General features: G+C 43.0%; 6 protein-coding genes and 1 pseudogene across 11 annotated transcripts; all 7 read left to right on the top strand.

The window, feature by feature from the left end:
- The first annotated feature begins 586 nt into the window (after window positions 1-586).
- On the top strand, window positions 587-27874 carry LOC148047006 (uncharacterized; annotated as a pseudogene). Its single transcript, XR_015696102.1, has 4 exons — window positions 587-821; window positions 11618-13558; window positions 15531-15635; window positions 25984-27874. The product of XR_015696102.1 is annotated as an uncharacterized LOC148047006 (transcript).
- Window positions 27875-33632: 5758 nt separating this feature from the next.
- On the top strand, window positions 33633-37810 carry LOC148047005 (uncharacterized). The gene has a single exon (XM_087711191.1). The coding sequence runs from the start codon at window positions 33741-33743 to the stop codon at window positions 35496-35498; it is 1758 nt and encodes a 585-aa protein (XP_087567317.1). The 5' UTR covers window positions 33633-33740; the 3' UTR covers window positions 35499-37810.
- A 4181-nt stretch (window positions 37811-41991) lies between these two features.
- LOC148047004 (uncharacterized) lies at window positions 41992-57184 on the top strand. Of its 4 annotated transcripts, none has more exons than XM_087711180.1 (2): window positions 41992-42029; window positions 52600-57184. In XM_087711180.1, the coding sequence occupies exon 2, from the start codon at window positions 52805-52807 to the stop codon at window positions 54911-54913; it is 2109 nt and encodes a 702-aa protein (XP_087567306.1). In that variant the 5' UTR covers window positions 41992-42029; window positions 52600-52804; the 3' UTR covers window positions 54914-57184. The 4 variants fall into 4 exon arrangements, 3 of the variants coding, with proteins under 3 accessions (XP_087567306.1, XP_087567305.1, XP_087567307.1); XM_087711179.1 differs by lacking the exon at window positions 41992-42029 and adding an exon at window positions 42096-42161; XR_015696100.1 differs by lacking the exon at window positions 41992-42029 and having other exon boundaries at window positions 52707-55766; window positions 56199-57184.
- Window positions 57185-58100: 916 nt separating this feature from the next.
- Window positions 58101-69524, top strand: LOC148047003 (uncharacterized). Of its 2 annotated transcripts, none has more exons than XM_087711184.1 (2): window positions 58101-58221; window positions 65469-69517. In XM_087711184.1, exon 2 carries the CDS (start codon window positions 65674-65676, stop codon window positions 67579-67581), a length of 1908 nt encoding a protein of 635 aa, XP_087567310.1. In that variant the 5' UTR covers window positions 58101-58221; window positions 65469-65673; the 3' UTR covers window positions 67582-69517. The 2 variants fall into 2 exon arrangements, with proteins under 2 accessions (XP_087567310.1, XP_087567311.1); XM_087711185.1 differs by lacking the exon at window positions 58101-58221 and having other exon boundaries at window positions 63962-67066; window positions 67522-69524.
- Window positions 69525-73186: 3662 nt separating this feature from the next.
- Window positions 73187-77388, top strand: LOC148047002 (uncharacterized). The gene is given in 3 exon segments (XM_087711164.1): window positions 73187-73407; window positions 74377-76855; window positions 76858-77388. Coding segments are annotated over 2 exon segments (2685 nt in total). The 5' UTR covers window positions 73187-73407; window positions 74377-74580; the 3' UTR covers window positions 77268-77388.
- A 9523-nt stretch (window positions 77389-86911) lies between these two features.
- On the top strand, window positions 86912-90599 carry LOC148047001 (uncharacterized). Its single transcript, XM_087711165.1, is given in 2 exon segments — window positions 86912-89465; window positions 89468-90599. Coding segments are annotated over 2 exon segments (2685 nt in total). The 5' UTR covers window positions 86912-87190; the 3' UTR covers window positions 89878-90599.
- Window positions 90600-99723: 9124 nt separating this feature from the next.
- Window positions 99724-112887, top strand: LOC106556599 (uncharacterized). Its single transcript, XM_087711790.1, is given in 3 exon segments — window positions 99724-101762; window positions 101765-101834; window positions 111095-112887. Coding segments are annotated over 3 exon segments (3273 nt in total). The 5' UTR covers window positions 99724-99925; the 3' UTR covers window positions 112461-112887.
- The last annotated feature ends 656 nt before the right edge of the window (window positions 112888-113543 follow it).

Below are 113543 nucleotides of genomic sequence, written 5' to 3'. Positions count from 1 at the left end.
GGAGACGGAGCTCCTTGGGAAGGGACGAAAGGCAGGGAATTAAACTTTCGCCCTTTGCACCTGGCGGGAGGAGGAAGAGGGGGGGGTCCTTCCTTCCACTTCCACGGAGCCGCCTCTGCTGCAGGGAGACCGGCCGGCGTGCAATGAATGGATGGAGGGCTTGGCTGACTTCCAGGGCTGGAAGGGAATCCTCGTTTAGTGTCAGTCTGTGTCCCTGCGGAAGCCACGAGCTTCTACTACGGAGCCCATCCTCCCCAACCGTCTCAGCCTTGCCAGGTGCCGGATGGGGGATCCCAGCGCCCGGTCCCGCCTCCAAGTCCACCCCAAACTTCGGGGGAAGGAGGGAGCGGGGATCCGCGGCCGACTCTTCCCAATCCTGAGGGAGTGGGGGAGAAGGAAGGGAAAGGCTCCGGGCCCCTCTGGACTCCGCTCGGCTGGGAAAGCGGCGGCTCTCGCCCAGCGTCCTCCGAGGGAGAAACGGCGCTTGCCGGACCCCGAAACTGCAGCTGATCAAGGAGGAGGAGAGGAAGGAGGGGCTAGAGCGTCTCCCACACTCTGCAAGGGAGGAATGGGGACCGGAAACGGCAGGAAAGGAAGCGTCCGTGGATCCTCTCTAGGAGCCTGCTCTCGGTCTCCCTCTCCACCTTGGATGGGAGCTGAATTTCGGGTAGTTTTCCTGCCTTTTTCCCCACTTGCGGCATTTTGGGCGACTGTGCAACTTCTGGGCCTCCGGCAAGGCTGCTCCTGGGCCCCGCTCCGGGCAGGTGGGGCTCCCGCTCTCCCTCGGGCTGCCAGGAGGGCTTCTCCCCGCCAGGAGGAAGGTAGCCCCGAATCGGTGCCAGGAGGAAGGTGCGGGTGGATGCGGGGCTGGACGGGGAGCCTCTGGGCAAAGGGGGGTGGGGGAGCCTCACCCCACGGAGGGAAAGGGGGCTTCTCCTCCAAGGGTTTAAGGGGGGGATTATTGGGTGGCTGAAAGAAATACCCGCCCTTCTCTCTTCAATGGGAGTTGGAGGGTTTTTCTTTAGGGGAAGAAAAAGGGTTCAAATGGCTTGAATTGAGTTGAATGTTTTCCCAACGCAGAAAAGATGCACTTGCTTTCGGCTGCACTTCAAAGGAAGAGAATGAATATTCTTTGCTTTTAAAAAAAACATTTTCAAACACAAAATACACACAAACAAAATTTAGACATAAACTAAATTTACACAATATATTGCAACTTCATGTTCCTTCTTATAGCAGTTTCAAATCGGTACAATTCTTCTTATGTTATCTCCCCTTCTAATATGTTTGAGTTTCACCATTTTTAACCCTCTTATTTTACTTTACTTTATCTGATATATTCAGTGATTACCTGTAGTAAATTTAAAGTCTCTTGAGTGCACATGGACAGTACATGTTAATCCTCCTTAAATTCTATTTTTGGCCTTTGTTGGCTTCTTTCATTGACCTTTGTTTCTTTCCTATCTCCACCTATACCAATTATTGCATATCTGATTGTGGGAAGTGATCATCCAGCCCTCTCCCAGAAAAATGAAATATCCTAGGAAATATGGAAAAGGCAGAATATTTCTCTGGATGTGAAAAGAAAGAAACATGTTTTAAAAGACAGACTAGTTGCCTGTAGCTTCCTGTCCATCCCCAGTTAATGGGCCATTGAGATGGCCAGGCTAGCCCACTTTACATAATAAAGACTTCACCAGAAGCTACAGAAAGGCATGATCATATAAACTGATCACAAGGCATCTGAGAACTCATCACAGACTAGAGAGTAGCCCCCTGCATGGCACCATGGGATTCTGACAACCAGTCAGAATACATTTCTTACACAGGAACGGGAAACAGAGAGGTGGGACTAAACAGGGTATAAAAAGCCTAGCAAGCCCCTTCCTCAGCCTTCGTCTCCTCCACCTACATTGAAGCACGTGATCACCTTTTCTGTTTAGGGCTCAAACCATATGGCCCTGTCCAACAATAAACCACCTTTCCAAGCAGCCTCCATGTCTCCAGTGTCTTCTTCCCCACTTGGAGCTGAACCCAAAAGGACATTTCTTTCAACATGATAATATTCTGTCTCTTCTTTTCCCTGAATTTCTTTTTTTAATTTGTCCATTTCGGCACAGACCATAACCTTTCTTATTTCGTCTTCGCTTGGTATCAATTTATTTGTCCATTTCTGAGCAAAGGCAATCCTCACTATCATTATGTTTAGAATTAAATACTGGACTTCTTTTTTATACAAAGACAATTGGTTCTCATTACCTCCTAATAAAAATACTTCTGGTTTCCAATCAATTTTGAGTTCTGTTATCGATTCTAACCAATTTTGAATTTTTTCCCATGCTTTTTGGCTTCCTCACACATCCACCATTTGTGATTATATGTTCCATGTGCTATTTCACATTCCCAACATTTTGGTGATATATTTGCTGAGATTTTTGCTAACCTTGCTGGTGGTAGGTGTCATCTGTAAAACATTTTGTACCAGTTTTCCTTGTATGCAACCGATAGTGTCATTTTTAAATTTGTTCCCCCAAATTTTCTCCATTTATCTAATTCAATATTGTAGCCAAAGTTCTGTGCCCTTCTTACGAATTTGTTCCTTCACTATTTCTTCTTCCAGTTTATATTTCAGAAGAAATTTATATATTCACCCTATCATCTTTCTTTCTATACTTTGAATTATTTTGTTTAATTCGTGTGGTTCCATTTGGATGTCGTATAATTTAGTATCGTTTTTGTGTTTACCTTTAATTTTCAAGTAAGTTAGCCAGTCGGCTTTCATGTTTTGTTCTACCAATTCGATTGTTTTTAAATTTCCCTGTCCATTAATTAAGTCTCTGTATCTTATAACTTTATTCATATCTGTAAAATTTGGGTGCAACATCCTTTCTGTCGGGGATAGCCAATTCTGGATTTTCACATAGTGGTTTTTTTTAATTTTGAGCCAGTTTTGCAATAACGCATTTCTAATTAGATGTTTTTGAAAGTATTTGTGTGTTTTGTTTTTACCATCCCATAGGAACGTGTGCCAACCTACTTGCAGATTGTGGCCTTCTAAGGTCAAGATTCTTTTATTTTTTAACTCCATCCAGTCCTTCAAGCATGTTAGTGTTACTGCTTGTGCATATAATTCCCAGTCTGGTAATGCTGAACCTCCTCTCTCCTTGTTATCTTGCATTGACTTTAGTTTAATCCTCGCTTTTTGGCCTTGCCAAATGAACCTGGATGTTAGTTTGTTTAATTCCTGGAAGAAAGTTTTACCAGGATTTATAGGTGCGGCTTGCAACAAAAATAACAAAAGTGATAATTGAATACTTTTCCAACTTTTTAAATCTTTCTTAGTGTCATTAGTTTATTAGTTATAATTTTGCGCGTATAATTTTGTGAAATATTTTTGAATAATTTGCCTCTTTTCTTCCGATTTATGTTGAATATTTCCTTTGTCATTATTGTGGATGATAAATCATTCTTTTTCTCTTTCATTTTTCAATCTTTATGCCCGCCAATTTTTTTTGACCGCTTAAATTTTCGTGTGCTAATTATTTTTGGGTTATTAAATTAATCTTATTTTTTATCATCTCTTTTGTCTTTTAATTTTATTCCTTGGGTCTTTCTGTAATTCAGATTCGGCTTCACTAAGTTCTTTTTGCATACGTTCTTGTTTATCTTTTTCCCCCCTGTTTTTTCTTGCTATATAGGCAATCGTGAGGCCTTTTATGTATGCTTTCATGGTATCCCAGAGATTTTGAATTGAGATGTCTTCCTTTTTGTTCATTCTAAGAAATAATTTTAATTCTTTCCCTAGCATTTGAGTGTATTCTGTTTCTTTTATGATATCAGGATTCATCATCCATCTTTTTCTTCTTTTTTGGCCTTTCCATTTTAATTTTATTGGGTTATGATCCGCCCACTTATTTGTTTTAATTTACTCTTATTGGTTGCATAGTCCAAATGATGTCCAGGCCATATCTATTCTCGACCAAGACCGATGCAGGTTCGAATAGAAGGTATACTGCTTTTTTTCTTTTGTGCATTTCTCTCCAAATATTGTGTAGTTTATATTCCGTGGCCCTCTCAGAAAAGGATTTAGGTATTCGTTTTTTTCGTCTTTTTTTTTAAAACTTTCATAGTTCATTTTTTATCCACTATTGCGTTATAATCCCCAATTAAGCAAATATTTTCATAATCTAATTCATTCATTTTATTGTGCAATTTCCTATAAAATTCCTCTTGTTTCTGATTTGGTGCATATATCACTATTAATAAGGTCGGTTTTTGTGTTGTTTCTTATTCAATCATTAGAATCCTGCCTTCTTCGTTGGAGTAGGCTAATTTGGACTTTATTTTTTCTTTTACGTAGGTTGCTATCCCTCTTTTTTCTTGTCTGCCAATGCTCTATATAATTTTCCACATTTTGTGTTTTCCCGTAAGTTAATATGTTCCCTTTTAATGTGCACTTCCTGTATACGGGTTATGTCTGCCTTCAGTTTCCTAAGTTTATTAAACATCTGTGCTCTTTTCTTGGGCAAAGGGGGGAAGCCTCGGACCACAGAGGGAAAGGGGGCATTTCCTTGAAGGGCTTAAGGGGGGTGGGGATTATTGGGTGAACGAAAGAAATACCCACCCTTCTCTCTTCAATGGGAGGGTGGAGGGTTTTTGTTTAGCAGAAGAAAAAGGTTCAAATTTTTGAATTGAGATGAATGTTTTCCCACGGAGAAAAGATGCACTTTTATTTTTGCCTTTATTTAAATGATAGCGAATAAATATTGTTTGCTTTTCATCTACTGTTTTAATTGTTTACGTTTGTTTCTAGAAAGCTGAGTAGAATCTGAAAAAAATCTTTATTTTCCCAGTTTTGCTCTAAAGGAGGGTGGGATGTGGCAGCCCCTTGTTGGTGGGTTTTATCCATCAGAATAGGGCGGCAAGGGACCCCCGGAGGTCTTCTAGTCCAGCCCCCTGCTCAAGCAGGAGTCCCTACACCATTTCAGATCAGTGGCTGTCAATGTTCTCTCTAATTTTTTTTTCAGTGTGTGCAGTAAAGTATAGTGTTCGAGCAGCACATTTTCATGCCTGAGGACCTGAATTTTTTTTAGCCATAATTGCCATCAGAGCAGATATTGGGAGGGGGCAAGGAGGAAAAGGGGCCCCTCCCTCTCCCTCAGACCCCCAGGAAGGAAGGGAGGGGAGGGGGAGGGAAAGGAAATGGGAAACAAGGAAAGGAAAGGAAAAAGGAAAGGAAATAGAAAAGAAGGAAAGGAAAAAGGAAAGGAAATGGGAAAGGAGAAAGGAATGGAAATAGGAAAGAAGAAAGGAAAGGAAAAGAGAAAGGAAAGGAAAAAGAAAAGATGGAAAAGAAGGAAAGGAAAAAGGAAAGGAAAGGAGAAAGGAAATGGAAAAGGAAAGGAAAAAGAAAAGGAAATGGGAAAGAAGGAAAGGAAAAGAGAAAGGAAAGGAGAAAGGAAAGGAGAAAGAAAAGGTAATGGAAAAGAAGGAAAGGAAAAGGAAAAGAAGGAAAGGAAAAGGGAAAGGAGAAAGGAAAGGGAAAGGAAAAGAAGGAAAGGAAAAAGAAAGGAAAGGGGAAAGAAGAAAGGAAAGGAAAAAGAAAAGGAATTAAAAAGAAAAGGAAATGGAAAAGAAGGAAAGGAAAAAGGAAAGGAAATAGAAAAGAAGGAAAGGAAGTGGGAAAGAAGAAAGGAAAAAGGAAAGGAAAAAGGAAAGGAAATGAAAAAGAAGAAAAGGAAAAGAAGGAAAGGAAAGGAGAAATGAAAGGGAAAGAGAAAGGAAATGGAAAAGAAGGAAAGTGAAAAAGAAAGGAAAGGAAAGGAGAAAGAAAAGGAAATGGAAAAGAAGGAAAGGCAAAGAGAAAGGAAAGGAAAAAGAAAGAAAGTTAAAAGAAGGACAGAAAGGAAAAGGAAAGAGTGGAAAGGATTGGTACTGCTCAAAAATCAAGTCTCAAGATCCCATGGACCCCTTTGGCTCAGGCATTCCAATTCCACGCTGCTTCCCTCTCTCCCCAAAGCGAAGGGATCGCAGAAAAAATGCTGAGAAACCCCGGATGTGCAGAGAAACGCAGGCTACAACCAGCGAATCCCGTTTTCCCAGGAACTGGCGGTGTTTTTTTGTTACCACTGCGGCCGCGGACGTACGCAGCTTAGAGGGAACACTGGTGGCTGTCCATTCTTTTCTTAAAAGACTCCTCTGCAAACCAGTTGCTCCACTGATTAATTGTCCTCCCTGTTAGGAAGTTTCTCCTTAATTCCAGCTTGCTCCTCTCCTTGGTTAGCTTCCATCCAATATTTCTCATCCTGCCTTCTGGTGCTTGGAGAATAGACTGACCTCCTCTACATTCTGGCAGCCCCTCAAATACTAGAATACTGCTATTATGTCACCCCAATCCTTTTTGTCTAGTCCAGACTAAACATTCTCGTCAAATAAGGAAATAAGATTGTTTTGGCATGATCTGTTTTAACAAACCCATGCTAGCTTTTATTTATAACTTTGTCTCTAGAGGTTCGAAGATCTGTGTTTTTATTATTCTTCAAAATGGAACCACATTGGTTCTTTTCAGATTCATTGTTGTCTTATTGATCTCCAGGTGCAGGACAAGAAAGGTGGGTCCTAGAACGACTATCTGCTCTGCAGTCTATAGTTTCTGTTTTCCTAAGAATTGAATCACCTGTCACTGAAACTCGCTTTCTTTCCCTATGAAATGCCGAGATATTTTCTTCCTGTTGTAGAAATACTGGATTTTGCCTCTTTTTAAGGAACCATTGCTCTTTTGTGGGCGGCTGCATATTTCCTTCCAGGGGGAGAACACGACAGCAATTGATTCCTTGGAGTGGAGTAGAATACATAGAAGGGGATTTGCTCTCGGTTGTTGTTTCCTTCTTTTTTTTTTTAAAAAAAAATATATTTTATTCAATTTTCACATTCCATTTGCAATCATTTATATACAGGGTATTTACTATAAGAAAAGAAAAAAAAGAAAAAGGGAATAAAACGAACAAATAAAAAAGGAAACACAACTCATCATTCACAACCCCACCTAACCCTTTCATCCTCCATACACCCCATCTACCCCCTCCAACTTTCCTTTCTCCCTCTAACACTCCCCTCCTACTTCCCTTTCCCCTCAAACCTTCCTTCTCCCCTTACTCCCCGGACACCCTCCTTACATTCCCCTTATTCCTTCCTTACTCCTCCCTCTTCTTTCCCTCTACCTCCCTCCTTGGTGTATGCCTTTATTCGAGTGTTGTTTGATCTGATAAAAGTAAACTAAACCAAGGAAAAAAAAGAAATAAAAAAAGGAAAAAAACAAAAACAAAAACCACCGTATATAAATACATTCTTGTTCTTATTAAGACTATGTTAACACCCCCCCACCCCACCCCCCACAAATCCCCATCCCTAATCCTCCCGACTTCCCAGGGCCCACACCTGGCACTACCTTCTGTCTAAAATATCTTGTATACATATGGATTAAAAAATAAAAGTAATATATCAAAAGAAAAAAAAAACAGAGAAAAAAAAAGAGAAAAGAGAAAAAAGAAAAAAAAGAAACCACTCTTTGTGTTGATCTCAGCCTCCCATCTTTATCTATGCTTAAATAGTATAAATCATTCTATCTATATTTTATTCTCGTCTCTTACTTCTTTGCTATTTACCCCAACCTTCTGTAGATTCTCCCGTTCCTCTTCCTAAACCTCATGATCCCTTCCGATAAAATTTAAGCAACGTGGTTCATGCCATATATTCAAATATAACTTTACAGACAAGTAATCAAACTTTCCCTTCTAGTAAAATTTAAACAGCGTAAATGATCTTTCTTTACCCCCTTTTCAAACAGTAATTCAAAATCCCCTACTTAGTAAAATTAAACAGCGTAGATCAAATATTACTTTACACAGGAATCAATTTCTATCTTAAGATAATTCCAACCGACTTCCTCTTCTAATAGGATTTAAATAACGTAGTTCATTCCACATGCATTTTACCCTCATCCCTCACTTGTCTGATATTTACCACTATCAAATTTATACTAGCATTTGTTTAAAATATAACTCAGAGCGATTTCAACCAACTTTCCCTTCAAATAAAAGTTAAGTAGCATGGATCATTCCACATATTCAAATAATACTTTCAGCAAGAGTCAGTTAACCTTCTATTTTAAAGTAATCCCTTCTAACAAAGTTTAAACAACATAAATCATTCCTCATTCTTTTTACACTTATCTTAAGATAATCCCAACCGGCTTTCTGTTCTAATAAGCTTTAAAGAACGTAAATTTTACCCTCATCCCTTGCTTGTCTGATGTTTACCACAAATAACGTAGTTCCTTCCACATGCATTTTACCCTCATCCCTTACTTGTCTGATATTTACCACTATCAAATTTATACTAGCATTTGTTTAAAATGTAACTCAGAGCGATTTCAACCAACTTTCCCTTCAAATAAAAGTTAAATAGCATGGATCATTCCACATATTCAAATAATACTTTCAGCAAAAGTCAGTTAACCTTCTATTTTAAAATAATCCCATCTAACAAAGTTTAAACAACATAAATCATTCCGCATTCTTTTTACATTTATCTTAAGATAATCCCAACCGGCTTTCTGTTCTAATAAACTTTAAACAACGTAAATTTTACCCTCATCCCTTGCTTGTCTGATGTTCACCACTATCAAATTTATGCTAACGTTAATTTAGAATCTAGCTTAAAGTAGTTTCACCCAGCTTTCCCTTCTGATAAAAATTAGTCCGCTTTTTCTACCGGAGAGAGGTCCCAAACCCCCATTCAGTCCTCAAGCATTTTGAAATGTCTAAATTCTCGATCTCCGCCTTTCTGCCTCTCCGAGGGAGGAGGGGCTACCCCCTCCCTCTTGCAGCCACATGGCCAGCCGCTTGCCTTCTCCTTCCGCTTGTCTCTCCTCTCTTCCAAGCACGTCAGGAAGTCCCGCCTTCAGAATCCTACAATAGAAATCTTGAGCCTCCGAAACAGAGTTAAGACGAAATCTTTGATTCTCAAATGTAACCGTGATACCGGCAGGGGCCTCCCATCTGTATCGAATCTGTTGACTCCTAAGCTCCTTAGTTAAAAAGGTGTAGTCCCTTCTTGCCTTCAGCATCTGAAAAGGAATATCTTTGAAAACAATCAGGTCCTGGCCGTCAACTCGGAAACTGTTATTATGAAGCTTTTGCACAATCGCATTTCTAGATTCTTTTGTAGAGAAATGTATAATTATGTCCCTCGGGAGCTGTCGCTGTTCCGCTATCAATGAGTTCTGGCGATAGATTTTCCGAATCTGCCAATCAAAGTTAAGTCCCGGGCTTCCCAGCGCATGGCTGAAGGCTTCAGCAAAGGTCTGTTTCAAATTCTCTTGCTCCTTTTCACGGAATCCTCTGACTCTTATTGCAAATGCCTTCCTATTAAAATTTATCATCATAAGCTGTTTTTCGTTATCTCTAATTTTTTGTTGTAAAATTTGAATATTGGTAGTCAAATTAAAATTAGCCTTCTCCAGACTTTCCAATTTGTTCTCTATTTCAGCAGAGTAATCTGACAGGGCAGACACGGCTGCAAACGTATTCGCCTTCATTTGATTAACTTTAGATTTTAAATCATCATAAAGTTCCAATACAAATTCCTTAATTTCTTGCTTAAAGGCATTAAAGATTTTAAAGAGATATTCCTGTGTTAAAAATTCTCCAGTAGAGGGCGTAGGAGACAAAGGCTGTGTTTCCAGTAAAGATTCTTTAAATTCTTTAGACACATTTGTAGCAAGACGCTTCTTTGATCTGGGTGCCATAATAAATAAGTAAGCAGCGCTTCGCTCCCCTCTATTTCCAAAGAAGAAGAATTTATTTTGTTAAGAAGCGGTATGCAGGAAGATAACACCGGCTGAGTACATCCAGTATCAATCATCCACGGAGAGAAATCGCCATTTTGAGGTCTATTTAGACAAAGAAGTCTCTAAGACGAATGGTGCTGGTATTTAAGATAGTAATAAAAGCATAAATCTCACAGGGGTGGTACCCTCCCGTATCAATTCTAGCTTGAAAAAACTTTGTTTTGTCCTGGGGGGGGCTAGCCTGTCTGGGGCTGCCAAAAAAAAAGGCAGCTGAGAAGAAATGGCTGGAGATAGAAGCTCCGCTCCGGTTGGATCTAATCTCTTTCCACAGCCAAAAAAAGAAAAAGGCTGTGGCTTACGAATAGACCCTAGCCGACGGAGCTATCCTCCCTGCCCCTTTCTTAGCCAAAAAGGGGTGCTATCTATGATCTTATTTAGATATACAGACCAGATCTCTGAGGAGCTCGGTGGAGCCCTCCTCGGCAACAGGCCACGCCCCAATGGTTGTTGTTTCCTTCTTAAAGTGATAGGCTTCCATCGGTCTTCCCCTTTAGGTCCATATATTCTAGGGTCAACTTTTTAAAATGGGAATTGTTTGTTCCCTGTTGTGTTCAAACTGTATTGCTGGCCCCAATCAATGTATTTGCATCCTCCCTTAACTATAAAGCAACAATAGGAAGCCATTCTAGCTGGGAGACATATTCATACTACTGCAATGCGCTCTACATGGGGCAGCCCTTCAAGAGCATTCAGAGACTTCAGCTTGTCCAGAATGCAGCCGTGCGAGCGATTGTGGGTGCACCCCGGTACACCCACGTCACATCTATCCTCCGCGAGCTGCACTGGCTGCCTATTAGTCTTCGGATACGCTTCAAGGTGCTAGCCATCACTTATAAAGCCCTTCATGGTATTGGACCTGGGTACTTGAGAGACCGCCTGCTGCCAATTACCTCCAACAGACCGATTAGATCCCACAGATTAGGCCTCCGAATTCCATCTACCGGCCAATGCCGATTGGCTACCACCCGGAGGAGGGCCTTCTCTGTGGCTGCTCCGACCCTCTGGAACGAGCTCCCCGTGGAGATTTGGACTCTCACCACACTTCAGGCTTTCCGCAAAGCCCTTAAAATCTGACTGTTCCGACAGGCCTGGGGATGACGAGTTCCCGTCCCCGCTCGAATTGTGTGCTTGTTGATTGTTTTTAAATTGTTGTAGTTGTTTCTCCGTTGTTTTCCTCCTGTTTGTATCCCCACCCTTACTTTGGTTTGTGAGCTGCCCTGAGTCCCTCTGGGAATAGGGCGGCATAGAAATGCAATAAATCAAATCAAATCAATCTGTGCTGGCCCAAAGAACAGGGTCTATGAATACCTACATGGGTTGTACTCTGTACACAATTAGCTCTACTTGGAACATATAAATCCTATGAGGGGTCTTTGCAGTTTCTCTCCCATCATATAGAATCATCTCCCACACCCAAAGCGAGCAAAAGGAAAAGGCAGGGATCATCCCCAGTTCAGGCAGGCAAATGGGGGGCAACAGGAATTCTGTCAGCCATCTCTCTCATCATACTAAGAAAAGCAGAGGGGAGGTCAGCTCCACAGGGGGCATCCCAGCATGGCTTTCATTCTGGGGTGGGTGGGGGGAATAGAGGCTTTGAGGACCCCACCAGTGTTCATATAGGGGGTGTCCCAGCTATTGCTTGGGCTATTTGGAGAGCTGAAGAAAATAAATCTTCTCTCCTTCACTTCTTTTTTCTTCATCCTGCAGGTGCCACCAGGAAAACCTTTGCACAAAGTTCTGCTTGCAGGATCCAATCTGGGTCAGTCACCAAGGCCAGAGGTTTCGTCTTCTCGGCTTTTGGACTCATGCTAGAGCCCCTCCCTCCTCCTGCCCATCGTTCAACCTTTTGGCCAAAGTTCTGCTTGTTCGAATTTCCTCCGATAGAAATCCCTGGAAGTGAGCAGCCCCTGGAGACTATGCAGAGGGGGGAACACTTTGGCCACAGGTCCCCCCAGAGGAATCAGGGGAGACTCTCCAAATGCTCAGATTGTGGGAAATCCTTTGCTTACCGGTCCCTTTTTTTGATCCACCGGAAGCTGCACACGGGGAATGGATCCCACCTGTGTTTCCTTTGTGGGAAATCCTTTCCTGGAGTGTGGAGCTTTGCCAAACATGTCCGGAGCCACCCAGGACTGAAGCCTTACAAATGCGGAGAATGCAGGGAGCGTTTTGCTAAAGGCTCGGACCTTGGAGCCCATCAGCGAATCCACCAGGGAAAGAGACCTCAGGAGTCCTGGAAGCGCTGGGGAAGATTTCCTGAGAGACAGCGTCTCTCTAGGCCTCAGAACAGCCCGACTGAAGAGAAGCCCTGCAAGTGTGTGCAATGTGGGCTGTGCTTTTCCCAAACCTCCCAGCTGCTTAAACATCAGCAAATCCACACCGGAGGAAAACCTTATCAATGTCTGGAGTGTGGGAAATCTTTCCGTTATAAACAATTGTTTAAAAGACATGAGAAAATTCACACAGCGCAGAGTCCTTATAAATGCCTAGAATGTGGGAAGTGTTTCACTCGGAGCTCATCTCTTTACCAACATAATAAAACACACACAAAGGACGAAAACAAAACATGCATAGAATGTGGGAAATCTTTTTCCAGCAAATCATCCCGGCTGAAACATCAGAGAATTCACACTGGGGAAAAACCCCACAAATGCCAAGAATGTGGGAGATGTTTTGGTGAAAAGTCAACTCTAATTCAACATCAGAGAATTCACACTGGGGAAAGACCCCATCAATGCCCAGAATGTGGGAGATGTTTTGGCTATAAATCACGTCTAATCACACATCAGAGAGTTCACACGGGAGAAAGACCCCATCAATGCCCAGACTGTGGGAGATGTTTTCTTCACAAGGGACACCTAATTCGACATCAGAAACTTCACACTGGGGATAGACCCTATAAATGCCCAGAATGTGAGAAAAGATTTGTGGGTTCTTCTGAACTTAGGAGACACCAAAGAACGCACTGTGGAGAAAAACTATATAAATGTAATGATTGTGATAAATGTTTTTCTCTTAAAGAAATTCTTTTTCGACATCAGAGTATCCATTCAGGTGTGAAGCCCTATATGTGCATCGAGTGTGGAAAATTTTTCCGTAGAATACAATGCCTCAGAATGCATGAGAACATTCACAGAGGGGAAAAAAAGTTCAAATGTTTAGAATGTGGGAAAGCATTTGGTCGTTCATCATATCTTAGAATTCACTGGCAAACCCACACGGGTGAGAAATGCCACAAGTGCTCAGTGTGTGAAAAATCTTTTGGTCGCAAAGATTCTCTTAGAAAACATGAGTGGATTCACAAAGGAGAGGAGCCTTCCAAATCATGCCTGCTGAAACCCTATCAATGCCCAGACTGTGGGAGATGTTTTGTTCGGAAGGAACACCTAATTTGACATCAGAGACTTCACACTAAAGACAGACCCTATCAATGCTCAGAATGTGAGAAAACATTTGTGGAGGCTGCTGAACTTCGGAGACATCAGAAGGGGCACACAGGAGAGAGGCCCTATAAATGTGGGGAGTGTGGGAAAAGTTTTCTCTCAGCAACACTGCTTCGGGTTCATCTGAGAATCCACACGGGGGAGAAGCCATACCTATGTGTGGAGTGTGGGAAATGTTTTTCCCAAAAACAACACCTTGGGAGGCATCAAAAGATCCATTCACGAGTGAAGCCATAGAGATGCACAGTGTGTGGTAATGTTTTGTTCGAAAGGGAGACATGAGAAAAATGACATGGGAAAAGCCCTAATAGGCCCTGATGGTAGAACAGTTTTTCATAGTTGTTCAACCCTTAGGAGCCATATAAGAGATCATAAAAGGGAGAAAAATTAGAAACTCTTAGATCGTGGGAGAGCATTTTCTTGTCAATCGTTCCTTAAAAATCAAACTCTAATCCATATAGCAAAAGATGCAGTTTAAATGCTTGAAGTGTGATGTATCAGGGCTCTGAATGTGGCAAAGTTTTTTATCTGATCATCAGATCTTCAGATGCACATGAAAAATCCACACAGGAGGAAAAACTTGCAGGTGTGAGTAACATGAGAATACTTCTCCTTGCCAATTGGAGCGCCTTGCCTCCTGGAATTTGTCCATTAAAATTGCCTCCTTGGAAATTTTCTTTGCTAAGTTAAATGTTTTTATAATTTTTAAAACAAATTAATTCTAAGTCATGAAAATGAAAATCTGATGAGATCGTGGAAACCTAATATCTAATGTGAAATTGTCAGGAACCGTATAAGGACTCCTGCCTTGCCCAGGGAAGGTGGGACTAGAAGCCTGCGCCTCTGTTATTCTGTGGTAGGTCCCTTCTAGCCCTTGGATTCTAAGTATTTGAAAAGAAAATGGAAAATGGATGAAAAGCAAAGGGAGGGTTCATTTAGTGTCCATTCAAAGTTACAGTGGCACTGAAAAAAGTGACTTATGACCACGTCTCAGCAACCCTATGGTCATGTGATCAAAATTCAGATGCTTGACCACTGACTCACATTTATGACGGTTACAGTGTCCCAGGGTCACCTGATCCCCTTTTTGCGACCTTTTGACAAGCAAAGTGAAGTGTGAAGTCAGATTCACTTAACAACCATGAAACTAGCTATACAACTGCAGTGTTTCACTTAACTAGTGTGAGAAGAAAGGTGGTAAAATGGGGAAAACTCACAGGGTTGGGCCTGCCCTGGGTGTTGATCTGCTGTGCTGGTGGCTTGCCGTCGGAGCTGGTTGACGTGCCAGCGCCACATTTGCCCATCATTGAGCTGGACCCTATAAGAGTAGGGTCCAGTTAGTTGCGTGAAGCAGCCCTGACAGTGTGGGAGTTGGGGAGTAGTGATTTTTAAGGTTCGCCAAAAGTGTCTCCCAAGGCATCGAATGGATGGAGGAGCCGCTAAAGCCCTAGCTGTTCCAAACCTCTCGTGGCCACAGGTGCTGCGTAAATAGCCTCTTTTACGGCCACTAGAGAAACCAGTGAAGTCGTTTGCCTCCAGGAAGCACTCAAACCTCTCGAGGTAGGCGTCCCATATTTCAGTGGCCGGGCTGAATGCTATGAATGCTATTAGGTAAGCCATCCTTAGAAGGACGGAACGTGAGGAATTAGCCTTGGAGCGATGTCTCGTCGCCAGTGAGTTGAGGCAGCTCTAATAGTGACTTTGCTTCTTTCCTTTACCTCAGACATGATACCAACCTCGTCGCTAGTGTTCTCTAGGGAGAACGAGGCAGACAGGAACTAAGGGAAGGCAGGTTGAAGCTAACACAACCTTTGATTACGGTAACATACAGCTCAACGTAAGGCAAACCTCGAACCAGCAAACAACAAAACATTTGACAGCTGACAGCCCTTTTATACCAGAGCTGTCAGATGCTTAACCAATAGAATTGCTGGATTTTCCCGCCAGCTGGCTGCTCGCGTCTTAGCCAACCAGGAGCTAGCAATGCAAGACAATGGTGTCATAGCCTCGAGGACTTAACACTTGACAACAGAAACTTTGGGTTCAACGGTGGTCGTAAGTAGAGGACTACCTCTAGATGATAAATTGAGAGTTCTTAGAACAGGAACACGGAGAAGACAAGGTGAAGACAAAAGAATGTGGAGATGTTTTGATGAAAAGTCACACCTAGTTTAAACATCAGAGGCTTCACACCTGAGAGAGACCCTATCAATGCCCAGAAGGTGAGAATAGATTTGTGGATTCTTCTGAACTACAGAGGCACCAGGAGGGGCAGGAAGGAGGCCCTATAAATGTGGGGAGTGTGGGAAAAGTTTTACCCGAAAATAAAACCTTAGGAATAATCAGGCTGGAATGAAGCCATACAGATGCATAGAGCACTGGTGGATTCCTACCGGTTTGCTGATTGTCCGTGCGCATTTAAAAGAAACTTGCTCTGAAAGGAAGGAAAACAGCGAAGGAGGGGCAATTCAATCTCCCTCCCCAATCAGCTGGGCTTCAGAAGCTGAAATAGAGGGAGGTCCAACCCTAGGGGCCGGTGGGTGGGCCCCATTTTCTTTTTTAAATATATTTTTATTTTTGCATTTAAAATAGTGTTGCACAGCGAAGCCATTATGGCCATACAATCATATATATGTACATAATCTCATCCATTAGCTGTCAGTCTACTTAGTACTTTATCTATCCTTCTATCCAATCACATTGTTTACAGTTTGTTCCAGTCTTGTCACCTTGTCTTATACCAATAATAAAATCTCTTCCAAACTTTCATAATATTCCAACTCCCCTTTTTTAATTCTAGAGTGAACCTTATCTGCTTCCGCACAGGCCAAGATTTTCCTAATTATGTCTAACTCTGATGGGATACTTCCTTTTCCCCAATACTGCGCATGGGTTATTTCGGCCGCTGTCAATACATGGATAACTAAATAAAGCGCATCCTTCTTATACCCCTCTGGTTTATACCTAGGAGGAAAATTTCTGGTTTGAACAGAATTTGATTTCCCACCATTTGTTCCAGCCATAATTGTACCATTCTCCAATATCTTTTTGCCTCGTTGCATGTCCACCACATATGGAAAAAGGTGCCTGGTGTTTTCTTGCACTTCCAACAATTTGGAGCCAAATTTTTAAACATTTCAGAGAGCGGTGCTGGAGAAAGGTGCCATGTGTAGAATATCTTCTACAGAATTTCCTTGTAGTTCATGGCCATTGTTCATTTCCGATTGAGTGTCCAAAGTCTTTCCATTTAGCCAATTCAACATTGCAACCAAATTTTTTTGCCCAGGCAACCATAGTTTCCTTAACATGTTCTTCCTCAAGTTTACATTCAAGCAGATATCTGTACAACATTTAATTAAAATTTTGATTAAAGTGGGTGGACCACTTTCAAAGCAACAGAATCGGTTTGCTCTCTGCTTGACGGGAGAGCTACCGGTTTGGGAGAAATGGTGCGAACCGGTAGAAACCCACCACTGGCATAGAGTGCGATTAAGTTTTGCTCAAAAGCGACACATCAGAAAAATGACATGGGAAAATCCCCACCATGCCCTGATGGTGGAACAGTGTCCAATAGTGGATCAAACCCCGAAAATCATATAGAAGTTTGTAAGCTTTCTTAAATTTTAGGAAAAGTTAAAGTGCAAGAAAAGAAAGGAGAAAGAACTGAAAAAAAAGAAAGGGAGTGAGGGAAAAACAAAATTGAAGAGGGCAGACAAAATGTGGAAAAAGCTATAGAGATAAAAGAAGTTTCCAACTTTCTTCACTGAAGGTAAAATCCTAAGTACCAATAATTCTTTAAATTAGAATAAACCATAACAAAGAGTATTTTTATCATTATCAACATGTATATCCATAAAGTAAAGCGGCAGAGCGAATATCATGGCTACCATCATTCTGATCTCAAGATTCTGTCAATTCTAGCCTACATCAACAAAGTAAGAATTCCCGAACTCTTCTGGGTTTCCCTTTGTGATTCAGCCTCTCTTGAAGAGCTGATACCCGTCTTGACCCCAATATCATTTTTCTTTCCAAAACAGGCAAGGCAGTTTCATTAAAATTAGCTCCTATTCCCTGGGGTTTCTTTGCAACCCTCCAAGTGTTTCAAACCGTAAATTTGTGAACATCTTTTAAGCATTCCAATTGGGCTAAAGTTCATCTCTGAATTTTTGTACATTTTGTATCACGATACAAAAAAGGTGTTGAAACTAGAAAAGGATGCAGGGAAGAGCAAGAAAGATAAATAAGGGAATGGAGGCTACAGCATAAGAGGAAAAGTTGCTGATTACGACTAGTCCAAGGGAGAGAAATAGGAGTAACAGGATGGTGACACCCCCCTCCCAAACACACATGCGACCCCTCCCTGGCTTTCCTGAAGGCTGGAGAGGGCTAAAAATGAGCTTGCCAGTGTGCGCATGAGGGTCAGAGCTGACAACTGGAATGCAACCAAATATGGCTCCAAATGCCACCTGGGACACGTGTGCTCCCACCCCCGCTGTTCCATGCAAGCACGCAGCGCTTTCGTGGAGCCTGGGGAGGGCGAAATTGGTTGCCACAGGTTCACCATCATGGGCATAGGATCTCTTGCTGGAGGGGGGAGTTTTGAGCTTGAGGACCTCCAGGTTCCCTTCCAAGTCTGTTATTCTGTCAGCTTTCACACCTGTGGCTTGGAAAGTGTTACACACCCACCAGTCACACCCATCAATGCCCAGAACGTGAGAAACGATTTGTGGAGTCTGTTGAACTTTGGAGACACCAGAAGAGGCACACGAGGCAAACAACGATGAAAGCAGAGCTCATAGGTTGTTCTTTCCTGATGCCCAGAGATGCACAATAAGGGAAGCATGATGCCCATTTTCGACAATTGGCAAAAGTATCACATCCAACCTCTGATCCACGTGTCTCATCCTCTTGCAGTTTAGCATTTCCCCACAACCCACCCGGGAAGAGGCGCCCCCGAGTGGAGACGGAGCTCCTTGGGAAGGGACGAAAGGCAGGGAATTAAACTTTCGCCCTTTGCACCTGGCGGGAGGAGGAAGAGGGGGGGGTTCCTTCCTTCCACTTCCACGGGGCCGCCTCTGCTGCAGGGAGACCGGCCGGCGGGCAATGAATGGATGGAGGGCTTGGCTGACTTCCAGGGCTGGAAGGGAATCCTCCTTTAGTGTCGGTCTGTGTCCTTGCGGAAGCCACGAGCTTCTACTACGGAGCCCATCCTCCCCAGCCGTCTCAGCCTTGCCAGGTGCCGGATGGGGGATCCCAGCGCCCGGTCCCGCCTCCAAGTCCACCCCAAACTTCGGGGAAAGGAGGGAGCGGGGATCCGCGGGCGACTCTTCCCAATCCTGAGGGGGGGGGAGAAGGGAGGGAAAGGCTCCGGGCCCCTCTGGACTCCGCCCGGCTGGGAAAGCGGCGGCTCTCGCCCAGCGTCCTCCGAGGGAGAAACGGCGCTTGCCGGACCCCGAAACTACAGCTGATCAAGGAGGAGGAGAGGAAGGAGGGGCTAGAGCGTCTCCCACACTCTGCAAGGGAGGAATGGGGACCGGAAACGGCAGGAAAGGAAGCGTCCGTGGATCCTCTCTAGGAGCCTGCTCTCGTTCTCCCTCTCCACCTTGTATGGGAGCTGAATTTCGGGTAGTTTTCCTGCCTTTTTCCCCACTTGCGGCATTTTGGGCGACTGTGCAACTTCTGGGCCTCCGGCAAGGCTGCTCCTGGGCTCCGCTCCGGGCAGGTGGAGCTCCCGCTCTCCCTCGGGCTGCCAGGAGGGCTTCTCCCCGCCAGGAGGAAGGTAGCCCCGAATCGGTGCCAGGAGGAAGGTGCGGGTGGATGCGGGGCTGGACGGGGAGCCTCTGGGGAAAGGGGGGTGGGGGAGCCTCACCCCACGGAGGGAAAGGGGGCTTCTCCTCCAAGGGTTTAAGGGGGGGGGGATTATTGGGTGGCTGAAAGAAATACCCGCCCTTCTCTCTTCAATGGGGGGTGGAGGGTTTTTCTTTAGGGGAAGAAAAGGGGTTCAAATGGCTTAAATTGAGTTGAGTATTTTCCCAGCGCAGAAAAGATCCACTTGCTTTCGCCTTTATTTAAATGGTAGAGAATGAATATTCTTTGCTTTAAAAAAATATTTTCAAACTTACAAAATACACACAAACAAAACTTAGACATAAACTACATTTACTCAATATATTGGAACTTCATGTTCATTCTTATAGCAGTTTCAAATCGGTACAATTCTCCTTATGTTATTTCCCTTTCTAATATGTTTGACTTCCACCATTTTTAACCCTCTTATTTTACTTATCGATCTGATATATTCAGTGATTACCTCTAGTAAATTTAAAGTCTCTTGAGTGCACATGTACAGTATATGTTAATCCTCCTTAAATTCTATTTTTGGGCTTTGTTGGCTTCTTTCATTGACCTTTGTTTCTTTCCTATCTCCACCTATACCAAATATTGCATATCTGATTGTGGGAAATGATCATCCAGCCCTCTCCCAGAAAAATGAAATATCCTAGGAAATATCGAAAAGGCAGAATATTTCTCTGGATGTGAAAAGAAAGAAACATGTTTTAAAAGACAGGATAGTTGCCTGTAGCTTCCTATCCATCCCCAGTTAAAGGGCCATTGAGATGGCCAGGCTAGCCCACTTTACATAATAAAGACTTCACCAGCAGCTACAGAAAGGTATGATAATATACTCAACTGACCACAAGGCGTCTGAGAACTCATCACAGCCTAGAGAGTAGCCCCCTGCATGGCACCATGGGAGTCTGACAACCAATCAGAATACATTTCTTACACAGGAATGGGAAACAGAGAGGTGGGACTAAACGGTATAAAAAGCCTAGCAAGCCCCTTCCTCAGCCTTCGTCTCTTCTTCTCCACCTACATTGAAGCATGTGATCACCTTTTCTGTTTAGGGCTCAAGCCATGTGGCCCTGTCCAACAATAAACCATCTTTCCAAGCAGCCTCCATGTCTCCAGTGTCTTCTTCCCCACTTGGAGCTGAACCCAAAAGGACATTTCTTTCAACATGATAATATTCTGTCTCTTCTTTTCCCTGAATTTCTTTGTCCATTAATTTGTCCATTTCGGCACAGACCATAACCTTTCTTATTATTTCATCTTCGCTTGGTATGAATTTATTTGTCCATTTCTGAGCAAAGGCAATCCTCGCTATCGTTATTATGTTTAGAATTAAATACTGGACTTCTTTTTTATACAAAGAGAATTGGTTCTCATTATTCCTAATAAAAATACTTCTGGTTTCCAATCAATTTTGAGTCCTGTTATTGATTCTAACCAATTTTTAATCTTTTTCCCATACTTTTTGGCTTCCTCACACGTCCACCATATGTGATTTTATGTTCCATGTGCTATTTCACATTCCCAACATTTTGGTGATATATTTGCTGAGATTTTTGCTAACCTTGCTGGTGGTAGGTGTCATCTGTAAATTTATATATTCTATCATCTTTCTTTCTGTACTTTGAATTATTTTGTTTAATTCGTGTGGTTCCATTTGGATGTCGTATAATTTAGTATCGTTTTTGTGTTTACCTTTAATTTTCAAGTAAGTTAGCCAGTCGGCTTTCATGTTTTGTTCTACCAATTCGATTGGTTTTAAATTTCCCTGTCCATTAATTAAGTCTCTGTATCTTATAACTTTATTCATATCTGTAAAATTTGGGTGCGACATCCTTTCTGTCGGGGATAGCCAATTCTGGATTTTCACATAGTGGTTTTTTAAAATTTTGAGCCAGTTTTGCAATAACGCGTTTCTAATTAGATATTTTTGAAAGTATTTGTGTGTGTTGTTTTTACCATCCCATAGGAACGTGTGCCAACCTACTTGCAGATTGTGGCCTTCTAAGGTCAAGATTCTTTTATTTTTTAACTCCATCCAGTCCTTCAAGCATGTTAGTGTTACTGTTTGCATATAATTCCCAGTCTGGTAATGCTGAGCCTCCTCTCTCCTTGTTATCTTGCATTGACTTTAGTTTAATCCTCGCTTTTTGGCCTTATCAGATGAACCTGGATGTTAGTTTGTTTAATTCCTGGAAGAAAGTTTTACCAGGATTTAGAGGTGGGGCTTGCAACAAAAATAAAATTCTTGGTAAAATATTCCTTTTAACTGTGGCTATGAGTGATAATTGAATACTTTTCCAACTTTTTAAATCTTTCTTTGTGTCATTAGTTTATTATAATTATCATCTTTAATTGTAGAACACTTTGCTGACATCCAAACCCCCAAGTATTTCACTTTCTTAATTGTTTGCATTGTAGTTGCTAATTCCAATTCCTCTTCTTGCTTTTTTGTCATATTATCAGTTTTCCTTTTTCATTTTTAAGTCTTAAACCTTTTATTCCCTGGTCCTTCCTAATTTCATTTAACAATATTTCCAAAGTTAATATAAACAGCAAAGGAGAGAGGGGCATCCCTGTCTAACTTCCTTTTTTATTTCAACCTTATCTGTTAGGTCTCCGTTCATCAAAACTTTGGCTGTCTGGGTATTATGTAGTTTTTCTATCATTTTTGTAAATTTTTCTTCAAGTTTCATCCTATCTAATTGAGTTGTTATAAACTTCCAGATTACGTTGTCGAATGTTTTTTGTGCATCAAGAAAAACCAGAACCAATTTCTTTTCCGGATGCACCTCATAATATTCTAATATATCTAGGATGACTCTTGTATTATTTTTAATGTGCCTGTGATGTAAAAATCCATTTTCATTTGAATGTATTCATTCATTTAGCACTTGTTTAATTCTTCCTGCCATAATTGCTGCAAATAATTTATAATCGGAATTCAATAGTGAAATTGGTTTATAGTTTTGAATTTCTTGTAAGTTAGCTGCTTCTTTACGGATGAGCAATATTGCTTCCATCCATGATTCAAGCATCTTGGCTTTTCTAAAACTTAATTAAATATTTCCAATCCTACTTCTTCCAATATTATTTGTTTATATTTGTATAACTCCCCCTGGATTCCGTCTGGTCCTGGGGTTTTATTCTTCTTCTGGTTTTTCAGGACTAATTCTACTTCTGATGTCGTTATTGGCCTGTTTATTGCCCCCCCCCCACCTTTGTTCTTTCGAGATTGGATTTATCTTTTCTTGGTTTAAATATTGTTTTATCTTAGTTATAATTTTGCGTGTATAATTTTGTGAAATATTTTTGAATAATTTGCCTCTTTTCTTCCGATTTATGTTGAATATTTCCTTTGTCATTATTGTGGATGATAAATCATTCTTTTTCTCTTTCATTTTTCAATCTGTATGCCAGCCAATTTTTTTTGACTGCTTAAATTTTCGTGTGCTAATTATTTTTGGGTTATTAAATTAATCTTATATTTTATCATCTCTTTTGTTTTTTAATTTTATTCTTTGGGTCTTTCTGTAATTCAGCTTTGGCTTCACTAAGTTCTTTTTGCATACGTTCTTGTTTATCTTTCCCCCCCCCTGTTTTTTCTTGCTATATAGGCAATCGTGAGGCCTCTTATGTATGCTTTCATGGTATCCCAGAGATTTTGAATTGAGATGTCTTCCTTTTTGTTCATTCTAAGAAATAATTTTAATTCTTTCCCTAACATTTGAGTGTATTCTGTTTCTTTTATGGTTTATATTCCGTGGCCCTCTCAGAAAAGGATTTAGGTATTCGTTTTTTTCGTCTTTTTTTTAAAACTTTCATAGTTCATCTTTTTATCCACTATTGCGTTATAATCCCCAATTAAGCAAATATTTTCATAATCTAATTCATTCTTTTATTATGCAATTTCCTATAATATTCCCCTTGTTTCTGATTTGGTGCATATATCACTATTAATAAGGTCGGTTTTTGTGTTGTTTCTAATTCAATCATTAGAATCCTGCCTTCTTCGTTGGAGTAGGCTAATTTGGACTTTATTTTTTCTTTTACGTAGGTTGCTGTCCCTCTTTTTTCTTGTCTGCCAATGCTGTATATAATTTTCCACATTTTGTGTTTTCCCGTAAGTTAATATGTTCCCTTTTAATGTGCACTTCCTTTATACAGGTTATATCTGCCTTCACTTTCCTAAGTTTATTAAACATCTGTGCTCTTTTCTTGGGCAAAGGGGGGAAGCCTCGGACCACAGAGGAAAAAGAGCTTTTCCTTGAAGGACTTAAGAGGATGGGGATTATTGGGTGAACGAAAGAAATACCCACCCTTCTCTCTTCAATGGGAGGGTGGAGGGTTTTTCTTTAGGGGAAGAAAAAGGTTCAAATTGTTTGAATTGAGATGAATGTTTTCCCACGGAGAAAAGATGCACTTTTATTTTGGCCTTTATTTAAATGATAGCGAATAAATATTGTTTGCTTTTCATCTACTGTTTTAATTGTTTACGTTTGTTTCTAGAAAGCTGAGTAGAATCTGAAAAAAATCTTTACTTTCCCAGTTTTGCTCTAAAGGAGGGTGGGATGTGGCAGCCCCTTTTGGTGGGTTTTATCCACCAGAATAGGGCGGCAAGGGACCCCCGGAGGTCTTCTAGTCCAGCCCCCTGCTAAAACAGGAGTTCCTATACCATTTCGGACCGGTGGCTGTCCATTCTTTTCTTAAAAGACTCCAGTGTTGTAGCAGCCACAACCTCTGCAAACCAGTTGCTCTACTGATTAATTGTCCTCACTGTTAGGAAGTTTTTCCTTAATTCCAGCTTGCTCCTCTCCTTGGTTAGCTTCCATCCAATATTTCTCGTCCTGCCTTCTGGTGCTTGGAGAATAGGCTGACCTCCTCTTCATTCTCTCAAATACTAGAATACTACTATCATGTCACCCCCAAACCTTCTTTTCTAGTCCAGACTAACCATTCTCGTCAAATAAGGAAATAAGATTGTTTTGGCATGATCTGTTTTAACAAACCCATGCTAGCTTTTATTTATAACTTTGTCTCTAGAGGTTCAAAGATCTGTGTTTTTATTATTCTTTCCAGGATCTTCCCAGATACTGATGTTGGGCTGAATCGTTTGTAGTTTCCAGGGTCTCTCCCACCCCCCCACCCTTTCTTGAAAATGGAACCACATTGGTTCTTTCCAGATTCATTGTTGTCTTATTGATCTCCAGGTGCAGGACAAGAAAGGTTGGTACTCCATAGGTTTATTTCTGTTAAATCCTTAATTTTTGCTTCAGGGAGAGAACATGCCTGCCTAGAACAACTATCTCCTCTGCAGTCTATAGTTTCTGCTTCCCTAAGAATTGAATCACCTGTCACTGAAACTCGCTTTGATTCCCTATGAAATGCCGGGATATTTTCTTCCTGTTGTAGAAATGCTGGATTTTGCCTCTTTTTAAGGAACTATTGCTCTTTTGTGGGTGGCTGCATATTTCCTTCCAGGGGGAGAACACGACAGCAATTGATTCCTTGGAGTGGAGGAGGATACATAGAAGGGGATTTGCTCTCGGTTGTTGTTTCCTTCTTAAAGTTATAGGCTTCCATCGGTCTTCCTCTTTAGGTCCATATATTCTAGGGTCAATTTTTTTAAATGGGAATTGTTTGTTCCCTGTTGTGTTCAAACTGCATTGCTGGCCCCAATCAATGTATTTACATCGTCCCTTAACTATAAAGCAACAATAGGAAGCCATTCTAGCTGGGAGACATCTTCAATGTGTGCTGGCCCAAAGAACAGGGTCTATGAATACCTACATGGGTTGTACTCTGAACACAATTAGCTCTACTTGGAACATATAAATCCTATGAGGGATCTTTGCAGTTTCTCTCCCATCATATAGAATCATCTCCCCCACCCAAACCGAGCAAAAGGAAAAGGCAGGGATCATCCCCAGTTCAGGCAGGCAAATGGGGGGCAACAGGGATTCTGTCAGCCATCCCCCTCATCATATGAAGAAAAGGAGAGGGGAGGTCAGCTCCACAGGGGGCATCTCAGCATGGCTTTCATTCTGGGGTGGGTGGGGGAATAGAGGCTTTGAGGACCCCACCAGTGTTCATATAGGAGGTGTCCCAGCTATTGTTTGGGCTATTTGGAGAGCTGAAGAAAATAAATCTTCCTCTCTGCTTCACTTCTTTTTTCTTCAACCTGCAGGTGCCACCAGGAAAACCTTTGCACAAAGTTCTGCTTGCAGGATCCAATCTGGGTCAGTCACCAGGACCAGAGGTTTCGTCTTCTCAGCTTTTGGACTCATGCTGGAGCCTCTCCTCTTGCCCATCGTTCAACCTTTTGGCCAAAGTTCTGCTTGTTCAAATTTCCTCCGATAGAAATCCCTGGAAGTGAGCAGCCCCTGGAGACTATGCAGAGGGGGGAACACTTTGGCCAAAGGTCCCCCCGGAGGAATCAGGGGAGACTCTCCAAATGCTCCGATTGTGGGAAATCCTTTGCTTACCGGTCCCTCCTTTTGATTCACCGGAAGCTGCACACGTGGAATGGATCCCACCTGTGTTTCCTTTGTGGGAAATCCTTTCCTGGAGTGTGGAGCTTTGCCAAACATCTCCGGAGCCACCCAGGACTGAAGCCTTACAAATGTGGAGAGTGCAGGGAGCGTTTTGCTAAAGGCTCGGACCTTGGAGCCCATCAGCGAATCCACCAGGGAAAGAGATCTCAGGAGTCCTGGAAGCGCTGGGGAAGATTTCCTGAGAGACGGCATCTCTCTAGGCCTCAGAAGAGGCCAACTGAAGAGAAGCCCTGCAAGTGTCTGAAATGTGGGCTATGCTTTTCCCAAACCTCGCAGCTGCTTAAACATCAGCAAATCCACACCGGAGGGAAACCTTATCAATGTCTGGAGTGTGGGAAATCTTTCCGTTATAAACAATGGTTTAGAAGACATGAGAAAATTCACACAGCGCAGAGTCCTTATAAATGCCTAGAATGTGGGAAGTGTTTCACTCGGAGCTCATCTCTTTGCAAACATAATAAAACACACACAAAGGACGAAAGCAAAACATGCCTAGAATGTGGGAAATCTTTTTCCAGGAAATGGTGCCTGCTGCAACATCAGAGAATTCACACTGGGGAAAAACCCCACAAATGCCAAGAATGTGGGAGATGTTTTAGCACAAAGTCACAGCTAATTCGACATCAGAAAATTCACACTGGAGAAAGACCCCATCAATGCGCAGACTGTGGGAGATGTTTTGTTCAGAAGGGACACCTAATTCGACATCAGAAACTTCACACTGCTGATAGAGACTATAAATGCCCAAAATCTGAGAAAAGATTTGTGGGTTCTTCTGAACTTCGGAAACCCCAAAGAACGCACTGTGGAGAAAAACTATATAAATGTAATGATTGTGATAAATGGTTTTTTAAAAAGTCACATCTTTTTGAACATCAGAGTATCCATACAGGTGTGAAGCCCTATATGTGCATCGAGTGTGGAACATTTTTCCGTACAATACAATTCCTCAGAAGGCATGAGAACGTTCACAGAGGGGAAAGAAAGTTCAAATGTTTAGAATGTGGGAAAGCATTTGGTCGTTCATCACATCTTAGAATTCACTGGCAAACCCACACGTGTGAAAAATGCCACAAGTGCTCAGTGTGTGAGAAATCTTTTCGTTGCAAACATTATCTTACAAAACATGAGAAGATTCACAAAGGAGTGAAGTCTTCCAAGCCTGTGCCGAAAAATGAAAAGTGCCCAGAATGTGGGCGGTGTTTTCGCTACAAGTCACACCTAATTCGACATCAGAGACTTCACACTAAAGACAGACCCTATCAATGCTCAGAATGTGAGAAAACATTTGTGGAGGCTGCTGAACTTCGGAGACATCAGAAGGGGCACACAGGAGAGAGGCCCTATAAATGTGGGGAGTGTGGGAAAAGTTTTCTCACAGCAACACTGCTTCGGGTTCATCTGAGAATCCACACGGGGGAGAAGCCATACCTATGTGTGGAGTGTGGGAAAGGTTTTTCCAGAAAACAACACCTTGGGAGGCATCAAAAGATCCATTCACGAGTGAAGCCATAGAGATGCACATAGTGTTGTAATGTTTTGTTCAAAAGGGAGACATGAGAAAAATGACATGGGAAAAGCCCTAATAGGCCCTGATGGTAGAACAGTTTTTCATAGTTGTTCAACTCTTAGAAGCCATATAAGAGATCATAAAGAGGAGAAAAATTAGAAACTCTTAGATCGTGGGAGAGCATTTTCTTGTCAATCGTTCCTTAAAAATCAAACTCTAATCCATATAGCAAAAGATGCAGTTTAAATGCTTGAAGTGTGATGTATCAGGGCTTAGAATGTGGCAAAGTTTTTTATCTGATCATCAGATCTTCAGATGCACATGAAAAATCCACACAGGAGGAAAACCTTGCAAGTGTGAGTAACATGAGAATTCTTTTCCTTGCCAATTGGAGCGTCTCGCCTCCTGGAATTTGTCCATTAAAATTGCCTCCTTGGAAATTTTTTTTCCTAAATTCAATGTTGTTATAATTTTTAAAACAAATTAATTCTAAGACATGAAAATGAAAATCTGATATGAGTGTGGAAACCTAATATCCAATGTGAAATTGTCAGGAACCGTATAAGGACTACTTATACAGGAAGGTGGGACTAGAAGTCTGTGCCTCTGTGGTAGGTCCCTTCTAGCCCTTTGATTCTAAGAATTTAGGTTTAGGTTTATTAGATTTATATGCCGTCCTTCTCCCAAGGACTCAGGGCGGTGTACAACATTAAAAAAAAAACATAATACAAAAGTAAAAAAAAAAAAAATATCCCAAACCCAATTAAAATTGACAATGACATTTTTTTAAAAAGAATTTGAATTAAAATTAACAGTGATCAATAATTTGTTTTGTTTTGTTCAGGCCAGGCTGGCTTGCTGGAAAAGCCAACTTTTTAGCGTCGGAAGGACCAGAGGTCCGGGATTGTACGAAGCTCCGGGAGCAGCTTATTCCAGAGGGAAGGCGCTCCCACAGAGAAGGATCTCCCCCTAGGGGTCACTAGCCGACACTGTCTGGCTGACAGCACCCTGAGGAGCCCAACTCTGTGTGATCGCACTGGACGGTGGGAGGCTGCTGGTGGCAGTAGGTGGTCTCGCAAGAACCCTGGGCCTAAGCCATGGAACGCTTTAAAGGTCATAATTAGTACCTTGAATCGCACCCGGAAGACAACCAGCAACCAGTGCAGGCCGCCTAAAAGGGGTGTAACATAGGAGCACCTGGGTGCCCCCATGATAACCCGCGCAGCCGCATTCTGGATCAGTTGAAGCTTCCGGGTGCTCTTCAAGGGCAGCCCCATGTAGAGAGCGTTACAGTAGTCCAGGCGAGAGAGGACGAGGGCATGAGTGACTGTGCACAGAGCATCCTGATCCAGGAAGGGGCGCAACTGACGTACCAGGTGAACTGGTAAAAGGCCCCCCTGGTCACGGCCGTCAGGTGTTCTTCTAAACTAAGCCGCGTATCCAGGAGGACGCCCAGATTGCGGGCCCTCTCTGAGGGGGCTAAAATTTCTCCCCCTATCATCAAAGATGGAGCAAGATGCACAAATCGGGATGACGGAAACCACAGCCACCCCGTCTTGGAGGGATTGAGCTTGAGCCTGTTCCTCCCCATTCAGATCTGCACAGCCTCCAGGCATCGGGACATCACGTCGAGGGCATCATTTGGGTGGTTTGGGGTAGAGATGAAAAGTTGGGTATCATCAGCAAATTGATGATACCGTACCCCAAAACCACGGATGATCTCACCCAGTGGTTTCATATATATGTTGAACAGGAGGGGTGAGAGAACCAACCCCTGGGGCACCCCACAAGTGACGCACCTCGGGGTCAATCCCTGCCCTCCAGTCAACACAAACTGCGACTGATCCGACAGATAGGAGGAGAACCACCGTAAAACGGTGCCCCCCACTCCCAACCCCTCGAGTCGTCGCAGTAGGATACCATGGTCGATGGTATTGAAAGCCACTGAGAGGTCTAATAGGACCAGGTCAAAGGAGCAGCCCCTGTCCCGGGCCTGCCAGAGATCATCGACCAATGCCGTCTCTGTGCTGTATCCGGGCCTGAAACCCGACTGAAACGGATCCAGGTAGACAGCTTCATCCAGGGACTGGGGAAGCTGACGTTCTACCGCATTCTCAACAACCTTCGCTACAAAGCAAAGGTTGGAGATGGGACGATAGTTGGCTAAAGAAGCTGGGTCCAGTGAAGGCTTCTTAAGGAGGGGCCTCACCACCGCCTCCTTCAAGGCGGTGGGAAAGAACCCCTCTCTCAACAAAGCGTTGGTAATCGCCTGGAGCCAGCCTCGTGTCACCTCCCAGGAAGCCGAGACTAACCAAGAGGGACACGGGTCCAGCACACAAGTGGCAGCACTGAGTCTCCCCATAATCCTGTCCATGCCCTCGGGGGTCACAGGATCAAACTCATCCCAGATGGTCTCCACAAGATTCATCCCCGTCGACTCGCCCGAATCTACCCAGTCAGAGTCCAAGCCTGTCCGGATCTGAGCGATTTTATCCTGCAGATACTGAACAAATTCTTCAGTCCTACCCTGCAAGGGGTCTTTCCCAGCTCCTTGGTTAAGTAAGGAGCGGGTCACCCTAAACAGGGTGGCTGGGCAGTTATCTGCGGATGCGATAAGAGCGGAAAAATGCCGTTTTGCCGCTTTTATTGCCACTAAGTAGGATTTAATATGAATTCTTACTAGTGTTCGATCAGATTCAGACCGGCTGGCCCTTCAACCACTCTCTAGATGTCTTTTTCGGCGTTTCATCTCCTGGAGCTCCTTGGTAAACCAGGGAGCTACCCGGGATCGTCACCGGGTCAGAGGCCGCAAAGGCACAACACGATCCAAAGCCCCAGTGGCTGCCCTATCCCAGGCTTCCACTAGGGCTTCGGTCGAGTTGTGAGCAAGGGATTCAGGAAAAGTCCCAAGCTTCATCAGGAATCTTTCAGGGTCCATCAGGTGCCTGGGGCGGAACCATCTAGTCGGTTCCGCCTCTGTGCGGTGAGGGTAGCAGTATGGAAGTCAAGCCTGATGAGGAAATGATCCGACCATGACAAGGGTTGGATAGAAATATCCCCTAAATCTAGATCATTTATCCACTGCCCAGAGACAAAAATCGGATCGAGCGTGTGTCCCCCATTATGGGTGGGGGTCTTGAATTAACTGAGTTAGGTCCACAGCCGTCATGGAAGCCATGAACTCCCGAGCTGACTCAGATGTCTCGCCAATGGAAAGCAGATTGAAATCCCCCAGGATCATAAGCCTGGGGAAATCAACCGCCAATCTAGCTAACACATCCAGCAGTTCCGGCAAGGCCGATGAAACGTAGCAGGGAGACAGGTATGTAACAAAAAGGTCCACCTGAACTCCAAAGCCCCATTTCACAAAAAGACTTACACCTGCCTATCTGAGGCACAGTGACCTCCTGAGGTCTGCGACTTTCCCTAATAACCACCACCCACCCCCACCCCTGCCCTGGGCTCTCGGCTGGTGAAATGCCTGGAAGCCTGGTGGGCATAATTCACTAAGGGGAACACCCCCCTCTTGGCCCAACCAGGTCTCCATAATGCATGCCAGGTCCGCTCTACCCTCTTGTATGAGGTCGTAAATGAGGGGAGCCTTATGTACGATGGACCTGGCGTTAAGTGACACCAGGCGGAGACCAGGGTCCTGTAATCCCGAGCACCCAGGTGTGAGAAGGGTGATGAGGGTCGGAATGCGCGATCGCTCTTAAACAGCGGACCCGCGTCCCCCAAACATAATTTGTCCCCACCATATCTGCCTCTCCCACAAACAGTAGAGATGGTGAACCCCCCAATGGAATGGCTTAATGTCTCCCCCGGAATCCCAACCCTTCCCAGCACTCCTGACCTGTGCCCATTAGTTAGCTCTGTCCTATGCCCTGGCAGACTCCCCCCCCCCCAAGCCTGTCTGAGCAATCTGTATCAAACCCCCCCCCGCCCTCCCTTTAAAATTTGATTTAAAAACCCCTGTAGAAAACCCCTATGAAGTCTCTTCTTTGCATGCCACCTCTCAGGATTCCAAAATCCGTCATTAAGGAAGCATCTTAATTTGAAAATAAAAAGGGAAATGGATGAAAAGCAAAAGGAGGGTTCATTTAGTGTCCATTCAAAGTTACAGTGGCACTGAAAAAAGTGACTTATGACCATGTCTCAGCAACCCCATGGTCATGTGATCAAAATTCAGATGCTTGACCACTGACTCACATTTATGACGGTTGCAGTGTCCCAGGGTTACCTTATCCCCTTTTGCGATCTTTTGTCAAGCAAAGTGAAGGGTGAAGTCAGATTCACTTAACAACCATGAGACTAGCTATACAACTGCAGTGTTTTACTTAACAAGTGTGGGAAGAATGGTCGTAAAATGGAGAAAACTCAAGTGTTTCACTTGTCAACAGAAATGTTGGGTTCAGCAATCTGACCCCCCCCCCCCCGGATCAGCTGAGCTTCAGAAGCTGAAATAGAGGTAGGTCTAACCGAGGGATCCATCAAGAAAAAACACAACCAATTTCTTTTCCGGATGCACCTCATAATATTCTAATATATCTAGGATGACTCTTGTATTATTTTTAATGTGTCTGTGATATAAAAATCCATTTTGATCTGAATGTATTCATTCATTTAGCACTTGTTTAATTCTTCCTGCCGTAATTGCTGCAAATAATTTATAATCGGAATTCAATAGTGAAATTGGTTTATAGTTTTGAATTTCTTGTAAGTTAGCTGCTTCTTTAGGGATGAGCAATATTGCTTCCGTCCATGATTCAAGCATCTTGGCTTTTCCTAAAACTTCATTAAACATTTCCAATCCTACTTCCTCCAATATTATTTGATTATATTTGTATAATTCCACTGGGATTCCGTCTGATCCTGGGGTTTTAGTCTAATTTGCCACTTTTCTTCCGATTTTCATTTTTCAATCTGTATGCCAGCCATCGTCTGGGTTTGTTGGCTTCTTCAAAGAAATATTTTTTACCACTTAAATTTTCTGCGCTAATTCTTTTTGGGTTATTATTTAATTATGTTTTATCATCTCTCTTTTTTGCTCCACTGATTAATTGTCCTCCCTGTTAGGAAGTTTCTCCTTAATTCCAGCTTGCTTCTCTCTGTGGGAAGTTATCATCCAGCCCTCTCGCAGAACTATAAAATATCCTAGGAAATATTGAAAAGGCAGAATATTTCTCAGGATGTGAAAAGAAAGAAACATGCTTTAAAAGACAGAATAGTTCCCTGTAGCTTCCTGCCCATCCCCACTTTGTCAATAGGCCATTGAGAAGACCAGGCTAGCCCACTTTACATAATAAAGACTTCTCCACTGCAGCTCCAGGGGGAAGGGATATTAGTCAACTCTCCACATGGCATCTGAGAACTCATCTATACCTGTATTCAAAATACAGTCTAGAGAGTAGCCCCCTGCATGGCACCATGGGAGTCTCACAACCAATCAGAATACATTTATTACACAGGACCAGGAAACAGAGAGGTGAGACTAAACAGGGTATAAAAAGCCTAGCAAGCTCCTCCTTCAGCCCTTCTCTCTTCTTCTCCACCAACATTGAAGCATGTGATCACCTTTTCTGTTCAGGGCTCAAGCCATGTGGCCCTGTCCAACAATAAACTATCTTTCCAAGCAGCCTCCATGTCTCCAGTGTCGTCTTCCCCAATTGGAGCTGAACCCAGAAGGACATTTCTTTCAACATCTCCTTGATTAGCTTCCATCCAACATTTCTCGTCCTGCCTTCTGGTGCTTGGAGAGTAGGCTGACCTCCTCTTCATTCTGGCAGCCCCTCAAATACTAGAAAACCATTCTAGGTAGGACACATATTCAATCTGTGCTGGCCCAAAGAACAGGGTCTATGAATACCTACATGGGTTGTACTCTGTACACAATTAGCTCTACTTGGAACATATAAATCCTATGAGGGGTCTTTGCAGTTTCTCTCACATCATATAGAATCATCTCCCCCACCCAAACTGAGCAAAAGGAAAAGGCAGGGTTCATCTCCAGTTCAGGCAGGGAAATGGGGGGCAACAGGGATTCTGTCAGCCATCCCCCTCATCATATGAAGAAAAGCAGAGGGGAGGTCAGCTCCACAGGGGGCATCCCAGCATGGCTTTCATTCTGGGGTGGGTGGGGGGAATAGAGGCTTTGAGGACCCCACCAGTGTTCATATAGGGGGTGTCGCAGCTATGGTTTGGGCTATTTGGATAGCTGAAGAAAATAAATCTTCTCTCCTTCACTTCTTTTTTCTTCATCCTGCAGGTGCCACCAGGAAAACCTTTGCACAAAATTCTGCTTGCAGGATCCAATCTGGGTCAGTCACCAGGACCAGAGGTTTCGTCTTCTCAGCTTTCGGACTCATGCTGGAGCCCCTCCTCTTGCCCATCGTTCAACCTTTTGGCCAAAGTTCTGCTTGTTCGAATTTCCTTCGATAGAAATCTCTGGAAGTGAGCAGCCCCTGGAGACTATGCAGAGGGAGGAACACTTTGGCCGAATTTCCGCCCAGAGGAATCAGGGGAGGCTCTCCAAATGCTCCGATTGTGGGAAATCCTTTGCTTACCGGTCCCTCCTTTTGATTCACTGGAAGCTGCACACGGGGAATGGATCCCACCTGTGTTTCCTTTGTGGGAAATCCTTTCCTGGAGTGTGGAGCTTTGCCAAACATCTCCGGAGCCACCCTGTACTGAAGCCTTACAAATGTGGAGAGTGCAGGGAGCGTTTTGCTAAAGGCTCGGACCTTGGAGCCCATCAGCGAATCCACCAGGGAAAGAGATCTCAGGAGTCCTGGAAGCGCTGGGGAAGATTTCCTGAGAGACGGCGTCTCTCTAGGCCTCAGAACAGCACAACTGAAGAGAAGCCCTGCAAGTGTGTGCAATGTGGGCTGTGCTTTTCCCAAACCTTGCAGCTGCTTAAACATCAGCAAATCCATACCGGAGGGAAACCTTATCAATTTCTGGAGTGTGGGAAATCTTTCCGTTACAAACAATTGTTTAGAAGACATGAGAAAATTCACAAAGCGCAGAGTCCTTATAAATGCCTAGAATGTGGGAAGTGTTTCACTCGGAGCTCATCTCTTTACCAACATCATAAAACACACACAAAGGACGAAAACAAAATGTGCCTAGAATGTGGGAAATCTTTTTCCAGCAAATCATCCCGGCTGAAACATCAGAGAATTCACACTGGGGAAAAACCCTTTCAGTGCCCAAAATGTGGGAGATGTTTTGGCTATAAATCATGTCTAATCAGACATCAGAAAATTCACACCGGAGAAAGACCCCATCAATGCCCAGACTGTGGGAGATGTTTTATTCAGAAGGGACACCTAATTCGACATCAGAAACTTCACACTGGGGATAGACCCTATAAATGCCCAAAATGTGAGAAAAGATTTGCAGGTTCTTCTGAACTTAGGAAACACCAAAGAACGCACTGTGGAGAAAAACTATATAAATGTAATGATTGTGATAAATGTTTTTCTTTTAAAGAAACTCTTTTTGAACATCAGAGTATCCATACAGGTGTGAAGCCCTATATGTGCATCGAGTGTGGAACATTTTTCCGTACAGTACGAAGCCTGAGAAGTCATGAGAACGTTCACAGAGGGGGAAAAAAGTTCAAATGTTTAGAATGTGGGAAAGCATTTGCTTATGGATCATCCCTTAGAATTCACTGGCAAACCCACACGGGTGAAAAATGCCACAAATGCTCAGTGTGTGAGAAATCTTTTAACCATAAATATACACTTTGGAAGCATCAGAGAAGCCACTTAGAGAAGCAATATAAATGTCCAGAATGTGAGAAAACTTTCCGTAGCAGATATTATCTTAGAAAACACGAGATGATTCACAAAGGAGAGGAGCCTTCCAAGCCTGTGCAGAAAAATGAAAAGTGCCCAGAATGTGGGCGGTGTTTTGGCTACAAGTCACACCTAATTCGACATCAGAGACTTCACACTAAAGACAGACCCTATCAATGCTCAGAATGTGAGAAAACATTTGTGGAGGCTGCTGAACTTCGGAGACATCAGAAGGGGCACACAGGAGAGAGGCCCTATAAATGTGGGGAGTGTGGGAAAAGTTTTCTCACAGCAACACTGCTTCGGGTTCATCTGAGAATCCACACGGGGGAGAAGCCATACCTATGTGTGGAGTGTGGGAAAGGTTTTTCCCAAAAACAACACCTTGGGAGGCATCATAAGATCCATTCACGAGTGAAGCCATAGAGATGCAGAGTGTTGTAATGTTTTGTTCAAAGGGGAGACATGAGAAAAATGACATGGGAAAAGCCCTAATAGGCCCTGATGGTACAACAGTTTTTCATAGTTGTTCAACTCTTAGAAGCCATATAAGAGATCATAAAGGGGAGAAAAATTAGAAACTCTTAGATCGTGGGAGAGCATTCTCTTGTCAATTGTACCTTAAAAATCAAACTCTAATCCATATAGCAAAAGATGCAATTTAAAAGCTTGAAGTGTGATGTATCAGGGCTTGGAATGTGGCAAAGTTTTCTATCTGATCATCAGATCTTCGGATGCACATGAAAAATCCACACAGGAGGAAAACCTTGCAGGTGTGAGTAACATGTGCTTTGTGCGCATGTGTGAGCTGCGGAATGGTCGGTTGCTTTTCGCTCCGGCGAGACAGGCAGAAGGAATGCTGAAAACACCACCGGTTTCAGCTACAAGTCTTTCAGAAAGGAGCCCTAATGGTAGAGTATGACCCAGGGGACTCGGGCAGGCGATCAGCTGGGGAGTCACTGTTCTCGGCTGGCTCCCAGCCTATGCGGTGTTTTTGCTCGTTTCTTTGGCCGAGCAGCGAAGATGGCGGTTTCATGCTGGCGACGCCGCTTCCGGCAGTGTTAACGAGGCCGGCGCCTTGCAACTCTATTTCCTGTTCGGGAGACCCAGCAGAGCCACTCTGGACTGGACTGAACAGGGGACTATAGTGCCAGGGAGGGGGTAGCTCGCCCGGATGGTGCCAAAGGAGATCGATCGGCAGGTTTTGTTGTCACCGTTATGCCCCCCCCAGGCACCCCCCCTCGCGTATCACCTCAACAGCTTGCAGCGACCCTGCCGGTCTTGTTCCGGCTTTCTATTTATTTTTATGACACTGGAAGGAGCCTGTGGATTTGCACCAGTCTATCATCAGCACTGGAGAGTGGGGTGGCCAATTCACGCGGCGCTGGATGGCAGCCTTGGATGGAAGGGGGCTTTTCTTGGTGTCTTTGCGACCATCCCCCCACCCCCCTGGCTCTACTCGATCAGAGCCTCTTTGCAGTGCAACCCTCCCCCGCCTTCTGCAATTACGGAGTCTACTTCCTTTCTTTACCACCTTTACCATCTGGCTCTCTCTGTTTACTTTGTTTACGAACTTGGACTCTCGGACTTCCAGAGCTACGCCGCTGCTCCTTTTGTTGCGACTACGGCTGCCCACCGCTACCCCAAGAATATTATTCCAACTATCAGGGACATCACTCCATCTGCCCTCTATTTTACAATCGCCCACCCAACACGGCTTTCTTTTGGACCTTGACTTTGGGTGCTCTTCAGGACCTGAGGAAGGGAGAGGGGCGGAGCAGCTCTCCCTCCTCCTTCCGCATCATTGACTATATTAACCGTACTTGCGCAGTGCTCCGCACATTTTAGGAATGTAGTGTGAATGGTGTGCCTGGCTGATGTTTGTACCCACCTTTTTAACCTCATATTGTTGTATTTTTTGTGTTTAATTAACATATGTGGGGATTGCATGGATGAGTGGCTGTGCATGTATGTGAGGACTGAGAGTACAGCCTGGTGCCTCCTCTACTGAGTGCTATTGCAGAAGTGGTAGGGGGCCCAGGCCTACCTCCCATCCCAGAATGAGTGAGAAAAATCGCCTGCCGGATGGAGCGGAGGCTGTGGGAGGGGATATGGGGTCTACGGGTGCGGGGGTGGGCCGGAGCCTTCTCTGTTGCAGCTCCAGCCCTTTGGAACGACCTCCCCATGGAGATCCGGACCCTTACTACCCTCCCGGCCTTCTGCAAAGCCACCAAGTCCTGGCTGCTCCAGCAGGCCTGGGGGCTTGTGAAATATCCAGCTCCACGGTAACTGTGAATGTTGTGTATTTTAAAGTGTTGTTTTGTTTATTTATCCCCTTCCCTTGTTTATTGTAAGCCGCCCGGAGTCCTTCGGGAGTGGGCGGCATACAAGACCAATAAACTCAAACTCAACTCAAACATGAGAATACTTTTCCTTTCCAATTGGAGCGTCTTGCCTCCTGGAGTTTGTCCATTAAAATTTCCTCCTTGGAAATTTTCTTTGCTAAGTTAAATTGTGTTATAATTTTTAAAATAAATTATTTCTAAGACATGAAAATGAAAATTTGATGTGAGTGTGGAAACCTAATATCTAATGTGAAATTGTCGGAAAGCATATAAGGACTCCTTATACGGAAAGGTGGGACTAGAAGCCTGCGCCTCTGTCATTCTGTGGTAGGTCCCTTCTAGCCCTTTGATTCTAAGAATTTGAAAAGAAAAAGGGAAATGGATGAAAAGCAAAAGGAGGGTTCATTTAGTATCCATTCAAAGTTACAGTGGCACTGAAAAAAGTGACTTATGATCATGTCTCAGGAACCCCATGGTCATGTGATCAAAATTCAGATGCTTGACCACTGACTCACATTTATGACGGTCGCAGTGTCCCAGGGTCACCTGATCCCCTTTTGCGACCTTTTGACAAGCAAAGTGAAGGGTGAAGTCAGATTCACTTAACAACCATGAGACTAGCTATACAACTGCAGTGTTTCACTTAACAAGTGTGGGAAGAAAGGTGGTAAAATGGGGAAAACTCACAGGGCTGGGCCTGCCCTGGGTGTTGGTCTGCTGCCCTGGTGGCTCGCCGTCGGAGCTGGTTGACGTGCCAGCGCCACATTTGCCCATCATTGAGCTGGACCCTATAAGAGTAGGGTCCAGTTAGTTGCGTGATTTGTACGAGAAGACACCTTGGTTTGGCCCCATAGTTGTGGGTGTAGACGGGGTCTCCCACATTAAAGGCCCATGTGTTGCTTGTAAGGGGGCTTTTTTCTGCTGCATAACCGGGGTGCAGCCGGTCCAGGGTTCTCTGGAGCTGGCGACAAATAAGTCGTTCTGCAGAACTTTGCTTGATGACCGGGCACGGGGCTGTTCCAAACCTCTCGTAGCCACAGGCGCTGAGTAAATAGCCTCTTTTACGGCCACTAGAGAAACCAGTGAAGTCGTTTGCCTCCAGGAAGCACTCAAACCTCTCGATGTAGGCGTCCCATATTTCAGTGGCCGGGCTGAATGCTGTGAATGCTATTAGGTAAGCCATCCTTAGAAGGACGGAACGTGAGGAATTAGCCTTGGAGCAATGTCTCGTCGCCAGTAAGTTGAGGCAGCTCTAATAGTGACTTTGCTTCTTTCCTTTACCTCAGACCTGATCCCATCCCCGTCGCTAGTGTTCTGTAGGGAGAACGAGGCAGACAGGAACTAAGGCAAGGCAGGTTGAAGCTAACACAACCTTTTATTACAGTAACATACAGCTCAACGTAAGGCAAACCTCGAACCAGCAAACAACAAAACATTTGACAGCTGCTTTTATACCAGAGCTGTCAAATGCTTAACCAATAGAATTGCTGGATTTTCCCGCCAGCTGGCTGCTCGCGTCTTAGCCAATCAGGAGCTAGCAATGCAAGACAATGGTGTCATAGCCTCGAGGACTTAACACTTGACAACAGAAACTTTGGGCTCAACGGTGGTCGTAAGTAGAGGACTACCTCTAGATGATAAATTGAGAGTTCTTAGAACAGGAACACGGAGAAGACAAGGTGAAGACAAAAGAATGTGGAGATGTTTTGATGAAAAGTCACACCTAGTTTAAACATCAGAGGCTTCACACCTGAGAGAGACCCTATCAATGCCCAGAAGGTGAGAATAGATTTGTGGATTCTTCTGAACTACAGAGGCACCAGGAGGGGCAGGAAGGAGGCCCTATAAATGTGGGGAGTGTGGGAAAAGTTTTACCTGAAAACAAAACCTTAGGAATAATCAGGCTGGAATGAAGCCATACAGATGCATAGAGCAGTGGTGGATTCCTACCGGTTTGCTGATTGTGTGTGCGCACTTAAAAGAAACTTGCTCTGAAAGGAAGGAAAACAGCTGAGGAATGGCAATTCAATCTCCCTCCCCAATCAGCTGGGCTTCAGAAGCTGAAATAGAGGTAAGTCTAACCCTAGGGGTTAATATATTTTTATTTTTGCATTTAAAATAGTGTTGCACAGCAAAGCCATTATGGCCATACAATCATATATATGTACATAAGCTCATCCATTAGCTGTCAGTCTACTTAGTACTTTATCTATCCTTCTATCCAATCACATTGTTTACAGTTTGTTCCAGTCTTGTCACCTTGTCTTATACCAATAACAAAATCTCTTCCGAACTTCGTAATATTCCGACTCCCCTTTCTTTTTTAATTCTAGGGTGAACCTTATCTGCTTCCGCACAGGCCAAGATTTTCCTAATTATGTCTAACTCTGATGGGATACTTCCTTTCCCCCAATACTGCACATGGGTTATTTGCACCGCTGTCAATACATGGATAACTAAATAAAGCGCATCCTTATACCTCTCTGGTTTTATACCTCGGAGGAAAATTTCTGGTTTGAACAGAATTTGATTTCCCACCATTTGTTCCACCATTACCATTCTCCAATATCTTTTTGCCTCGTTGCATGTCCACCACATATGGAAAAAGGTTCCTGGTGTTTTCTTGCACTTCCAAGAATTTAGGGCCAAATTTTTACACATTTCAGAGATGGGGAAAGGTGCCATGTGTAGAACATCTTCTACAGAATTTCCTTGTAGTTCGTGGCCATTGTTCATTTCCGATTGAGTGTCCAAAGTCTTTCCCATTGAGCCAATTCAACATTGCAACCAAATTTTTTTGCCCAGGCAACCATAGTTTCCTTAACATGTTCTTCCTCAAGTTTATATTCAAGCAGATATCTGTACAACATTTAATGAAAATTTTGATTAAAGTGGGTGGGCCCACTTTCAAAGCAACAGAACCGGTTTGCTCTCTGCTTGATGGAAGAGCTACCGGTTTGGGAGAAATGGTGCGAACCAGTAGAAACCCACCACTGTCATAGAATGCAATCAAGTTTTGCTCAAAAGTGACACATCAGAAAAATGACATGGGAAAATCCCCACCATGCCCTGATGGTGGAACAGTGTCCAATAGTGGATCAAACCCCGAAAATCATATCAAAGTTTGTAAGCTTTCTTAAATTTTAGGAAAAGTTAAAGTGCAAGAAAAGAAAGGAGAAAGAACTGAAAAAAAAGAAAGGGAGTGAGGGAAAAACAAAATTGAAGAGGGCAGACAAAATGTGGAAAAAGCTATAGAGATAAAAGAAGCTTCCAACTTTCTTCACTAAAGATAAAATCCTAAGTACCAATAATTCTTTAAATTAGAATAAACCATAACAAATAGTATTTTTATCATTATCAACATGTATATCCATAAAGTAAAGCGGCACAGCGAATATCATGGCTACCATCATTCTGATCTTAAGATTCTGTCGATTCTAGCCTACATCAACAAAGTAAGAATTCCCGAACTCTTCTGGGTTTCCCTTTGTGATTCATCCTCTCTTGAAGAGCTGATACCCGTCTTGACCCCAATATCATTTTTCTTTCCAAAACAGGCAAGGCAGTCTCATTAAAATTAGCTCCTGTTCCCTGGGGTTTCTTTGCAACCCTCCAAGTGTTTCAAACCGTAAATTTGTGAACATGTTTAAGCATTCCAGATTGGGCTAAAGTTCATCTCTGAGTTTTTGTACATTTTGTATCATGATACAAAAAAGGTGTTGAAACTAGAAAAGGATGCTGGGAAGAGCAAAAAATATAAGTAGGGCAATGGGGGCTACAGCATCCCGCTGTTCCATGGATGCACGCAGGGCTTTCGTGGAGCCTGGGGAGGGCGAAATCAGTTGCCACAGGTTCCCCATCACGGGCATAGGATCTCTTGCTGGGGGGAGAGGGATTGTTGAGTTTGAGCACCTCCAGGTTCCTTTCCAAGTCTGTTACTCTGTCGGCTTTCACACCTGTGGCTTGGAAAGTGTTACACACCCACCAGTCATTCCCATCAATGCCCAGAATGTGACAAACTATTTGAGACACCAGAAGAGGCACACGGGGCAAACCACGATGAAAGCAAAGCCCATGGAATGTTCTTTGATGCCCAGAGATGCACCAAAGTCCCTCGGGAATAGGGCGGCATACAAGTATAATAAACAAAAACACACAATAAGGGAAACATGTCGCCCATTTTCTACAATTGGCAAAAGCATCACATCCAACCTCTGATCCACCTGTCTCATCCACTTGCAGTTTCGATGCTGCATTTCCCCACAACCCACCCGGAAAGAGGCGCCCCCGAGTGGAGACGGAGCTCCTTGGGAAGGGATGAAAGGCAGGAAATTAAACTTTCGCCCTTTGCACCTGGTGGGAGGAGGAGGGGGGGTTCCTTCCACCTCCACGGGGCCGCCTCTGCTGCAAGGAGACCCGCCGGCGGGCAATGAATGGATGTAGGGCTTGGCTGACTTCCAGGGCTGGAAGGGAAATAGGGGCTAGAGCGACTCCCCCACTCTGCAAGGGAGGAATGGGGACCGGAAAAGGCGGGAAAAGAAGCGTCCGTGGATCCTCTCTAGGAGCCTGCTCTCGGTCTCCCTCTCCACCTTGGATGGGAGCTGAATTTCGGGTAGTTTTGCTGCCTTTTTCCCCATTTGCGGCATTTTGGGCGGCTGTGCAACTTCTGGGCCTCCGCTCCGGGGAGGTGGGGCTCCCGCTCTCCCTCGGGCTGCCAGGAGGGCTTCTCCCCGCCAGGAGGAAGGTAGCCCCGAATCGGTGCCAGGAGGAAGGTGCGGGTGGATCCTGGGCTGGACGGGGAGCCTCTGGGCAAAGGCGGGGGGAGAGCCTCACCCCACGGAGGGAAAGGGGGCTTCTCCAAGGGTTATTAAGGGGGGGGGATTATTGGGTGGCTGAAAGAAATACCCGCCCTTCTCTCTTCAATGGGAGTTGGAGGGTTTTTCTTTAGGGGAAGAAAAAGAGTTCAAATGGCTTGAATTGAGTTGACTTGAGTTCACTTTCTTTCGCCTTTATTTAAATGGTAGAGAATGCATATTCTTTGCTTTTTTTAAAGAAATACTTTCAAACATACAAAATACACACAAACAAAACTTAGACATAAACTACATTTACACAATATATTGGAATTTCATTTTCCATCTTATAGCAGTTTCAAATCGGTACAATTCTCCTTATGTTATGTCCCCTTCTAATATGTTTAAGTTTCACCTTTTTTAACCCTCTTATTTTACTTATCGATCTGATATATTGGGTGATTACCTCTAGTAAATTTAAAGTCTCTTGAGTGCACATGTACAGTATATGTTAAGTTGGAGTTTGGAGTTTATTCTATTTGTAGGCCGCCCTATTCCCCGAAGGGACTCAGGGCAGCTGAACAAAGCCAAGGGAGGGGAAATTACAAAAAGTAAGACAAAGACAATCAGACAATACGAACAATTTAAAAGCACAACAGACACAGCAAATTCGAGGGGGGGGGGGAACTCAACCCCAGGCTTGCTGGGACAGCCAGGTCTTCACGGCGGTCCGGAAGGCCTGAAGGGTGGAGAGGGTCTGAATCTCCACGGGGAGCTCGTTCCAAAGGGCCGGGGCAGCCACAGAGAAGGCCCTCCGAGTAGTCGCCAGCCGACATTGGCTGGCAGATGGAATATGGAGAAGGCCTAATCTATGGGATCGAATGGGTCTGTGGGAGGTAATCGGCAGAAGGCGGTCTCTCAAGTACCCTCCTTAATCCTCCTTAAATTCTATTTTTGGGTTTTATTGGCTTCTTTCATTGACCTTTGTTTCTTTCCTATCTCCACCTATACCATTTTTCCCATATCTGATAATATTCTGTCCCTTCTTTTCCCTGAATTTCTTTTGTTAATTTGTCCATTTCGGCACAGTCCATAACCTTTCTTATTATTTCGTCTTCGCTTGTATCAATGTATTTGTCCATTTCTGAGCAAAGGCAATTCTCACCTCCATAATTATGTGTAGAATTAAATACTACTCTTTTTTATATTTGGTTGTCATTATTCCTAATAAAAATACTTCTGCTTTCCAATCAATTTTGAGTCCTGTTATCAATTCTAACCAATTTTTAATCTTTTCCCCATACTTTTTGGCTTCCTCACACGTCCACAATATGTGATTATATGTTCCATGTGCTATTTCACATTTCCAACATTTTGGTGATATACATGCTGAGATTTTTGCTAACCTTGCTGGTGGTAGGTGTCATCTGTAAAACATTTTGTACCAGTTTTCCTTGTATGCAACCGATAGTGTCATTTTTAAATTTGTCCCCCCAAATTCTCTCCATTTATCTAATCCAATATTATAGCCAAAGTTCTGGGCCCTTCTTACCATTTGTTCCTTCACTATTTCTTCTTCCATTTTATATTTCAGAAGAAATTTATATATTACAGTACAATAGCAGAGTTGGAAGGGACCTTGGAGGTCTTCTAGTCCAACCCCCTGCTTAGGCAGGAAACCCTATACAGTTTCAGACAAATGGCTATCCAACAACTTCTTAAAGACTTGCAGTGCTGGGGCATTCACAACCTCTGGAGGCAAGCTGTTCCACTGATTAATTGTTCTAACTGTCAGGAAATTTCTCCTCAGTTCTAAGTTGCTTCTCTCCTTCATTAGTTTCCATCCATTGCTTCTTGTTCTACCCTCAGGTGCCTTGGGGAATAGTTTGACTCCCTCTTCTTTGTGGCAACCCTTGAGATATTGGAACACTGTTATCATGTCTGCCCTAGTCCTTCTTTCTATTTAACTAAACATACCCAGTTCCTGCAACCGTTCTTCATATATTTTAGTCTCCAGTCCCCTAATCATCTTTGTTGCTCTTCTCTGCACATTTTCTAGAGTCTCCACATCTTTTCTACATCGTGGTGACCAAAACTGAATGCCGTATTCCAAGTGTGGCCTTACCAAGGGATTATAAAGTGGTATAGGTGGCGCAGTGGTTAAATGCAGCACTGCAGGCTACTGCTAGATCAGCAGGTCAGCGGTTCAAATCTCACCGGCTCAGGGTTGACTCAGCCTTCCATCCTCCCGAGGTGGGTAAAATGAGGACCCAGATTGTTGGGGGCAATATGCTGACTCTCTGTAAACCGCTTAGAGAGGCCTGAAAGGCCTATGAAGCGGTATATAAGTCTACTACTATTGCTATTGTATTAACAGTTCACGTGATCTTGATTCTATCCCTCTGTTTATGCATCCTAGAACTGTGTTGGCTTTTTTGGCAGCTGCTGCACACTCCTGGCTCATATTTCAATGGTTGTCTACTAGGACTCCAAGATCCCTTTCACAGTTACTACTGTTGAGTAAGGTACCACCTATACTATACCCGTGCATTTCGTTTTTGTTGCTTAAATGTAGAATCTTACTCTTTTCACCATTGAATTTCATTTTATTAGATAGTACCCAATGTTCAAGTTTGTCAAGATCCTTCTGTGTCTTAAGCATATCTTCTGGAGTGTTGGCTATTCCTGCCACCTTGGTGTCATCTGCAAATTTGATGAGTTCGCCATTTATTCCCTCATCCAAATCATTGATAAAGATGTTGAAGAGTACTGGGCCCAAAACAGAGCCTTGGGGTACTCCACTGCATACTTCCCTCCATGAAGATGCAGTTCCATTGAGGACTACACGTTGAGTGCGGTGGTCAGCCAGTTAGAAATCCATCTGGTGGTGATGCTGTCTAACCCACATTCTTCTACTTTATCTAGTAGTAGGTTATGGTCTACCTTATCAAATGCCTTACTGAAGTCCAAGTAAACTATATCGACGGTCCACTGATTTTGTCACATTATCAAAGAATGCAATAAGATTAGTCTGGCATGACCTGTTTTTGACAAACCCATGTTAGCTTTTGGCTATTACTTTGTTTACTTCTAGGTGTTCGCTAATTTGTTGCTTTTCGAGAATCTTTCCTGGTATTAAGGTCAGGCTGATAGGTCTGTAGTTTCCTGGATATATTTTTTTTTCCTTTTTTGAAGATGGGAACCACATCAACTCTTTTCCAGTCCTCTGGCAGTTCCCCAGTGCTCCAGGATCTCTGAAAGATATAGTTCAGTGGTTCTGAGATCTCGTCTGCCAGTTCCTTCAGAACCCTGGGGTGTAATCCATCCGGTCCTGGTGATTTGAACTCGTTTAGGGTAGACAGTTGCTCACTTAACATTTTCTTCCCTATTTCAACTTGTGTTCCTAATCTGAATTTTTGTAATGCTATTTTTGATAGGTTGGACTGTTTTATCCCTTTGTGTAAAGACAGATGCAAAACATGAGTTAAATAGTTCTGCTTTCTCCCTGTTGCTTGTCACCTTCTTGCCACTTTCTCCCAGCAATGGACCAATTGTTTTCTTAACTTTTTTCTTGTTTTTAACATGTTGGAAGAAGCTTTTTTTTGTTATTTTTTACTTTTGTGGCAAGCCTTTCTTCATTGTGAGCCTTAGCTTTCCTCACTTCATCTTTACATGCTCGGGCTATTTGCTGATATTCTGCCTTAGTTATGTCCCCCCCTCTTTCCACTTTTTATACTTATCTTTTTTGTCTTTCAATTTGTCAGAGAGTTCTTTATGCAGCCATGCTGGTTTCTTTTGGGAGCTGTTATTTTTCTTCTTCATTGGTATTGTGCTAGACTGGGCTTTTGTAATCTCAGTTTTCAAAATTTCCCAAAGCTTCTTGATTTTTTTCCCCCTTGAGGATTCTCATCCATGAATTTTTTTCCCAAGCTCTCTCTAACTTTATTGAAATTAGCTCTCTTAAAGTCCAAGACTATAGTTTCACTTTGTTCTACTACTTGGTTTCCGTAATGTTGAATTCCAATATTGCATGGTCACTTGCCCCCAGGGTTCCTGTGGCTTCAACACCTTCTATCATTTCCTCTCTGTTAGTGAGAATTAAGTCCAATATGGCTGATCCCCTTGTTCCGTTCTCTACTTTTTGGGAAACAAAGTTGTCTGCTAGGTTTGTTAGGAATCTGTTGGATCTTCCACTTGGTGCAGAGTTTGTTTCCCAGTTGATGTCAGGGTAGTTAAAATCCCCCACTACTATTGTGGTGTGCTTCCTACATACCTTAGTTAGCTGACTAGCAAAAGTTCATCTACTTCCTCTGCTTGGTTGGGTGGCCTGTAGTATAGATATATTATTATATAGATATATTCTCCCTATCATCTTTCTTTCTGTACTTTGAATTATTTTGTCTAATTTGTGTGGTTCCATTTGGATGTCGTATAATTTACTATCGTTATTGTGTTTAGCTTTGATTTGCAAGTAGGTTAGCCAGTCAACTTTCATGTTTTGTTCTGCCAATTATTTGATTGTTTTTAAATTTCTCTGTCCATTAATTAAGTCTCTGTATCTTATCATTTTATTCATATATATAAAATTAGGGTATGTCATACTTTCTGTCGGGGATAGTCAATTCGGGATTTTCACATAGTGGTTTTTTAAAATTTTGAGCCAGTTTTGCAATAGCGCATTTCTAACGTGGCGTGACAAAACCGCGCTCGTCAAAATAGCGGTGACAAAACCGTGTCACTAAAACCGCGACGTCATCACCGCAGCGACAACAGCGCGGCAACAGAAGGGCGTTTTAAAACAGTGCGGCGACAGAAAGCTGATTTAAATTAAGGTAAGGGTTAGGATTAGGTTTAGGGGTTTGGTTTAGGGTTAGGTTTAGGATTAGGTTTAGGGGTTTGGTTTAGGGTTAGGTTTAGGGTTAGGTTAGGGTTAGGATTAGGTTTAGGGTTAGGTGTAGGGTTAGGGTTAGGGTGCTGAGCGCTTCGGAAGGTGTGGATTTGCCCTGGTTATGTCATCGCGCTAGGGTCGCCTTTTTCCTTAGCGCTTCGGACGGCGCGGATTTGCCCTCCGCGCTTATGTCGGCGCGGATAAGGGCTTCACGGTTTTGTCGGTGAACCCATTTCTAATTAGATATTTTTGAAAGTATTTGAGTGTTTTGTTTTTACCATTCCATAGGAACATGTGCCAACCTACCAGCAGATTGTGACCTTCTAAGGTCAAGATTCTTTTATTTTTTAACTCCATCCAGTCCTTCAAGCATGTTAGTGTTACTGCTTGTGCATATAATTCCCAGTCTGGTAATGCTAAGCCTCCTCTCTCCTTGTTATCTTGCATTGACTTTAGTTTAATCCTCGCTTTTCGTCCTTGCCAGATGAACCTAGATGTTAGTTTGTTTAATTCCTGGAAGAAAATTTTACCAGGATTTATAGGTGCGCCTTGCAACAAAAATAAAATTCCTGATAAAATATTCATTTTAACTGTGGCTATAAGCTCCATGAGTGATAACTAAATACTTTTCCAACTTTCTAAAACTTTCTTTATTTGTGTCATTAGCTTATTATAATTATTGTCTTTAATTATAGAACACTTTGCCAACATCCAAACCCCCAAGTATTTCACTTTTTTAATTGTTTGCATTTTAGTCACTCCAATTCCTCTTCTTGCTTTTTTGTCATATTCTTAGTTTTCATTTTTGTTTTGCTTTTATTAATTTTTAATCCTGCCACCTCCCCATATTCTAATTTTTGAATTAATTTCAGACGAGATTCTAATGAATCCTCTAAAACAAATACTAATTCATCAGTGTAAGCTTGGGTCTTATATTCTTCATTTTTAAGTCTTAAACCTTTTATTCCCTGGTCCTTCCTAATTTCATTTAACAATATTTCCAAAGTTAATATAAACAGCAAAGGAGAGAGGGGGCATCCCTGTCTAATTCCCTTTTTTATTTCAATCTCATCTGTTAGGTCTCCGTTCATCAGAACTTTGACTGTCTGGGTATTATGTAGTTTTTCTATCATTTTTGTAAATTTTTCTCCAAATTTCATCCTATCTAATTGAGTTGTTATAAACTTCCAGATTACGTTGTCGAATGTTTTTTGTATATCAAGAAAAACCAGCACCAATTGCTTTTCCAGATGCACCTCATAATATTCTAATATATCTAGGATGACTCTGATGATTATTTTTAAGGTGTCTGTGATGTAAAAATCCATTTTGATCTGAATGTATTCATTCTTTAGCACTTGTTTAATTCTTCCTGCCATAATTGCTGCAAATAATTTATAATCGGAATTCAATAGTGAAATTGGTTTATAGTTTTGAATTTCTTGTAAGTTAGCTGCTTCTTTACGGATGACCAATATTGCTTCCATCCATGATTCAAGCATCTTGGCTTTTCTAAAACTTAATTAAACATTTCCAATCCTACTTCTTCCAATATTATTTGATTATATTTGTATAACTCCACCAGGATTCTGCCTGGTCCTGGGGTTTTATTCTTCTTCTGATTTTTCAGGACTAATTCTACTTCTGATGTCGTTATTGGCCTGTTTATTGCCCCCCCCCCCCCTTTGTTCTTTTGAGATTGGATTTATCTTTTCTTGGTTTAAATATTGTTTTACCTTAGTTTCTTCCGTACTATCTTGCACGTATAATTTTGTGAAATATTTTGGAATAATTTGCCTCTTTTCTTCCGATTTATGTTGAATATTTCCTTTGTCATTTTTTAGTTGATATATCATTCTTTTTCTCTTTCATTTTTCAATCTGTATGCCAGCCATCGTCCAGGTTTGTTGGCTGGTTCAAAGTAATTTTTTTTGACCACTTAAATTTTCTGTGCTAATTCTTTTTGGGTTATTAAATTGATCTTATGTTTTATCACCCCCTTTTTTGTTTTTTAATTTTATTCTTTGGGTCTTTCTGTAATTCAGCCTCAGCTTCACTAAGTTCTTTTTGCATACGTTTTTGTTGATCTTTTTTTTCCTGTTTTTTCTTGCTATGTAGGCGATCGTGAGGCTTGCTATTGCTATTGCTTATGTATGCTTTCATGGTATCCCAGAGATTTTGCATTGAGGTGTCTTCTTTTTTGTTCGTTCTAAGAAATAATTTTATTTCTTTCTCTAGCATTTGAGTGTATTCTGTTTCTTTTACGATATCGGGTTCATCATCCATCTTTTTCTTCTTTTTTGGCCTTTCCATTTTAATTTTATTTGGTTATGATCCGCCCACTTATTTGTTTCAATTTTAATTTCCTCTAATTGGTCACATAGTCCAAATGATGTCTATTCTCGACCAAGACTGATGCGGGTTTGAATAGAAGATATACTGCTTTCTTGTTTTGTGCATTTCTCTCCAAGTATTGTGTAGTTTATATTCTATGGCCATCTCGGAATAGGATTTAGATAATCGGTTTTTTTGTCTTTTTTTTTTTTTTTTAACTTTCATAGTTCATCTTTTTATCCAATATTGCATTATAATCCCCAATTAAATATTTTCATAGTCTAATTCATTTATTTTATTGTGCAATTTCCTATAAAATTCCTCTTGTTTCTGATTTGGTGCATATATCACTATTAATAAGATCCCGGTTTTTGTGTTGTTTCTAATTCAATCATTAGAATCCTGGCTTCTTCGCTGGAGTAGGCTAATTTGGACTTTATTTTTTCTTTGGGATAGGTTGCTATCCCTCTTTTTTCTTGTTTGCCAATGCTGTATATAATTTTCCACATTTTGTGTTTTCCAGTAAGTTAATATGTTCCCTTTTAATGTGCACTTCCTGTATACAGGTTATGTCTGCCTTCAGTTTCCTAAGTTTATTAAACATCTGTGCACTTTTCTTGGGCAAAGGGGGGGAAGCCTCGGACCAGAGACGGAAAGGAGGCTTTTCCTTGAAGGGCTTCGGGGGGGGGGGATTATTGGGTGAATGAAAGAAATACCCATCCTTCTCTCTTCAATGAAGGGTGGAGGGTTTTTGTTTAGCGGAAGAAAAAGGTTCAAATTTTTTGAATTGAGATGAATGTTTTCCCACGGAGAAAAGATCCACTTTATCTCGACCCATTCCAGTCCGGCTTCAGGCCTGGTTACAGCACAGAAACCGCTTTGGTCGCATTGACCGATGACCTCTGGAGAGCCAGGGATGGAGGCCACGCCTCCATCCTGGTTCTCCTTGACCTCTCAGCGGCTTTCGATACCATCGACCATGGTATCCTTCTGCGACGACTGCGGGAGGTGGGGGTGGGAGGCACTGTTTTGCAGTGGTTCTCTTACCTCTCGGACAGGTCGCAGTCGGTGTTAGTTGGAGGGCAGAGATAGACCCCTAGGCCCCTAACATATGGGGTGCCGCAGGGTTCGGTCTTATCCCCCCTACTATTTAACATCTACATGAAACCGCTGGGTGAGATCATTCGGCGGCACGGGATAAGATACCATTAATATGCGGACGATACCCAGTTGTATCTGTCCACCCCGTGCCAACTCAATGAAGCGGTGGACGTGATGAACCGGGGCCTTGAAGCTGTTAGGGACTGGATGAGGGCTAACAAGCTTGTGCTCAACCCGGAAAAGACCGAGTGGCTGTTGTGTTTCCCTCCCACTAATTTGGCAAGTGTTCCATCTCTCAGGCTGGGGGGTCAAATATTACACCCCTCAGACAGGGTTCGCAACTTGGGAGTCCTCCTGGACCCACAGCTGACCTTTGACCACCATTTGTCGGCTGTGACCAGGGGGGCATTTGCCCAGGTTCGCCTGGTGCGCCAGTTGCGACCCTACCTGAACCAGGAGGCCCTCACAACAGTCACTCGTGCCCTTGTGACCTCTAGGCTGGAATACTGCAACGTGCTCTACATGGGGCTGCCCTTGAAGAGCATCCGGCGACTTCAGCTAGTCCAGAATGCGGCCGCGCGAGCGATTGTGGGTGCACCTCGGTTCACCCACATAACACCTATCCTCCGCGAGCTGCGCTGGCTACCTGTCAATCTCCGGGTGCACTTCAAGGTGCTACTTGCCACCTATAAAGCCCTTCATGGTAGTGGATCTGGATACTTGAGAGACCGCCTCCTGCCAATTACCTCCTCGCGACCAATTAGATCACATAGATTAGGCCTCCTCCGGATTCCATTTTCCAGTCAGTGTCGACTGGCAACCACGCGGAGGAGAGCCTTCTCGGTTGTAGCTCCGACCCTTTGGAACGATCTCCCCGTGGAGATTCGTACCCTCACCACCCTCCAGACCTTCCACGCAGCCCTTAAAATCTGGCTATCCCGTCAGGCCTGGGGCTAAAGATTGTAATCCATCCCCACCCGAATGGTATGAATGTTGTGTTCTTTTTAATTATGTATTGTGCTTATGTGTCATTGTTTGTATCCCCTTTCCCTATGAGTTGTAAGCCGCCCTGTCCCCCCAGGGAAAAGGGCGGCCTATAAATAAACTTTCCAATTTCCAATTTTGTTTTTGCCTTTATTTAAATGATAGTGAATGAATATTGTTTGCTTTTTTCCTACTGTTTTAATTGTTTACATTTGTTTCTAGAAAGCTGAGCAGAATCTGAAAAAAATCATTACTTTCCCAGTTTTGCTCGAAGAGCTGTGTTTTTAATATTCTTTCAAGGATCTTCCCAGATACTGATGTTGGGCTGAATGGTTTGTAGTTTCCAGGGACTCTCCCCCCCACTTTTTTTTGAAAATGGAACCACATTGGTTCTTTCCAGATTCATTGTTGTCTTATTGATCTCCAGGTGCAGGAGAAAAAAAAGGTTTCCTTCTAAAAGTGTTAGGCTTCCATCAGTCTTCCTTTTTAGGTCCATATATACTAGTGTCAATTTTTTTAATGGGAACTGTTTCTTCCCTGTTGTGTTCAAACTGCATTGCTGGCCCCAATCAATGTATTTGCATCCTCCCTTATCTATAAAGCAACAATAGGAAACCATTCTAGGTGGGAAACATATTCAATCTGTGCTGGCCCAAAGAACAGGGTCTATGAATACCTACATGGGTTGTACTCTGTACACAATTAGCTCTACTTGGAACATATAAATCCTATGAGGGATCTTTTCAGTTTCTCTCACATCATATAGTATCATCTCTCCCACCCAAACTGAGCAAAAGGAAAAGGCAGGGATCATCCCCAGTTCAGGCAGGCAAATGGGGGCAACAGGGATTCTGTCAGCCATCCCCCTCATCATATGAAGAAAAGGGGAGGGGAGGTCAGCTCCACAGGGGGCATCCCACCATGGCTTTCATTCTGAGGTGAGTGGGGGGAATAGAGACTTTGAGGACCCCAGTGTTCATATAGGGGGGGGGGCTGTCTCCCAGCTATGGTTTGGGCTATTTGGAGAGCTGAAGAAAATAAATCTTCCTCTCTGCTTCACTTCTTTTTTCTTCAACCTGCAGGTGCCACCAGGAAAACCTTTGCACAAAGTTCTGCTTGCAGGATCCAATCTGGGTCAGTCACCAGGACCAGAGGTTTGGTCTTCTCAGCTTTTGGACTCATGCTGGAGCCCCTCCTCCTGCCCATCTTCCAACCTTTTGGCCAAAGTTCTGCTTGTTCGAATTTCCTTCAATAGAAAGTCGTGGAAGTGAGCAGCTCCTGGAGACTATGCAGAGGGGGAAACACTTTGGCCAAAGTTCCCCCCAGAGGAATCATGAGAGAGACTCCAAATGCTCCGATTGTGGGAAATCCTTTGCTTACCGTTCCCTCTTTTTGATCCACCGGAAACTGCACACGGGGAATGGATCTCAACTGTGTTTCCTTTGTGGGAAATCCTTTCTTGGAGTGTGGAGCTTTGCCAAACATCTCCGGAGCCACCCTGGACTGAAGCCTTACAAATGCGGAGAGTGCGGGGAGCGTTTTGCTAAAGGCTCGGACCTTGGAGCCCATCAGCGAATCCACCAGGGAAAGAGATCTCAGGAGTCCTGGAAGCGCTGGGGAAGATTTCCTGAGAGACGGCATCAATGTGTGCAATGTGGGCTGTGCTTTTCCCAAACCTCGCAGCTGCTTAACCATCAGCAAATCCACATGGCAGGGAAACCTTATCAATGTCTGAAGTGTGGGAAATCTTTCCATTATGAACAATTGTTTAGAAGACATGAGAAAATTCACACAGCGCAGAGTCCTTATAAATGCCTAGAATGTGGAAAGTGTTTCACTCAGAACTCATCTCTTTGCCAACATAATAAAATACATACAAAGGACGAAAGCAAAACGTGCCTAGAATGTGGGAAATCATTTTCCAGCAAATCATGTCTGCTGAAACATCAGAGAATTCACACTGGGGAGAAATCCCACAAATGCCAAGAATGTGGGAGATGTTTTGGCAGAAAGTCAAACCTAATTCGACATCAGAGACTTCACACTGGGGATAGACCCTATAAATGCTCAAAGTGTGAGAAAAGATTTGTGGAGTCTGCTGAACTTCGTAGACACCAAAGAACACACTGGGGAAAAAAACTATATAAATGTAAATCACACCTAATTCGACATCAGAGAATTCACACTGGGGAAATACCCCATCAGTGCCCAAAATGTGGGAGATGTTTTGGCTATAAATCATGTCTAATCAGACATCAGAGACTTCACACAGGAGAAAGACCCCATCAGTGCCCAGAATGTGGGAGATGTTTTGGCAGAAAGTCTCACCTAATTCGACATCACAAACTTCACACTGAAGAAAAACCCTATCAATGCCCAGAATGTGAGAAAAGATTTGTCAATTCTTCTCGCCTTCAGAGACACCAAAAGACGCACAGGAGAGAAAAGCTATACAAATGTAAGGATTGTGATAAATGTTTTTTTAAAATGTCATATCTTTCTCAACATCAGAGTATCCATACAGGGGTGAAGCCCTACATGTGCATTGAGTGTGGAACATTTTTTCGTACAATACAAATCCTTAGAAATCATGTGAATGTTCACAGAGGAGAAAAATTATTCAAATGTTTAGAATGTGGGAAAGCATTTGGTCGTTCATCATCTCTTAGAATTCACTGCCAATCCCACACGGGTGAGAAATGCCACAAATGCTCAGTGTGTGAGAAATCTTTTACCCGTAAAGATACACTTTGGATGCATCAGAGAAGCCACTTAGAGAAGCAATATAAATGTCCAGAGTGTGAGAAATCTTTTCGTTGCAAATATTATCTTAGAAAACATGAGAGGATTCACAAAGGAGAGAAGCCTTCCAAGCCTGTGCAAAAAAATGAAAAGTGCCCAGAATGTGGGAGATGTTTTAACACAAAGTCACAGCTAAATCAACATCGGAGAGTTCACACTGGAGAAAGACCCCATCAATGCCCAGAATGTGGGAGATGTTTTGCCAGCAAATCATGCCTGCGGAAACATCAGAGAATTCACACCGGAGAAAGACCCCATCAATGCCCAGACTGTGGAAGATGTTTTGTTCAGAAGGGACACCTAATTCGACATCAGAAACTTCACACTGGAGACAGACCCTATCAATGCTCAGAATGTGAGAAAGGTTTTGTGGATTCTGCTGGACTTCGGAGACATCAGAAGAAGCACACAGGAGAGAGGCCCTATAAATGTGGGGAATGTGGCAAAGGTTTTCTTAGAGCAACACAGCTTCAGGTTCATCAGAGAACCCACACGGGGGAGAAGCCATACCCGTGTATGGAGTGTGGGAAAGGTTTTTCCCGAAAAGAACACCTTGGAAGGCATCAAAAGGTCCATTCACAAGTGAAGCCATAGAGATGCAATGAGTGTGGTAATGTTTTGCTCAAAAGGGAGACATGAGAAAAATGACATGGAAAAAGCCGTAATAGGCCTTGATAGTAGAACAGTTTTTCATAATTCTTCAACTCTTAGAAGTCATATAAGAGTCCATAAATGCGACAAAAATTAGGAACTCTCAGATTGTGAGAGAGCATTTTCTTGTCAATTGTCTCTTAAAAACCACATTCTATTCCATGTAGCAAAAGATACAGTTTAAATGTTTGAAGTGAGATGTATGTTTGCCTGGAAAAATACTCTTTCAGCATCAGCAATTCTTACTGGAAGGAAACTTTTATCAGGGCTTAGAATGTGAAGATATTTATCTGATCATCAGATCTTCAGATGCACATGAAAAATCCACACAGGAGGAAAACCTTATAGCTGGGAATCTGATTCAGGGACTGAAAGGGCTGTGATCTCTCCCCGATCTGGCCAAAGGCAAGCCTCCCTATAGGATGACAGCTCATTCTGAGGGGAAATGGAGTTCTCCGCCACCCACATGGGGATAAAGACGCGCCTGACACCACCCCAATGCAGAGGTTAATGGTGTAACTCCCAGCTGTACTCACAAACTTGCAATCCAGAAAATACCAATAATTTTGAAGGTTTTTGAAATCCAACTGGAGCGCTTAATGACACATCTGTCCTCATTGAGCGACTGAGTCAAAAGCTGGGTCTGCCTAGTGACAAGGGCATGGCTTAACAGTCTTATCAGACTCAGTCCAATCAATGAGCGGATGATGTCAAACCAGTCTGGATGTTACTTCCCACACTATGGAGAAAAATAAAATCATAGAATATGTATCCTAGAGCACAACAGAAACCTGAGGTAAGAAGAACTTTGCTGATAGTTTTGTCGTAATTTTAAAAGCCTTTTGGAAGAAATCAAAATATTAATGGAAACATTAGCAGATTTTACTGCATTAGCTGGTTTTAAAATCAATAGCTAATAGACAAAGAACTTGACCAAAATAGGAAAATGGAACACCAAATATAATTGATGAGGAAAAGTGATTTAAATGATACAAAAGCAAGACATTTTGGTATTATTACAAAAAATACAAATTCTGTGTCAAAATAATTATGATAAGGCATAGGATCAAATGGAAAAGGTTGTGTTAAGATGGAAAAAATACAATTGTCATTGATTATAGAAGTACTATAAAAATGACTTTTAAAAAAAAAATTATAAATAAAAAGAACAAAAAGTACGTTTATCATTATAAACCTGTATAAACCCCAGAAATTTCATTTCTTTCAGGTACAAGGAAATGCAAGAGTGGTTTCCATGTAGGAGGAAATCTAGACAGTTTTCTTTACCCAAAGCAGTCAATTTTCCCATCCATTCTTCCATTCTAAGTATATATGAGTCCCTCCATCTCTGTGTGAAGAGAGCTTTGCAGCTGTGGTCAGATAGAAAAAAAAGTTCCAAGGTTCCTTCACTCTAGCCATCTATCAAATCTAGAAGAAAAGCTGCTGGTTCAAGTAAATTCGGGAAAGCCTGTTCAGGCTCCTAAGATAAATCCCTCATGGAAATTGCCTTCTCTTTTCATTGCAACCGCCTGACAGGGCAGGCCCATCTTCCTCTGCCCACCCAGCTCCCTCTCCCCGACATTCTGATGGTCTCCCATTCAGAAGAGAAGAGCATGATTTGAGGCTTGGATGGCATGTTTTTTTATGATACAATAAAGGTAATGTAGACTTTTAAAAACCATGTTTGAAGTGCTTTATGGAAAGGGTCCACAACGCCTTTGTGATTCTTGGCACAAAACAGAGAGAAGGTGAAGTCGAGAGATCAACTCCTGAGGTTTTTACTGTTTCATAATTTTAGAGTTAAAAGAAAGATTTAAAATAGGCAAAATGACATTTGGAATTGAACAACAGACTGTCAGAAAGAAATTGAAACTAAACTATGCAAATGATGGACATGTCATTTACTTGGTATGGTAGTGTTCTTCAAAATTAACGTTCAACAACTGCCACATTCTTCCTATCCTCGTTTTGTCCAACTTTCTCTTCCAAAAAAAGTCAGAGCATATATCATGTCTACCAACATTGTGAATTTAAGATGCTGTCCCTACAGCCTTTATCAACAAAGTAAGAATTCCAGAACTCTTCTGGGTTTTCCTTTGTGATTCAGCCTCTCTTGAAAAGCTGATATCTGTCTTGACACCGATACCATTTTTCTTTCCAACGCAGGTAAGGCAAAGTCACATTAAATGTGTGTCCCACCTCTGGTGTTTCTTTGCAACCTCCAAGTGTTTCAAACCGTTTATTCGTGAAGTTGTTTAAACATTCCAGATTTGGGCTACAGTTCATCTTTGTGGTATTGTACCTTTTGTATCACGGTACAAAGATGTTAAGACCAGTAAAGATGCAAGGAAGAACAAGAAAGATAAGTAGGGGACTGGAGGCTACAACATAAGATGAAAGGTTGCAAGTATTGGTTATGTCGAGTTGAACAAAAAACGTGAGAGCAAATAACATGTCTACCAACATTCTGAATTTAAGATGCTGTCCCTACAGCCTTTATCAACAAAGTAAGAATTCCAGAACTCTTCTGGGTTTCCCTTCATGATTCAGCCTCTCTTGAAGACCTGATATCCGTCTTGACCCCAATATCATTTTTCTTTCCAAAACAGGCAAGGCAAAGTCTCATTAAAATCAGCTCCTATTCCCTGGGGTTTCTTTGCAACCCTCCAAGTCTTTCAAACCATTTACTCATGAACACCTTTAAACATTCCAGATTGGGCTAAAGTTCAACTCTGGTTTTTATACATTTTGTATCTCGATACAGAAAAGATGTTGTTTCCTGATGCCCCAAAGGGCACAATAGGGGAAAATTCCAAGTTTCCCCAAACTTCGCGAAAAGCTGGGAGCGAGGGTCTCCAGTCGCCTCTTCCCAATCCGGGCATGGGGGTAGGAAAGGAGGAAAGGCTCCGGCTTCTCTGAATTCCGTCCAGCCGGGAAAGAGGCGGCTCGCCCAGAGCCCTCCGAGGGGGCAGCGGAGCTTGCCGAGCCACGAAACTAATGCCTCCTCGGCAGGGGGAAGAAGGGGCTAAAGCGTCTCAACCACTCTCCCAGGGAGAACACGAGGGCCGGAAAAGGCGGGGAGAGGCTTCCGAAGGACCTCTCTAGGAAGCTCCTCTCTGTCTCCCTCTCCACCTTGTATGGGTGCTGAATTTCCAGGAGGTTTGATCTTGTTTCCCCAGTTGCCTCAATTTGGGCGGCTGTGCAACTCCTGGGCGTCCGGCAAGGCTGCTCCTGGGCTCCGCTCCGGGCAGGTGGGGCTCCCGCTCTCCCTCGGGCTGCTAGGAGGGCTTCTTCCCGCCAGGAGGAAGGTAGCCCCGAGTCGGTGCCAGGAGGAAGGTGCGGGTGGATGCGGGGCTGGACGGGGAGCCTCTGGGCAAAGGGCGGGGGAGCCTCGCCCCACGGAGGGAAAGGTGGCTTCTCCACCAAGGGTTTAAGTGGGGGATTATTGGGTGGCTGAAAGAAATACCCGCCCTTCTCTCTTCAATGGGGGGGTGGAGGGTTTTTCTTTAGGGGAAGAAAAAGGATTCAAATGGCTTGAATTGAGTTGACTGTTTTCCCAAGGCAGAAAAGATCCACTTGCTTTCGGCTTCATCTCAATGGAGAAGAATTTGTAGGTTTTGCTTTTATTCTAGTATTTTAATTGTTTTGTTTCTAGAAAGCTGAGTAGAATCTGAAAAAACCCCATTATTTTCCCTGTTTTGCTCTGAATGAGGGTGAGATGTGTCTGCCGCTCCTTGATGAGTTTTATATTTTAGGGCAGGAAGGGACCTTGGAAGTCTTCTAGTCTAACCACCTGGTCAATCAGGAGGCCCTATACCAGGGGTCTGCAACAGTGGTGGATTTCAATTTTTTTTACTACTGGTTCTGTGGGCGTGGCTTATTTTGTGAGTGTGGCCTGGCAGTCATGTGACTAGGTGGGAGTGGCTTATCTATCATGTAACAGGGTGGGGGTGGCCAATTTAGCTGTCCATTTTACTATTTAGCAGTCATTAAACAATGCACAGCAACCCCCTTTTCTATTCTTTTTAATATTGCATGAAATTTTTGCTCTAGGTTTTTTTTTACTAGGGGGGAAAGGTTGGCAATGCCTGGGGACTTCTGGGAAATTCTTCTCCATGTTAGAGGCACCAAAATAACCAAGATGACATAACGTCTCTTGCTGGAGCAGGGGGGGGGGTGGACTAGGTGACCTCTGAGGTCACTTCCAGTCCTGGATTGCTGTGCTGTTTCAGAGCATCCTCTGAAGCTGTGTCTAGTGCCTCTCCTTTTACTCTCCCTCTATCTCTCTCCCACCCTCCTTCCCTCCCTCCCTTCCTCCATATCTCACTCACTTTCCCTTTCCTCTTCCTCCCTCCCTCTCTCCCTCCTTCCTTCCTGTGAAGAACCCCAGAAGGTCTTTGGTAGGAGGACCAATATATATATATACTATTATTTCTCTCTTATTTTATCTCTATTTTAACTTTTTCCCCATATCACCGTAATATTTAAAGACATTTCTTTTCTATGTTCCATCTTTCACCTGCTTTGTTATTCATATTTCCCTTATAGAGTAAATCTATTCAGTTCTTTCCAATTTTCCATTCCATATGGTTCTACTCCTGTTAATACACATGTTTACATTAATATTTTTATGCATAATTAATAATACCATCATTCAATCGCTAATTTCCCAGTTAATGCTTAATTTTTCATAATTCCCATATTTCACTCTTCATATCTATTTATATTAAAATATTATCCTAATATCTATCACTCTACATAGAAAATAATTATCCCGTGTATATAATTCTAATATTAATACATATGATTTTATTAAAATATATTCATGGAGTACTTTAAGTCTTATTTTTATTTATTTGCTTCCCATATTCTTCTCTTGTCTAGATCCATATTCTCACTATGCAATCCGTCTTTTTCTCCCCTCTACCCTTTCCCACTATCTAGTTTTAAAACTATCTGTCCTAGCCCCTATTTCCTTTCCCCAGATATCTTTCTGTTTCTCCCACTCCTTTTTAAATCTTCCAAAGTATTTTCCTCCTGTTTGAATTCCTTAATGATTATTAATTTTGATCATATCGCCGCCTCCTTGTCATCTTTTCTCGCTGGATTCTCAGTTCTGCTTTCCCCTTCGTTCCTTCTGGTGGCTCTTTTCTTTCCTGATTGTCCTGGTCTTTGCTCATTGTCCCTTGTGTAATATTTTTGATCTATGCCATCAAATAATTTCACCATAGCCTTATGTTGTTCCTGTATAAGGTCCTTGATGCTTTGAAACATCAGCTCCATTTCGTTTAAAATTTCACTCACTTCCGTCCTACATTGCGCCTTACAATGTTTGAACTGTGTTATTTTCAGCCAAAGACTGTTACAGGTTTGTGGAAGAGTTTTTCTCCAGGCCGAAGAGAAATGAACGTTGGGGGCACAGTTGGTGATATCTCCTCTTGTTTTTTCCCCTCCCTCTTACATGCCCCTTTGGTGCAGCAGGCTAACGCCGGCAAAAGGAGTGGGGTGGACTACATGGCACAACTGGGTAAATTATAAACCACAGATTTTAATCCTATTTAATTTTTAATGCTATCAAATTTAGCTATAAAGTGGCTTTACCTACTTTTTTTCCCTGGGCCTGCTAAATTCTGGTCCCTGGTGATACAATGAGTTAAATGCATTCTGGCCTGGATTTCCTATTGTGCAATTTGTGTCATGGACTTAATCATTTTAAATTCCATAAAATGCCAATACACATCCTTTCTGCCAAGAGATCAGAAAAAACAATGCTCGAATCTTCTGATATTTAAATGATTTATAATGTTGTTTAGATATATAATTTGGATTACATTTGAAAGCTATGCATTGATTAAATACTACGGAATACAATCCTGCGGCAGTTCTTCTTTCTTTTTTGGTTTTAGAAAAGGATAATTCCCTTTTTAGCCAGACTTTTTGAATTAGATTAACACCAGTTTTTAAGTAGATTTCAATTTTAAAAAAATCTGTTAGCTGCTTTGAATACCTTGAAGATGAAAAAATGGGGTACAAAACTTAAATAATAAAAAAATGTACATTCATTATGAAAAATAAATGCAATACTTGATTAATTTCATATCTTTATTTAAAATAGTTTTGGCATGGCATATGATTTTATTGACTCAGTTGGAAATGATGTGGATGTTGTATCTGATTCTGAGGTATATATATTCTTAAGTAACATAACATATAGCATATAGTCCAAACTTGCTAGACTTTTTAATTGATCTTACTACTTTAAAGGGGGAGAGTTTCGTGATAAATTATTTTATTACATTTATGTTGCATTTATATATTATATTTATTACATTTATATTCCAAATTATATATTTGTATTGTTATTTTAGTGTTTATTGTCAATTTTGATAGATATTATATTGATATATCAATACTGATTTTAATCATACTAAATAACAATTTCTGCTATTATTTATCAGCATTAAATATTTACAGTTTTTAATATTGAGTTAGTCGTATTTTACAATAATAGGATTATCTTTTAATAGGATAATTGGCAAAATCTAATTCAAATGTGATGGGTTGCATTCCAAAGGAATGTGAGAGGACAGGTTGCCTGCAAAATGCCAGGACCCAGGCTGTTGGTGCCATGTCTCTCTCTAGCCAGTCTAACAATGTAAAAGCTGAGCAGAGAGCCTTTTTTTCCCAGTGTGAGTGGAAAAGTATAGTGTTTGAGTGGCACATTTTCATGCCTGGCATTCATCAGGCTGAAACCTCGCTCGCAATCGGCGCTTGACGCTTGGAATGTTGCGCAAATGTCCAGCAGACGTGACAGCAGTTCAAACTGTTGCTCTCTTAGGTGCTCAGGCATGAAACTGTACAGCTCAAACACTATACTTTTCCGCTCACAGTGAAAAAAAATTAGAGGGAACATTGGCCCTAACCATTTCAGACATGTTGCTGTCCATTCTTTTCTTTAAAAAAAAAGGGTCCTCGTGGAGGGAAAGGCGCAGTGGCGGGGGAGGCTGGCGATCCCCCAAGCTGGCTCTCAGAAAGAGGCAGGGATGCTGGGCCAGGGCTCGCTTCCCTTACCGCTTGCCGTAGATAGAGCGTTGGAAGTCAGGCCGGTTTTTCGCTGGTTTTGTGGGCGTGGTTAGGTGGGGGGGGGGCATGTGACCTGCAAGGTTGTGAAATTATATCCTTACCAGAGAAATCCAGAGACGGCTGTGGCGCTTTGAAGGCTACTTGCATTGCGGTCCTGCAGATGCCGCCTCAAATGTATGTAGCCTTGGGTCCGGCGATCTCCATTCCTAGTAGGAAGTGAGTGGCAACTTGCAAGATTGTGAAATTCGGCCCAGTGGGGGATTTTCTGACATTATGCAAAACGGCTCTCAAAGAGAATGAAGCGGACGCGGCATATCCAGAGTGGCCGCTGCTTCTTCGCAACAGCCAAGGACGGAACTGCGGGGAGCCTCCCAGCCTTTGCCTGCGCCTCTGCACCGGCCAGCGTCTCCTGAAACTCCCACCGTTGTAGTGGGGAGAGGGGCAAGCTGGGCACCCGAAAAGGTGCGGAGGTGCGGGCGAAGGCTGGGGTGTTTGTGTGTGCAACACTGCTCTGGCCTCCAATCTCGGCTCCTCTTCAGTCCTCGGCTGTTGCGAAGAAGAAGCGACAGCTCTGGGTGTGGCATTCCCGCTTCATTCTCTTTGAGACCCACCTTGCAAAATGTCAGAAAATCCCCCCCCCCCAACGCGAGGCAGAATTTCACAACCTTGCAGGTTGCCATTCACTTCCTACTAGGAATGGAGACCGCCGGACTCAAGGCTACAATAGCAGTTAGACTTATATACCGCTTCATAGGGCTTTCAGCCCTCTCTAAGCGGTTTACAGAGTCAGCATATTGCCCCCAACAACAATCCGGGTCCACATTTTACCCACCTCGGAAGGATGGAAGGCTGAGTCAACCCTGAGCCGGTGAGATCTGAACAGCCGAACTGCAGAACTGCAGTCAGCTGAAGTAGCCTGCAGTGCTGCATTTAACCACTGCGCCACCTCGGCATCTGCAGGACCGCAATGCAAGTAGCCTTCAAAGCGCCACAGCCGTCTCTTCTTGAAGTTCCGGGGTTCTCCAGTAGGGAAAGCGAGCGCCTAGACCCGGCGAGCCTAAAGGGGAGAGGTGCCTGAAGGCAGCCAAGGGAGACACCTTCCCGCTTCACCTCCTTTCTCCTCCTTCCGAGACAAACTGGGCCATCTAGCCAAACCTCCCACACTGCTTTCTCGCTCCTGCAGAAGGGGAGCGGGCAGCCGCGGATGGGCGAGCAAAGGGCTGCGTGGAGGAGAAGGAGAAAATACAGGTATTTAGGGCGCCCACCTGCCCGCTCAGAATCTGCTTCTTCCTCTCCCGGTTCTCTCTGCGTGCCCGCTTTTATTCCCGCAAAACATGGCATCAGTCAAGAGGAGGAGAAACGGGGTGGGCAAGAGCAGTCGCGTATCCAATCCAGCCAACCTCAAGAGGCAGGAAGAGCGGCACTCGCTGAGGCGACCTGGCTTCCTTTCCCGTCTCTCTAGCCTTCTCCCCTTCCCCCTGATTTCTCCCCGGCCGTACTCCCTTCGCCCCATGGCAAGCGCTGGGTATATGTGTGTAGGGGATACACAAGACTGTTTGGCGCTGTAGAAGCAGCAGCAGTGGGGAAAGCGAGGCTTCTTTGCCAGCCTCCCAGCTGGCAAAACAGAAATTTACGCTGGTATGGTGGGCGTGGTTAGGTGGGTGGGCATGTGACTGAGTGGGCATGGACATGAGTGATATCAAGTTGGCCGTGTCCACTCAATCACATGCCCACCCACCTAACCACACCCACTGAATCGGTAGTAAAAAAATTTGAAACCAACTCCTGGCTGGCATGCTTTCATTTGGGATGGGAAAAATAAAATACACAGTTACTTCCAAAGGCATCAAATTAGAAGCACTCTATTGCAAACATGGCAAAAAAAAAAAGGGAATCATTGTAATAAAATTCAAATTTGGTTATCGACTATGCACTAATCTATCTAAACGTACTAGATATAAATAAAATAATAAGATATGAAGATTTGTTAGAGAATCAGGAGAAATTTAAAAAATCAGGGAATGGACATAGACTGGTGGCCATACGTGCAGATACAGACTTAATACAAGAAGGATTTAGAACTGGACGGATTCTACAAAGAACCATAAGAATTACACAAAATTTTACAGGGGACAGAAGAAATCTATTGTGATTTGAAAGGGAAGAAGAAGTAGTAAAAGAGGCCATGATAACACGGGCAACAAATTTTGAACACAAGGTAGAATTAGAAAAATGGGAAAACCTCTGGGAACTAAATTACAAACTAACAATGGCAACAGCATACAGAGAAAACTTTTACCAAATGTTCTACAGATGGCATTTACCAGCAGTGAAAATAGTGAAAATATTTCTGAACTGTTCACCGGATTGTTGGAAATGTAGTCAGGCCCATAGAACCTTCTATCATATGTGGTGGATGTGTACAGCAGCAAAAAAATATTGGATAAGAATTAAAAAAACTGGCCGGAAGAGATAACTACACAATCAATAGAACTAAAACCAAAACTATTTCTATTAGGGATAATTACAGGGAATTATGAGGAAAAAAATTCAATACTTAATACTACATGTCATAAATACAGAAGGAATCATATACGCACAAAATTGAAAAAACAAAAATATACCAAAAGAAGAAAATGTGATTTTAAAAACTATTAGAATGTGCTGAAATGGACAGACTTACAAAAGAAATAAAAGACAAAGGAGAATCTGAGTATTATTTAGTATGGAATTTATGGTGCAAATGGTTAGAGGAAAGATGCAAAGTATAGGAAAGCATTAAAGGAAAAAAATATTAAGAAATTAGAACACAATCATAAAACAGCATAATAAGAGCGGGGAAATGTAAGATATACTGTATATAAAATAGTACAGAACAATAGTTATAAGAGGAATATATGTACATAGATATAAGATGTATTGTATATAAATAATTACATTGAAAGAGTAATATGTATAGAAGAAATATAAGTATAAATTACCATATTAATAGATGGAGTGTGTGTGTGTGTGTGTGTGTGTGTGTGTGTAATGATGCAAAGATGATATTTTTTTTAAAAACAAATCCTATGGGGGGGGGGGAAGTCTTTGCAGTTTGTCTCATTCATGTAGTACATCACCACCATCCTCCCGAGCAAAAGGAAAAGGAGGGATCATCCCCAGTTAAGGCAAACAAATGGGGGGCAACAGGGACCCTGTCAGCCATCCCTCTCATCAAACAAAGAAAAGGGGAGGAGGGGTGAGCTCCACAGGCGGCATCCCAGCATTGCTTTGATCCTGGGGGGAGGGAAAAGAGGCTTTGGTGGGGGGCCCAGTGTTCATATAGGGGGTCTCCCAGCTATTGTTTGGGCTATTTGGAGAGCTGAAGAAAATAAATCTTCCTCTCTCCTTCACTTCTTTTTTCTTCATCCTGCAGGTGCCACCAGGAAAACCTTTGCACAAAGTTCTGCTTGCAGGATCCAATCTGAGTCAGTCACCAAGGCCAGAGGTTTCTTCTTCCGAGCTTTCAGACTCATGCTGGAGCCCCTCCTCCTGCCCATCTTCCAATTCTTTGGCCAAAGTTCTGCTTGTTAGAGTTTCCTCGGATAGAAAGCCCTGGAAGTGAGCAGCCCCTGGAGACTATGCAGAGGACGGAACACTTTGGCCAAAAGTCCCCCCAGAGGAATCAGGGAAGACTCTTCAAATGCTCCAATTGCGGGAAATCTTTTGCTCGCCGGTCCCTCCTTTTGATCCACCAGAAGCTGCACATGGGGAATGGATCCCATCTGTGTTTCCTTTGTGGGAAATCCTTTCCTGGAGTGTGGAGCTTTGCCAAACATCTCCAGAGCCACCGTGGACTAAAGCCTTACAAATGCGGAGAGTGCGGGGAGCGTTTTGCTAAAGGCTCGGACCTTGGAGCCCATCAGCAAATCCACCAGGGAAAGAGATCTTGGGAATCCTGGAAGCGCTGGGGAAGATTTCCTGCAAGATGGCATCTCTATAGGCCTCAGAACAAGCCGACTGAAGAGAAGCCCTGCAAGTGTGCGCAATGTGGGCTGTGCTTTTCCCAAAACTCAGAGTTCCTTAAACATCAGCAAATCCACACCGGAGCAAAACCTTATCAATGTCTGGAGTGTGGGAAATCTTTCCGTTATAAACAATTGTTTAGAAGACATGAGAAAATTCACACAAGGCAAAGCCCTTATAAATGCTTTGAGTGTAGAAAATGTTACACTCGGAACTCATCTCTTTGCCAACATAATAAAACACATACAAAGGATGAAAGCAAAAAATGCCTAGAATGTGGGAAATCTTTTTCCAACAAATCATGCCTGCTGCAACATCAGAGAATTCACACTGGGGAAAAACCCCACAAATGCCAAGAATGTGGGAGATGTTTTGGCAGAAAGTCAAACCTAATTCAACATCAGAAACTTCACACTGGGGATAGACCCTATGAGTGCACAGAATGTGGGAGAGGTTTTCGCCAGAAGTCACACCTAATTCGGCATCAGATAATTCACACCAGAGAACGACCCTATCAGTGCCTAGAATGTGGAAGATCTTTTGGTGAAAAGTGTCACCTAATTCAACATCAGAGAATTCACACTGGGGAAACACCCTATCAATGCCTAGACTGTGAGAAAAGATTTGTCAATTCTTCTCGCCTTCAGAGACACCAAAAGACGCACAGGGAAGAAAAACTATATAAATGTAATGATTGTGATAAATGTTTTTCTTTTAAGGAAACTCTTTTTGAACATCAGAGTATCCATACAGGAGTTAAGCCCTATATGTGCATTGAGTGTGGAACATTTTTCCGTACAATACGAAGCCTCAGAAATCATGAGAATGTTCACAGAGAGGAAAAAAAGTTCAAATGTTTAGAGTGTGGGAAAGAATTTGCTTATGCATCATCCCTTAGAATTCATTGCCAAATCCACACGGGTGAGAAAAGTCATAAATGCTCAGTGTGTGAGAAATCTTTTACCCGGAAAGATACACTTCGGATGCATCAGAGAAGCCACTTAGAGAAGCAATATAAATGTGCAGAGTGTGAAAAAACTTTTCGTTGTAAATATTATCTTAGAAAACATGAGAGGATTCACAAAGGAGAGAAGCCTTTCAAGAAAAATGAAATGTGCCCAGAATGTGGGAAGTGTTTTGGTGAAAAGTCAAAGCTAATTCAACATCAGAGAGTTCACACCGGAGAAAGGCCCCATCAGTGCCCAGACTGTGGGAGATGTTTTGTCCAGAAGGGACACCTAATTCGACATCAGAAACTTCACACTGGAGACAGACCCCATCAGTGCCCAGTATGTGAGAAACGATTTGTGGATTCTTCTGAACTTCGGAGACATCAGAAGGATCACACAGGAGAGAGGCCCTATAAATGGGAGTGTGGGAAAAGTTTTCTTAGAGCAACACACCTTCAGGTTCATCAGAGAATACACACAGGGGAGAAGCCATACCTATGTGTGGAATGTGGGAAATGTTTTTCCCGAAAAGTACACCTTGGAAAGCATCAAAAGATCCATGTGAAGCCATAGAGATGCATAGAGTGTGGTAATGTTTTCTCTAAAGAAAGACATCAGAAAACTCACATGGAAAAAGCCCTAATAGGCCCTGATGATAGAACAGTTTTTCATAATTGTTCAACCCTTAGAAGTCATATAAGAGTTCATAAAGAGGGGGGATTAGAAACTCTTAGATCATGGGAGAGCATGTGAAATTGTCTGGATTCATATTAAGACTCCTGGGCAGGAAAGGTAAAACTAGAAGACTACAGCTGTGTTATTCTGTGGTAGGTCCCTTCTAGCCCTATGAGTAAGAATTTAAAAAGAAAAAGGAAAATGGATGAGAAGCAAACATAGGGGGTATTAACAAAATAAGGCGAAAAGCTAAGGCTTCTGCTAAAACCTTGTAAGCCACCAAAAGTCTCTATTTGGGCAGGATTAACAAATCCAGGAAATAAATAGAATCATTATTAATAGAAACATTAAACAGATTTTTAGTACAATGGCTGGTTTTAAAATCAATAGCTAATGGACAAAAAGTTGATCAAAATAAGAAAACGGAAGACAAAATAGAATTGAAGAGGAAAAGTGATTTAGAAGAAATGATACAAAAGTAAGACATTGGGATATTGTTACAAAGAATACAAATTCAGTGTCAAAATAATTGTGACCAGGCATGGAATGAAATTGAACAGGATGTGTTAAGATGGAAAATAGTACAATTGTCATTATAGACGTTCTATAAGTAAAAATGACTATATTACTAGATTGATGTTTCTGTTTTAAACAATACCTAACCGGACAGTGGGTGCACGACATAAGCAATGACTGTAAGATATGTCTAAGCTTAAAAGGCAGGAGTAAAACCAACAGTTTAATTTAAAACAGTTCAAGACCACAGAGAAAGAGGATGACTAGGATCGCCTGATTAAAATTTGTACTTTGCAGCCTGTTCGCTTTGGATGAAAGAGTAGGTGCTGCTGAGCAATAAGAGGATTTTAAAATGGGATTGCTTTTTTATGATTCACCTTTGATAATAGAAACATAGACAGTGCCAAAAAAATGACTTTGGAGTCTCCGCACAAGAAGCATCTTCTGGAAAAGAAAGAGTAGGCCACGATAAATGGATAAAAGTGTCCTATCCCGATATCCTACACTTTTTGTCTTATTTCTTTGAACTGCTTTTCCCCATCGATTTGTCAATATAGTTGACTTATAACAGTTTAATGACCGTTCAAACTTACAATGGCAGTGAAAAAACTGACTTATTACCATTTTTCAGCATCCCTATAGTCACATGATCAAAATTCAGGTGCTTGACCACGGACTCTCATGTTTGACAGTTGCAGTTTTCCCGGGTCACCTGATCCCCTTTTGTGATCTTTTCACAAGCAAAGTCAAGGGAGAAGCCAGATTCACTTAACAGACATGTTACTAATTTAACATCTGCGGTGATTCACTTAACAACTGTGGCAAGAAAGGTCATAAATTGGGGAAAACTCACTTAAGAAGTTTTCACTTAACAGCAGAAATTTTGGGTTCCATTGTGGTTGTAAGTAGAGGACTACCTATAGATGATTAACTGAGAGTTGTTAGAACAGGAACATGGAGAATACGATTGCGACCTGTCTCTAAATACTACAGTTTGTTTTTTGCTACATTATAGAGCCCCAATTGCGATCTTGGTCATACAAATAATTCACTGTGCTACTAATGTGGGCAGCTTCCTGCCTGCACCCCCTTGTCTTTCTTTGGGGTCTTAATTTGCCTCCTATTAATTGGAGCCTAAACGAAGATACAACTGAACCTCTACATGTAACCATGTACAATGCTGTTGTGACTCTGGGGCTGGAGCGGTTGGTAACGAGCAACAGTAGACTCAACAATTGCTTAGATCTCATATTCTGTAATACTTAAATTCCATTTATGGCTTACAAGTTAAAGAACCATTTTCCAACAGCGATCACAGCACGTTAGATTTTTGTCTCAATTTGTGTCCTTGCAAACAGGGTCGTAATGACGGTACTTCAAATTATAACTTTAAAAATGCCAACTATAATTTCATAGCTGCCCACCTCGCATCCCTTGTTCACCTTTTGTTCACAGGTTGTAAAACTGCAGATTATTATTGTTTTTCACTCTAAATCAATTTAGAGTTATTAATCTATATGTACCAAAAATGATCTCGAAAGCTAAAAAGAAAAAAATTATCCCCAATAAGTTAAGTTGCAATCCAAGAAAAAAATCTCTTTGGCGAGAAAACAAAATTGGCTACTTGGCTAACTTTAAAGGCCACTACAAAGTCTTATGTCACCAGATAAAGGGTGAATGTACCAACCACTATTGCAAACAGGAGGAAGAACTCTGAAGTCCACCTGAGCCTTCTATAATTTTATTAACAAAAAATGATAAAAACTCGAAAACGATCTCACCCTTAAAAGTGTCTAAAGGGGAAGACTGTAACAATGATGCTGTTAAGGCCAAGCTTTTCGGTACGTTCTTCAGTTCGGTCTTTGTTGACAGCAATGGCCACTGTCCCTCACTTTGTAGTTGCATCATAACAAGATTTACCATATATTGATTTTACAGTAGATAATATTGAAACGGCACTACAAAACCTAAAGAGATCCCTATCTACCGGCCCCGATGGACTACCATGTTTCCCCGAAAATAAGACAGGGTCCTATTTTTTTTGACCCCTGAAACATGGCTGTGGCCTTATTATCGGTGGAGGGGGGCAGGGGATGGGCCTAAGCAAGCAAGCGAACCTGGCTGGCTGTGACAGCTCGGGCTCATCAAAAGACGGGGGGGGGGGCGGCTGGAAGGGAAGGGAGGGAAAGCGGGGGGGGCGCAGCTTAATGGGTCATTCGATATCCTGCAAGGTGGGTTTCTTGCTCTGGGACTTCCCCCCCCCTTTTTCTTTGCAAAAAGCAGAGTTGCACCAACTAGACGGGGGAGATGAGGTGGGTGGTGTGCTTGGGTGTGGGGGGGGGCGGGAGATTCATGAAGAAAAAGAGGGAAGGAGTGGGGGAGGGCTTTGACTTTCTCAGACCCTCTCCCATCCTCCTTTCACCTGCAAGCTTCCACACTCATGCAGCCTCCTCTTCCTCCTCCTCCTCCTCCTCCTCCTCTCCTAGAGGGGAATAGGTGGCATTTACTGCGACTTGAAATGGAGGCTCCAAACTCTTCTAAAAGCAGCCTCGCCGCTACTCCATGCCAATCGCGGCAAGAGCTGCCAGCAAGCGTGAAACGCCCCGCATCCGCCAAAGTCAGCTCCCAAAATCAAGGAAAGCCGCAAAGCCTTGCAGCTGCGCGATAAGAACTGCGGTGGTAGCGGTCAACCGTGAGAAGCGTCGGAGCGTTCAAAGTCAAAGTCATCTCCCTCCATGGGAGCAGCACTTTCCAAAAGGCGCGAAGAGGAAAGGAGAGGGCGAGCGACTTTTGTGGTTGCCACTGAGCAGGACCGTTCGGGCACGCTTAATAGAAAGATAGAAAGGCAGCTGTCAAAAGGAGGTGCCGCACCTGCTTGGCGTGGGCTTTGCCAGGCGATGTCCCGAGAGGTTGAGGGGCCGCGTCACGTGGAGAGGGTGAGAGAGATAGAGGGAGGTGGGGTGGGTGGCAGGGCTGTTGGGTTTCCTTCGCCTGACTTCTTCTGCCCGGCCACCGGGCAACACGTGATGGGTTGGGCAGAACAAGTCGTTCCTTCGCAGCCCACTTCTCCCACCTGGAGGTAGCGGATGGCAACCGAGGGGCTGCGCCCACCCGAACACAACCTCCAAGTCGCTGCAACCATCCAACACGGGGCTGAAGGAGACCAGGGTGCAAAATGTGACACATTTAAATAAGTGCAAAAAAGAAATAAATCACACCCCTCTCGTTTCTTCTCCCCCATCCCACATTACCCCTATCTTTCGGATTTGGTGAACTTCTGAAAAGCCTGCCATCTCTCATCGCGCATGCGTTTTAAGTAGTTTTGGGGGGAGCTTATTTTAGGGGGGGGTATTTTAACCCATGTGCTGAAAAGCCTGGTTGGGTTTCGTATCGAGACCTGTCGTATTTTCGGGGAAACGGGGTATGTGCCTACTTTTTGAAAAAGTTTGCTACTGCCCTAGCTGAGCCACTAGGCATAATCTATGAGGTATCTTTTCGAACCAGCTCCCTGCCCAAACGATGGTCAGCAGCAGCGGTTATACCAATCTTTAAAAATCTTTATACCAATCTTTCATCTAGTCGAAAATTAAAGACCAATCTCCCTGTGTTGCGTCACATGTAAAGTCATGGAATCAATTATAAAGCAATCCATCATCCACCACCAAATTAGAACTAAACTATGTGCAAATGATGGACATGTAATTTACTTGGCTATCCATCATAATTTTGGGAGTGTTCTTTAAAATTAATATTCAAGGAGTGGCACATTCTTCCTATCCTCGTTTTGTCCAACTTTCTTTTCCGAAAAATGTCACAGCGAAGCAACTTTCTGAATTTAAGATTCTGTCCCTCCAGCCTTTATCAACAAAGTAAGAATTCCAGAACTCTTCTGGGCTTCCCTTCGTGATTCAGCCTCTCTTGAAGACCTGATATCCGTCTTGACCCCAATATCATTTTTCTTTCCAAAACAGGCAAGGCAAAGCCTCATTAAAATTAGCTCCTATTCCCTGGGGTTTCTTTGCAACCCTCCAAGCATTTCAAACCGTTTATTCGTGAACATCTTTAAACATTCCAGATTGGGCTAAAGTTCATCTCTGAGTTTTTGTACATTTTGTATCTCAATACAGAAAAGATGCTGAAATTAGTAAAGTTGCAGGGAAGAACAAGAAAGATAAGTAGGGGACTGGAGGATACAACATAAGAAGAAAGGTTGGCTTTGTTTAATTACAGGAACTGGTTATGTCTAGTTGAACGAAGAGAAGGACTGGAAGTGGCAGGTTGGCAGCCTTTCAATATTTGAGAAGCTGTCATAAAGAAGAGGGGACAACCTATTTTCCAAAGCAACTTAAGGCAGAATAAACAGCAATGACTGGAAAATAATCTAGGGGATTATCCAGTCCAGAATTAAGGAGAATTTCCTAACAGAGCAATTCAACATTGCAACGATTTCTCTCTAAAGTTTTGAGTGCTCCATCAGTGGAGAATTTTCAGAGTCACTTGTCTGGAATGGTATAGGGTCTCTTGCTTGGGCAGGGGGTTGGACTAGATGATCTCAGAGCTTCCTTCCATCTGTGTTATTCTGAAGGTTTCCTCATTTGTGGCTTGGTAAGTTATGCAAACCTACCAGCTACCAACAGTCAGCAAACCACCAAGGAAGCAATGGGGATGGTGTTTCCTGACGCCCCTAAGGGTACAATAGGGGGAAATTGTCGCCGGTCTCCCCAAACTTCATGAGAAGGAGGCAGCGAGGATTCCCGATCGCCTCTTCCCTTTCCGGGCGGGGCGTAGGAAAAGAGGAACGGCTCCCGGCCTCTATGGACGACGACCGGTCGGGAAAGAGGCGCCTCCCACAGCGCCCTCTGAGGTGGAAGAGTCGCTTGATGAGCCGAGAAACTGCAGCCCCTTCGGCAAGAGGAGAGAAATGAGGGGCTAGAGCGTCTCCACCACTCTACCAGGGAGGAAACGGGGGTTGGAAAAGGTGGGGGGAGAGGCTTCCGAAGGACCTCTCTAGGAAGCTCCTTTCGGTCTCCCTCTCCACCGTTTATTGGAGCTGAATTTCCAGGAGGTTTTGATCCCCAGTTGCCTCATTTTAGGCGGCTGTGCAACTTCTGGGCGTCCGGCAAGGCTGCTGCTGGGCTCCGCTCCGAGCAGGTGCGGCTCCCTCTCTCCCTCGGGCTGCCAGGAGTGCTTCTCCCCGCCAGGAGGAAGGTAATCCCGAGTCCCTTCGAGTCGGTGCCAGGAGGAAGGTGCGGGTGGATGCTGGGATGGACGGGGAGCCTCTGGGCAAAAGGGGGTGGGGAAGCCTCGACCCACGGAGGGAAAGGGGGCTTCTCCTCCAAGGGTTTAAGGGGGAGGATTATTGGGTGGCTGAAAGAAATACCCGCCCTTCTCTCTTCAACGGGGGGTGGAGGGTTTTTCTTTAGGGGAAGAAAAAGGGTTCAAATGGCTTGAATTGAGTTGAATGTTTTCCCAAGGCAGAAAAGGACCATTTGCTTTCGGCTTCATCTCAATGGAGAAGAATTGGTAGCTTTTGCTTTTACCCTAGTGTTTTAATTGTTTACTTTCGTTTCTACAAAGCTGGATAGAAGCTGAAAAAATCCTATGGGGATCTTTGCACTTTGTCTCACATCATGTAGCATCATCGCCCCCCCCCCTCCTGTGGAAAAGGAAAAGGCAGGGATCATCCCCAGTTAATGCAGGCAACAGAGACTCTGTCAGCCATCCCTCTCATCATGCTAAAAAAAGGGAAAGGGGAGGTCTGCTCTGGGGGGGACATAGGGGGGATCCCAGCATGGCTTTGATTCTGGGGGGACTGAATGGAAGTTTTTTTGGAGGGGCTTCCAGGGTTCATATACAGCAGTGGTTCCCAACATGGCGCCCAGGCACCACAGGGAGGCAATTTGATTTTTTAATGGGAGCAATTTGAACCTTGTATAAACCACATTAATGGCCTTTTAGGCTTCCTCCACATGAGTAGAGTTCACTTTTTCAGCAAATTAAGAAATATATGTCACAGGGGAGGCATCAGGATTTTAGAGATGCTTAGAGGGGGCATGGCCAAAAAACGCTTGGGAACCACTGATATAGGAGGTCTTCCAGTTATTGTTTGGGCTATTTGGAGAGCTGAAGAAAATAAATCTTCCTCTCTCCTTCACTTCTTTTTTCTTCATCCTGCAGGTGCCACCAGGAAAACCTTTGCACAAAGTTCTGCTTGCAGGATCCAATCTGGGTCAGTCACCAGGACCAGAGGTTTCGTCTTCTCAGCTTTTGGACTCATGCTGGATCCCCTCCTCCTGCCCATCTTCCAACCTTTTGGCCAAAGTTCTGCTTGTTTGAATTTCCTCTGATAGGAAGTTGTGGAAGTGAGCAGCCCTGGAGACTATGCAGAGGGGGGAACACTTTGGCCACAGGTCCCCCCAGAGGAATCAGGGGAGACTCTCCAAATGCTCCGATTGTGGGAAATCCTTTGCTTACCGGTCCCTCCTTTTGATCCACCAGAAGCTGCACACGGGGAATGGATCCCACCTGTGTGTCCTTTGTGGGAAATCCTTTCCTGGAGTGTGGAGCTTTGCCAAACATCTCCGGAGCCACCCAGGACTGAAGCCTTACAAATGCGGAGAGTGCAGGGAGCGTTTTGCTAAAGGCTCGGACCTTGGAGCCCATCAGCGAATCCATCAGGGAAAGAGATCTCAGGAGTCCTGGAAGCGCTGGGAAAGATTTCCTGAGAGACGGCGTCTCTCTAGGCCTCAGAAGAACCCGACTGAAGAGAAGCCCTGCAAGTGTGTGCAATGTAGGCTATGCTTTCCTCAAACCTCCCAGCTGCTTAATCATCAGCAAATCCACACCGAAGGGAAACCTTATCAATGTCTGGAGTGTGGGAAATCTTTCCGTTATAAACAATTGTTTAGAAAACATAAGAAAATTCACACAGCGCAGAGTCCTTATAAATGCCTAGAATGTGGGAAGTGTTTCACTCAGAGCTCATCTCTTTGCAAACATAATAAAACACATACAAAGGAGGGAAGCAAAACGTGCCTAGAATGTGGGAAATCTTTTTCCAACAAATCATGCCTGCTGCAACATCAGAGAATTCACAGTGGGGAAAAACCCCATCAATGTCTTGAATGTGGGAGATGTTTCGGCTGCAAGTCAAATTTAATTCAACATCAGAGAGTTCACACCAAAGAGAGACCCCATCAGTGCCAAAAATGTGGGAGGTGTTTTGGCCAGAAGGCTCACCTAATTCAACATCAAAGAGTTCACACTGGGGAAAGACTCCATGAATGCCCAGAATGTGGGAAATGTTTTGGCTACAAATCACAACTAATTCAACATCAGAGAGTTCACACTGGGGAAAGACCCTATCAATGCCCAGAATGTGGGAAAAGATTTGCCAATTCTTATAACCTTCAGAAACACCAAAGGACACATAGGGGAGAAAAACTATATAAATGTAATGATTGTGATAAATGTTTTTCTTGTAAGGGAAATCTTTTTCAACATCAAAGTATCCATACAGGTGTGAAGCCCTATATGTGCATCGAGTGTGGGAAATTTTTCCGTACAGTACAATTCCTCAGAATGCATGAGAACGTTCACAGAGGGGAAAAAAAGTTCAAATGTTTAGAATGTGGAAAAGCATTTGCTTATGCATCATCTCTTAGAATTCACTGCCAAACACACACGGGTGGGAAATGCCACAAGTGCTCAGTGTGTGAAAAATCTTTTACCTGGAAAAATTCACTTCGGATGCATGAAATAAGACACTTAGAGAAGCAATATAAATGTCCAGAGTGTGAGAAATCTTTTCGTTGCAAATATTATCTTAGAAAACATGAGAGGATTCACAAAGGAGAGAAACCTTCCAAGCCTGTGCAGAAAAATGAAAAGTGCCCAGAATGTGGGAGATGTTTTCGCAGAAAGTCACAATTAATCGAACATCAGAGAGTTCACACTGGAGAAAGACCCCATCAATGCCCAGAATGTGGGAAATGTTTTGCCAGGGAATCATGCCTGCGGACACATCAGAGAATTCACACCGGAGAAAGACCCCATCAATGCCCAGACTGTGAGAGATGTTTTGTTAAGAAGGAACACCTAATTCGACATCAGAAACTTCACACTGGTGGAGACGGACCCCATCAGTGCCCAGTATGTGAGAAACAATTTGTGGATTCTTCTGAACTTCGGAGACATCAGAAGGGTCATACAGGAGAGAGGCCCTATAAATGCGGGGAGTGCGGGAAATGTTTTCTCACAGCAATACGGCTACAGGTTCATCAGAGAATCCATTTAGGGGAGCAATATAAATGCCCAGAGTGTGAGAAATCTTTTCGTTGCAAATATTATCTTAGAAAACATGAGAGGATTCACAAAGGAGAGAACCCTTTCAAGTGTGTGCAGAAAAATGAAAAGTGCCCAGAATGTGGGAGATGTTTTGGCAGAAAGTCACACCTAATTCAACATCAGAAACTTCACACTGGAGAAAGACCTCATCAGTGCCCTGAATGTGGGAGGTGTTTTGGCCAGAAGACTCACCTAATTCAACATCAGAGAGTTCACACCGGAGAAAGACCCCATCAGTGCCCTGAATGTGGGAAATGTTTTGGCAGAAAGTCAAATTTAATTCGACATCAGAGAGTTCACATTGGACAAAGACCCAATGCCCAGAATGTGGGCAATGTTTTATTGAAAAGTCACATCTAATTCGACATCAGAGAGTTCACACCGAAGAAAGACCCCATCAATGCCCTGAATGTGGGAAATGTTTTGGCTACAAGTCAAGTTTAATTCAACATCAGAGACTTCACACCAAAGAAAGACCCTATCAATGCCCAGTATGCGAGAAAAGATTTGTGGCGTCTGCTGAACTTCGGAGACATCAGAAGAGTCACACAGGAGAGAGGCCCTATAAATATGGGGAATGTGGGAAAAGTTTTCTCACAGTAATACGGTTACGAGCTCATCAGAGAATCCACATGGGGGAGAAGCTGTACAAATATCTGGAGTGTGGGAAAGGTTTTCCCCAAAAACAACATCTTGAAAATCATCAAAAGGTCCATTCATAAGTGAAGCAATAGAGATGCATAGAGTATGGTAATGTTTTGCTCAAAAAGCAAAACATCAGAAAAATCACATGGAAAAAGGCCTAATAGACCCTGTTGGTAGAACAGTTTTTCATAGTTGTTCAACCTTTAGTAGTCGTATAGGACTTCATAAGCAGGGGGGAGGAGGGGATTAGAAACTCAAATCGTGGGAGAGCGTTTTCTTGTCAATAGTCCTTAAAAGCCACACTCTAATCCATATAGGATAGATGCAATCTAAATGTTTGAAGTGTGATGTATGGTTTGCCTGGAAAAATACTCTTTCACTCTAGAAAGAGTGCAGAGAAGAGCAACAAAGATGATTAGGGGAGTGGAGACTAAAACATGAAGAACGGTGGCAGGAATTGGATATGTCTAGTTTAATTAAAAGGAGGACTAGGAGAGACATGATAGTAGTCTTCCAATATCTCAGGGGTTGCCACAAAGTAGAGGGAGTCAAACTATTCTCCAAAGCTCCTGAGGGTAGAACAAGAAGCAATGGGTGGAAACTAATCAAGGGAGAAGCCAGATTCACTTAACAGACATGTTACTAATTTAACATCTGCAGTGATTTACTTAATAACTGTGGCAAGAAAGGTCGTAAATTGGGGAAAACTTACTTAACAAGTTTTTCCCTTAACAACAGAAATGTTGGGCTCCATTGTGGGTGTAAATAGAGGTCTCCCTATAGATGATTAACTGAGAGTTGTTAGAAAAGGAACGTGGAGAATACGACTGCGACCTGTCTCTAAATACTACAGTTTGTTTTTTGCTATGTTATAGATTATAGATTTAAATCTGCCTCTTCAAAACCTTGGTGCATCCTTTACTCCGAAAAATATGGTAAATGTCCGAAGAGTGAGAAAACGTTTTGTTGTAAATATTACCTTGGAAAACATGAGGATTCACAAAAGGGAGAAGCCTTGCATGAAAAATGAAATGTGCCCAGAATGTGGGAAGTGTTTTGATGAAAAGTCAAAGCTAATTCAACATCATAGAGTTCACACTGAAGAAAGACCCCATCAGTGCCCAGACTGTGGGAGGTGTTTTGGCCAGAAGGGACACCTAATTCGACATCAGAAAGGTCCATCTGCAAGCGAAGCCGTAGAGATGCATAGAGTGTGGTAATGTTTTCTCAAAAGGGAGACATCAGAAAACTCACATGGAAAAAGCCCTAATAGGCCCTGATGATAGAACAGTTCTTCATAATTGTTCAACCCTTAGAAGTCATATAAGACTTCATAAAGAGGGGGGATTAGAAACTCTTAGATCGTGGGAGAGCATGTGAACTTGTCTGGAAGTATATTAAGACTCCTGGGCAGGGAAGGTAAAACTAGAAGACTACAGCTGTGTTATTCTGTGGTAGGTCCCTTCTAGCCCTATAATTCTAAGAATTTTAAAAAAAAAAGGGGGAAATGGATAAGAAGCAAACATAGGGGGTGTTCACAAAATAATGCGAAAAGCTAAGGCTTCTGCTAAAGCCTTGTAAGCCATCAAAAGTCTCTATTTGGGCAGGATTAACGAATCCAGGAAATAAATAGAATCATAGAATATGTATCCTAGAGCACAACCGACAGAATATCTGAGGTAAAAAGAACTTTGCTGATAGTTTTGTCATAATTTTAAAAGTCTTTTGGAGGAAATCAAAATATTAATAAAAACATTAAACAGATTTTTAGTGAGTTGGCTAGTTTTAAAATCAATAGCTAATGGACAAAGAAGTTGACCAAAATAGGAAAATGGAAGACCAGATAGAATTGATGAGGAAAAGTGATTTGGAAGAAATGATACAAAAGTAAGACATTTGGATATTGTTACAAAGAATACAAATTCTCATACTCATATTCAGCCTGCCTCCCCTATTTCCCTGCGTTCTGCAGCCCTGCCATGCTTGCTTTCCTTCCACGTGGCCTTCCCGGTCTCCCCAAGGCCAGCTAGTGAAGGCAGGCAAGCATGTCGGGGCCAGCCGGCCACGGGGAAGGGAGCTAGCAGCCTACTTCCTTCCCCACAACCCCCCCATGCTTGCCTGCCTTCCATGTGGCCTTCCCGTCCCCATGCCCTCTTGTCTTCAGCATCCAGCCTGGCCCAGCCAGTGAGTGAGTGAGCAGTCCTTGCTGGAGATGAGAGTCTGGGGCTGAGAGGGGCAGCGCAGTGACTGGTGATTTGGGAGGGGTGCGGGCAGGCGGATTTTCTGGGGCTGCTGCACATAGGCACTGCCTGCCCTCACAGAGCACGTTCTTCCTTCTCCCTCTGCCAAAAGAAAGAGTATCCCACCGTCTGTTGGTGCCGCCGCAGTTGATCTGGCTAGGGTAACCAGCCCCCGAAGGGCAGGGTGTGCTCTGTTGCCACTGCTGCTGCCAGGCACCTCTATACATGAAAACTCCCCAGTGCAGCGCAGTTCCAGAATATTTTGTTTGTGTGTGTGTGAGAGAGAGGGAGGGAGGGAGGAAGGAAGGAAGGAAGGAAGGAAAGAAAAAGAAAGAAAGAAAGAAAGAAAGAAAGAAAGAAAGAAAGAAAGAAAGAAAGAAAGAAAGATTACTAGTGATTACTAGTCGGGCCCCATCCAGGGGTCTAGGACGTCATAATGTATTTTCGTAATATGCATGCAGATCCAAGCAGTGCGGCTTTTTTGCATTTGACTGATGGTGATTTTGTCAATTTTTAACTGTTTTAAATGTAATTCCAGTACTTTTGGAATAGCACCCAGTGTGCCAATTACCACTGGAACTACCATTGCTGGTTTGTGCCATAGTCGTTGAATTTCGATTTTTAAGTCCTGGTATTTTGCGATTTTTTCATATTCCTTCTCGTCGACCCTGCTATCACCTGGTATTGCGATGTCTATGATTGTAACTTTATTTTTCTCAACCAGTGTGATGTCTGGTGTATTATGCGCCAGCATTTTGTCCGTTTGTATGCAAAAATCCCATAAGATCTTGACCATCTGATTTTTGGTGACTTTTTCAGGCTTATGTTCCCACCAGTTTGTTGCTGTTTTAATATTATAATTTTTGCACAAATTCCAATGGATCATTTGTGCTACTGAATTGTGCCGCAATTTATAATCAGTCTGCGCAATTGTTTTACAGCAGCTGAGTATGTGATCAACAGTTTCATCAGCTTCTTTGCAAAGTCTGCATTTGGCATCATCAGAGGATTTTTCGATTTTGGCCTTAATGGCATTTGTGTGGATAGCTTGTTCTTGTGCAGCCAGGATTAGTGACTCTGTTTCTTTCTTTAATGTACCTGCTGCTAACCATAACCAAGTTTTTTCACTGTCCACTTTATCTTTTATTTTTCCCAGAAATTGGCCATGCAATGCTTTGTTCTGCCACCTCTCCATTCTTGATTTTATCACATCTTTTCTGTATTCTTGTTTCGTCTGTTGGACCTTCAGTAGATTTTTGTTCTTTACTTCGATTAATAGATGTTCTTGACTTTCTTTTAAATAATCAGCCAGTGCATGTTTTTCTTCTTCAACTATTTGCTTCACTTGTAATAATCCTCTGTCACTTGATTTTTGGGGCAGGTATAGTCTATCAGTATCACCATGCAGATGTAAACTGCCGTGCATTGTCATTAGTTTCCTGGTTTTTCGGTCTAAAATGTCCAAATCAGCTTGTGTCCAGTTAACTATACCAGCTGTGTATCTTATAACTGGTATTGCCCAGGTATTCATGGCCTTGATTGTATTTCCACCATTCAATTTAGATTTCAAAATTTTCCTAACTCTGTTGGTGTACTCTCCCCTGACAATAGTTTTTACTTCTCCATGCTTGATGTTATCCAACTGCAGAATGCCTAACTATTTGTAGGCTTCATTTTCTTTGCATTTAATTAGTTGGCCATTGGGCATTTCAATTCCCTCACATGTAGTGATTTTGCCCCTTTTTATGGATACAGTGGCGCATTTTTCCATGCCAAACTGCATTGAAATATCGGTGCTGAATACTCGGACTGTGTTTGTCAGTGATTGGATTTCTATTTCTGACTTTCCATAGAGTTCCAAATCATCCATATATAATAAATGAGAATTTTTTTCAGCTTCTTTGGCTGTTTGGTAGCCTAATTTCATTTTTTTTTTTTAAGATTACTGATAGTGGGATCATTGCGATGATGAAGAGAAGAGGTGAAAGTGAATCAACCTGGAAAATTCCTCGCTTGATATTAACCATTCCGTAGTTCTCATTCCCTACTGCCAACTCAGTTCTCTACTGTTTCATCGCCTTTTCAGTAAAGGATGTAATATTTTTGCTAATGGCAGTTGTTTCTAAGCATTTTATGATCCAACTATGTGGTAATGAGTCGAATGCCTTTTTGTAATCAATCCACACCATATTCAAGTTCGTTTTTCTGTTCTTACAATTTTCTAATATCATTTTATCAATTAGGAGCTGATCTTTTGTGCCCCTGCTCCTTCTTTTGTTGCCTTTTTGCTCTACTGGCAAGATGTTATTTGTTTCCAAATAATCCATAATGTTATCTGCAATAATGCCTGTGAGTAATTTAAAAGTGGTTGTTGTTGTTGTTGTTGTTATTAACCTTTAGGTATAATCCAAAAGGATTGCTATCTTCCTTACATAGGTACCATTCAATATTCATATCCAATTATATTCATCATAACACTACACATTGTATACATTAGTAACATTATCAATTATTTAAGCTATATCTATTGTCAATATATTTCACTAAGTTTAACTAGTTTTAAATTATATTCTTCCATCTATAACCTGTATCTTTCCAAGAGCAAAACAGTCTCATATCTTTTGCCATCAGTGATGCCAGTCCTCTAATCATCTTCATGGTCAGCTTTGTATAGACTCCTCTTAGCTACTCCTTGCTTATAAGATCTCTCATATAATCTTGATGCCCTCTTTCTTTTTCCTTATTCAGCTTATCTTTGATTGTCAACAGTGTTATCAATGCTTTTGCTAATAGAATTTCTCTCTTTAAATCCATAGATTCTTTGGTTTTTTCTTCTTCTGTATCTTACCCTCTGGAATATATAACAACGTATATATAGATATGGATATAACATAAGGAAACAATGTAAACTTTAAATAGTGATTTGGAAAGGAGGATTAGAAAACTTTGTTATTAAATATCTTGGATGTTTAGCTAAAATAGGACATAAGGATTTAGTGTTAGTGGAGGATTTTAGAAATAGTAATTGAAAGGCCAGTATGTGGTTATGTACTAAATTTTGGTATATTTTATGATGGACACTTAAACAATTATAGTCAAATGAAAATGAAGATATAATGATGGTGACATGTATGAATATTTGAGTTAAAATACTTAAGTTAATATGAATTATGTTTGTTGACTGTGGAAGAGATGCACGAAAGTCTTTTTGTAACCAACTGATATACTTTCTATAGCATGTAAAGAAGGATGTTGTGTTTGTTTTAAATTAACTTTTTAAAAAATTATTTAAAAAGTATAAACCATAATAAACAGTATGTTTATCACTATAAACGTGTATAACCTCTCCCATATATCATCTCCCATTCACAAGAGCTGACTTGTGGCTTGGGTGGCATGTTTTTCAATGACACAATAAAGGCAATGTACACTTTTAAAAACCATTTTGAAGTGCCTTATTGAAGGGATACAAAGCTTCTTTGTGATGCTTGGCACAGAACACAGAGAATAAAGGTGAAGTTGAGAGATCAAATGCAGAGCCATTTACTGTTTCATAATTTTCATAAGAGAGTTAACAGAGATTTTTAAAAGGCAAAATGATATTTGGAATTGAACAACAGACTGTCAGAGATAAATCGGGGGCTGCTGACTGCCACAAAGAAGTGGGAGTCAAAACTATTCTCCAAAGTACCTGAGGGTAAAACAAGAAGCAAAGGGTGGAAACTAATCAAGGAGAGAAGCAACTTAGAACGGAGGAGAAATTTCCTGAGAGTTAGAACAATTAATCAATGGAACAACTTGCCTCCAGAAGTTGTGAATGCTCCAACACTGGAAGTTTTTAAGATGATGTTGGATATCTATTTGTCTGAAGTGGGGTAGGGTTTCTTGCCTAAGCAGGGAGTTGGACTAGAAGACCTCCAAGGTCCCTTCCACCTCTGTTATTCTACACTATATTGCCAAACGTATTCGCTCACCCATCCAAACTATCAGAATCAGGTGTTCCAATCACTTCCATGGCCACAGGTGTATAAAATCAAGTACCTAGGCATGCAGACTGTTTTACAAACATTTGTGAAAGAATGGGTCACTCTCGGGAGCTCAGTGAATTCCAGCATGGAACTGTGATAGGATGCCACCTGTGCAACAAATCAAGTTGTGAAATTTCCTCGCTCCTGAATATTCCACAGTCAACTGTCAGCTGTATTATTAGAATGTGAAAGTGTTTGGGAATAACAGCAATTCAGCCATGAAGTGGTAGGCCACGTAAACTCGTCCAACATCAGTGTGTGACCTCACGAATGCGCTTCTGGAAGAATGGTCAAAAATTCCCATAAACACACTCCTAAACCCTGTGGACTGCCTTCCCAGAAGAGCTGAAGCTGCTATAGCTGCAAAGGGTGGACCGACATCATATTGAACCCTATGGATTAGGAATGGGATGTCACTTACAGTAAGTTCATTTGCGAGTAAAGGCAGATGAGAGAATACTTTTGGCAATATAGTGTAATTCAAATTCAAATTGGAACTAAATTATGTGCAAATGATGGACATGTAATTTACTTGGCTATCCATCATAATTTCGGGAGTGTTCTTTAAAATTAATGTTCAATGAATGCCACATTCTTCCTATCCTCCTCGTTTTGTCCTACTTTCTCTTCCGAAAAATGTCACTGTTGTAGGAAGTTATCACCCAGCCCTCTCCCAGAAAAATGAAATATCCTAGGAAATATTGAAAAGGCAGAATATTTCTCTGGATGTGAAAAGAAACATGTTTTAAAACACAGAATAGCTGCCTGTAGCTTCCTTCACTTTGTCAATGGGATATTAAGGCCACGCTAGTCCAGTTTACATAATAAAGACTTCTCCATTTCAGCTACAGGGAGATGGGATTAAAGCATGATAATATTGGCCCCAACTGACCACATGGCATCTGAGAACTCAACCAAACCTGGATTCAAAACACACTCTAGAGAGTTGTCCCTGCATGACCCATGGGAGTCTGACAACCAATCAGAATACATTTCTTACACAGGAACAGGAAACAGAGAGGTGGGACTGAACATGTTATAAAAAGCCTAGCAAGCCCCTCCTTCAGCCTTCCCTTCTTCTCCACCAACATTGAAGCATGTGACCACCTTTTCTGTTCAGGACTCAAGCCATGTGGTCCTGTCCAACAATAAACCATCTTTCCAAGCAGCCTCCATGTTCCAGGGTCTTTTTCCCCACTTGGAGCCAAACCCAGAAGGACATTTCTTTCATCACAGCGAAACAACTTTCTGAATTTAAGATTCTGTCCTTCCAACCTTTATCAACAAAGTAAGAATTCCAGAACTCTTCTGGGCTTCCCTTCGTGATTCAGCCTCTCTTGAAGAGCTGATTTCCGTCTTGATCCCAATATCATTTTTCTTTCCAAAACAGGCAAGGCAAAATCTTATTAAAATTAGCTCCCATCTCTGGGGTTTCTTTGCAACCCTCCAAGCGTTTCAAACCGTTTATTCACGAACACCTTTAAACATTCCAGATTGGGCTAAAGTTCATCTCTGAGTTTTTGTACATTTTGTAACACAATAGAAAAGAGACACTGAGACTAGTAAGGATGCAGGGAAGAACAAGAAAGATAAGTAGGGGACTGGAGGATACAACATAAAGAGGAAAGGTTGCAGGTACTGGCTTTATTTAATTACAGGAACTGGTTATGTCTAGCTGAATGAAGGGAGGGACTGGAAGTGGCAGGATGGCAGCCTTCCAATATTTGAGAAGCTGTCATAAAGGATAATTTCCTAACAGAGTAATTGAACATTGCAATGACTTCCCTCTAAACGTTTCGAGTGCTCCATCAGTGGAGGGTTTTCAGAAGAAGTCACTTGTCTGGAATGATATAGGGTCTCTTGCTTGGGCAGGGGTTGGACTAGATGACCTCAGAGCTCCCTTCCATCTGTTATTCTGAAGGTTTCCTCATTTGTGGTTTGGAAAGTTATGCAAACTGACCAGTTACCTACAGTCAGCAAACCACGAAGGAAGCAAAGTTTATGGGATGGTGTTTCCTGATGCTGCCCCGAAGGGCACAATAAGGGGAAATTGAAGTTTCCCCAAACTTCGGGGGAAGGAGGGAACGAGGATCCCCAATCGCCTCTTCCCTTTCCGGGCGGGGCATAGGAAATGAGGAAAGGGTCCCGTCCTCTATGAACACCGAACGGTCGGGAAAGAGGCGGCTCGCCCAGCACGCTGCGAGGGGGAAGCGTCGCTTGAAGAGCCGAGAAACTGCAGTCCCCTGGGCAGGAAGAGAGAAATGAGGGGCTAGAGCGTCTCCACCACTCTACCAGGGAGGAAACGGGGGTCGGAAAAGGCGGGGAGAGGCTTCCGAAGGACCTCTCTAGTAAGCTCCTCTCGGTCTCCCTCTCCACCGTTTATTGGAGCTGAATTTCCGGGAGGTTTTGATCCCCAGTTGCCTCATTTTGGGCAGCTGTGCAACTTCTGGGCGTCCGGCAAGGCTGCTGCTGGGCTCCGCTCCGGGCAGGTGCGGCTCCCTCTCTCCCTCTGGCTGCCAGGAGTGCTTCTCCCCGCCAGGAGGAAGGTAATCCCGAGTCCCCTCGAGTCGGTGCCAGGAGGAAGGTGCGGGCGGATGCGGGGCTGGACTGGGAACCTCTGGGCAAAGTGGGGGAAGGCTCGCCCCACGGAGGGAAAGGGGGCTTCTCCTCCAAGGGTTTAAGGGGAGGATTATTGGGTGGCTGAAAGAAATACCCGTCCTTCTCGCTTCAATGGGGAGTGGAGGGTTTTTCTTTAGGGGAAGAAAAGGGGTTCAAATGGCTTGAATTGAGTTGAATGTTTTCCCAAGGCAGAAAAGGACCATTTGCTTTCGGCTTCATCTCAATGGAGAAGAATTGGTAGTTTTTGCTTTTACCCTAGTGTTTTAATTGTTTACTTTCGTTTCTACAAAGCTGGATAGAAGCTGAAAAAATCCTATGGGGATCTTTGCACTTTGTCTCACATCATGTAGCATCATGGCCACCCCCCCTCCTGTGGAAAAGGAAAAGGCAGGGATCATCCACTGTTAAGGCAGGCAAGTGGGGGGCAACAGAGATTCTTGTCAGCCATTCCTCTCATCATGCTAAAAAAAAGGAAAAGGGGAGGTCTGCTCCGGGGGAGGGGGGACATAGGGGGGATCCCAGCATGGCTTTGATTCTGGGGGGACTGAATGGAAGTTTTTTTGGAGGGGCTTCCAGGGTTCATATACAGCAGTGGTTCCCAACATGGCGCCCAGGCACCACAGGGAGGCAATTTGATTTTTTAATGGGAGCAATTTGAACCTTGTATAAACCACGTTAATGGCCTTTTAGGCTTCCTCCACATGAGTAGAGTTCACTTTTTCAGCAAATTAAGAAATATATGTCACAGGGGAGGCATCAGGATTTTAGAGATGCTTAGAGGGGGCATGGCCAAAAAACGCTTGGGAACCACTGATATAGGAGGTCTTCCAGTTATTGTTTGGGCTATTTGGAGAGCTGAAGAAAATAAATCTTCCTCTCTCCTTCACTTCTTTTTTCTTCATTCTGCAGGTGCCACCAGGAAAACCTTTGCACAAAGTTCTGCTTGCAGGATCCAATCTGAGTCAGTCACCAGGACCAGAGGTTTCGTCTTCTCAGCTTTTGGACTCATAGTTGATCCCCTCCTCCTGCCCATTGTCCAACCTTTTGGCCAAAGTTCTGCTTGTTTGAATTTCCTCTGATAGGAAGTTGTGGAAGTGAGCAGCCCTGGAGACTATGCAGAGGGAGGAACACTTTGGCCAAAGGTCCCCCCAAAAGAATCAGGGGAGACTCTCCAAATGCTCCGATTGTGGGAAATCCTTTGCTTACCGGTCCCTCCTTTTGATCCACCAGAAGCTGCACACGGGGAATGGATCCCACCTGTGTGTCCTTTGTGGGAAATCCTTTCCTGGAGTGTGGAGCTTTGCCAAACATCTCCGGAGCCACCCTGGACTGAAGCCTTACAAATGCGGAGAGTGCGGGGAGCGTTTTGCTAAAGGCTCGGACCTTGGAGCCCATCAGCGAATCCATCAGGGAAAGAGATCTCAGGAGTCCTGGAAGCGCTGGGAAAGATTTCCTGAGAGACGGCGTCTCTCTAGGCCTCAGAAGAACCCGACTGAAGAGAAGCCCTGCAAGTGTGTGCAATGTGGGCTATGCTTTCCTCAAACCTCCCAGCTGCTTAATCATCAGCAAATCCACACCGAAGGGAAACCTTATCAATGTCTGGAGTGTGGGAAATCTTTCCGTTATAAACAATTGTTTAGAAAACATAAGAAAATTCACACAGCGCAGAGTCCTTATAAATGCCTAGAATGTGGGAAGTGTTTCACTCAGAGCTCATCTCTTTGCAAACACAATAAAACACATACAAAGGAGGGAAGCAAAACGTGCCTAGAATGTGGGAAATCTTTTTCCAACAAATCATGCCTGCTGCAACATCAGAGAATTCACAGTGGGGAAAAACCCCATCAATGTCTTGAATGTGGGAGATGTTTCAGCTGCAAGTCAAATTTAATTCAACATCAGAGAGTTCACACCAAAGAGAGACCCCATCAGTGCCAAAAATGTGGGAGGTGTTTTGGCCAGAAGGCTCACCTAATTCAACATAAAAGAGTTCACACTGGGGAAAGACTCCATGAATGCCCAGAATGTGGGAAATGTTTTGGCTACAAATCACAACTAATTCAACATCAGAGAGTTCACACTGGGGAAAGACCCTATCAATGCCCAGAATGTGGGAAAAGATTTGCCAATTCTTATAACCTTCAGAAACACCAAAGGACACATAGGGGAGAAAAACTATATAAATGTAATGATTGTGATAAATGTTTTTCTTGTAAGGGAAATCTTTTTCAACATCAAAGTATCCATACAGGTGTGAAGCCCTATATGTGCATCGAGTGTGGGAAATTTTTCCGTACAGTACAATTCCTCAGAATGCATGAGAACGTTCACAGAGGGGGAAAAAAGTTCAAATGTTTAGAATGTGGAAAAGCATTTGCTTATGCATCATCTCTTAGAATTCACTGCCAAACACACACGGGTGGGAAATGCCACAAGTGCTCAGTGTGTGAGAAATCTTTTACCTGGAAAAATTCACTTCGGATGCATGAAATAAGACACTTAGAGAAGCAATATAAATGTCCAGAGTGTGAGAAATCTTTTCGTTGCAAATATTATCTTAGAAAACACGAGAGGATTCACAAAGGAGAGAAGCCTTCCAAGCCTGTGCAGAAAAATGAAAAGTGCCCAGAATGTGGGAGATGTTTTCGCAGAAAGTCACAATTAATCGAACATCAGAGAGTTCACACTGGAGAAAGACCCCATCAATGCCCAGAATGTGGGAAATGTTTTGCCAGGGAATCATGCCTGCGGACACATCAGAGAATTCACACCGGAGAAAGACCCCATCAATGCCCAGACTGTGAGAGATGTTTTGTTAAGAAGGAACACCTAATTCGACATCAGAAACTTCACACTGGTGGAGACGGACCCCATCAGTGCCCAGTATGTGAGAAACAATTTGTGGATTCTTCTGAACTTCGGAGACATCAGAAGGGTCATACAGGAGAGAGGCCCTATAAATGCGGGGAGTGCGGGAAATGTTTTCTCACAGCAATACGGCTACAGGTTCATCAGAGAATCCATTTAGGGGAGCAATATAAATGCCCAGAGTGTGAGAAATCTTTTCGTTGCAAATATTATCTTAGAAAACATGAGAGGATTCACAAAGGAGAGAACCCTTTCAAGTGTGTGCAGAAAAATGAAAAGTGCCCAGAATGTGGGAGATGTTTTGGCAGAAAGTCACACCTAATTCAACATCAGAAACTTCACACTGGAGAAAGACCTCATCAGTGCCCTGAATGTGGGAGGTGTTTTGGCCAGAAGACTCACCTAATTCAACATCAGAGAGTTCACACCGGAGAAAGACCCCATCAGTGCCCTGAATGTGGGAAATGTTTTGGCAGAAAGTCAAATTTAATTCGACATCAGAGAGTTCACATTGGACAAAGACCCAATGCCCAGAATGTGGGCAATGTTTTATTGAAAAGTCACATCTAATTCGACATCAGAGAGTTCACACCGAAGAAAGACCCCATCAATGCCCTGAATGTGGGAAATGTTTTGGCTACAAGTCAAGTTTAATTCAACATCAGAGACTTCACACTAAAGAAAGACCCTATCAATGCCCAGTATGCGAGAAAAGATTTGTGGCGTCTGCTGAACTTCGGAGACATCAGAAGAGTCACACAGGAGAGAGGCCCTATAAATATGGGGAATGTGGGAAAAGTTTTCTCACAGTAATACGGTTACGAGCTCATCAGAGAATCCACATGGGGGAGAAGCTGTACAAATATCTGGAGTGTGGGAAAGGTTTTCCCCAAAAACAACATCTTGAAAATCATCAAAAGGTCCATTCATAAGTGAAGCAATAGAGATGCATAGAGTATGGTAATGTTTTGCTCAAAAAGCAAAACATCAGAAAAATCACATGGAAAAAGGCCTAATAGACCCTGTTGGTAGAACAGTTTTTCATAGTTGTTCAACCTTTAGTAGTCGTATAGGACTTCATAAGCAGGGAGGAGGAGGGGATTAGAAACTCAAATCGTGGGAGAGCGTTTTCTTGTCAATAGTCCTTAAAAACCACACTCTAATCCATATAGGATAGATGCAATCTAAATGTTTGAAGTGTGATGTATGGTTTGCCTGGAAAAATACTCTTTCACTCTAGAAAGAGTGCAGAGAAGAGCAACAAAGATGATTAGGGGAGTGGAGACTAAAACATGAAGAACGGTGGCAGGAATTGGATATGTCTAGTTTAATTAAAAGGAGGACTAGGAGAGACATGATAGTAGTCTTCCAATATCTCAGGGGTTGCCACAAAGTAGAGGGAGTCAAACTATTCTCCAAAGCTCCTGAGGGTAGAACAAGAAGCAATGGGTGGAAACTAATCAAGGGAGAAGCCAGATTCACTTAACAGACATGTTACTAATTTAACATCTGCAGTGATTTACTTAACAACTGTGGCAAGAAAGGTCGTAAATTGGGGAAAACTTACTTAACAAGTTTTTCCCTTAACAACAGAAATGTTGGGCTCCATTGTGGGTGTAAATAGAGGTCTCCCTATAGATGATTAACTGAGAGTTGTTAGAAAAGGACTGTGGAGAATACAACTGCGACCTGTCTCTAAATACTACAGTTTGTTTTTTGCTATGTTATAGATTATAGATTTAAATCTGCCTCTTCAAAACCTTGGTGCATCCTTTACTCCGAAAAATATGGTAAATGTCCGAAGAGTGAGAAAACGTTTTGTTGTAAATATTACCTTGGAAAACATGAGGATTCACAAAAGGGAGAAGCCTTGCATGAAAAATGAAATGTGCCCAGAATGTGGGAAGTGTTTTGATGAAAAGTCAAAGCTAATTCAACATCATAGAGTTCACACTGAAGAAAGACCCCATCAGTGCCCAGACTGTGGGAGATGTTTTGGCCAGAAGGGACACCTAATTCGACATCAGAAAGGTCCATCCGTGAGCGAAGCCGTAGAGATGCATAGAGTGTGGTAATGTTTTCTCAAAAGGGAGACATCAGAAAACTCACATGGAAAAAGCCCTAATAGGCCCTGATGATAGAACAGTTCTTCATAATTGTTCAACCCTTAGAAGTCATATAAGACTTCATAAAGAGGGGGGATTAGAAACTCTTAGATCGTGGGAGAGCATGTGAACTTGTCTGGAAGTATATTAAGACTCCTGGGCAGGGAAGGTAAAACTAGAAGACTACAGCTGGGTTATTCTGTGGTAGGTCCCTTCTAGCCCTATAATTCTAAGAATTTTTTTAAAAAGGGGGGGAAATGGATAAGAAGCAAAATAATGCGAATAATGCATCACAAAATAATGCGAAAAGCTAAGGCTTCTGCTAAAGCCTTGTAAGCCATCAAAAGTCTCTATTTGGGCAGGATTAACGAATCCAGGAAATAAATAGAATCATAGAATATGTATCCTAGAGCACAACCGACAGAATATCTGAGGTAAAAAGAACTTTGCTGATAGTTTTGTCATAATTTTAAAAGTCTTTTGGAGGAAATCAAAATATTAATAAAAACATTAAACAGATTTTTAGTGAGTTGGCTGGTTTTAAAATCAATAGCTAATGGACAAAGAAGTTGACCAAAATAGGAAAATGGAAGACCAGATAGAATTGATGACGAAAAGTGATTTGGAAGAAATGATACAAAAGTAAGACATTTGGATATTGTTACAAAGAATACAAATTCTCATACTCATATTCAGCCTGCCTCCCCTATTTCCCTGCGTTCTGCAGCCCTGCCATGCTTGCTTTCCTTCCACGTGGCCTTCCCGGTCTCCCCAAGGCCAGCTAGTGAAGGCAGGCAAGCATGTCGGGGCCAGCCGGCCACGGGGAAGGGAGCTAGCAGCCTACTTCCTTCCCCACAACCCCCCCATGCTTGCCTGCCTTCCATGTGGCCTTCCCGTCCCCATGCCCTCTTGTCTTCAGCATCCAGCCTGGCCCAGCCAGTGAGTGAGTGAGCAGTCCTTGCTGGAGATGAGAGTCTGGGGCTGAGAGGGGCAGCGCAGTGACTGGTGATTTGGGAGGGGTGCGGGCAGGCGGATTTTCTGGGGCTGCTGCACATAGGCACTGCCTGCCCTCACAGAGCACGTTCTTCCTTCTCCCTCTGCCAAAAGAAAGAGTATCCCACCGTCTGTTGGTGCCGCCGCAGTTGATCTGGCTAGGGTAACCAGCCCCCGAAGGGCAGGGTGTGCTCTGTTGCCACTGCTGCTGCCAGGCACCTCTATACATGAAAACTCCCCAGTGCAGCGCAGTTCCAGAATATTTTGTTTGTGTGTGTGTGAGAGAGAGGGAGGGAGGGAGGGAGGAAGGAAGGAAGGAAGGAAGGAAGGAAGGAAGGAAGGAAGGAAGGAAAGAAAAAGAAAGAAAGAAAGAAAGAGATTACTAGTGATTACTAGTCGGGCCCCATCCAGGGGTCTAGGACGTCATAATGTATTTTCGTAATATGCATGCAGATCCAAGCAGTGCGGCTTTTTTGCATTTGACTGATGGTGATTTTGTCAATTTTTAACTGTTTTAAATGTAATTCCAGTACTTTTGGAATAGCACCCAGTGTGCCAATTACCACTGGAACTACCATTGCTGGTTTGTGCCATAGTCGTTGAATTTCGATTTTTAAGTCCTGGTATTTTGCGATTTTTTCATATTCCTTCTCGTCGACCCTGCTATCACCTGGTATTGCGATGTCTATGATTGTAACTTTATTTTTTTCAACCAGTGTGATGTCTGGTGTATTATGCGCCAGCATTTTGTCCGTTTGTATGCAAAAATCCCATAAGATCTTGACCATCTGATTTTTGGTGACTTTTTCAGGCTTATGTTCCCACCAGTTTGTTGCTGTTTTAATATTATAATTTTTGCACAAATTCCAATGGATCATTTGTGCTACTGAATTGTGCCGCAATTTATAATCAGTCTGCGCAATTGTTTTACAGCAGCTGAGTATGTGATCAACAGTTTCATCAGCTTCTTTGCAAAGTCTGCATTTGGCATCATCAGAGGATTTTTCGATTTTGGCCTTAATGACATTTGTGTGGATAGCTTGTTCTTGTGCAGCCAGGATTAGTGACTCTGTTTCTTTCTTTAATGTACCTGCTGCTAACCATAACCAAGTTTTTTCACTGTCCACTTTATCTTTTATTTTTCCCAGAAATTGGCCATGCAGTGCTTTGTTCTGCCACCTCTCCATTCTTGATTTTATCACATCTTTTCTGTATTCTTGTTTCGTCTGTTGGACCTTCAGTAGATTTTTGTTCTTTACTTCGATTAATAGATGTTCTTGACTTTCTTTTAAATAATCAGCCAGTGCATGTTTTTCTTCTTCAACTATTTGCTTCACTTGTAATAATCCTCTGTCACTTGATTTTTGGGGCAGGTATAGTCTATCAGTATCACCATGCAGATGTAAACTGCCGTGCATTGTCATTAGTTTCCTGGTTTTTCGGTCTAAAATGTCCAAATCAGCTTGTGTCCAGTTAACTATACCAGCTGTGTATCTTATAACTGGTATTGCCCAGGTATTCATGGCCTTGATTGTATTTCCACCATTCAATTTAGATTTCAAAATTTTCCTAACTCTGTTGGTGTACTCTCCCCTGACAATAGTTTTTACTTCTCCATGCTTGATGTTATCCAACTGCAGAATGCCTAACTATTTGTAGGCTTCATTTTCGTTGCATTTAATTAGTTGGCCATTGGGCATTTCAATTCCCTCACATGTAGTGATTTTGCCCCTTTTTATGGATACAGTGGCGCATTTTTCCATGCCAAACTGCATTGAAATATCGGTGCTGAATACTCGGACTGTGTTTGTCAGTGATTGGATTTCTATTTCTGACTTTCCATAGAGTTCCAAATCATCCATATATAATAAATGAGAATTTTTTTCAGCTTCTTTGGCTGTTTGGTAGCCTAATTTCATTTTTTTTTTAAGATTACTGATAGTGGGATCATTGCGATGATGAAGAGAAGAGGTGAAAGTGAATCAACCTGGAAAATTCCTCGCTTGATATTAACCATTCCGTAGTTCTCATTCCCTACTGCCAACTGAGTTCTCTACTGTTTCATCGCCTTTTCAGTAAAGGATGTAATATTTTTGCTAATGGCAGTTGTTTCTAAGCATTTTATGATCCAACTATGTGGTAATGAGTCGAATGCCTTTTTGTAATCAATCCACACCATATTCAAGTTCGTTTTTCTGTTCTTACAATTTTCTAATATCATTTTATCAATTAGGAGCTGATCTTTTGTGCCCCTGCTCCTTCTTTTGTTGCCTTTTTGCTCTACTGGCAAGATGTTATTTGTTTCCAAATAATCCATAATGTTATCTGCAATAATGCCTGTGAGTAATTTAAAAGTGGTTGTTGTTGTTGTTGTTGTTATTAACCTTTAGGTATAATCCAAAAGGATTGCTATCTTCCTTACATAGGTACCATTCAATATTCATATCCAATTATATTCATCATAACACTACACATTGTATACATTAGTAACATTATCAATTATTTAAGCTATATCTATTGTCAATATATTTCACTAAGTTTAACTAGTTTTAAATTATATTCTTCCATCTATAACCTGTATCTTTCCAAGAGCAAAACAGTCTCATATCTTTTGCCATCAGTGATGCCAGTCCTCTAATCATCTTCATGGTCAGCTTTGTATAGACTCCTCTTAGCTACTCCTTGCTTATAAGATCTCTCATATAATCTTGATGCCCTCTTTCTTTTTCCTTATTCAGCTTATCTTTGATTGTCAACAGTGTTATCAATGCTTTTGCTAATAGAATTTCTCTCTTTAAATCCATAGATTCTTTGGTTTTTTCTTCTTCTGTATCTTACCCTCTGGAATATATAACAACGTATATATAGATATGGGTATAACATAAGGAAACAATGTAAACTTTAAATAGTGATTTGGAAAGGAGGATTAGAAAACTTTGTTATTAAATATCTTGGATGTTTAGCTAAAATAGGACATAAGGATTTAGTGTTAGTGGAGGATTTTAGAAATAGTAATTGAAAGGCCAGTATGTGGTTATGTACTAAATTTTGGTATATTTTATGATGGACACTTAAACAATTATAGTCAAATGAAAATGAAGATATAATGATGGTGACATGTATGAATATTTGAGTTAAAATACTTAAGTTAATATGAATTATGTTTGTTGACTGTGGAAGAGATGCACGAAAGTCTTTTTGTAACCAACTGATATACTTTCTATAGCATGTAAAGAAGGATGTTGTGTTTGTTTTAAATTAACTTTTTAAAAAATTATTTAAAAAGTATAAACCATAATAAACAGTATGTTTATCACTATAAACGTGTATAACCTCTCCCATATATCATCTCCCATTCACAAGAGCTGACTTGTGGCTTGGGTGGCATGTTTTTCAATGACACAATAAAGGCAATGTACACTTTTAAAAACCATTTTGAAGTGCCTTATTGAAGGGATACAAAGCTTCTTTGTGATGCTTGGCACAGAACACAGAGAATAAAGGTGAAGTTGAGAGATCAAATGCAGAGCCATTTACTGTTTCATAATTTTCATAAGAGAGTTAACAGAGATTTTTAAAAGGCAAAATGATATTTGGAATTGAACAACAGACTGTCAGAGATAAATCGGGGGCTGCTGACTGCCACAAAGAAGTGGGAGTCAAAACTATTCTCCAAAGTACCTGAGGGTAAAACAAGAAGCAAAGGGTGGAAACTAATCAAGGAGAGAAGCAACTTAGAACGGAGGAGAAATTTCCTGAGAGTTAGAACAATTAATCAATGGAACAACTTGCCTCCAGAAGTTGTGAATGCTCCAACACTGGAAGTTTTTAAGATGATGTTGGATATCTATTTGTCTGAAGTGGGGTAGGGTTTCTTGCCTAAGCAGGGAGTTGGACTAGAAGACCTCCAAGGTCCCTTCCACCTCTGTTATTCTACACTATATTGCCAAACGTATTCGCTCACTCATCCAAACTATCAGAATCAGGTGTTCCAATCACTTCCATGGCCACAGGTGTATAAAATCAAGTACCTAGGCATGCAGACTGTTTTACAAACATTTGTGAAAGAATGGGTCACTCTCGGGAGCTCAGTGAATTCCAGCATGGAACTGTGATAGGATGCCACCTGTGCAACAAATCAAGTTGTGAAATTTCCTCGCTCCTGAATATTCCACAGTCAACTGTCAGCTGTATTATTAGAATGTGAAAGTGTTTGGGAATAACAGCAATTCAGCCATGAAGTGGTAGGCCACGTAAACTCGTCCAACATCAGTGTGTGACCTCACGAATGCGCTTCTGGAAGAATGGTCAAAAATTCCCATAAACACACTCCTAAACCCTGTGGACTGCCTTCCCAGAAGAGCTGAAGCTGCTATAGCTGCAAAGGGTGGACCGACATCATATTGAACCCTATGGATTAGGAATGGGATGTCACTTACAGTAAGTTCATATGCGAGTAAAGGCAGATGAGAGAATACTTTTGGCAATATAGTGTAATTCAAATTCAAATTGGAACTAAATTATGTGCAAATGATGGACATGTAATTTACTTGGCTATCCATCATAATTTCGGGAGTGTTCTTTAAAATTAATGTTCAATGAATGCCACATTCTTCCTATCCTCCTCGTTTTGTCCTACTTTCTCTTCCGAAAAATGTCACTGTTGTAGGAAGTTATCACCCAGCCCTCTCCCAGAAAAATGAAATATCCTAGGAAATATTGAAAAGGCAGAATATTTCTCTGGATGTGAAAAGAAACATGTTTTAAAACACAGAATAACTGCCTGTAGCTTCCTTCACTTTGTCAATGGGATATTAAGGCCAAGCTAGTCCAGTTTACATAATAAAGACTTCTCCATTTCAGCTACAGGGAGATGGGATTAAAGCATGATAATATTGGCCCCAACTGACCACATGGCATCTGAGAACTCAACCAAACCTGGATTCATCCCTGCATGACCCATGGGAGTCTGACAACCAATCAGAATACATTTCTTACACAGGAACAGGAAACAGAGAGGTGGGACTGAACATGTTATAAAAAGCCTAGCAAGCCCCTCCTTCAGCCTTCCCTTCTTCTCCACCAACATTGAAGCATGTGACCACCTTTTCTGTTCAGGACTCAAGCCATGTGGTCCTGTCCAACAATAAACCATCTTTCCAAGCAGCCTCCATGTTCCAGGGTCTTTTTCCCCACTTGGAGCCAAACCCAGAAGGACATTTCTTTCATCACAGCGAAACAACTTTCTGAATTTAAGATTCTGTCCTTCCAACCTTTATCAACAAAGTAAGAATTCCAGAACTCTTCTGGGCTTCCCTTCGTGATTCAGCCTCTCTTGAAGAGCTGATTTCCGTCTTGATCCCAATATCATTTTTCTTTCCAAAACAGGCAAGGCAAAATCTTATTAAAATTAGCTCCCATCTCTGGGGTTTCTTTGCAACCCTCCAAGCGTTTCAAACCGTTTATTCACGAACACCTTTAAACATTCCAGATTGGGCTAAAGTTCATCTCTGAGTTTTTGTACATTTTGTAACACAATAGAAAAGAGACACTGAGACTAGTAAGGATGCAGGGAAGAACAAGAAAGATAAGTAGGGGACTGGAGGATACAACATAAAGAGGAAAGGTTGCAGGTACTGGCTTTATTTAATTACAGGAACTGGTTATGTCTAGCTGAATGAAGGGAGGGACTGGAAGTGGCAGGATGGCAGCCTTCCAATATTTGAGAAGCTGTCATAAAGGATAATTTCCTAACAGAGTAATTGAACATTGCAATGACTTCCCTCTAAACGTTTCGAGTGCTCCATCAGTGGAGGGTTTTCAGAAGAAGTCACTTGTCTGGAATGATATAGGGTCTCTTGCTTGGGCAGGGGTTGGACAGTGGTCCCCAACCTTTTTATCGCCGCGGACCAGTCAGCCTTTGATAATTTTACCGTGGCCCGCTGAGCGCGCGCAGGGGTGGGGGGGCGTTGTTCGCGACGACACATTGATTGCGTACCTGCGCAGGGCTCTCTTCCCTGGAGCCTTTGCGCACGGCCCAGGAGCTTTTGCGCACGGCCCAGGAGCCTTTGCGCTGCAGCGATCATGTCCCCCGGCCGCTGCAGCGATCATGGCCCCCGGCCGCTGCAGCAATCATGGCCCCCGGCCGCTGCGCGGCCCGGTGCCAGGTACTCCACGGCCCGGCACCGGTCCGTGGACCGGGGGTTGGGGACCACTGGACTAGATGACCTCAGAGCTCCCTTCCATCTGTTATTCTGAAGGTTTCCTCATTTGTGGTTTGGAAAGTTATGCAAACTGACCAGTTACCTACAGTCAGCAAACCACGAAGGAAGCAAAGTTTATGGGATGGTGTTTCCTGATGCTGCCCCGAAGGGCACAATAAGGGGAAATAGAAGTTTCCCCAAACTTCGGGGGAAGGAGGGAACGAGGATCCCCAATCGCCTCTTCCCTTTCCGGGCGGGGCGTAGGAAATGAGGAAAGGGTCCCGTTCTCTATGAACACCGAACGGTCGGGAAAGAGGCGGCTCGCCCAGCACGCTGCGAGGGGGAAGTGTCGCTTGAAGAGCCGAGAAACTGCAGTCCCCTGGGCAGGAAGAGAGAAATGAGGGGCTAGAGCGTCTCCACCACTCTCCCAGGGAGGAAACGGGGGTCGGAAAAGGCGGGGAGAGGCTTCCGAAGGACCTCTCTAGTAAGCTCCTCTCGGTCTCCCTCTCCACCGTTTATTGGAGCTGAGTTTCCGGGAGGTTTTGATCCCCAGTTGCCTCATTTTGGGCGGCTGTGCAACTTCTGGGCGTCCGGCAAGGCTGCTCCTGGGCTCCGCTCCAGGCAGGTGCGGCTCCCTCTCTCCCTCGGGCTGCCAGGAGTGCTTCCTTCTCTCTTCAATGGGGAGTGGAGGGTTTTTCTTTAGGGGAAGAAAAGGGGTTCAAATGGCTTGAATTGAGTTGAATGTTTTTCCAAGGCAGAAAAGATCCACTTGCTTTCGGCTTCATCTCAATGGAGAAGAATTGGTAGCTTTTGCTTTTATTCTAGTGTTTTAATTGTTTACTTTCGTTTCTACAAAGCTGGATAGAAGCTGAAAAAATCCTATGGGGATCTTAGCACTTTGTCTCACATCATGTAGCATCATCGCCCCCCCCCTCCTGTGGAAAAGGAAAAGGCAGGGATCATCCACGGTTAAGGCAGGCAAGTGGGGGGCAACAGAGATTCTTGTCAGCCATCCCTCTCATCATGCTAAAAAAAAGGGAAAGGGGAGGTCTGCTTTGGGGGAGGGGGGACATAGGGGGGATCCCAGCATGGCTTTGATTCTGGGGGGACTGAATGGAAGTTTTTTTGGAGGGGCTTCCAGGGTTCATATACAGCAGTGGTTCCCAACATGGCGCCCAGGCACCACAGGGAGGCAATTTGATTTTTTTAATGGGAGCAATTTGAACCTTGTATAAACCAAGTTAATGGCCTTTTAGGCTTCCTCCACATGAGTAGAATTCACTTTTTCAGCAAATTAAGAAATATATGTCATAGGGGAGGCATCAGGATTTTAGAGATGCTTAGAGGGGGCATGGCCAAAAAACACTTGGGAACCACTGATATAGGAGGTCTTCCAGTTATTGTTTGGGCTATTTGGAGAGCTGAAGAAAATAAATCTTCCTCTCTCCTTCACTTCTTTTTTCTTCATTCTGCAGGTGCCACCAGGAAAACCTTTGCACAAAGTTCTGCTTGCAGAATCCAATCTGGGTCAGTCACCAGGACCAGAGGTTTCATCTTCTCAGCTTTCGGACTCATGCTGGATCCCCTCCTCCTGCCCATCTTCCAACCTTTTGGCCAAAGTTCTGCTTGTTTGAATTTCCTCTGATAGGAAGTTGTGGAAGTGAGCAGCCCTGGAGACTATGCAGAGGGGGAAACACTTTGGCCAAAGGTCCCCCCAGAGGAATCAGGGGAGACTCTTTGAATGCTCCCATTGTGGGAAATCCTTTGCTTACCGGTCCCTCCTTTTGATCCACCGGAAGCTGCACACGGGAAATGGATCCCACCTGTGTTTCCTTTGTGGGAAATCCTTTCCTGGAGTGTGGAGCTTTGCCAAACATCTACGGAACCACCCTGGACTGAAGCCTTACAAATGCGGAGAGTGCGGGGAGCGTTTTGCTAAAGGCTCGGACCTTGGAGCCCATCAGCGAATCCACCAGGGAAAGAGATCTCAGGAGTCCTGGAAGCGCTGGGGAAGATTTCCTGAGAGACGGCATTTCTCTAGGCCTCAGAACAGCCCAACTGAAGAGAAGCCATGCAAGTGTGCGCAATGTGGGCTGTGCTTTTCCCAAACCTCGCAGCTGCTTAAACATCAGGAAATCCACACCGGAGGAAAACCTTATCAATGTCTGGAGTGTGGGAAATCTTTCCGTTATAAACAATTGTTTAGAAGACATGAGAAAATTCACACAGCGCAGAGTCCTTATAAATGCCTAGAATGTGGGAAGTGTTTCACTCAGAGCTCATCTCTTTGCAAACATAATAAAACACATACAAAGGAGGGAAGCAAAACGTGCCTAGAATGTGGGAAATCTTTTTCCAACAAATCATGCCTGCTGCAACATCAGAGAATTCACAGTGGGGAAAAACCCCATCAATGTCTTGAACGTGGGAGATGTTTCGGCTGCAAGTCAAATTTAATTCAACATCAGAGAGTTCACACCAAAGAGAGACCCCATCAGTGCCAAAAATGTGGAAGGTGTTTTGGCCAGAAGGCTCACCTAATTCAACATCAAAGAGTTCACACTGGGGAAAGACTCCATGAATGCCCAGAATGTGGGAAATGTTTTGGCTACAAATCATAACTAATTCAACATCGGAGAGTTCACACTGGGGAAAGACCCTATCAATGCCCAGAATGTGGGAAAAGATTTGCCAATTCTTATAACCTTCAGAAACACCAAAGGACACATAGGGGAGAAAAACTATATAAATGTAATGATTGTGATAAATGTTTTTCTTGTAAGGAAACTCTTTTTCGACATCAAAGTATCCATACAGGTGTGAAGCCCTATAAGTGTATTGAGTGTGGAACATTTTTCCGTACAGTACAAATCCTCAGAAGTCATGAGAACGTTCACAGAGGGGAAAAAAAGTTCAAATGTTTAGAATGTGGGAAAGCCTTTGCTTCTTCATCATCCCTTAGAATTCACTGCCAAGCCCATACGGATGAGAAATGCCACAAGTGCTCCATTTGTGAGAAATCTTTTACCCGGAAAAGTACACTTTTGATGCATCAGAAAATCCACTTAGGGGAGCAATATAAATGCCCAGAGTGTGAGAAATCTTTTAGTTGTAAATATTATCTTAGAAAACACAAGAGGATTCACAAAGGAGAGAAGCCTTTCAAGTGTGTGCAGAAAAATGAAAAGTGCCCAGAATGTGGGAAATGTTTTGGCAGAAAGTCACAATTAATTCAACATCAGAAACGTCACACTGGAGAAAGACCCCATCAGTGCCCAGAATGTGGGAGATGTTTTATTGAAAAGTCATACCTAATTCGACATCAGAAACTTCATACTGGAGAACGACCCCATCAGTGCCCTGAATGTGGGAAATGTTTTGGCAGAAAGTCACACCTAATTCGACATCAGAGAGTTCACACCAAAGAAAGACCCCATCAGTGCCCTGAATGTGGGAAATGTTTTGGCAGAAAGTCAAATTTAATTCGACATCAGAGAGTTCATATTGGACAAAGACCCAATGCCCAGAATGTGGGAGATGTTTTATTGAAAAGTCACACCTAATTCAACATCAGAAACTTCACACAATGCACAATCTATGAGGTATCATTTTGAACCAGCTCCCTGCCCAACCGATGATCAATAGCAGCGGTTATACCAATCTTTAAAAATCTTTATACCAAATCTTTTATCTAGTCGAATATTAAAGACCAATCTCCCTGTGTTGCATCACATGTAAAGTCATGGAATCAATTATAAAGCAATCCATCACCCCCCCCCCCCTAGAGACAAACAACCTGCTATATGACAAGCAGTTTGGTTTTAGAAAAAAATTGTCCTATAAACTGCAACTCCTAGACTGCAGAAACATCTGGACCACACATCTTGAACAGGGTAAAGCAGTAGATACAAAAGCCTTTGATTCAGTGGTACACAACAAACTACTGTCAAAGCTAAGTTCTTACGGCATCTCTGGATCCATGCACAAGTGGATAGCCGCGTTCCTGTCCAACAGGCAACAAAGAGTCAAAATAGGGAGGGCTCTTATCAAATCCGGCACCAGTTAACAGGGGTGTCCCCCAAGGCAGCGCTTTAGGACTCACACTCTTTCTGCTTTACATCAACGATCTATACAATCAAATTAAAAACAGCTGCGTCCTCTTCGCTGACGATGTAAAATTATTTAATAGTAAAAAGACTGGAGATGTTTTGTTGAAAAGACACACCTAATTTTGACATCAGAGACTTCAGACTGGAGCAGACTCTATGAATACCAGAACCTGAAAAAAGATTTGTGGATTCTGCTGAACTTTGTAGACACCATGTGAAGTACCCGTGGGTGACCGCCACACCTACACAAGGAATTATGTGACAACACACCAGAAGGGACACACAGGAAAGTGAAGGAATAGAGGTAAGGCTACGTAAAGACATCCGTAGGAAGCTACCGTGATCTCAGTAGCTGGTTATCTCGGATACCTACAAGCTCACCTAATTAGCAGAACCAGATGTGGGAAAAGAGGAAAGGTTACGTACAGACTTGCGCATTACAGCCATAATCGCAGTAGCCGTTTATCTTTTAGCCCATGAGCTCACCGAGCAGAGACAGGCCGTATCAGGGAGTGATGTGAGATTCAACCTTGGCTGAGATAGCTGCCTGGATTCACAAGGGAAAAAAGAGGGAGTAAACCAAAAACAAGACCGTTGCTTTCTGTGCTCTATTCTGCTGGTTGAAACTATAAAAGCCAAATAAACTCTGCGTAAGGCAGACAGGCGTTTTGGACATCACCTGCTGTGATGGATTTCTGAAAACCTACAGGAAAGAGGACATATAAATGTGGGGAGTGTGGGAAAAGTTTTACCTGAAAACAAAACATTGGAAACCATTAGAAATTTTTGACCAGATTGGGAGAACTGGTAGTGGACATTGGGCATTGGTGGTCAAACCGGTAGGGACTGCTAGTTGGCCACGCCCCCAAACTGGTACTCAGTCGGTGCTCACTTGCCTTACCCAGTCTCTACTTTCCACCGTTCCAGCCTGCCTCCCCTACTCCCTTCCCGCAGCTCTGCCACGCTTGCCTACCTTCCACTCGATGTCCCCATGGCCAACTTGCTAAGGTAGGCAAGCGGAAAGCTGTGTGGAAGGCAGACAAGCATGTCCAGGCTGGCCAGTCGCGGGGAAGGGACCTAGCAGACTGCTTCCTGTTGAGATCCATTACCAGTTCTGTGTATAGGGCAGTTATGGCTGCCTGAAAACACAGGCCCAGAGATGGATGCTACCATGAGATGAACAAAACATTCTTATTAGCAATATGTAAGAGCTTTCCTATTAATTAGTGTGCTCCTCTGTACCAGCCTCTAGTATCTAGCAGTTAGCCAGCACTTCAAAGGGAGGCAGGAATGCGAGCTGCTCGTGTCTTCCCCCACTTCCCCCCACCTCTTCCTTCACTTCCCTCCACCTTTCATTTACCCCTCCTTTTCTGCCCAGAGATGAAGCCTCTTGCCACGCTGCAATATTATTATTGGATTATTTAGTCATGTGCCTTTTGATGTAATTTGTATACACCTTCTCTTTGTTTGGAACTAATAAAAGAAGCCCCCCAGGCATCGCTCAGGGCCAAGCCAAGCTTCATCCCAAGAAGGATTTGTCCGGTGTCTTTCTTCTCATTCGGCTACAAACATGAGCGGCCCATCAGAAGCGTGAAAAAGCCACAACTGGTGACCCCGACGTGATCTTGCTGATCAAGCACGTCGCCTCATCCGTCTCACTTGGAATCCTCGTGCTCACTGGCGAAGGAACGCCTCTTGCATACCAGGACCGGCCGTCGCAGACGGAGCATCCTCCCAGAATCGTAATGGGGGCAGAATTCTCTAAGCCCCGGGTTGCACACCTTTTCGAACTTAGAGAATTGTCCAAGTCCTCAATATTAATCTTAAAAAACAATGGAAATATTCTCTCCATCCTTTCGAAAAAAGATCTTACTAACCTTCTCAGGTACATTTATCAAAATTGTCCCACATATCCTGAGAAGGGCTCAATTCGAACAACCATTTGGGAAAAATTAGGAAAATATTTTCACCAGCCTCCAAGGGCACCACTGAAAATACTTTCCACTTGGCGGATCGTCATGGAATGCTTAAACGTTCATGAAAAGGCCATGATGGGGGGACCGGATACCCCCCCGCCATATTTGGAAACCTCTTCACTAAATTCACACTTTGAATCCAAGAGTTCCTCTTCCCTTGTGTGTATGCCTCTGTCACCCTCAGCCCCTGAAGCTCCTCAACATTACATCCCTTTAGAGGACGCTTCTGCCTGCTTTCCAACCTGACTCACTGTCGGGAAACTAATCCTGGGGCATTCAGCCAGCCCCACACAAAAGGCTGATGCTGCTATTTCTGCTTCTTATCTTGTTTCTTATTTCAATCTCTTGGCAAGTGAACCTATAGATGCTCCAATGCCTGGCTCTTCCTATTTTCTTCCGGTGATCTCGGCTACCTCTATTCCATTACCCCCTACGATGCCTCTCTTAGTCTTTCCTCATCGTGATTTCATGTCTCAAGGAGTTCTTGCTACCCTCTTTCTTACTGACTCTTCTGATTTCTCTTCTGCTGCTTTGATGACATTTTCATGCCTGAGCACCTGAATCTTTTTCACAGATGTTTCACAGAGCAATTGATTTATAGGATCCGAATTGGAATGGAGAAAAATGCTTTTGTGTGTGCATGAGTGTGTGTGTGTTTGAGTGAGTGAGGGATCCAGTAAGGGAACTGCGCCTATTTAGGAAAGTAGGTAAATTATGGGGACAGGTTGGGCAGTAGAGAGTAAAAGATGCCAGAGACGAAGCCTCTTGCCACGCTGCAATATTATTATTGGATTATTTAGTCATGTGCCTTTTGATGTAATTTGTATACACCTTCTCTTTGTTTGGAACTAATAAAAGAAGCCCCCCGGGCATCTCTCGGGGCCAAGCCAAGCTTCATCCCAAGAAGGATTTGTCCGGTGTCTTCTCATTCGGCTACAAACATGAGCGGCCCATCAGAAGCGTGAAAAAGCCACAGCTTCCTTCCCAGCAGTGCTGCTATGCTTGGCTGCCTTCCATGCGGCCTTCCTGGTGGTCCCCGATGCACTGCCTGCCGAGGTCAGCATCCAGCCCGTTCAGTGGGTGGGTGGGCAGCCCTTGATGAAGATGCAGCAGCTGCTCTGGGGCTGAGAGGGGAAGCGACGGTGGCTATGGCAGTTTGGGAGGGCAGGGGTCAGACGGATGTCCAGGGGCTGCTGCACATGTGCACCACCTGCCTTCCCAGAGTACTTTCGTCCTTCTCCCTCCACCGAAAGAAAGGAATATCCTGCCGTCAGTTGGTGCCACTGCAGTTGATCCGGCAGGGGGAAAAGCCTCTGAAGGGCAGGGTGTGTGCTGCCGCTGCTGCTGCCAGGCACATCCTCGCAGGAGAACACCCCGGGAAGGCTCCGTCTGTGCCTAGACCAGGTATGTGTCTCTGTGTGTGTCTGTCTGTGTCTGTGTGTGTGAGAGAGAGGGGTGTGGTGGGGAGAGACATAGAAAGGGAAAGAAAAAGGAGGAAAGAGAAAGAAAGAGAAAGGAAGTGGGAGAGAGAGAAGAAAAGAGACAAAGAAAAAGAAAGAAAAAAGAAAGAAACTGGACTTATGACCACAATTAAGGCCAAAATTTTGGTTGCTAAGCAAGAGCGTTGTTAAGTAAGTTTCACCACTTTTATAAGTTGGCCACACCCACCTGGTCACATGACTACCAAGCCGGAGCAGCTCCCCACTTCAAGTCAAAGTTGGGTGCTGATCTCCTGTTAGGAGAGAGCCAAAGCCATCCCCAAAGCCACTTTGGTCCCAGAAGATTTCAGTGAGGCCTGCTAGCACCAAAATGGGGATGTCGCGCACAAGTGAGGGTGGTAGAGGGGGGATCATGCACATGTGCAAAGGGTGGGGCCTGCATGGTGAGGCATTGGATTATGGGTGTCGGCACACACATGTGCAATCTCTCATACACACATACACGCCTTTGGCACCCAAGGGAAAAAAAGGTTTGTCATCACTACCCTAGTGTTAATGCCAGAGCTCAAAAATAGGAGACTCTGAATTCCAGTCCCGCCTTGGTCCTGAAAGCCAGCTGGGTGACCTTAAGCCTGTCTCAGTAAAACCCACCTCACAGTATGGTTGTGAGGAAAATAAGAGGAGGAAGGTGTGTTGAATGTGTTCATTTCCTGAGTTATTTGCAAAAATAATAAATCAGCAATAGAAATAAAACATTAAATCATTTCTATTTTCCAGTGACATGGCAATATTTTCAAGCTTATTTCCGTTTTATATTGTGTTTTATATCCTCTGGGAAAATGTGTGAGATCTGGGCTGCTCCCCCAAACTCTCTTCTTAACTGTCTTGGGGTCTCGGGATTAGGAAACCAAAGAATGTGAGAAAACTCGTCCATGCTCAGAGACCTCCACTCAATTTAAACTCTCACGATGGGCATCAACATGAAATCTCTGCACCCGTGGCTATTACAGATCAGTGTAAGACTTGATGACAGATGAATTAAAAGATCCTGGGAATAAAATTAAACGTTTATTATCCAGTTAGGAAGGAACACCAAAAAAGTAAAAATACCACAAAAGGTAACTGTTAATTGCTTCCCGTTATTGGCACTTTGAACGAAGTTCCGAAACAACAACAACAAAAAACTAAATAGGGCTTCTCCATGGACACATACAAGCGGGCGCTTCTACCGTGCAGAGGACACCCTTCGCAAGAGCAGGGAAAACCTGGATACCGACGTCCAATGGAGAAACAGAAGCGGTTTCGTTGCATGTGGTCGTGGCTGGGAGGGGGAATTGGGGGCGGGGAGGAGCTGAATCTGCAATGAGGGGCGGGGCTTACAAGGCGGAAGCGGAATCAGTGGAGAGCAGAAGCCTCTCCCCCGCCTCCCCCTCCCATTGGCTGGGTCTCCGTTTTCTTCCGCGAGGATCTGCGCTGGATCTCTGGAGAGGTTTCTGGGTACCTCTCCAGTGAGGCTGTTCTCCCTCCAGGCCGCCCTTCCTGCCAGGAGATCTCCCTACCGGGAGGAAGGAAACTGCGGATCCCGCTCTTCGGCTTCTCGGGGTTTTCCTGGGGGAGATCCGGCTCTGGCGTTGCCTGCAGGGAGCGGCTCTTTCCCTTCCTTCCAGGGGGACAAAGGGGGCTCCGTCCCCGCGCTGGATTTGCCCCCTCCTCCCCGGCCAAGGCTCTCCGGGTGGATCCGGGAAGGAGTTTTGGGGAGGTTGCTTTCAGAAGGTCTCTCTATGGTCCTTCAGGGCAAGAGGTATTTGAGCATGTATGTCGCGCAAGTGCAATTTAAAAAATAAAATAAACGGAGCTTTAAACCATTTGTTGAGGTTTGTAATGTGGTCTTAACACAGACTGACCTCCTGGCAATGGGGAGGGGAGGATTTGGGGAAAGAAAAGGTTTAAATTAGTTGAGTTGAGCTCTTGTTTTAATCTACAAGATATCCTCTTTCTTTGACCTTAAAGGAAAAAGGCTAAAAATGAAATAGTTTGATTTATGCTAACATTTACTTTGCTTCTGCTTTAAAAAGCTGTGTATAATTTCTAAATTTTATATTTTTCTAGTTTTTCTCAGAAGAGGCTATGATGGGGCAGCCCCTCCTGGGTAGATGTTTTAGAAACCACAAACTTTAAGGACGTTTTGAGGGTGATCTTGTGAGCAGCTGATAGGACAAAGCTGATGACCAGAAGATTGCCTTACATAATTGTAAATATTTTCCAAAATGTTTGTCCAAAGTAGCTGTAGGTCCCAGGAGGCCTAGAATTCTTATGGCCTTGCAGCCTCCAAAAAGAGGAGGAAAGAGCAGCCCTTTTCACTGATGCTCTTCCCCACCTGATCCCTCTCACCTTCCTTTGAGGTTTCCTGCTCACAACTATGCATTGGTTCCTCTTGGGCTTCATCCTGCTGGTTTCTTCCATTTTGGCTTACCAAGAGGTTCTTAAATCCTGATTCTCTCTCCATTATTTGTATTGTATTTTATCCTTTCTCTTCCAGGTCATTTATAGATTAATGTCAACATCTGAACCTTTTTCATTTGTCTTTGCAGGAGGCAAAAGTCAAGGGTTGTTCTTGGATCGGAACCCACCAAACTTGTCTGGTACCGCGTTCTAGAGAATTTGGAAATTGTGGCTTGTTAGAGAAGCAGCTTTGTGCACGAAAGGCCATTTGGTCAGGCAATATTTAACTGGTCAGCGGTGAAGGTCATCTCTGGCCTTGACTCAGAGGGGGAACAAGTAACCCAGAGACCTCTTAACTATAAATTTAAAGGTGAGTAAATAAATCTTGGTTTGGGGAATAAGCTTTTTTCATCTTTCTTTGTCAAAATGCCAGTGCTACCAAGATGCTGAGTGAAGGCGTAATTCCTTTAATCAATATTTGTTGAAGAAGGCACTCTTGATGGAGTTGGAGGTGGACCCTGGTCAGAAGGCCACAGAGTGGGGGAGCTTGGTGCATGCACCCCTGAAGCCAGAAGAGGCTCCCTGGGAACTCAGCTTGAGGTGGGGCTGTTGCTGTCCAGTTTTTAGCTTATCTCTCCATGGGGAAATGTTGTCTTAGCCCAAACTGCCTCTTGTTTCAGCAATACATTTTTAGCAATTAAGTATGCAAACTTTTCTTCTTTGTGCCTTGTCCCATAATGCATTTACGGTTATAGTTTAGTAAGCTGAAGCACTTAGGCCTTCTACCTAAAGCTTAAACATTAATTGAAATTCTCTGGATCCTTTAATGGGGATTTGGGGCGAATTTACCCCAGCATTAAACCATGTCACAGTTCAGTGTTTTTTTTAAAGGTCAGGGCTGTTTAGGATGACAAATTGGGTCTTCCATTTCACTTTGAGGAAGCCCTCTATAGCTTTATTTGCCTTGATCAGCCATGGTCCTTTTATGAGTAACTTGGCTGTTGCACTTGGAGGAAATTGTTAAATCAGAGCCATTTTCCCCTCCTCCTTTTCTGTCTGATCTTCTGCGGCTGAGTCTCTTTTAGGATGGCCTGGCTGAATTGCCCCTTCTAATATGCACAGCTTTTTGGTTGGACCTGGTTGTGCTCAGTGCATCAAACAAGCAGATGTGGCCCCAAGGAAACTCTTAATTTAAAACAAAGGGTTTTTTTATTTTTTGTTACATATTTTAACTTCTTTTATAAACAAAATGTTGTCCTGGTTTTCCCCCTTTATATCTTCTATTATGCATAGTTCATTTTACATCATATTTCATTTCGCATTTCAGTCATCTTATTTTCTTCCATATTTTCCCGCTTAGTTTTAATTTCTTCTTAATATATAAACAATATCATTATTTGCCTCTCCAAATTAATCAAACATATCATTTTCATCTATTATTCTGCTTTACTATTGATAGCATATATCCTCAAATTTAATTTTATATAGTAAACATTTCATTTATTTAATTATCCACAAATAGTATTAATCTACTTCCCTCACATCATATTGAGTATATACCATTGGCTATATTTACCAAGTTTCATTCTATTTTACTAATAAATCCTTTTCCTTCTTTCTTCCTTTCAACCATTTTCTTTTAGTCTCTCAGGAACTTCACTTCTGTTATATTCTCTTCTTTCCACCCATTTACCTAGCTTTTTCTTGTTCTTGAAATTTCTATATATTTTTTTTCCAATCTTTTTTCGCCTTTTTAATTCTATTGTTTTAGTATCTCCCACCAGTTCCCCCTCCATCTTTCCCCATTAATCTCACCTTTGCTATTTAATTTTCCCTTTCTTGGGGCCACTTCCCCCTTGTCTCCTTTCGGTATGTAACTGTAAATTCCAGTACAATCATCTAAGTATTTTTCTTTTTCAATCTCTTTTTCTTCTATAGTATGTTCTTCATTTAGTCCCTTTTCTTTCTCCTTTTCCTTGTTTTACTTGTTTCCTCTGAGTTTCCACTGTTTTCTTTCCATTTAGCGTTTCACGTGCATTTTTTAACATCAAGTAATTCATCATACATCCAAAATTCCATAGTGTCTGCTTAGTTAATTTAGCAAATTGTTTAAGCTTTTTCTTTTATATCACATTTACTTAAACTTAAAGTTCTTTTTTCCTTTCTTATTTCCAATTGCTAACATCCAATTCCACTTTTATTTTTATTTTTCTCTTCCACCGAGATAGCAAGTCCAACCCACAACACTTACAAAAACAAATCTTCCTTGTTGTTTCACACCCTTCAAAGTATCTTTATCTTGCTACAGTCAAGGTCAAGTTATAGCTGTACTTTCTTCTGTTATTTTCTATTTAGTCTTATACTATCCTCTACTCACCAGTAGATGTCTCCCTTTCTGCCATAGGCAATGTGTTCTAGTCAGCTAGCTGTCAAAAGCTGTATTTATTCCACAAAAAAAGCAGGGGACACCATCAGAGTCCCAGCATAGACTGTATTTGACTTGAGGGGGTCCTGGATAAGCTTAGAGATGCTTTGGTCCATGTTGCTTAGAAACCGTATGGACCATGTGGCTTGGAAAAAGGTGCAAGGTTGTAAAGGCCACCCAGTCTGGGGATTAAGGCCACATTTCTCAGTGGTACCAGCGACAATTGGCTGAAGTCCAGACCTGGGGTCAGTGGCAGATGGCTGAAGACCGCAGACCTCCACTTAAGGCACCACTCTGGCATTTCTGCCTCATTGAGTGACTGAGGTTTCTGGGGTTGGCTGCAGCTCTGTTAACTCATGTGTGGCCTGCCCTGGATCTCCAGGGTCCCCCTATCCCCTTCAGGTACTATCTTTCTCAAAATATTATTCTCTGTTTCTTTTTTCCCCTAACAGAAATAAAATAGTGTGATCCAACCTTTACCTACAAGTCAACTACCAGAAACAGCAGAAAATAGTGGAAGACAGCAGCCACCAACAAGTATGGAACGTGAGAAACCCTTGACTCTCCTGTCAGACACAAGCAACACTCCAGAAAACCATCAAACATATATATGCTCAGAGTGTGGGAAAACCTTTGCTTGCTGGCCCCACCTTTTGACCCACAGGAAGATGCATTTTCAAAGCGGATCCAGTCAAAATTTGGAAGGTGTCCTAAAACCCTATAAATGTGAGGAATGTCACTTATGCTTTGAACGAAAGTTAGAACTTCTTAAACATCAGAAAATCCATACTGGAGATAAACCTTATCAATGTCTGGAATGTGGGAAATGTTTCCATGCAAAATCCACTCTCAGGGACCACAAGAGAATTCACACGGGGGAGAAACCTTACAAATGTTGGGAATGTGGGAAGAGCTTTTCTCAGAAGTCAGGTCTTTGGGGCCATGAGAAGATTCATTCAGGAATAAAATCTTACAAATGCTTTGAGTGTGGGAAATGTTTCACCCTGAGAACATATCTTCTTAGTCATGAGAAAACACACAGAAGGGAGAAAAAGAAAAAAACTTACAAATGTTTTGCGTGTGGAAATTGTTTCACGCAGAGTTCAGCTCTTCGGAGTCATTGGAAAACACACAGAGGGGAGAAAAATGTAAAGTGCCTCGAATGTGGGAAATACTTTTCCAGTAAATCAACCCTGGGGCGACATCAAAAAATTCACACCGGAGACAGACCCTTTGAATGCCCAGAATGTGGGAGAAGATTTATGTATTCTTTTGAACTTCGGACACATCAGAAAAGTCACAAAGGGGAGGAACCCTATAAATGTGGGGAGTGTGGGAAGGGTTTTCTTACACGAAAAGACATGCATAATCATGAGAGAACCCACACAGGGGAGAAGCCATACAAATGTTTGGAGTGTGAGAAATGCTTTTCCCGAAAAGACACCCTTAGAATGCATGAGAGGATCCATACAGGCATGAAGCCATACGGATGCATAGAATGTGGGAAATCTTTTGCTTATAAGGAAGTACTTTGGAGACATCAGCAAATTCACACTGGGGAGAAGCCCTTTAAATGCATCGAATGTGGACAATTTTATCGTACCACATCAAACCTTAGAAATCATATAAAAATTCACACGGGGGAAAAAAGTTATAAATGTTTAGAGTGCGGGAAAACATTTGCGCGGCCAGCTCACCTTACAAATCACAGCCGAATCCATTCGGGAGAGAAGCCCTTTAGATGCTCGGAGTGCGATAAATGTTTTTCTCGGAAAGATACTCTCTCGAAGCATCAGCGAATGCACTCTGGAGAAAAACCATAGAAATGTTCAGATTGTGGGAAAGGTTTTGCCCAACCTTCATCCCTTCATATGCACAACTGAGATCACACTGGAGAGTAGCCTAACAACTGGGCGGGGTGTGAGAAAACCTTTTTTGTTGCAAATCACAGCTAAAAATGCACCAGGAAGTCCATAGCAGAGAGACATCTCTTGAATTGTGAACAATGCAGGAACACATTTTCTTTTTTCAGAGGTCACACCTTACCAGGCATTTCACACAGTGACAGAAGGGAGCTCTGAACTGGGATAGGAAATCCTGTTTTAGGGGTCAAATAAAACTTTTAAGGTTTCATTGAAGTTTTGTTTTCATTGGAACTGTATGAAAGTACATAATCATCTGGCCTGACATTTTTTTTTTTGAAAAAATGTTTTAGTCTATTGTCCAGCCTTAATAAAAGAATTTACGCTATCCTATCACATTTTAATTTCTCCAGAGTGCACTTTTCTTACATTGTTCACTCCAGTGATGAATAATGTTAAATGAAGGCTTGGCTCATTTCCTGGGCTGAAAGATAATCATAGTTTAGTTTAAGGTTTCTGTCTGACAGAAATGTTGGGCTTAATTGTGGTCCTGTACTTGCTTTGTAAGCTAAATGGGGTGAAATGTGTCAGGGAATTTGCCCATGGAGATTCTCAGTCATCCAGCTTATGGTTATTCCAAAGGTGCTTTTTTTCAAAGAGGCAACTGGACATTGTGGTTTTTCTTTGAAAGCATTTTCAATCCAGCTTCTTGGATGAGAAGCGAAACATCTTCCAAGAAAAACCACAAAATCCAGTTGCCTCTTTGAAAAAAAAAAAGCACCTTTGCAATCAGGGAATTTGCACACCCGGTGACCAAATGGAATCGGAGACCCTGACAGGAAATTGTGTGCATGTGTTTTTTTAAAAAAATAAATATATTTACAGTAAACAGGAGAAGCAAACAGGATCATATCAGGTGAAACAACAGAATCGTGAGGTAAATCACAGCGAGCACACAGGGCAAAAAAAGCGGGAAACAAGGAACCTCCCCCTTTTCACTCAAGACAGCCAATCACAGTTTAGATTGCCTCATGCAGGGCCAGC

Source organism: Thamnophis sirtalis, unplaced genomic scaffold, assembly GCF_051295495.1.
Source record: "Thamnophis sirtalis isolate CommonGarterSnake01/CBP01778 unplaced genomic scaffold, rThaSir2_p1.2 scaffold_3, whole genome shotgun sequence".
NCBI classification, from domain to species: Eukaryota; Metazoa; Chordata; class Lepidosauria; order Squamata; family Natricidae; genus Thamnophis; species Thamnophis sirtalis.
The sequence above is the reverse complement of the archived record's forward strand: the minus strand, read 5'-3'. Positions and strand labels throughout refer to the sequence as shown.

Bases quoted from the DNA above. Each gene is read 5' to 3' on its own strand.
- LOC148047005 (XM_087711191.1), top strand. From the start codon at position 33,741: ATGCAGAGGGAGGAACACTTTGGCCGAATTTCCGCCCAGAGGAATCAG.
- LOC148047004 (XM_087711180.1), top strand. From the start codon at position 52,805: ATGCAGAGGGGGAAACACTTTGGCCAAAGTTCCCCCCAGAGGAATCAT.
- LOC148047003 (XM_087711184.1), top strand. From the start codon at position 65,674: ATGCAGAGGACGGAACACTTTGGCCAAAAGTCCCCCCAGAGGAATCAG.